The 144,179-nt window shown below is 40.7% G+C and overlaps 4 protein-coding genes across 8 annotated transcripts; all 4 read right to left on the bottom strand.

Moving 5' to 3' along the window:
• Positions 1-4,168: 4,168 nt before the first annotated feature.
• lmo4lb (LIM domain only 4-like b) lies at positions 4,169-10,668 on the bottom strand. Its single transcript, XM_042488214.2, has 5 exons — positions 10,320-10,668; positions 8,873-9,111; positions 8,663-8,759; positions 8,138-8,296; positions 4,169-5,491 (listed from the first exon to the last, which is right to left on the bottom strand). Exons 2-5 carry the CDS (start codon positions 9,085-9,087, stop codon positions 5,483-5,485), a joined length of 480 nt encoding a protein of 159 aa, XP_042344148.1. The 5' UTR covers positions 9,088-9,111; positions 10,320-10,668; the 3' UTR covers positions 4,169-5,482.
• A 16,903-nt stretch (positions 10,669-27,571) lies between these two features.
• Positions 27,572-33,269, bottom strand: ccn1l2 (cellular communication network factor 1, like 2). The gene is made up of 5 exons (XM_042488634.2): positions 32,963-33,269; positions 32,599-32,812; positions 30,864-31,226; positions 29,928-30,130; positions 27,572-29,673 (listed from the first exon to the last, which is right to left on the bottom strand). The coding sequence occupies exons 1-5, from the start codon at positions 33,029-33,031 to the stop codon at positions 29,371-29,373; spliced, it is 1,152 nt and encodes a 383-aa protein (XP_042344568.1). The 5' UTR covers positions 33,032-33,269; the 3' UTR covers positions 27,572-29,370.
• A 15,534-nt stretch (positions 33,270-48,803) lies between these two features.
• On the bottom strand, positions 48,804-86,563 carry fkbp15b (FKBP prolyl isomerase family member 15b). 5 transcript variants are annotated; one of them, XM_088077234.1, is made up of 30 exons: positions 86,383-86,563; positions 79,924-80,027; positions 79,763-79,841; positions 79,425-79,494; positions 79,263-79,337; positions 77,108-77,206; positions 76,802-76,951; positions 76,632-76,700; positions 75,939-76,082; positions 71,225-71,379; positions 71,094-71,142; positions 70,872-70,988; positions 70,038-70,122; positions 69,791-69,891; positions 69,606-69,675; positions 68,085-68,194; positions 67,897-67,995; positions 67,650-67,744; positions 67,011-67,113; positions 64,101-64,133; positions 62,306-62,477; positions 60,476-60,612; positions 60,110-60,265; positions 59,196-59,348; positions 57,601-57,693; positions 57,350-57,487; positions 54,335-54,442; positions 51,435-52,072; positions 49,511-49,631; positions 48,804-49,319 (listed from the first exon to the last, which is right to left on the bottom strand). In XM_088077234.1, the coding sequence occupies exons 1-30, from the start codon at positions 86,430-86,432 to the stop codon at positions 49,242-49,244; spliced, it is 3,651 nt and encodes a 1,216-aa protein (XP_087933360.1). In that variant the 5' UTR covers positions 86,433-86,563; the 3' UTR covers positions 48,804-49,241. The 5 variants fall into 5 exon arrangements, with proteins under 5 accessions (XP_087933360.1, XP_087933359.1, XP_087933361.1 ...); XM_088077233.1 differs by having other exon boundaries at positions 69,606-69,693; XM_088077235.1 differs by having other exon boundaries at positions 57,350-57,463; positions 69,606-69,693; positions 86,383-86,562.
• A 4,623-nt stretch (positions 86,564-91,186) lies between these two features.
• On the bottom strand, positions 91,187-99,732 carry fgf17 (fibroblast growth factor 17). The gene is made up of 5 exons (XM_042488688.2): positions 99,305-99,732; positions 99,166-99,202; positions 98,730-98,907; positions 96,148-96,254; positions 91,187-91,637 (listed from the first exon to the last, which is right to left on the bottom strand). Exons 1-5 carry the CDS (start codon positions 99,334-99,336, stop codon positions 91,347-91,349), a joined length of 645 nt encoding a protein of 214 aa, XP_042344622.2. The 5' UTR covers positions 99,337-99,732; the 3' UTR covers positions 91,187-91,346.
• Positions 99,733-144,179: the final 44,447 nt, after the last annotated feature.

The following is a 144,179-nucleotide window of genomic DNA, read 5'->3' on the forward strand; positions in this document are numbered from 1 at the left end:
ACAGATTTAATTAGATGGATAGAGCCCTCACAGATATAAGAAAGAGAGGAGAGATGTTGCCAGCGTTACAGCACTTTAATTATGGTAGCAGGCTCCTGATCCCTGCGCTCCACTGTCTGGGGAGCCAGTTAATTAAAATCCTCATTATTTTACTTTTAATTAGTTCCCCCCTCTTTTGTTTCCTTTCACCATATGGCCGTGTTCCGTGGTCAAATTAACGTAATTGAGCTAATTAAGCCGATCACTTTAATTATTCAAAGCGTTCCGATTGGCCAGGAGAACTTTTCTCCCTCTCCCCTCCCTGACATTCCTGTATGAGGTTCAGAGTTGTAAAGTCGCTCTCTTTGTCATCATGCACCTCTGCTCCCATGCTGAAGGCAGTGAGTTATGGCTGCAACATGCCTCATTTTCTGCATGTTCCAGCAGTGTCTCATGTTTCACTCCCATACAATGTGGGGTATGCAGAGCAGCAGCCGAGACCTTGGCAAATTCAAAGAGCATTCAGAAATCATCTAACACACTACGGTTCAGATAAATGAGGTGTGTGTTGGTGGTTGTTGTAGCTACTTCTCAACAGTCATCTGGTGCTTAGTGATCGGAGTTACCATAAATAGCTTTGGCAGCCTGAGCAGCTTTCAGAAGGATTGTCAACACAGCTTAATGCCATATCTTTCAACACACTACCATTGCATTTACATGCTTGAATTTTGAAAATGGTGACAACCAGATGGCGGTTTTACAGCAAACATACTTAGGTTGAGCTCAATGCCTCAGGGTGGACAAGACCTGTCTATCAGCATTCATCTACAGCGCAAACTCCACACACACCACGTCTCTGGCATCCTTCATTGCCAGCTCATCTGCCTACGTTTTCAGTTATGTACAATGTACAATTACTTATGTACTATTATTTATATCCATATTCCAGACGGATACCTAGAGTGTAATATGTAGACAAATACCACCATTTTCACAGTGATTTTGGTGTAAGATTCCAACACCAAAAGATGCCTTGCGTGGCTGCACAATGCACTGCCAGAAGACCAGATGGCACTTGCCTTGGCAGCATGATACGCAGACAGGCGACGACAGCTAGGCAGCGACAGTTGATAACTCGGCATCCCGGAACGTCATCAGAAGACACAGAAGGATACCTAGGGCATAATATGTAGACACGTAAGTCCACTGCAAAGTGGCAACATGTGAAGACTTGGAATGACAGTGTGTTGGTTATATGTCCCTTCGGCTTCTCAGTCAGATCCACCCCTCCCTCTTCCACAGTTCCACACTCTTGTCTAAATATGCTTACTTCTGTCTCAAAAAAAAAAAACCCAAGATGGCGACGGCTGAAATACTGAACGTGAAGCTTCCAAAGTGCACATCACAAACCGATGGATGATGTCATAGTAGCCAGGTCCATTATTTAGAAAGTCTTTAGCTTCACCTAAATTCATTCTAAGCTGATGGAAATTTGATTGTGGTGGTCATAGATAAAAAAAAAAAAAACATATATTTTTACAAAATTAGAAGCTACAATTCACTGTAGACAATTTTCAAAGATATTCCTCTTTTTCTCTTTGAAATTTGGCTATGCAGATGTGTTCATGGTTGCTTTTTTCGTTTCCTCTTGTCTTGTGATGTGTAAAGTTTCAACTCTCCAAATTGTACACAGCCACCACAATCTGCCACAAATTAAGAAGGCATTAGACTTTGCCAAATGCCCTCAACAACACAATTTCAGTAAGAAATGTCACTTCTTCTAGCCCTCCAAAATACTTCCTTCTGTGCCATGATTAGTTAATGTACCACCAAAGTATGAAGGAAATTAAACAAAGGAGCTAGAAACTGTGACATTTCTGTCAACTGTTAGGTCATTGCTTGCTAATTCTGTGGTGGTTTGTGGTGGCAGTGACCAGTTTAAAGCAGTAATACTCAACTTAAGGCCTATGGGTGCTAGGTGTCAAAAAAAATAAATAAATTGATTCACACTGAGAATTGTTTTTCTACTTTTAGTATACATAAGGTGCCAGAGCGCATGAAACAACATCAAAACAGAGCTTGTTTATTTTTAAAAAAAAGTACCAGTAGAGCATCCCTCACACCCCTAACAGAGGCCCTAGCTAAGATCCTAATGTCCTTAAATCCTAAAAATGTCCTAATGTCCCAGAGTTGTCCTAAAAAACCAGAAATGTCATAAAATCGTAGAAATGTTCTAAAATCCTAGAAGCAATATAAAATCATAGAATTGTCCTGAAATCCTGCTAATGTCCTAAAATCATAGAAATGTCCTAAAATCATGGAAACATCCTAAAATTCTGGAAATGTCCTAAAATTTCTAGAAATGTCCTAAAATCTCTAGAAATATCCTAAAATCTGATAAATGTCCTAAAATTCTACAAATGTCCCAAAATCTGTCAAACATCCTAAATTCTGGCCATTTCATTTTGCAAAAGGGGCCCCCAAGCAAAGCAAGTTGAGTATCCCTGGTTTGGAGAGTTGACACATTAAAAATGTGAGCTATGAATGGTTTAATGAATCCCACATGATATAGAAAAGAGGAATAACCACTCTGGTACAGTTTAATGACTACTAATATCCCATTAACATGGCGTCTGTACAAGCTATGATGTGGTATCGCTAAACGCAGTTGATAAGTACCGTCATGGACATGCAGCTCAAAGACACCACAGTAATGAGCATTCAGCTTTAAAGCGGAGACAAATGAAAGTGAAAATAGGAAAAAACTACTAACAGCAGTTATTAGATGGGAGCTGAGCCCCTGTGTTCTCCTGCTGTTCACACTTTACACTACATCTGGCGACACAAGCAGACTGGACCGTCACAGAGATGTGTAAGCGCCAGCACAGCATTCGAGTCCAAACACTCCGTCTGGCAAGTCGTTCCGAAGATCTTCTGGCTAACAGAGCAGCGGATCAGCATCACAAGAGAACTGGGCTGAAGGAGGGCATCCATCTTGGATCTATATCACAGAAGAATCTGGGCAAGAGGGAGGCTTCTCCGGTCCTCTTCCTCTTCATCATGAGCATGTAAAAATATCCTGGCATCATCTTGTGTCTTCACACAGTGTGAGGTGGCGGAGCTCAGGCAATTACACTCATCTGCATGTGTTAATATGATTAATTAGCAGGAATAAACACTTTCCTATGACACAGGCTACATGGTGAGCCACACACCTGCAGAAGCTCTGATAAAAGACAATGCCTCATGGCAAAGAGTCTTTTCATGAGACCTGCTAATTGGCATCTGAAAACGTTCCGGCTAATTAGGAAAAGGCAGATGAGGCTTGATTAGTTTGAATGCAAAGTGTAACTTGTGGTGCGGTGGGACTCGGGAATGTGCCGAGGTTTTATTTCTTCACCATCATGATACAAAGATAATTGTAATTGTGATCATTTGCATACGTTAATGAATTTGCGTGACGCTTCTTGATCAGACGTGGAATAAATAATTGATGCAGTATCAGCACCTACCATGACAAGTGGGACGTTTTGAAATAGCTAAGCGCATTAAGGTGTGAGTTTGATGGCTGCCATGCTCCAAGGCAAGGTGTGAAAGTAGAGCAGATCCTATCGTCTGCTTTCTGCTATCACACTAAGATTAACTCCCAACCTTCGACGCTATGCTGAGACTTGAGTTTTTACATTAAGAAGGCACACAGAGTTGGAGCGAATTAGATGCAGCTCTGGAAAATAATTTTCAGCAGCCATGCGGAGTGGCAGAGAACAAAGAGCTGCAGTGGGAAACAAACCGGTCTGTGTTGGAGCTTTAATTGGAACATGGTAAACAGTAAATACATCAGATTGTTTCAAATGCCCTGGATGGAGAGGGGGCCACTCCCCTTTAATTAGCCTGCTTTCAGATTAGGCTTTATTAGCGGCAGGCAGCCACCGAGCCAGTCAGCCACAGGATATGCCCCAAGTTCAGCCTCCCAAGAGCTCCAGCAGCACAGATACAGGGCTCATGTTTAATTGCTTCTGTAAATGGTCAGAGCTCAAGCCCCTTAATTCCATTCCTCGGGGTAATCAGGCATGTTTTCACCATACAGGGCTAAAGACAGTGAGAGAGACAGTCACATCCACCATGCTGGGTGCCATGCAAGATAATGCCACTGTAATGCCGTAAAGGGGCTTCAAAATGACGCCATTCGTGATACAGGAAAATTATTTTAATAGGATTTTTCTTTTCAGCTCCACAATTTCTTTTCCACACACTGAACAGGCATCTGATAGAGAAGTAAAACTCGGAAGAAAATGAAACCTTCACTGGATGATTTCGGTGCCTTGTGCAGGGCCTGAAGATACAGCAACTTTAGATTTTTGTTTCCTTAATCTTACTTCTGACAAACAATTGTTTTTAACTTTGACTCTCTGAAACCATGAGCAAATTTGCTTTATTTCTTTCAGAAATATTGGGAAGAAGACAATGAGCAATGAAAGAGGAAATTACCCCCAAATTAGCAAGAAATTAGTAAAAAGTAGAAGAAAATGACCTGGAAATGTGTTAGAAACAACAGAAAAAAGAAAACAAAGTTTAGAAACAATAATGGAAATGATCTGGAAGTGCCTGAAATATGAATGCATTTGTAACATAATTATAAAATGTAATTATGATATATATTAATATGCTTTTCCTAATTTTTTTCTTTTAAAAAAATCTGCATCTACTAATTTCTTGCAGATTGTGAAACATTTCCTACCAAGTTGCTTATTGCCTTTTTCCCATGTTTTTGAGAGAAATTGCACCAATTTACTCCACGTTCAAAGATTTAAATACTTTTGAAAGGCGTCTAAAAGCAAGGGAAATGATGTCACTCCAGGTTTCAAAGGGTTAAAAAAGTTTCTGTTGTGGGTTTGAATCTCACTTCTGACTATTTTTAAAACTCATTTAAAGGTCTCCCATGACTGAACATGTTCAGATTTTCTGGATTTGTGCCTGACACCCATCAATGTCATATTCCAAACTCAGTGTGTGAGATCTCAGATGAAGAAATACAAGAGAGATCAAGAGTTCATTAGAAACACTGAGGCTGAGGGCACATGATGCCACACGCCGTAAGCAAAGCTTTGACAGTCACTTTGCAGCAATCCATCAAATGTTCATTCAGACATCTTTTATTCCATCTGCCAGTTGGCGCAGGTTTTCATCGTCATTGTTTTGCTTTCTCTTAGTCCTGAAGAAGCCTTCTGCCAGTGCAGTCCACATAATCTCAAGTCTTTGCATGATGCACAGACCACGTTAACATTGAACACAACATAAATGAGACTCTGAATGCGGTATATAGAGTCTCTGGTACGGTGATGGACGGGGATCTTGGTGAGAAACTGCATCCTCCCCGAGGAAGAGAGGTGAGGCAGAGATGAGAGTCCACAACAACAACAACAGTAGCAGGAGAGGAATAGTGCACCAAAGAAAAGTGAAGCTCGGGAGGGAGGGGGAGGAAAACATGCAGCACTCCTGCCACTCAGCATACCTGCACACAAGACCAGAGAGTGGGACAAGGGTCAGGGTCACTGCAACAACACACAGAGCCCCACAGCTGTTCTTCTGTTATCATATACACATACACACACATAAACAAAACTACATCTGTTGTATGCCTACTTGTGAATAAATAAATTTGACATGCAACATGATATGAATTCATTTAATAGATTATAATAATAATGTGCTACTTGTACAGACCATTAGAAAATCAGTATCTTAGGGATGTAAAGTTGAGGATTTTTTCAGTTCAGTTATGAATTCAGTACAATTTCATTTATAAAGCACATTATCACAAATCACAATTTTGCCTCAGAGGGCTTTACAGCATGCGACATCCCTCTGCCCTTAGACCCTCACATCATCTAAGGAAAACTCCCCTAAAAAAACCTTTAACAGGAAAAAAAAATGGTAGAAACCTCAGGAAAAGCAACTGAGGAGGGATCCCTCTTCCAGGACAGACAGACGTACTATATATGTCGTAAATAACAGTTAAATTACTGTAGATGACAAAATGATATATAGCAAAAAGAGATATCAGATAACACCGCTGTCCTACAGTCACATCTGATCTTTCAGGAGTAAAAGAAGTATTCTGATTTTAAAGTATCATTTTATTTTTTTAATCAATGTGTTATTTAGTGACTTGCAGCCCAAAGCCTGAATCTGGCCCCCAAAAGGTGCTGGGTGGCCTCCCAAAACCATTTTCTGATTCACTTTAAAGTGATTCACACTGAAAATCATTTTTGTACTTTTAAATAAGGTGCCAGAGTGCATAAACAGCATCAATAAAGAACTTGTTTATCAAAACAAGTGGCAGTGGAGGATCCCGCACACCCCCTGATCCTAGATATGTCTTAAAATGTTCTAAAATCTGAAAAACATCCTAAAATCTTAAAAACGTGCTAAAATCCTAGAAAAGTGTACAGTGCTGTTGCGACTTGTCACTCACACGTTTAGTATCCCTGTATTAAATGACGGCAGTGTCATTGTTCTGACTCTTTACACACACACTTGCATTTTGAACTTTGTGTGGGTGTATTTTGTTTATGTACATTTCCTTTTTTGATTTCCTTGTGTGCTTATGGATGCATTTTTTTCTTTTCTTTTCAATAATCTTTTTTTTTTCTAAAGCCTCCTGTGACAGGTGTTGCAAATTAGCATTCCACTACAAACACTAACATCAGGGCATCTAGTGCTTGTGCATAAATGTGCATTTCTAATGCTACTGTGATGTCCATATCAACATCAAATACAATAAATTTAAACTATAAACTATATATACCCCACTATAATTTATGCATTACTATGTAATGCCTTTGAAAGTAAATAAGTATTAACAGCAAAATGTACCAAGTATCAAAAACGATAGTGCTTATTAGTGTTACTTGGCAGAACAATCCTGTCACTGTCATTTTATTATCATAATGAGATTACAATTACTGATACAGGTAAGCAGTATTTTAATGTTTTAGCTGGTCAAGGTGGAGCTGATCTTAAATGAAAAAATGATTTTTAATATTAATCTGAAACATTGAATTTTATATGCTGACAATATGGTATATATGTAAAATATTTATTTCCCATATAATTAACAACAAGGCTTTCAGATAAACATAGCACAGTATAAAGTACAATATTTCACTTGAAAATGAGTGGAAATATAAAGTACACAAGGGCCCCACACTTTTTCATGGAGAAAATTTTAAAACTCAAATTTTATTTATTGATTTTTTAAATTCTTGCAAAATTTGCCCGTTGTTTTTTTTTTGTTTAACATATGAGATTCAAACTCTATTCAAAAATAATTTGAGCTGGAATACATGACGGGAGAGACAAAGCACAGAGAGAAAGAGGAAAGGATGTTAAACAAAACGCTGTCACACATCGTGGCATTAGGTCCACAGCTACAGAAAATAATTATGCCTTTGTGTGGATGTTATCCACGAAAGATAACTGGAACAATTTTAATTACACACAACAAATGACTGTTCCGAAACTTTCCATTATTCTTTTTAATTTCATGACTTTTCCAGGCCTCGAAAATGTCATTGTGAATTCCCTAACTTTTATCATCATATAGGTCATCATATAGTGTACATGTGCTTATCTATGATGATGAAAAATAACATGACTGGTTAAAGAATCTTACCTTTTTTTTCTTATTTTCGAAATGGAGACTTTTTACACATTGAAAATGGCTTTAAGGTTCAATTACAGTAAAAAGTAAAGCATAAATAAAATGTTTATTCGACCAAAATTAACCTCTCTTTTTTCAAGGGTCATTCTGATAATAATAATAATAATGATTGTGTAATATTGTGATACTGCGAAACCGCAATATTTTCTGAGACCCTTGCAACCTGACTCTTAAGTCTTAAGTGTTTTTCACCTTTTTTACACTGTTTCAATTTTTCAGTTCCTGCTGTGACGTATTGTAAGTAAAGACTGTTCACTGCATTTTGAAATAGCATCTATGATATTTTTAGTATTTTACCCACTATGCTGATTAATTTTCTTCATATTAATGACGCGCCCAGCTGGTGCCCCAGGAGGAATGTAAATATAACCTCGTTAACATTAAAGCACAGTGATATTCATGTAAGGAGACTGATTCTGTGGTGTCTTTATTCACCTTCTGGTCCGTCAGCACAGAGTTGCTCTGAAGTGGAGGCAGGTGGCTGTTGAGCAAGACGGCGCCGGGTCTGTCGTGCTCACAGAAGATTGTACCGTTGATGTAATGGAAACGATCTCCAGGCATCAGTCTGTTTCTACAGGTGGCACAGCTGAAACACTACAGATGAGCAGAAATAAAAACAAAGGGTCAGAAATGGAAATGGATCGAATTCTAGCCATTACAGCACAATATACTAAGAGCATCACATCAAGAGTTGAAACAGAATTTTGTCATCCTGAAACTGGATGATAAATGTTTATGAAACCATAAAATCTGTTGAAACACATCTTGAAAGATTCAAAAATATGTCTCAATCAAAGTTTAACAGTGAGTAGGTAAAAGACGGAGGGCAAAATCATTTCTCTCCTGATACTTAGGGGACACTTGTTCCCGCCTCACTGTCTCTGCCCACCAAGTCCCAGATGTTCCTGTCAAACAAGCAGCGGGAGACAAAGCACACTGATGTGAGAGCTGGGGATTTACCTTGAGGTGGTAAACATTTCCCTGCGCCCTCATCACCATTTCGTTGGCTGGGATCGATTGGCCGCAGGCGCTGCAAGCCCCGCTGTGCCCGAACAGTCTGCAAACACAAAAACACAGATTGCTCAGTCTGTGCAGCCTCCAAATTCTAAAATCAGCAGCTTCCTCTCCTCCCTCCTCCCTCTTCCTCTGCCACCTATTTCTTCCTCTCACCTGATGTAGTCACTCCGACACAGAATCATGCCCCCTTTGCTGTAGCAGGTGGTGCCAATGTCCCCCAGCTGGGCCTGGCAGCAAGAGCACTTGAGGCAGCGAGTGTGCCAGTAGCGCTCCATGGAGAAGAGCAGGAAGCGGTCTGCAATCTTCCCCCCACATCCTGCACATGACCTGGGGGCCGGCAGTACGCCTGACGCTTGGCTGTTCACCATGCTGATGTGAGCCCTCAGAGGCTCCTAGACACACAATAGTTTGACAAGTGAGACAGGTAGAAGAGCTGCTATGTTCACTCCTCCACATTTTAAGGATAACATTGGCTCTTGCAGTAATACTTGTCTAATATCAACGATGACAGTACTTTTGTATAAAATGTATACATTTGGCTATGGATATTGTCTTTGCAATAATTACAAACATGAGCTTGTAATAAATCCTACTACACAAGAGTCATTTTAACTTGCTGACAAACCTTGACAAGGCTTCAGCATGAGAGAGATCATTCAGCATCTGATTGTTAACATGGTCCCTTGAAAAGCTCTAACAGGTTGACCCAGACACCAACATACTGATAAACAAAATAGTCTGTATACAGTAAGTAGCACATAAAATCGAACATAGATTAAAAATTGTGTTCACTAAAGCTTTAACATGAATAAATCACAAGTAATCTTATTTTAGATTTGGCAGGTAGACCGATGGGAAAACTGGCTTGATTTCTTTCAAAAACATGAAAAGATGGCAAACATGGAAAACATGGAAGAATTAACATGAAATAAGCAAGAAATAGTAAATAGCTGTAATAATGTTACCGAAAATTATCAAAAAAGGAAAGAAAAGTAACAGAATAAAACAGAAAATGACCTGAAAAAGTGTTAAAATAAAACAGAAACACTATAATAGTTATGATATCTATAATAATAAACTGAAATATATATATATATATATATATATATATATATATAGCTAATTTTCAGGTTATTTGGTAGTCACCTGTTTGTATTCATTTTTTTGCAATTTGCAGGTTATTTTATGCCAACTTCAAACCAATGTGCTCACATGTCAAAGATTTAAATAATGGTAAAAGGCGTCTGAAAACAGCACAATATAGCTGGATCCAGGTTCCAGAGGGTTAATGTTACAGGCATGCAGTCTATGGTGTGTTTTGGTGTGTTTTGGTGTGCGGGGTTGGGTCACCAAGCGAGATCTGGAAGAGTTCCAGCTGTAACAGTAATTGTAACACGAGAAACGTTATAATATGTTTTCTTATGCATAAACTACGTCTCATTAAATTGAGTAACTTAATGATATATCTTAACAGACACGCTGTTTACAGGCAGGAGGGGCTAGCTTAAAAGAAACCTGTAATGCCTCAGTAACGCGCGCGCATATTTAAAAAAAAAAAAAAAACAAAAAAAAAACAAAAGAGTAAAAACAGAGACGTTACCTTCCTCAGCCGTGCCGAAGCTTTCCCTTTCCGCAGTGAAGTTTGACAAGCCGGATAAATTATTCACAACAACCTCGACTCGCTTATAACACTGGGACTTTACATCTTGTGTTCTCCATAGCTTCCTAGAAACAACGCAAAGCAACAGAGAAAGCCCGGGACGGCAGCACGGTGACGGGAATAGTTGAGCAAACTCTCCCCCGACCTCCAGCTCCGGAGAGAAACTACCACATGAAAGCGCGAGGAGGAGACATGACGCAGCTGTTCGCCCTCTCCTCTCTGTTACAGCTGTCTCTCCGTCCACATTCCTTCATCTGTCTCCAACGCTTTTGACAGGGACACTATTCATCAAATTGCGCAAGGGGCTATTTAAATTACCGAGAGGGGACGTAACCGACATGAAGCGCGCAGCAGCCAATAGGAGAGGAGGGGGCGTGTCCAAAGTCAAAATGATTTATGAGTTTGTAGTGGCTTCTTAATATGCACATTCACATCCACTAAGCTCACATTGGGTGTCAGTATGTGTGTGTGCGTGCGTGTGTGTGTATATGCGGTACTGACATGGGAAACAGCTATAAAACAAATTATGGTGTGTGTATATGTTATAGTTTACATGGCTGTAGCTCACACCTTCTCTTTGATACTATACTGTGGATACCTGAAGGAGAAAATGTGTTCAAAAACATTTTCAAAACTGTGTAACGTTCCTGTGGTAATCAGAAATGTGTGTGTGTGTGTGTGTGTGTGTGTGTGTGTGTGTGTGTGTGTGTGTGTTAGTCAGTATCTCATCCTTACATCCATCCATTTATACAGTCAAATCTTAGGTATTATATGGCCAAATAAAGAGAAAAAGCCTACAATGATACCTGCATATATTCATAAAGGCATAATATATGGGACATGAAGAGGTCACTTTGAGGTGGTTGTTTTTTTTGAACCCCTCCACCCACTTCACAGAAAGGTTTAAACATCACCGCTAACGTTTATGGGATTGAATTTGGACAAAGCAGGGCACATGAGGTCTGGGGGTTTTGCTGTACTTCTAGCTGAGTTCCAGTAGAGGACAGCATCTTATAATGTTGTGTGGGCAACTATGTCCTGTATGTCTTGATAGGCTGTAGGAGATTATATATGAAGTCACATGATGAAATTAGCTTTTTTAAATGTAGGCTTTATTTGACAACATATTGTACTGTATATATTCATATTGTTCTCTTACTTATGTAAATATTGTATTGCACATTGTTGCACCATACACATGTTTCTTTTTGTAACTTTAGATACTAGTTTTACACTTTGTATTGTGGCATGAGGCATATAGTTTTGTATTTTTACACACTCAGCACATTATACATATTTAGAATTTTAAATATTTATATACACTAGTATGTAAAGTAGTAGTTTGTTTTTATTATTGCTATTTTATAATTTTAAAGACTTTGTGTGTGTTTCTACTTCCTAGTAATTTTCTATCCTTGGCATCTGAGCAGCTGTAACAAACCATGGGAATCAATAGATTATTTTTTGATTCTGATTCTCATTCCTCAAGGGATTGGCAATAAGCTTTATTTTTCTACTGTCCAACTGTGTTTCATATTTAAATTAACCTCTTAAAATTGTTACAAAACAATTATTAAAACATTTCTGTGGAAAAAGTTTTAATAAATCAATCTATTTATAATAATAGCAATGATAATAAACTTTAATTACATATAACCTGTCACAACAGTGCTTTACAATAAAACTAACACGAGAAGAATAAAACAAACTAATAAAATGACATAAAAAAAATTAAAGAATACAAGAAGGGCTGAACTAAAATCAAGATAATGAATGAGACTTAAAATCAGTAAGATAGCAATAAAATTGTCAAACAGCTCAGATAAAATCAGGATACGCTTTCTGATAGAAGTACATTTTTAGGAGAGACTTAAACAAAAACAGTCACTCAGGCAGGCTCTGAGTCTTGATTGCAAAAGTTATGTCCCCTCTAGTCTTCAGCCTGGACTCTGGAACAGACAAAAGACCTTTACTAGAGACTTGCCCCTGAAGTTGCCAATAATCCAATAATAATCAGTTACTTATCGGTTTGATATGAACTGACAGGATAGACTGTCAGAGGATGTCATTCATGCACCTGATAGAAACACTTAGCTGCATCTCTCAGTTTCTCTGTGTTGCAATGACCACTGGAGGGCAGTGAACACCTTGACTCCAAATACACCCATGTTAACTATCAACCCAGCATCAGGGCAAAACTCCTTACATTTACACTGTAAACTGTTGAGATCAAACATGCAATGTGATTTTTGATTCTTAAACTTTTTTTTAAATGGTATTTTAATGTCCAGAGTAGAAAACAGTCCTATGAAAACATAGTTTAATCTATTGTGCTCCTTAAATGCTAATTTCTGCTCTTTCATTTAAGCAGTTTTACACAAATTGGACCCAAAGACACTAAGATACTGCTCCTGTGTCTCTACCACCACCACTGGGAGTCACCAATCTGGGATTGTTCTGCATACATCTTCACAGAGACATGGTTAACCCCTAACATCCCAGATCAAGCTGTTGCGCTGGATGGGCTGACCTTGTTGGGTGCCATAAGGACTCAAGACTTTGATGCAAGTTCAAAAAATGCACTTCAGGAATTGAACGATGCCACCAGCAGCAACATACCCAAGCAACCGGATGGAATCTTCATAGTAGCTGCTGATTTTGGTCGACTCATCCTTTGGCTCCAAAGATGTAGCAGGATCATGGATAAATTTAAATTCTTTGTTTAAAAAATGACCAATAAATCTACCTTCTATGTCTGATACACTGGGCCTTGTTACGGATTTTATAGATTCAATAGCAGCTATGGTTTACTTTCTGTCTTTTACCTTGTGATATTTTCAGTCTGAACTCTGTTAATGCACAGGAGGTTTGTGCTGATTATGAACCCTGCATTGGCAGGCATCAACACCATGCCAGTGTCTATAGACTAACCTGTGGAAGTCAGTGACAAGGTTAAGAACTTTGGCTGGATTCCCACTGACAAATCAGTGCCCAAGTAATTCATGCCATGGTCAAACTTTTAACGATATTTCATTTGTGGTTTTGGATGAAATGTCTCCACAACTATTGGTTAGAGTAGGCCTAGCTTATAAATTGGTGCCATCATTCATGGAGCATGTAGCACCACCATCAGGTCAACACCTCAATGTGTCCAATACTTATGGTTTATGACCAAATATCTGCAAAACTAACAACATTACTATCAGTCTTATCTGTATTTGTGTTAATTAAGCAAATATATTTTGCTAACATACTGAATTCTGCTTTATTGTACCATAGTCTGGGTGAATATTCAATTCTTATTTGCTGCAGGGTGTATGTAAAAAACTTTTAATGGACACCTATTCTAGTGACACAGTCTGTTCTCCATTCTACATTAATCTTACTTATTCCATGACCTGTTAAACACTTGCATATCAGCATTGTCACTGAGCTGCAAGCATCGCTATAGACATCAAGCAGTTTTGACATTAGAGTAGAGATTAGATCTCTAGTTTTCTAAAATGAGTGCAGGGCAGGGGAGGAAAGAGATTCAACCAAGAATTGAACCAAGCAGCCAACAGCAGTACTATCAGCATACTCAGAGTACTTTTAGTAGTGATAGTCCTTTGACATCACAGTGTTTACTCAACTGTGAATCCTCAGCCTAAGCAGGATCCTTTGTGGAAATGTTGACTTCTGTTCCATAAAAGCTGTTAGCTGTGACACTCTTTAAAGAGGATGAGTCATGTTCCACACATTCAAGCACAACAAGCCAATAACAATTTATATGGACATGTGTTATTATCCCATGTTATGTTGAGAAGGAACCACTTGGACACATGCTTTATCAGAAGGCATGGTGCTATGGTTGCTGTGGCTGCCCGGGCCGACTTCCACAGCTCTCTGATTTCCGACATATTTCCTGTTCCTCTGTGAAGTCCATGCTGAAAGTCACAGCTCTCTGTTAGGATGGACAACAACTGTAACTTCCAGTCTGGGTTCTGAGCCAATATAAACCGCTGTGGAGCATCACAGCACAACAGGCTGCCAAATCTATCGCATTTATGATGCCTCCCTCATGTGATGTGGAGACATCCTTCCATCTGAGGCTCGATTTTCTCCATCTTGAGGGAAAGCATCTCAGTGTCGTCTGAGTTTTGTGGTATCGGTTTAGAACTGGGTCATCCCAAAGGCTTGGTTACGCCCAAGTCCACAGGTAATGGATTGTCACTGAGTTTGGAGAGGTGTTCCAAAGAAAGGAAAATTCTGCAAATTTTCATTCATTATCAATCATTTCTTGATCACTCTTTTTTCTGCAGTCTTGTAGATGATCAAGTTATGGAGAGTTGGACAAGTCAGAAATGTTAGTTTAGGGTCAAGAATTGTCAACAGGTAAGTCTAAATCTGCGGTCACACCACAAATGGACATTCACATGCAATAGGTGTGGCCACAAGCTGGGTGACATAAGCATAGTGTCTGCTTGCAGGGCTGGTTGGTAAACTGCTGATGCTGAGCTCACTGGGACCAGTCACTCACAATAACTCCTGGAACTTTTCTCCATTTTCTCTGTAGTGTTCTGTTTCCTTCCTCCTTGCTAGCTTATACACCATTGTGCTCACAAGCTTGCTTGCCGTCTTTTTTAAAACTTGTTTGGCTGACAGTAAATTCACAGAGTTTATTGAAAAGACATATTTACATGTGGACGTAAAAATAATAGCTCTACAGTATATTTAGTGGATAGACAAGAGAGTTTTCTTATCAAACCCTCTACAAGAAAGCAAATAACCTAACATTCCAAAAGGTTTTTTCCTTAGTGAAATGAAACAAAGGAATCAGACCATTTGTGTTGAATTATGACCTGGGTCCACACTGGGTGGGTTTCTATCACAGATTTGTGCAAAACTTAAGCAATATTTTCTAAATGTCCATAAAACACAATTGAGATGTGAGATGACTGCATTTTCACTGAGTGATGTTACATGACTTCTCCTCTGGCGATAACATTCTAAGAAGCACGGTGATGGATGTTCAAAATATTAGCAGCTCTATTTCTGTTGCAGCCACCGCACAAGCTGTCATTATTTCCAATCCAACGCCACCAAGATGTGTCATGATAATGGAAAAGCAAGCTCCTTATACGTGGGAACGGCCACGTATGAGGGATTTCTGGGAGGTGATAGTCCACGATTTAAATTGGTGAAATACCTCTTTAGACTTCAGGACTCAACCCATATCCATAGACTTATTTGATGGGATGTCTGTAAGCCAATCACAGTGTTTCACATCATCATAAGTGGACTGCTGTATACAAGCAAACAAGCTTTCTTAATAATGGCTGACTTTGAAGCAAGAAGGAAGCACAGGGCACAGTGCAGTCTATTAATCACATTTGAACTGTTTGTAAAGCAAACATGTTATATTACTTGTAAATGTCAAAAAACGTACACAAAAGATTTAAAGCGTTTACTTGGGATTTAAAAAAAAAAAATTCATGCCATTGGAATGGACAGTGTCACCAGAAAATTATGAGAGGAAATAAAGTTTAACAGAAAAATACTCTTCTGGTTTGATTTTCTAATGATGCAGTCACCTAAAAATGTATGTTAATATGTTGTGTTAATATTCTGTTAACATCATGTTGACAGAATAATCATCTATGGAGGTTGTCCACTTTTTTTCAGAAATTAAGGATATTTTGACTCATGATGACAAATTATATATTAAATATATGTATACAGTCATGGAAAAAATTATTAGACCACCCTTGTTTTCTTCAATTTCTTGTTCATTCTAATATCTGGTACCACTAAACGTATAATACAATGAACACAACAAAAAATGCAGCTGGTCACATAATACTTTATGTCCTATTTGACATTCTTAAGCTTAATTGATTCCCAGGGTATATAAGAGGCCATTTCATGTCACAAGCAGCACTGCACATGCAAAGGCCTAGAGTGGTTTCCTGCTTACATTCAAGCCGTAGCACAACTCAGAAGTTGTCAGCTCTCACATAATGCCTAAAACAAAAGAATTATGTGAAGCCACAAAGGCAGCCATCTTGGCACTGCTGGAAATTGGCATGAGTGAGAGACAGGTAGCGAAAAAACTGAAGATCTCCAAGACAGCCGTTCATTACAACAAAAAAAAACAAGCTGAACATGGCACTACCAAATTGCTACCTGGCCGTGGCAGGAAACGTCTTTCTACCCCACGAGATGACCGTGCACTCATCCGTTCCTGTGTCAGGAATCGTTGTCAGACCTCCAGGGACCTTAAAAATGAGTGGGCACTGTCGAGAAATGTGACTTGTTCGGCAAGGACAGTTCGAAACCGACTTGTTGAAGCTGGTTTGAAGTCACACAGAGCACGCAAGAAGCCCTTCATCAATGAAAGGCAGAGGAAGGCCCGGTTACTCTTTGCTCGAGACCACAAGGATTGGACTGTTGATGATTGGGCTAAGGTTCTCTTCAGTGATGAATCCAATTTTGAATTGATGCCCACTCCAGCCAACTTACTGATTAGGAGGAAGCCTGGAGAAGCTTACAACCCAGACTGTCTTGCCCCTACAGTAAAACATGGGGGTGGATCAGTCATGATCTGGGGTTGTTTCAGTCTGAGTGGAACAGGGCAAATGCAATTGTGTGAAGGCTGAATGAACCAGGTCATGTACAGGACTACCCTTGAAAACAGTCTTCTTCCATCAGCTGGAAAACTCTTTCCTGCCTCGAATGACTGGATTTTCCAACAAGACAATGCCCTTTGCCACACGGCAAGGTCAGTTAAAGCCTGGATGGAGAACCACACCATTTGCACCATGCCTTGGCCTGCTCAATCACCAGATCTTAATCCAATTGAAAACCTGTGGAAAATCATCAAACTCAAAATGGAGAACCACAAGCCCAAAAACAAAGAAAATTTGTTTGAATTTGTCCAACAGGAATGGGCTGCTGTGACAGCAGAACAATGTCAGAAGCTGGTGGAGAGCATGCCAAGACGCATGGCTGCAGTCATCAAAAACAATGGTTATGCAATCAAGTATTAACTCTTGTGTGTATCATGTGTTTAAAGCAAACAGAAAAGAAAACATGGAATGCTTAAAAGTAGTGTTTTTGGCGGTACAATGCCATAGCTATTGATGTAAGAATTTAAGTAATTTTGGTTATTATCAAGAAAACCATGGAAAATGAATAGTTCTTAGTTCTTAAATTAAACTCTCATGAGCTATTTTTGTTGTTATCATTATAATTGTCCAAACAAATGTACCTTTAGTTGAGCCAGGCATTAAAATTAACAAGAAATTGAAGAAAACAAGGGTGGTCTAATAATTTTTTCCATGACTGTATATGAAGAATATATATATATAGGATAGGATATATATATGAAATATATATTTGTTAAAAAAAGGTCTCTTGAAACCATTTACTGTCAGTTTTACTACTAGGTAATCTCTGTCTTCAGATTCTCTTTCCATTGGAATGGACAGAAAAGGACCCACATAATACAATACAATACAATATATAATAATACACAGAATTTTCTTTTTTTTTTAAATGCTTGTGATTTCAGTGCATGTAGAGCAAATATCCACTATTACAATATTTTATTGTGTGTATTTGGAACATAACTGGGTTAACAGAGAATGAATGACAGTATAATAAAACATGGTTGTTATAATACAAAATGTATCCTCAGAGGAGAACTTTTTGAAAATTATTGTACATTAATGCATGCTTTAACATGATGTTATTATTTTTGCTAACAACTGCAACCCCTCACAAGAAAAAGAGCTAATGAGAAATCAACACTAATAAACAGCTTATCCAACAAACAATAATAACAACCAACAAATAAAAAGATATTATTAGGGATTTACGGTGAGCATACCAGGACGGCGACCTAAACTGAAAACTCTCCCAGTCAATATAGAAAGAAAAACCCACCAAAACACGAATTCTCGCTTCAACAAATGAAAAAAAATATTCATAATGAATGGGGCTTAAAGGCAGGAAAACTTCTGCGAACACTTAAACTCAAGAAGGATATTCAGAAGGAAAATCGATGAACGACAACAAAATCAATAGAGACAAGATGGAGGCTGGCAGCGGTGAGGAGGACTTGCCCACTATCCAAAATAGACGAAATAGAGTCGGTTAAACCAGAGTTACGAGATGCTCTGCTTTACTCTCTCAAACAACGGAAAATCCTCCAGACTAAAGTCACCAACCTAGAAGGAAGGTCCTGCTGTAATAACATACGAATATACGGTATTAGCGAAGGCACAGAGGGAAGCTCAGTGCCAGCGTTCATTGACCGCTTTTTGAAAGCGGAGTTGCTGCTCGACAGTAACGCTGACTTACAGATCCAACGAGCCCACCGGTCAATTAGCCCAAAACCTCAAGATGATACCATTGCCAGATCCATTCTGGTTAATTTTCAGGGATTTAATGCAAAGGATAAGATACTTAAGGCACTGAGTATCTTACACTCGCATTGAGTTACATTCGCACATGACCTTCCTACTGAGGTGAATAACAAACTAAAAGAGTACAGAGACATTAAAAAACTCCTCAGTGAAAAAGCAGATCCGCTTCCAAACACCTTACCCGGCAAAGATGAGGATTCACTGGAAAATGGACCACGCCTCTACAACAGCACTGCGGAAGCAGCTCAGGACATGAGAAAGAGAGGCTACACTGTGGACCCACCGAAAACAGCTGATGTGGACTGGGAAGAGAGACTCGCTCAGGACACACACTGGACCAGAACAGCAGACCACGCCAGATGGGCCTGTGAGAGGCTTAGAGTTTTCCAAAGACAACAAGTATGAAAACTCCACAAAGAAAAACCATGACTCCCACAAACACCTCAGAGTCATTTTGTTTGTCTGAGAGAGAAGGGACTAAGAGACTGGCTCAAGAGAAGAAGGAAACTTTGCTTTTAGCAAAGAGGGAGCCCCTACTCAATGTAGGCATGTTTCTCCACCAGCAAATGAATGGGTATATGAAGAAGGCAGGGCAGTATGAGGAAGTCAAGGTTGTATTGTTCTCATCTGTTCTTGTTCATATAATCTGTTATTGTTTAGTTTTTCTTCTTTAGTTTGTTTATCTTGCCGGCACATGCAGACTGAACTATTGTTATGGGGTATAGTAACTTTAGAGTAATTTCTTGGAATGTGAATGGCTTAAATAACTCAATATAAATGAGGAGTAGCAATATTAACACATAACTCTATTAATTTTGTATTAGTTAGGGAGATCAGAGATGATGAAGGCAGCTATATCCTAATCCAACGGAAAATAGAAAATAAATTAACAACCCTTTTTTGTGTATACCTACCACCACAAAGTGATCGAACAGATATAAAGAAAATCTTTAAACTGATTGCTTCAGAATCACAAGGCACACTAATCTGTGGAGGTGAGTTTGATACAGTAATACAAGGTAAACTGGACACAATTAACAGTAAAAGAAATTTAACCCCTCAGACTAAATTACTGAGAAAAGGTCTGGATGAACTTGGCCTGATTGATGTGTGGAGAGACCTACACCCAATAGATAAAAACTATACATTTTACTCTGCTTCCCACACAATTTTTTCTAGAACAGACTTTTTGTATGTTCCAAAATGACCATCACAGGATTCAGAAAAGTAACATTGGAACTAGAGACATCTCGGATCATTCACCAATTTACCTGAAATTACATCTAGATAATAGACCAAGGAAAACTATTTGGAGACTGAATACAAGCCTACTAAACATCAAAACAGCCATACAACAAATACAATTGGAAATTAAGACCTTTCTCAACCACAATGACAATGGGGAAGTGACCCCAAATATATTATGGGACACTTTAAAAGCGGTTGTCAGAGGAAAATTAATATCTATTAGTACGGCAATTAAGAAAATAAAGGCAGAGAAATTTCTTCAACTTGAACATAATTTAAAGGACTTGGAGCGACAACACTATGAAAATCAGGATCCCTAAATTCTCATTAAAATAAAAGAAAACCAGGAACAGATCTTGGGCATTTACAACAAAGAATTAAAGGAAAAATATACATTTCTAAAACAATCATATTATGAAGTAGACCCTAAAGCTATAAAGTTATTAGCAAAGAAAATACAAACAAAACAGATCTCACATTCAATATATAAAATAGCCGATCCAAAGACAGGAGAAACGTACCATAATTTAGATGAGATAGATCACGCATTCCAATCCTGTTATAAGACCCTCTACTCAGAACCAAAACAAGAAAACAAGCAAAGCATAAAATCATTCTTAAATTCATTAGACTTCCCCTCCATTGGAAAACAACAAAATGAGTACCTAACGTCACAGATTACAGAAAAAGAACTAGAAGAAAGATTAAATAAACTAAAAAATAATAAGACTCCAGGAAGTGATGGCTTACCAGCCGAATGGTCTAAGATTTTTACGGATGATCTGTTGCCAATACTGTTAAGATCCTTTAACTGGACGCTAGAAAAAATGTCAACTCCACCTTCTTGGAGTGGAGCCGTCATTTCTGTTATCCCAAAAGAGGGCAAGGATACAACATTATGTAGTTCATATAGACCAATTTCAATTTTAAATTAGGACTACAAACTGTATGCCTCCATCATGTCCAAGAGACTGGACTCCTTTGCTCCCAATCTAATTGACAATGACCAAACAGGTTTTGTCCGGGGCCATCAAACACAGGATAATATTAGACGCTCACTTCATATAATTCAAAATATCAGAGAAACTTAAACAAATGCTGTGTTAATCAGCCTAGACGCTGAAAAAGCTTTTGATTGCGTCAGTTGGAAATATCAGTTTTTAGTCATGGAACGATTCGGCTTTAATAACAAATCAATTAACAGTATAATAATTCTATACTCAGCTCCAACAGCTAGGATCAAGATAAACGGATGTCTCACAGACCGCATAAAATTAGAGAGATCTACACGTCAAGGGTGCCCCCTCTCCCCAACTCTTTTTGCACTATATATAGAACCATTCGCACAAGTAATAAAACAAGACGGTAATATACAAGGAATTGAGGTCAATGACATTTGACATTTTAATTTATGTTCATAATCCAAACATCTGCCTCCGAAACCTCTTAGATCTACTCGAATCATTTGAAATATACTCAGGCTAAAAATTCAATATACAAAAACACAAATATTAAATTTCAACTGCAATCCATCGCCTGACGTAAGGCAAAGACTCCCCACTGACAGGTCGCAAAATGCAATTAAATACCTGGGAATTTGGTTAACACATTGCCCTAATGACTTATACAAAAAAATTATGAAAGAGTAAACAAAAAATTAAAGATGACTAAGGTAACTGGTCAACATCCCTACTGAATTTAAACGCAAGAATTGAAATTATATGACTGTCGGTTCTACCTAGACTGTTATATTTATTCATGTCACTGCCTGTCAGAATCCCGCCGATTCAATTTCATATTTGGGACAAACAAATTTCCAGATTTATTTGGAATGGTTGGAAACCAAGGATTAAATACAGTACACTAACCATCAGCAAGGAAGGGGATGGTATGGCCCTACCTAATCTGAAGGACTACTACCAAGGGGTACAATTAAAAATGATAATCATCTGGTCTGACAGTAATTATGAGGCAAATTGGAAAGAGATGGAGAGTGTATGCAAAGGTATTCCAATACAGGCAATGATTGGAGACTACAAACTAATGATGACATTCCATGAACACCTCAATGCCTTCACATCATTTAATTTACAAATCTGGTTTTCTGTAATAAAACAATTCAATTTGTGGACACAATTAAAAAAATCCAGATGGATGGCATATGATACAGGGTTTAAACCAAATTAGAGATTATTATAGACTCTAGATTCAAGCACTGGATGGATAGGGGTATCACTGCATATTGCAAAATAATGGAGAAAAATACATTGCTAAGTTTTCAGACATTGAGGGGAAAATATAATTTGGAAAAATATGACTTTTTTAGATATTTACAGCTGCGTCAATACTTCCTTAAAAAATTGTGAGAAGTGAACCAAACACAGAACCTAATGAACCAATACAATTAGTCAAGCAGGCACTCAGTGATTGTATCAAATCTATCATCTCAAAACTTTATCAGGGAATTGCAAAGAGTAGAGGAACCTCTACAAATTATTTAAAGGAGAGATGGGGAAAAGAATTACAGGAAAAAATAACCAGTCAACATTGGGAAAACATGTGGGAAACCACTACTCCCAAGTTGAAAACATATTTAAGATCTACAGACCATAAATGCTGGAGAAACTGTGGAGACGATGAGGCAAACCACCACATTTTTTGGACCTGCCCAAAGGTTTAATTGCTTTGGGTAAATATTCAGGGAATCATGCAGCAGATTCTTTGGCTACAAATCCCACATACATGCATAACTACTACTTCTACCAGAAGAGATAACAGGAAGTGACAGATACCTGCTAAAATTATTTATAATAGCAGCAAAAAAAGCAATTGCGTAAATGGTTACAGACCGACCCACCTACAGAAGACATCTTGCTCGCAATCTTCAAAGAAATTCATGAGATGGAGAGGCTGACCTTTTGAGACTGAGAAAAGAATTGTACACTGCAAGATGGACAAATTATGTATCAAACCAACAAACAAATATGAAGTCTGTCTCACCCTCATTGCTTAATTGCTTAAGGTCTCGTCTACCTTCTTTATGTCATTTTATCTGCTGAAACAATGACTGTATGCTCTGTGACCAAGAAATACTGTACCCCCACCCCCCCACCCCCCTCAAGTCAATTCAAGTCAAGTCAATTTTATTTATAGAGCCCATTATCACAGAACATGGTTTGCCTCAGAGGGCTTTACAGTGTACGACATCCCTCTGCCCTTAGACCCTCACATCACCCAAGGAAAAACCAAGGAAAAGAACCCCTGTAACAAGGGAGAAAAAAAAAGGAAGAAACCTCAGGAAGAGCAGCAGAGGATGATGACGGATCCCTCTTTCAGGATGGACAGACGTGCAATAGATGTCGTAAATAACAAATGAAATACAATTGTGGCAAAAAGGAAGGGGGGGGGGGGGCACAGCAATAACGTAAACACATGTCATATTACAGAAACGATAGGTGTGAAATTATCAAATGCACTCTATGAATATATTGGGGGTGCTGATAAGAGTCTCATGCGTATATTGATAGGGAGGTGTCCAAAGGCATGATTACAGCATTGGCGCAACCAGGAGCAAGACCACGATCAGGGCGAGCAGGGGGTACAGTATCAGTGCAGCCACAGCACGAGCACAACCAAGGCAGGGTCACAGCACCAGCACAGATATCACCACAATCAGACACAGCCAGGGTTGCGGCCAGAATCCGGGAAAGCTAGGAAACAAGGGAGCAGTAATGCTCCGGAGAGGCAACAGGATTAGCGTAGTGCAGTTCACCATTTCCCTTACATTTAATTGTTTTGAATGTCAAGTAAACAAAACATCCCCCCAGGCAGCTGCCAATGTCGCCCAGTATAAACCATTTTGTATACCACTCTGCTTAAATGCTAAATCTGGGGACTAGATAGATAGATAGATTAGCATTGAACTGTTTGAGAAGCTACAGAAATAGTTTCCTAATATCTCATATATATATATATATATTCTCATAGTGCCATGAAATGCCAGGATGACTCTTACACGAATGAGCATTCAAACATTGTCATGGGACACCAGCTTCTGTGTACAACAACTCTGGCAGAAGATCATTTCCCTGAATTTACACAAACTAAACAGCCCAAGCAGACAAACATCGTCATCAAGGGTAACATTGAATGCTCCGAGTCCAATGGGAAGCACAATGGCGCCATTAGTGACGGAAGCAGATGACAAGGTGAGGTCTCCATGGTGAGAAGGTTTGCCATGTGTACTTTTTGGTTTCTGCCTGTCTGTTTGACTCTAAAAGAATTCAGCCACATCTGAAGGAGGATGCAGAGAGGGATACTAATATTTGAATTTTTGTCAGTTGAATCTATGATAAAGAAAACCCCAATTAGAAAATGTGCCAAATAATTTTATCCAGGATAGAACACCCATGATAAGAAGTATTTCAAACCCTGGATGTGTAGGAGATGGTATGGACAAAAGCCTTAGCATAAACCGATTCAAAAAATCCTCTCATGTTAGAGGTAGGTTTTTGTCTTCAGACTGGTCCACAACTATGTTCTGTGGACAGGGTCATGACTTTTATTTATGTATTCTGAGACACGATATTCAGACGAACATGCTGTCTCAGAGAGTGGGGTACTAAATATATTTTGAAGTTATAAAGTCATTATTATATATGGCTCCACAGCATAAAACTTTTTTGAAACTTGAATAAATTGGCTTGGTTTCTGTCCTAAACATGGGAAGAAGGCAATAAGCAGAGAAAGAAAAAATTACCCCAACATTTACAAAAAATTTGTAAAAAATGCAAGAAAATAATCAGATTTTTTTTTTTAAAGAACAGAAAAATCAAAACAAACAAAAAAAAAACAAGTAAGTAAATGACCTGGAAAAAGTGTAACATTAAAATTCCAACTTTTCTATCACTACTACAGTGTATAGTATGACCAAAAATTAATTAAAGATCAGAACGTTTCAGGGAAGATGGAGTGATGACTTCTGCATCACTTAATAAGTGTGACATGATTTGATTGTAAAATGACTTTATTACCAACAGACAGGCAAAACACATGAAATCATACTATGCTGAATTTCTTGAAGTCAGGCTTACACACCTAAATAATTTAGTTGGTGGTAAATTTACTCTTTCATGTATACGCCTCAACTGGACCTGAACTGGTCTTGGTGTTCTGCACATGCTCCATAGTCCCACGTTGGGCTTTGACCTGGGAGTTAAACCGCATAAATTCATAGAAGAAAGCTTGGAAAAACAGAAGAAGATGAAGAATGGAAAAAAACAAAACAAGACAAAGGTAAAAAGTAAAGGGCAGAGTATGTATGAAATGTACAATGCCAAAAAAGTTATCCATGTTGTCACCGCCGCTTGTTAATTCGTGTGGTATGTGACATAATAGGTCAACCAGAAGAAGGTCCAATAGCAACAAGCTGAAAGGGGGCATATCTCTTCCTGCTGTGGCAGCGTTGGACATACTTCCGACAATATATGGATTCTCCTCCGGTGCTTGTACACTGGATCAAGGACAGTTGTCCAACTAAATGGCCTAATCGAGCTATAACCATAGCTCGATTTAACTGTGCATGTAAATGTCCTGACTCATTGGACTGTCCATCTGCCCCAACGTAATAGTTTAGAACAGCATCATGTTGGATTACCAGATCACCATGAAATTAGCCGCAGATATCCATGGTTCTCTGACAATGAATCCTAATGGTTTTTTTCACCTATATTAACCTTTCCTTTGTGCCACCAATTTTACACTTTGGAGTAACAAAGTCTAATGGGCACACTTACTTTAGATTTATTGAATACATTCACTTCTCCCAGAAGATTGAACCCTTCCATGGGTTGTACCCAACAAGCACTGAACAGACTGGCCAAAGTATAATTCCCCCCCACTAAACACCTCTAGTCTAGTAGTAAGTGGAGACTGTAGAGTTGGTGGAGGTGAGGCCCACACCAATAGTTCTGACTGTGGCAGTCAAGACTGTTTCTCCCTCCTTTCAGAAAAAGGCAGAGGCCAGGGTGAGGAATTTAGTGGTCCACCGTAATGTTTGTGCTTCAGAGCCAGCCGGCACATTGTGTAAGGCCACAAGGCATCATGAATGCACAGCTCTGGCTGTGTGAATGTCTGAGAAGTTATGTGATTATAAGAGTAAGACACTAACGACACAGGTTTTAGTGTTCCACTGTTATAACAAAGAGCTGTAAAAAGTGTGACGGCGATGGTTACTTGATCCCTTTTTGGAATAATTCCTTTTTTTTTATTTACATTGAAACAGGTCTCTTGAGAAATAATCCCTGTGTCTCAATGAGATTACCTGTATAAACAAAGGTTAAATAAAATAAATACAATTCCTATGAACACTTTTTGGATAAACTGGGAAAACTGTGAGCTAAAAAGTTGTTTATTGACCTAAATTTTTATCTTAACCCCAAGGTTAAATCTACAGGATAACTCCCACCCAAACTGTAGACATGATATTTTAATTTTTTATCGTTATCATCATCAGATTTTTGCTCCTTGTACAACTGCATGATTGCAGCTAGGACTTCTTTGCAGATGTTCAACTGACTGCTAACCCTCATGATGTTATACTGGATACATGAACAATTAAATATAAAACATATTGACATTTAGATGGACTGAATAGAAAGCCCCAGGGATGTTTTTCTGTAGGCTGCATGGAAGTTAGCATCTCCCTGGTTCCCTGATCAAAAAGCCTATGGGATTTATCCATTGGCTTTTGGATTATAGCAGAAAATAATTTGCTACAAACAAATGTTTATAATACTTACATGTTTCGTCTAGCACGGTAATCTTCACAAATGAACACCACTTTTATTTTTGAAGCTTAAATGCAATTGCCAAAAGTAAAAAGCATAGGCTATAATGAACTATACTACAGTCACATGACTTAACATCCCTACTGCTGCAAGGCTACAAAGCTGTGTTGTACAAAGCCATTTGTTAGCAACCACCTTTTTAAAGACACCTATAGGCTTCAAAGTTCACAGTGGGGTATTTACTGACACATTTAATGTTGTAGAAGAAAATGTTAAAGGCTCTTCAGCTTGTGTTAACCACAGACCTTATATCAGGCATCCAACCAAAACCCATTCAACAAACCCACTAACTTGGAGACGAAGGAACCGGAGGTGCTGAAATGCTAACTCATTTTCAGGTTTTAGCGCTCCCTCCTGAACCACTCTATAATGTCCAACAATAAAAATCTACTCAGATGAAGGGGTCTGTATTCTGGCATCAATGTAGTATCTGGTAGTATCAGGCTAACAAGGCGGACTGTCAGGTTCCAAATACATAGGTTTGAGACCAAATGTAGCCACTAATGATACATGATACATGAGTACAGAAGAACAGAACAGAACATGCCCTCATAGTTGCAGTGTCACTCAGTCAATTTTCCTAATTTACCAAGTTTTAGAGATAAAACTAGCCTCAAATTCAGATGGTGATCTTGGTAAAAAGTCTAGCCTAGCATGGCTCTAAACTATTAGGAAACAATAAGACATATTACAGGTTGATATGTTTTTTTTAATATGCAGGAGTTTACAGACACACTACAAAATATAATCACACCTGAAAAAATTAGGTGATCCTAGAAATGACCACTCCACAGCTAAGAGTGAAGTCTATGTTCACTGTATGCTTTCATCTTTATACTGTAGTAGCATAATGAGCACATTCTCTGTCAACTCTCACTGAAAGTTTCTCATTCTTCAAACATACCAATTCACACATGCACGCACACACACACACACACACACACAATCTATGCCACAATCATCTGTCGACTGCATCACAAAGGACGGGCAGTAAAGAACACATAGCCCTTATAGTCATTAGAAATGACTTTGTCTTCAGTCATCTTTCTTCCTCATTTTTCAAAATGCATGTCCATAGTTTCCATTTCTTCTCATAAAAGTTCTGTTACTGATTTAAAAAGTCTTTTTTGTCTATGACAAACTGTCACATCGCCCTTTGAGGAGAGGACACGACATTACTATTAAATAAAATTTCAATAAAAGCTCTCAAACACAGCAGCAGACTGCAGTGTGTATCCTCAGTGCTGCCCTACTACAAGAGATGTAACACTTCTCTCGTGTGGACAAACTGATGCTGTTTAAAGTGCAAGCAAGTGAATTTCCTATTTGAGGAAAGGGAGGGGTAACAAGGTTCCAGCCCATTCTCATTCCAAAGTCGTCAAATACTGCTACTTTTGCAGAGATTTTGGTCTAACATTTCAACGCCAAAAGCCACTTTTCATGGCTTTATGATATACCGTTGCAAGGCATAGCTGTGAACAGAACCATTCCTGGTGTTATGATACGCTGCAAGATGGCACCTACTGAGGCAGTATGATATGCTTACGGGCTGCGCCAGTTGATAAACTGACCAGACTAGACAGTTGAAAGACTGTCAGCAACGATGTATGGAGGACAAATGTCCTTATGGGGCGGCATGAGGGGCGGTAGATGGATCGAACAAACCCCAGACTTTCATGTGGGAGTCTGACATTCACTTCCCACCTCAATGTGAAGCTTTTTTCTACACATCTTACCATGTGCCCAAAGCATCTATGCCCTTGTTGCCTAATCATGTGCTTTCACTGATGTCCCGGCATAATCCCACCATGTTCTTGTGTTGACATCACGGTGGTGTCACAAAATATCAAAGGCTATGCAGAATGGTGTAGAGTGTAATTGTAAAAGTCCAATATGTGACAACTTGGGATGAGAACATGTTGCAAGTTCAAGGAGGGAGAGGTGCAGAGTCTTTGCACAGTGTGCCCGGCATGGATGTATTATTAGATCTGGATACTGGACCCCAAGATGGCGCCTATTTAGTCCAGTGGAGTTGCTCACCGGGTGCAGATTGAAAAAGTTTCTAGCTTTCGGGTTTATTTCCAAGATATGTGGCCAACTGAGTATACACAGTGGTGTTTCTCAACTGGCCCTGCCTACGAGTTCCTACTCGAGTCATAGACTGTACATTGTGATGATCACAGATTTTTAAACCGTTTTTTCTGGCTCAAGGAAAGTTGCAAATATAAAACCTCCTTGGATCTAAAAGTTATTGCAGAAAAATTCATAATTGATCTTGTTAGCAGTCCGAGGTGTTCTGACAAGAGTTTTACACAAGTCCCTTTTAATGGTGGTCTATGGGAAAATTCTTTGTGGGCTGCAAATGTTTTTGGTGTTTTTTTGTTGGGTTTTTTTGCTGCAATTGCCATTGGGAAACATTAGAAGCAAGGCTGAGCAGTGCTCCTTATGGCTTGGTGACAGCCCAGGGTGGGGCATGCAGAGTCAGCCTCAGTGCCTGAAAGTGTGGATGTCATTGTAGAGGGTGACTAACGGACTGGAGGGCCCACTGTGTGTGCGACAGCTTGTATTGCAGCTGCAGCGCTGGATCCACATCATGTTTCTGTAGAAGCCCTCTCCATCAGGGCAGTGGAAACGGAGCACCACGGTGCGAGACAGGGATGGTGTGCAGCAGCGGTCATCAGTGCAAGTCCCACAGATGCGAGGGCGGTACCGCTGTGCCGTCGCGCATCCAGCGAAGGAGATTCTCACTGGTACCTGGGGGCGAACAGTTCGCTGGCACCTCTTCCCTTTCTGGATGACAGAAACAGCCATCATTATAAAGGACATCATGAAACTCCTGTTGAATTTTCATCAAGGAATAATGCAGTATTTATTGATTTCAGACAAATTTAACTGAAAAATATCGTGTCATCATCTCAAGGCTGACTCACTACCACTATTAGACTACTCAGACAAGTGGTAAAATATCCCTTACATTCCTGATATTTTATGTTTACCTCCAATATTCTTTAATTTCCAATCGGCTGTGGGGTTTTTTAGTGTACCTTGCTCACTACAGGAAGCTGCAGCTCACACTGACGGATCTGGCACAGTCTGGTTTCTCTGACCAGCCGACAGTCTGGGTTGTTATTGGTCACTCGACTTGAAATACCCATTCCACATGTGGTGGAGCAGTCGGTCCACTCTGTGGTTTGTGGGAAACAGTTAGGTTTGAGCAGCACCTCAGACATGGGGAAGGACACCATCTCTGTGGGAGAGACAAAAAACAAAGGTTATGACTTACCCTCAAATAATGGATTCCAGCAAACTTATATGTATTATGGTGTATTTTAGGGCTAGCTCCTGAAACTAAAAGATTCAAATCATCAGGCTGAGATCCCTCAGTCAAGCAGTTTTTTTTCAGGTCAGTTTGCAGTGCAACATTGTTGTGGGGATGTTTGGTTTGGAAGTTTGGTCCTCAGATTGCACAGTGGGCGCTCTTGACTTTAACCATACTCTGGTAGAGACAGCTGTGGACACGATGTAGCGGCATGGAGGGGGAGAGGCTGCACCGTAAGATTCTGAGATAACATTATCTCCTCTCTTCTACCTAGAAGTGGTGAATTTACAGCTCACAGTAACTTAATATGACACAATCTCTAATGCGGGTTTGATATCTAGTGAGGGCAAAAAATGTTGCTGCACATTTCCAACCTATCGTGTTAGCTTGGTATTATGAACAGAATTACAATCAAATGCAAGTTATTGTTTTGTGATATCAGACGTTAAATGTCTCTGAAACCAGTTCAAGATGGATTCATAAGCAGTTTTATTAGGATTTGTTAAACCATTTAATATTGTAATATTGAGGAAAAGTTGTGCCCAGTGATAGCCTATAGTCTGACCCATCTCCTGCACATCAACATGGAACATCACAGTACGGCCATATTTAGTGTTGGTGTTGGGCATTAGGAGAAGATGGGATACACTGTGATATTTACCTCTGAACATGGCCCCTCCAGTGGCGGCCGGGTGCCGAGGCTGCAGCTGGGCCTGCAGCAGGACACTGATGTGGTTGGGAAGGGGTTGTCTGTTAGGCAGGGAGGTGTGTGTCGGCTTGTCGGGCTCCTCACTGATGTGGTTATTGTCGTCACACACCCACTCCTCGCAGCAGCCGCCCTCAGGCCTGGCTAGACGTGGACGCGAGCAGCGCCAGTCAGGCAGGGGCACTTGGTGAGGACAGAGAGGCATGCAGCCCACCACCCTGTCCATACAGGTGCACTGATGCTGGCAGTTGGGCTGGAAGTCCTCACCATGCTGATACACTCGCCCGTTAAACTCGCAGGGCAAACCCTGGGCCTCAGCTGTCATCACACACACACGTGCGCGCACACACACACACACACACACACACACACACGCACACGCACACACACACACACACACACACACACACACACACAGAACTTTACTGAGCAGGCATGTCCAAAGTCTGACCTTGACCAATTGTGGCCCATGGTAAGACTTTAAATGGACCTCAGCCCTGTTTAAATTTTACACCTAAAGTGTATCACCCTGATTTTCTTGTTTAGCTTTGTTTTCTGCAAAATAACCCTGATGACATCCCTGAGGTTTTTTTCTCAGACAGTTGAGTTCTACTTCCCAGTAGTATGGAGCTGTGCATATTGGTTGTCATGTGACCATAAATGCAGGATGCACCCAGGATTTTTATCAGGCTGTGATGACGAGAAGCATGTGGGATTATTATAAGTGTATATTCAAACATTAAAAGTAGTTGTTCCTTGTAAAGGTAAATTTCAGCATGTATAACGACTGCTATTTAAAAGAAAAACTTATCCAGGTTTTAAAAAACTGTGTATTTTACATGTTGAATTTACCTTCATATACCCTACCCTGGGGCAAGTTGAGCCACACTTTTTTTTTAATAAATCATATTTTCTGGGACATTTGACATAGATGGATTTTTTAAATTTCAGTTAATAGGAGACATCTTGAAATAAGGGTTGTTTTTTTAATCATACTTCTGTCACATTATTCCTTGCTGAAAGGACAACAAAGGTAAAAATTGGCTCATTTTACTTCACTCTCCCCTACTACAAGTAAACTGATTTTCATTCATTATATCCTAAAGAGTCACTCTATGTTAACACTTATTAATAGCCTTGTGATTTGCACTTCTGGTCACTGTTTTTCCTCCTTTAAGAAGGGAGCAGCAGGAGCAGCCTCTAGCTCACCTGCTAGAGTGTGCGCCCCATATGCTGAGGCCGTTGCAGCAGCAGGGATTCATATCCAGCCTGTGGCCCTTTGCTGCATGTCATTCCCCCTCTCTCTCCCATATTTCCTGTCAATCTACAGCTGTCCTATCAATAAAGGGAAAAATAATCCTTTTTAAAAAAAAGAAGGGAGTAGCATTATTTGGTCCTGTGGTTCTGAACCTCAAAGACCTTTAAAATGAATGAATGAATGTCTATTTGACTCCTCATGACATGAGATGTAAGCTGTTCAATCGAGGAAGGATTTTTATCTCTGATTGTTTCATTTGAGAGATTTTGAGCACTGTGAAGGAATTATGCAAAATTTCACAAGACAAAAGTCAAGACAAGTCAAAATAAGATCAAATGTCTGCAGTGTTGTAATGACATATGGGCATGAAATTGATTTTTGTTTGTTTTTATTTAACAATGTGCCATCACTCAGCCCAGCTGTGGCCCTCACCTCGACACAGTCCTCTCTCAGGGTCTCCTCCGGCCCCCAGATGGCAGCGCAGCCCCTTGATGTGATCACAAGGTTCGGTGGCGCTGCAGTCCTCATTAAACTGCCGAGCACAAACTTTACAGCAGCCACAGTGGTCGCTCACCCAGCTGACACCCTGCGGGCACGGCTGGGGTGAGGGGCTGCAGGAGCACTCAGCTGGGCACTCGGTCCCTGCCTGAGAAACAGGGTCAGAGGTCAAGGCAGGATGTGTAACAGTGGGTGTGTGTGATTTAAAAAAAAATATCCAATCAATGTGAAATTTCACAAACAGAAATAAATACAGAGAAGGTTTAAAAACAAAGTGCCACAAGTCACAGCAACTCACCATGACTGCAACACTGCAGAGCACACACAAGGTGGAAATGATCTGCTGCAGAGCGACAGGGCTGAGCATCCTGAATACAGCAGATGATGAAAAAAAAAACAAAAAAAAACCCAAAGAACTGCTAAAACTTCCAAACTGTAGGAGGAAGAAGTAGTTCAGATTAGCCGTCCAGAGCTCCTAGATGATGTTGTGTTGTTTGTCAGCTCCAGGATTAAATGTATCCACAGTTGTGAGTGTGTGCACCCAGAAGGTCCACCCGTCTGCTCCTGGTCTCCTACAGTATGTTGCTGTTAGCACACATCAGCACAGCTCTGCCTCATAGAGAGGGTTCCCTGTGTGGGGCCTGTACTTATAGACACACGTGCCCCCGCCCCTGCTGTGATATCATCCACTCTCCTCTCAAGACAGGGGTGTCCAGAGGGCGGTGGGTATGTTGGTGTGTTACTGACAGAAACATGTCCGAATCACTGTGTTATTGTAGACACGTGACCTCGAGGAGACATGTCAGAGTGTGAAAATGTATGCAAGAAACACATCTTTCATAATTAACCCTTTAACATCTGGATCAACATCAGTTTGCTTGTGCTGCAGCCAAACACCTTTCCAAAGCATTTAAACCTCTAAAACCTGAGAAAATAAGTTTCAAAAACTTGGAAGAAAACATAATAAACAACTTGGCAAGAAATGTCCCATAAACTGCAATTAAAAAAGAAAAAAAGTAAAATGTGACAATGAAATAATCTGGGATGGTTATTTGATTTAAAAAAAAAAAAAAAAGTGAAAAATGTCCCAAAAAAAATCATATTTAAAATTCTCCTGATTACGTAGTAATCATCATTTTACAATAGTAAAGAAAAAATAATAATTTATTTTTCCAGCACTTGCTTGAAGTTGTTTTCTTGTTGTTGTTTTTTGTTTGTTTGTTTTAGTTTTCTTCTTCTTTTTTGTTGCTAATTTTCAAGTAATTTTCTTGCAACTTTTTGTACTTTTTGCAAAATTTTGTGTCGTTTTTTCTTAAGTTGCTTGTTGTCATCCCATGTTTTTTAAATAAATAAATAAAGCCACTCTGCTCAGGTTTCAAAGGGTGACTAATAACTGGCAAGGAAGAAAATAGTGATTAAAATATACAACACATTCCCAGGTCTGGTCAGATTTGACAGATGTCAGATTTAACAGATGTCAGACTGAAAAAAAAAAAAAAACAATGGTCGGACAGGTGTAATGGAAAACCTGAGTGGGGAATCCCGCTCCATCACAGGGAGGTGGTAATGTTTTAGCAGCTCTGTCCCAGCAGCCTACTCCGTCCTTTACTGCAGTGCCGTGTGGGACACTGTGCTCAGGACATCCTGTGTTCCCTCCATCTCTTTCCGAATGGGCCACATTCCAGGAAATACAGGCCTGTCCTCAGTTTCCCATGATTGGTAGGAAAAAAGCTGCATTCCCATTGTCATCCCAGGGGCATGTAAAAAGTGTTTTGTTGGAGAGCAGGAAGGTCCTCACATTAAGCATTGGCTCAGGCTGTCGTGAAACATGGGAAATGTAATTTGGCACATTGATAGGCTGCTAAAGGTTTCCCCTGGTCTCCTACATAACAGAAACTACTGAGACCGTGAACACAACAAATGTTTATTATGTCTGTATGCCTGCCCAAAACAATCTCACTAGAGAACTTTATGTTCATATACTGTCAATATCATAGTTACTAGGGATGGGAGAAATTGATACAGGTATTGCAGTATATTTTTGTGACAATAGTGTATCAGTACTTTGGCACCAGGTACCAGTTTTTTAAATGTAAATTATTACTATTACAAATGCATATTAAACTGCTTTTCAGTCCACTAGACGCATTTTGCTGCAATAAAAACAACTGAAGTGAGATGAAACTCACTGCAAAGAGACACAAAATAACTACAAACGCAGTCAGAAAACGAGAACCTCAGTGAGACACAAAAGTTGTTCAAAGAGACCCTAACAGCCACAAAAAGACACAAAACAACCACAAGTAAAAAAAGGTATGCAAAACCACAGAAAAGTCTCTGCCATGCTCCTTTTTCAGGAGACTTGGTGGGGCCCTTTGCATATCTGTGCCCAGGGGTCCGTTGTCTTATTATCATCCACGGTAAAGATTTCGAATGACTGAATCAAAAACAGATGTATTTACTAGTTATATCACTGTTTACTTTCCCAGGCACAGAGACAGACAAGCATTCACACTGAGAACTGTTACTGCCATCAATATTTGTTGCAGGATTTCAATAAAGACTTTTAATGATATTTCAGAAGCATTTCCACGCTTTCTGCCATGAAAGAAGTCACATTTTAGGATGAAATAGGCCGAAGTTGAGCCCCCACAGCCCACCCTGAAAACCTCATCAAAGCTGAGGCCTTCAGCTTGAATGTTGGTCCCACTGCACACAGCTCCCTTCCTGACAGCAGGTGTTGTAGTGCTCCGCACTGAAGTGGTGATGTTAGCATGTGCAGAGAGCACAACATCAAACCACACACAGACACCCAGCTGGCTGGGCTGTAAACCGCAGGACGTAGGCTGAGATGGGGGATGAGAGGGAAGCGGGGTGAGAGAACCTTGTTGGGCAGCGGGGTTGAGGGGGGGCAGTCTGGATTCTTCAAATTCCTGGCCCACAAAGGCAGGATGTGTGTGCTGGCCATGCTGCGTCAGACACTGATAGAGGAGCGGGGGGGAGACGGAGCGGAGGAGGGGTTGCCAGTTTGGCAGCCTCCTGCCTGGCTGTGTGCCAACCATTGTTTGTCAGCCAGGAAAACATTTCCAAAACACATGGAGGTCAGGAGTCGGCAGTGATTCATCACGCTGTGGCTCCCAGTTTGTTTTCTCAGCTCGATATCTGACACCGTCCACCAGCCTGAAGGGTCACTCAGCAAGTGTTTTTAACATTCTTCATACAAACTTCCAAAACAGTAACTTTGTGAAAACCGATGTTTCAAATGCAAACCACCTAGTATGTAGAATTTTCTTCACTCTGCTTTAATTTTGATTAGACTCTTTTCATTGTGAAATGTAATAGGGAAAATGGTAAATCCTACTGAGCAACTCTGAATCACCCTTTTACAGCAATTCAAATAATGGACAAGAAGTGTATGCAGCAGGCAAATGATGTAATACCTGAACCACCCACAGACAACTGGCCACAACCGCAGACTGAGGTCTGGTCCTCTGTGTCATCAGTTAGTAGCCAGTTTAAAGGTCCAGTGTTTAAGATTTGGAGGGATTTAGTGACATCTAGTGGTGAGGATTGCAAATTGCAACCAGCTTCCCCTGCCACTGACAAGATACTCCGTCAGTCGTCGTTATACTGCAGGGGGTGCTGTTATGAATGTTGTGCAATAGAACAACATTTTTCATGTCCAAAAACAAACGAACAAGACGGTCCCATGGTAACAGGAAGAGAGGACTACTAACTTAGCGAGTTATTCAGATAATCAAGGAACAAGAGAGAAATACACTTTCATTTATCCCCATGCTCACTGCTCACAGTAACCGCAAAACACCGCTGTTAACCATCAGGTCAGCACCCCACCCCTTCTCCTCCTGCTCTGTGTGTGTGTGACAGGGTGGCAGGCAGGATGAGAGGAGACGCTGGTTGCAGTGTGACTTTAGTTGCAGTGAGTTTCTAGCTCAATTTGGTTGAAAGAATAAATCGATATCTGATGTTTGATTCCTTCCATCTCCCAATGTGCAGAACAATATGTAAATATGCAGAATGTGCAACAAAGCCATTGACTTTTCTTAAGGCTGTGGTGCTTCCTGACATTTTGGAGAATGTTTCACTCTAAAGTTCAACTACACTTTCAGTATTATTTTTGTAGTTCAGTTCAAGTTGACATTAGAAAATAAGACAAAAAAAAAATTAAATAACTCATATTTTTTATGAGCTGACAGCTGGGGCATTTACCAATAGGCCTACTTTACCTAAAGCAGTTACATAAACATTTTTCTTATTATTGCATGTTCAGTAGCTAGAAGACTATGCTAGTTAGCCAGTTAGCACACCAACAACACAATGAATTAATTAATAAATAAATTAATGAAACCTTGCCCCTAAGGGAATTTGTCTTGCACTGAGAGCATAAAAATATAAATGAAAAAAGCCATTAACATCCATACTGAACAGCGCATAATAACATAAAACAAATCATCAAAAAAACACAACTTATAAAATAGAATTAAAACATCGCATGATCACATGAAAGAAATGTCTAATTGCGAGTTCAGTAAAGTGCATTGTGCATCATGCCAATGCTGAAGGAATAAAGCAGATTTGCCAGCAACACAACCTTTCTGCTAAAGAATTCAATGGCCAAAGAAATGTATCTCACCTAAGGCAACAGGTTTGTGTCCAGCTCACCCATTCTGCGCTTAAGCTCTTTGATAGTTCTGCTCAGCAAACAAGACGAGAATGTAAACAGAGTGATTTCATTCGCTGACAGGATCTGCTGCCAAATGGCGCCGAATAGTGCCGACAAGGGCCAACGGTACAAGACACCACAGGGCTACGGACGCTCACCGACAGTCCGACTTTGACCAACAGCAGAACATTGGTTTGCTGTGTCAAGGCGTGAACACTAGGGCGGGTTTCCATTACAGATCTGCACAAAATTTAAGCGATATTTTCGAAATGTCGATAAAACACAATTGCTAGATGACTGCGTTTCCATTGCATGATGTTCTGCCGTCATTAGCCGTCATTATCTCCAATCCAAGGCCACATAGGCGTGTTATGGGGTTATAATGGAAAGGCAAAATCCTTATATGTGAGAGCTGCCACGTATGAGGGATTTCTGGGAGGTGATGCAATAACACCTCTTGTAGTGCCTGCTTCATCATGATGGAGCCAGTTCCTACTGACAAGCACATAGAAATAGCATCATGTGACCTAGAAAAGCCAAAAAAGTGTTTCCATTGCAGTCTTGCAAAATATGCCGTTTTTGAATTGTCTGAAACACCACCTCATGCGAGCGTAAAAACTTTTTTGCAATAAATTGGAGCTTTTTGGAAATTCACAGCCTTAGGTGTGTTTTATGTTCACTATTTAAAATTGCATAACTTGAGGGCTAATGGAAACCAACCTAATGACTGGGCTATTTTATATCTTCAGATTTGTCAGTTATGCCATTAAAATGAAAAATTGAGCAACCCCTAAATTTGCCCTTTTGACACTAATTTGCCAGAGACTTCTTAAATATATCCCATAGTCTGATAGTCAAGTTGCCATTAGATTTACTGAGATGCTCTCCAAGTGATGAACCGTGACCTCCCGCATGGAGAGATTTTATGTTTTTAGCCCCTCTAACACTAACATACCAGACAGAACTTTTTAAGGACACCAAACATACTGGCGTCCTTAAAAAGCTGCTGCTACACTGCAGTCTGCACTCATCCCACTTCCCCTAAATGAGTTCCATTTTCTTCCAAACACATCCTTTCCACACTGCACACACCAATCACCAGCCGAGTATCAGAATTCAGAGCTAAGTGTGAGCAGATTATGTCTTGAGCTGTGTTGCGTTTGGATGCCCATGACTGGCAGCAGGCACATCAGCCCTTTGATGCCTGTACATCTACAGCTTTTCTTCAAGCTGGTCATTTTCAACAGCCAGAGGGCTGAAACACTGTTGTTTCCGTGTGATTTTTTTCCTTAAGTAATTTTTTTTGCAAATTCTAGTGACATGTCAAATCATAGAGAAGTTAAATATTTTTTTTTTACTAATAATAAGAAGTTGTGCGAGAAATGCTGCTCAAGAAATATGATGCTAATTGGCCAGATGGGGCTGCCATGTTTAACCCTTTGAAACCAGGGAAAATGGCTTGACTCTTTAAGTAACAGGGGAAAAAGAAAAAAAACAAAAACAAAAACAAAAAAAAAAAACAAGAACATGACTTAAGAAAGTGCTTAATTTTTTTGTAATACATTTTGAATATACAATCAAGAGAATTATAAATAGTTTTCTGGACATTTTCCCCAGTTTATTGACAATATCAAACAATCCCCTCTTTTTCAGATCATTTGTTTGTCACCTGTTACTATTTTTTTTTTGTAATTTGCAGAACATTCTTTGCCAAGTTGCTCATTGTGTTTTTGAAAGAAATAAAACCAATTTTCTGAGGTTTCAGAGGTTTTAGTGCTGATTAAAAGGCATCTGATTGCAGCACAAGAAAACAGATGTTAAAGGGTTAAGGCCCAAAAATTCAGTTTTGGAGAGGCCACACCCCTCACAGCTTAAGGTACAAGGTAGATTTATTTATAATTTTTTAAGTTTGATTTTAAATTTGACAGTCAGGGCAGCTCAGTGTGCTTTTACAAAATGCCTGAGGAACTGTTAAGGCCTATGAAGATTTTCCACCATTTTTAATTTCCTTTTTGATTCCTAAACCTCCTAAACCATAGGGCCAATTTGTACCAAATTTTCTGTGGATCACGACTGGCAGAGCTTATTAAAAGCTATCAAAAACATTTTAACAAAATTGACCAATGAATTTTAGAGGGGGCGTGGCTCACTACATAAATAAACCAAACTCCATCACACCAGGTCAATCATCATGAAACTTCAGGGAAATTTCCACATTGGTGCTAGCAACATAACCTGAACTTTTCATTCAGATTGACCACTAGGGGACGCCACAAATATAAAAAAAATGTGCTCAGACTTTAAATCAGTAATTGTTTATTTAATCATCGCAAAAGTTGCAGCATAGGTTGAATAATAATGTTGAACCACGTGTGTGCAAATATTTGGAAATTGTTCAATAGGGGGCTTCATCAGTTCCAAAGAAGGGAATTGGCTTTTCACAAAATTTGGCCATAAGTCAATGAATAAGTCATTACTGAACTCAGAGGATATTTCTAACTAAGCCATTGAGGCCTTTCCACAAAATGTTTCATCATATGACCAATAGGAAATGACAGTGTTGGCAGAGAAGAGTGTGGCTCGGTAGAGATTTGGATGTAAATGAATGAGCACTGTGATCACCATAAAACCTGTTGGTTATATGGTTGTCAAAGGTCTTGATCACTCACAGATCTCCAGCGATATTCTACACATTGCTATTCATTTCTGTATTTTTTTTCACATGACAGTTTCAGACTAAATCTCAAGATTTAATTTCCTGTATTGACTCATGGACTCGCTTTTTCCATCAAGTTGCAACATATAGTCTGTGAAGGCCTCACTGAAAAACAGTTTGTTAAAGGCCGCTAACAACAGAAAAAAACTGAATAAACAACTGAACACTGATTTTTTGCTTGTTTTGTTTTAAACAATTGTCCTTTTTACACAGCACAGTAGATCACATTGTCTCCACTCAGTTGATTTCTTTCATGAACAACAATCAAATGTGTGTATGAGAAAGATGAAAAATACACACTCTATAAAATAAGAACTACAAAGCACTGTGTATAAAAAGCACCCATTTGGAAGAATTTGCTGTCATTTCCTTTAACCCTTTTAAACCTGGTAATTTCCTTGTACTTTTTTACAATTTTCTTTTTTGGGGGGGCAATGTTTTGGGTGATTTCTTAAGTTGCTCATTGCCTTCCTCCTTTGTTTTTGAAAGAAATCAAGCCAATTCTTAACTCTTGGGATGAATGAAAGTCAGAGATAAAGTGTGCAGGTCCTGCATGTGCTGGCTGCACGTGTGACTCTCCTGCAGCCACATACTGCAGGGAGGCATGATGTGGGCTGGCAGATGCCCAGCACAGGGCCGAGGGAAGCTGTGGCCTGCACATTCCCGTACAGGAGTGATGACAGCAGGGAGCATGGAGCAACAATAACTAGCCACAGTGCTAGCAATACTAGCAATAACCTGGCGGTTGTGTGTGTGACCTGAATAGGTGTGAGGCAGCTACTGATGGACACATCCACACCACACACACCCTGAGCTGTGAAGGAGTTAAAGGTGCCCGCTGGACTTTTATTGTAAGTGAATCAAAATTATATAACGTTCAGCATTATTCGTCAAAACACACCACCTTGAGCCTCATGCAAGAAACTATATACAAACAGATTTTCTCTTATTTTTGCATCTATCCACAATTGGTTCTAATTCACCAATGTTTTTTTTTTGTTTGTTTTTTTTTTTTGCTCTTCTCTTAGGTAAGAGAAAACTTTATGAGTGGTCCAGAGCACTTGTACCAGGATAAGAGAAAACATCTCACTTTCACAGTCCACAAAATTTTATCCAACACACAGAAAAATAAGTTTGATATTTGAAGAACATTTAAAAAATGCATGAATACCATTTAATCAAATTTAGATTATCATGTTTCAGAGTAATAACAATGACTAGATTATTACATTTCAGGGCTAAAGAAATACTACTGTACTTGATGCACTGATTCTTATTACTGTACTTTCAATTACTATGTGTCCCCTCTGCTGACCAGATCTGGGATGTAACTAAATACATTTACTCAAGTACTGGACTTAAGTACAAGTCCGAGGACCTTTTACATTACTTGAGTATTTTAATCTCATGCCACTTTCAATTTACACCACTACACCTCAGAGAGAAATATGGTACTTTTTACTCATTATTATTAGATAATTACTTCATAAATTAAGACTTTTGCACATATGATGTGGAAGTTTACAAGTGCAGTTAAAACAATAAGGTAATTGATTTAACACTGTCAACTTTTTTTCATAAAAGTTTAGGTGATTTTTCATGCAAAAAAAATGTCATGGTCAGTCGTAGAACTAACTGTGCCATCACAGTTTGTATGCAAACACACTGAGTACAATTGAAGAAAGATGAATTAGCTAAAAATTACAGTGGCCAGAGCCACTTAAACAGAAGCTGCCTCTCCCTTCGGTCAATCTGAGCTTTCTTAAGCTGCACACTGCATATTCAGTACACAAGAATAAACAAACTGGTATTTCAAAGAGACTTTAGTGTGGGAGTTTGCAGTGCAGCCAGCTGACAGAGTGTGTCCTGTTAGTGGGCAGGGGAAAGGTGGCACCACTACACAGCGCTGCCTGTGATTCAGAGGGGAAAATGTTATCACAGTAAAGCCGTAAACAGAAAATGTTCCAGGGCTCCCCTACGGGAACTGGGACACAAACACATAAAGCTCACTGAGTCTGAGGCTGCTGGAAAACCAACATACAGTAACTGGAAAACAAGTCCCTTCTGATCACGGAATGACAGCACACAAGTTATTGTAAGTATGAGTGAGGAACAGTTAACCGTGATGTAGCTCACTGCAATATTTGCTTCCTTCAGCAAAGTAGCGAGATGGTTTGTTTGCTCAACAGCTCAGAGTATGCACTAATACGCCATGACAAATATTTTGTGTTACTGGCATCTAAAATTAGGTGGGAGTGTTTGCACTGATATTCAACTGGATTGGGGTCATTTATTCAAAGGGCTCTTTGAAACCTCTTCCAGGTTTGGGGTGTGAAAATTCTTGGAGGGTCTCGAATCATTTCAAAGTGAAGGAAGCGATCTAACCTGGACAGACAATATGCATCAAAGCTGCTGCTGAAAAATCCCTGTCTTTTGACTGTATTTGAGCTGCTGCTGACTGAAGGAACGTCTCTACTGCTACAGTCTGCTCTCCCCCCAGCTGAGGAGACTCATATGCAACAGTAGGCAAGTTTCCGTTACTGATTTGCAAAAAAATTAAACGATATTTTCGAAATGTTGAACAAAAAAACACAATTACGAGATGACTGTGTTTCCACTGAGTGATGTTATGTTACCCCTCTAGTTATAACATTCAGAGAAACATAACGACGGATGTTCTAAACATTAGCAGCTTTATTTCTATTGCAGTTACCTCACTAGCCGTCATTATTTCCAATCCAAGGCCATGTAGGCATGTTATGGAGCCATAATGGAAAGGCGAGCCCCTTATACGTGGGAGCAGCCACGTTTGTGGATTTCTCGGAGGTGATAGTCCACAATTTCACAGAGGAATTGTGGATGCAAAACTTCTGGATGATCTGCTTAACTTTTGAGCTTGATGCCCGAGCATGACAAGCACAGTTCTGTTACTGTCATTATTTTGAATGAAAAACAGCATTGGTGCATTCATAGAAATATTATACAAGCATTATAAAGACAACATAGGCCTGGTTTATTATAGATTCCAATTATGCTATGTGGTTCTAACCTGGGATGGATTTCAGTGCTTTATGCTGACAACAGAGCACGGATACTAAAACAATCATTTTACTACCACAGGACAGTGAAGCTCTACATAACACCAGCTTTCTTTTAGATTTACCAGGTCGTCAAGGCAACAAGAGCTACAGAGCCTTTAGTGATCAGTAAATTGCAGGATACTTCAGGGTTAGTAAAGCAGAGTTGCTGTCACATACAGTGTTTGACTACACATCACACATGAATACATCATCTGGCAAAGGTCTGCAGCAAAGCTCAAACAACCAGAGCAGATGACGGTTTGGTGACATCATGCTGCCAGCCACAGCCACAGCCACAGCAACACAACACACACTCATGCATTATGCTGCCAGACAGTTAGTCAAAATGTGAAAACCTCTCAACTCCTTTCTCAACACCACTCCTTCAGTTTCTGACACCATTTTAGAGCCTTATTCTTCCCATTAGGTGGAAACTGTCTTAAGCATGTAAGCATTAATGCTGATACAAACTGTTTATAGTGAGATATCTCAGACTCATCCGTCTCTCTTAAGGTCAAACAAACATGCTGATAAATAGGGTGCTAAATCTAATCCAGAGTTTGTTTAGTCCAAATCCACCAGAGAAGATGTCTTATCCACATTTACTGACTGTTTAATTGTTTAACTTGAATGATTTTACTCTGTTCCCATTTTCACCAGTTTGTTCTCTGACCCTTCGATGATCCTGTTTCCCCACAAGGATCACTGAAGAAATCTAACTAACATGATGCCAAACCTCCAGTGTTAAATATCTAAAATCACTGAATATAATGTAAATGCCACCTGACAAGGTTGACATCTAACCTACACAACCATATCCTTAGTTTTGACCCCCTTCACTTGCCAAAATCAAACATAAGTGGGAGGTTGAATGAGGTATTTTTATTATATTTATTTTTATTGCACCAAAAACAGATAACCTGAGTAAAGTGATTGCTGATTACATTGGACTAGATAACCCAACTTTTTTCTTCTTTTAAACATCTGTATGTATATGTGTGTTTCTCCATTAACAAATACACAACTGATTTAAACTTCAAGATGCTGTGTAAACATCATCTAATGTCTCAATAAAAGAAATTTGTTTAAACCAAAGAAGGTAAATGCTGTCTGGACCAAAACAATGACTAAATGATTTTATTTCAAAAGGAATCATTTGACATTATTCAGATGTCAATGAAATGGTATTTCCAGTGTGTGTAGATGTCTGTCTTGCACAGTGGTTCAGTTTTTCTGTTCACATCAGCCTGAGTGACTCTGTGGTGACACCCACTGGTGCACAGAGACACAGACCCAACCACACTATTGGTACCACTGTCCTCAGAGACATTAGTGGTGAGACTGAGGGGAGGGGGCCGTGCACTGAAGGTTGACTGCTGAAGTTCAGACTCTGCATCTTTGAGAGAGCAAACAGGATGGGTTAAACAGGCTATTTGAAAGAATATTCTAAGACACGATTGTGTTGATGGAGATAAGCAGCTTATCTGGTTAGTTCCACATTACATGATGACCATGCGGCTACGTCACTTTTGGCATCTGCATTCATGGCCCAGCTGGGGAGTGCATGAAACTCTTCTGACTTTTTGCTTCTGCTGTGAGCCAGGACTGATTCAGATGCACGAACTCAAAAAGGATACATAGTACACATATTATTAATAATGTTTGTATTTTATTTATAATGCACTTAACATTTGAAACAAATCTCAAAGTGCTACATGATTAAAAAAAATTAACATTAAAAACTGCTAAAATATTTAAAAGTCACTCACACACTGATGGCCGAGGCTGGTTTCAGTTTAGAATTGTGGATTTTAAAGGTTAGGGGGAAAAAAAACAATATATTAACCCTTTGACAACTATTAGCTTGCTTTATTTCAAAAACATGGTGAGAAGGTAATGAGCTACTTGAAAAGAAATGGCCAAAAAAAATTGCAAGAAGTTAGTAAAAAGTTAGAAAAATTACCTAAAAATAAGCCAAAAACAGAATGAAAGAAAGAAAAATAATATTATTTTTTAAAAATCTATATAAATATAGTTTTCTGGACATTTTTTCAATATAATCTTGATCCAGGCATTAAAGGGTTAAACAACATACTCACTATATTTCAAGCAGCTGCAGTTTTGTCACAAAAAAAGATGAAGTGTAAAAATGTCAGCGCCATGTGAGTTTCAAAAGTGAGGGAGATAAAAGGTTTCATTCATTGACGGAACATTAGATTTTCAGTGATAGCCCTTTACAATCTGTGCACATCCTCACACATTTAGCATGACGTCATACAAGTTTTTAATTCTCTAATTCATATGTTTGTGAGCAGCTGAGCAGGAATGCTTTCAGCCAATTCTTAGTTTTACAAGATCTCACCTGTTGGTACATGTCCCCACTGCAGAAGGCGCCTCTGTAGGACAACTATTTGAGAATCTTGAGAAAACAACTCATTAACTCAAGAGATAATTTTATAACACAAGTTGTTGACTTGACGTCATGAATGCATAAACTTGGCGGGCAAAAGTCAATATTTGGTCAGTAATAAGGAACCTTTTTTTTTATTATTGCATGTATGGAACCAGCTATCAACCTTATTTTAATGCTCTTAGCATTAAGATACAACCCATCTTCTTTGTAGCTTCCATGTTGTTCCCACTTTACCACCTCAAAGCTCATGAACACAACCAAGTCCGAAGAACGACTTCTCAACTCAGAAACACTGACCTTCCTACATCACATGAACGCAGCATAAAACCCAGCAGACAAAAAAAGAACAAGAAAAAGGATGAAAACGCCAACTCCTAAGTCCAGTGAGTCCTACCTTGGACCTAAACTGCAATAGATAGGCTACACAAAGGCTGAGAGGACAGGGCTACCAGGGCGGTCCTGTAAATGTTCCCGCCTCCTGGTTCTACCCAGAGATCCCACAGTGGAAACATGACTAAGGACACAAGACTACCACAAGAAGACACAACATCACAACATGCATCACAACTGCAAAGAGACACAAAAACACCACAAAGGGTCTTTCTCCATTTGTGATAATCAGCTACTTGAGTATTTTTTACTTAGTCTGTTTCTTTTTAACCCTTAGGGAATTTGGTGCATTTTTTTTGTGCTTTTCATTCTTCATTTTTTGATCATTTTGGCTGTGTTCATGCATATGGCATACATTTTGGCAAGATTGTATATTTGTTTTTAATCTTGGAATTTCCAGCTCAGCTCCTACAATAAGTCTAAAATACACTGTGGAAACTAAATTATTACATTCAGACTGTTAAGGTAAAAAAAATGCTCCATTGAAACTCATTCAAACTGAAAATTTTGATCCCACAACCATCAAAGCATAAAAACATGCACTGTAGTATCTCTGGGTGTCATTCTGAGCTTTTTACTTGGAATTTGTCATTTTGACTATTTTCCACCTGATGATGTCATTTTGACCATATTTGGCATATGGAGAAAATACATGCTATTTCCACTAGGTGCACTGTCACAATCAATGTTACTGCTAATCATTGATATATTCCAGACTGTGATCATCAAAATAAAAAATAAAATAAAATAATCTACTTTGCATGTGGTGTATTGAAAATAATTCAGTGTGTGTGGGTGTGTGTTCTATAAAAACAGTGGCATCATGACAAAAATCTGGCATTTAAAGGATTAAAATTCTGAAAATAAATGAATACTTGATATTTATGATTAGGTCTGATGTTAAGGTTAAAAAAATGAACTCAATAAAAACTCAATGAAAACAGAAAATCATATTAATGTATAATGTTTTTTAGAACCTTTGTTTTGAAATGTGCATCTTGTGCTCAGAGTGGTATGAGTGTGTGTCATATCTAAGTGGGCCCCATGATCTGAAGAGCTGCAGTGTGTGAAGTACAAAAAAACACAACCAGAAGGAGACTGTTAGTGTCCTGGACCTCCTGGTCCAGTGTATGTTTGGAGGTCTGGCGCTCTTGCTGGTTGTGCTTCGTCTGTATCCTCTGCAGACAGACTCAAAGACCCTCGGATTGTTCCTGGGGTGGAGGGTCCGGGCTGACCTGGGTGACTGCTGCTCATCTTTGGCCTCAGGGGCATCAGTCAGTTTGTCCCACAGGAACAAGACGGTGGGTTACAACATGAGGGGGGGGGGGGGGTGGCAGAAGCCCTCTTCCCCTGGGGGAGCCCTTCCCTCCCGGTTCCACTGTCAGAGGAGTTTGCTTCAGCACAGCCCTCCTCTTTGACTTATCCTGTTGAAGTTTTGTTTTTTCCCATGCCATGCTCCTCATTCACACATACAGGGACACAGAATGAGACATGAAACCTGTGAGCCATATTAACCCTTTGAAACCTGGTGCAACATCACTTTACTTGGGCTGCTTTTCGATGCCTTTATCTTGACCTTTGAGCCCTACGAAAACTGTTTGATTTCTTTCAAAACCATCAGAAAAAGGCAATGAGAAATTCAGTAATAAATATTCCACAAGAAATTAGTAGATTTAGGAAATAATTTTTAAAAAGATATGGAACAATGACTTGTGAAGAAAAAGAAAAAAGCAGGGGAAAATATATATTCATAATTATTATGATAACATATTTAAAATTCTTTAAAAAAACACCTGTTCCAGGGTATTTCCTTTGTTTCCCTTCTCCCTGTGTTTTTTTTGTAAACTAATTTTCACATAGTTTTCTTGTACATTTAATCATTTTCTTGCTAATTTTGGGTCATTTCTTCTTTTGTTGCTTATTGCCTTCTTCCCATGTGTTTGAAAGAATTGAATCAATCTGCTCAGGTTTCAAAGGGTTAACAATTCTCACCACTGACTGTAGTCATTGCAAGATGAGCAGCAGTGATATATGACTGGAAGTGAACATTTTCTACATTCACTGAAACGTGACACTGTTAGAGCTGAGCACGGTCAGTAAACTGGATCTGAGTCTTTAGAACTGATTTGTCCTCATTGAACTGACGTCAAAGCTTTTCTTACCGAGTTTGTTGATGATATAGTGATCACACAGCTAGTTAAACATCTTAAAGTATATTGTTATAACAATGCTGTAACAAGATGTTTCCATGTTAAAACAAGACACCTTTCTTGTTTTCATGTTATGACAAAAAACTTTTATCATAATAATATACTTATATATCTTTATGTAATGACATGACATGTTTCACGTTATAACATAAATAAGTTTGTTGTTATAACAAGAAAAGTTTCTTGTTTGAACATGAAAACATCTTGTTACAACATGAAAATAGCTTGTAAAAACATAATAAATAAATTAATGAATACATAAATAAATAAAAAAGGTAAAAACTTGTCATAACAAGAAACTTCTCATATTTTTGCCTGATACCGATCCGTTTTTTTTGCTTTTTTTCTGGAAAGGCAGTTCGACATTAAAACAGGCAGATTTATGAAAACAGTTTGGTTTATCATCTGCTCACGTAGTTTTCACTTTTTAAATTTTTTTATTTTTTGGTTTAATGTAAGCTGCATCCACTAACTTTACATAAACTCTTTTAGCTGACCTTTCACAGCTTGTCATGCTATCTGATACAGTTAATGACACAGGCCTCTGTTGCCTCAAAACACTGTAGCTTCTCTAGAGCCCCCCCTGCTGGTCTCTGGCAGTCATCCCCAACACAATCAAACTAATATGTCGAGAAAAGGCCACATATAATTTTCATATCATTTATTTTCAGGTTAGCAAAATTGTGTAAAAGTTCTATTCTTAAAGCAGCGAGCTAATAATTAAAACAAAGAGAATTACTGATCCAACAACCTGATGTGCTACAGTGCCAAGTAAAAATTTAAGATTAAATTACATCACCAACAGATGTTACATCATGAATGAAGAGTATTTGTGTGGATTCTTCTGTGAATGAAAGACTTGCTATTTCAAACTGAATAAGATGCTGGAACAGCAGCTGAGAGTCAGCGGGACAGCACAGAGGTGAGGAGCCTCTCCGTCCCGCCGGGGTCACCAGCCGAGGCCTCTGTGGCCACGCTAACTGCTCTGACTCCTGCAGCCAGACGCAGCTGCTGAAGCACCTTGTGCCTGCCGTTACTGTTGAAATGAAGAAGCACACCTTTTTTTTATTATTCTGGTTCCATCTCAGTTCAGCCAGTCCAGATCATTATCATCCTCATCATCCCCAAAGAGAGGGGCAGGGGGGGGGCGGCCCTTCAAGCTCTGGACACAAAGAGAGAGATTACAACATAAAGACATCCATCAGTGCTGTATTGATAATCAAACTTAAGAGAATTTGATCTTTTTAAAACAATACCTAATGTCATCATAAAACATCACTGAATGACTTCACATTGAAACAAAACAAAAAAAAGGGCCAGGGTCAGCGAGGAGAGCTACAGATCCTTCCTCACCATCTCTTCCTCCTCTTCCTCCTCGCTGGCTGCGACTGGGAGTTTGGCAGGAGTTGTGATCTGGAAAAATGGCTCCTCTCCGTTTTCCTCACCTATTCCCCCACCTGTTTCCCCAGTCACACTGAGAGCAGAGTACAACAAGAGTGTATGAGTGTGTACACATGCACATACATATATACATATGTTACAACTGGAGTCAAGGAACAATGAAACTTCAAATAAAAGCCTCGTTCTTATTAAACGCCCACTCCCTTTTACCAGCCCAGGGTGGAAAGACAAATACAGGCCTGTCTCAATTAGAAGCCTGGTTACCATGTAGTTCATTTTTATAGTCCTTTGGATGTATAAGACCTGGTTGTTGGTACCTGCTGGAGTTAATGTTAGCTAGCTGCTTAGATCACATATATAATATATGTCTATGTTTAAGCTTTTGTTAACATGGACATGCTACACACAATGTTAGCTTGATAAGATTCTTACAATTCAGTAATCCAGTTCATTTTACTGAAACCATTTGTACCAAAGAAGACAGCATTACTGGCATGATAAACATAGGAGATGCAAAAAAAGAGATTAGTAGATCTAGAAAACTATTTTTAAAAAGGCGAAGGAAAAATGCCCTGTGAACTGTGTTTTTGTTTTGTTTTGTTTTACTTTGTCATTTGTTTTGTTTTGTTTCCTTGTTTGTTGAGCAAATTTTCAGGTAATTTTTTTGTATTTTTCACAGATTTCTTGCTAACTTCTGGGTCATTTCTTCTTTTGTTGCTCATTACCTTCCTCCCATGATTTTGAAAGTAAATAAATAAAAGCCAGTTTGCTTTGGTTTCAAAGTTTTATAATAATTTGATTATATTTCCATCTTTTCTGAGAAACAGTTTTGTGTGAAAGACATTAAAAGCCCATCCCACATAGACGCCTGTCCCAAATATAAGCCTGCTAAGTATGAGTTATTATTAGATTCAGCTCCAGCTCTTGACATTTGACTGCATGAATTCTACAAACAGTGTTAAAAACATATATGGTTACTGCCCTCTACTGGTAGAAACCTACTATTGCAACTGGCCTTTTCTACTGGCTGATGTGGTGGCAGATGAGGTTTAGTGAGAACATTAAGGGTGCATTCCGAATTGCATACTGTTTCTTTTTACTTTAAGAAGGTACTATGGCTGCCCTTGCAAAGAATGCACTGTTGCATGCAGTATGTACACAATCAGGACATACAACTTCTTCATAATACTGCACCCTGAACTTTGACCCTCTTTCTCATATAACTGTTACATGGAGATAAAACAAATCGCCATTGGCCAAACTCAACAGAGACGGAGGTTAACCTAGACAGCTCTGCTATTGTTACTTAACAACGTTTAACCTTTAAGTTATAACTGCATACATTGTGGATTCTAACATTATATATACATTTTATTAGCCTATATATGCATTTCTCTGTCATTGTTATTTTCATTTATTTTTGTTGGTGGTTATCTGTATGATTTATTTTGTTTAGTTGAACAATATATATTGCGATTATTAACATGTGATTGGTCATCAGTCCCTTGATTGCACTGGCATTCATCATTGCGGCCTCTGTCAGCTGTCACCCTGCTGTCAATATGTAACAAAGCTGCAGCAGCGGATTGTGGGTAAGAATAGTCAGAAAAGCATGATGGCTTGCATACTGCAAAATGCGGCCGGATGTAGCAGGACATCCTGGTATTTTTGGCATACTGCATTTCACATACTTCGTATTGGGACATACTAAATCTTTTTCTGCCATACTAAATAGTATGGTAGTATGGGTATTGGAACGCAGGGTAAAAGGCTGTTTTTACAACAGCTTAACACCGCCCAGGCCCTAAGCTGTAGTTCTGGTGTTTCCAGTCAGCCAGATTAATGTGATGTAGTGACCAGTCATGCCAGGACTCACCTGGTGTCCTCTCCTGAGCTGCTGGGTGGTGCATGCGGTGGTGGAGGTGGGTTGGCCGGGGGTCCGAAAGCTCCCTGTGAAGCAGCGTGCTGTTCTCCTCCAAGCTCTCCATCGTCCACCTCGCCGCTCACTGCATCTTTCCTCTCTGAAACAGTGTCCTGTCCATCTTCAGGCGGTGAACTCTCTTCAGGTTCATCATCTGAATCTGCACACTTGCTGATCTTTGTTTCCTCGGGAGAGTTTTCAAGAGCAGAGTGTCCTGCCTGCTCCTGCTGTCCTTCACACTCTGCTGTCTTCTGCACTTTGAGCTCAGATGGAGAGACAGGACTGAGATCAGTGTCCTCTGATAACTCCTCCTGGCTTTGTGTCTCTGTTACTGACTCTGTCTCCTTCTCTCCTGCTACTTCCTCTTCCATCTCCGTCTCACTGACTTGGTGAGACTCAGCTTTATGTTCTTCTTCCTCTTTTTCTTCCTCTTTGACTTCTCTGTCACCATTCACATGGACATTCTGTACAGTCTCCTGTTGCTGTCTCACATCATTACTTTCTTCTTCCTCCTCTTCCTCTGCCTCCTCTTCCTTCTTCCTTGCTCTCAGTGCAGATCTGTCTGCTCCACTGAGCAGCTGCAAGGTTACATTCTGGAAAATAAATGTGAATTAAAAAAGGCCCTCTGTTGTTTACTTTCCACAATATAAGACCAAATTTAATTACTTCGACCATTTTTCTAAGAGGAAACTCAAATAAAAACTAGTTTACACAGACACAGGTGTATTTTTAGAGCTGAACACGTAACTTTATATTTTGCTCACAGATCTCTGGCCGTTCAGATCCTTATTTGCTCTGTTTCTGGCGAAATAGGCGTTTTTGCGTCCATTGCGTCACCTGGGCCAAATTAGCATCTATCTGGGTCTTTGCATTGACTCTGAATGGAAATATGCCGCATGAAGTCTGGTGTTGACGTTGCAATTAGAGGCAGAATCACGTCACATGAAATTTGTTGCTGATTTGTTAAATTGTCTGTGTAATCTATTATATATTGGTAAAACAAAAGAGAGTTAAAAACAAGGATCTGTGAACATAAATGTTCGAATGGTAATCACAATGAGAAATCATCTGTGGCTGGACACTTTATTAATGTAAGAAGCAGCTTGAGTGAACTGCAGTACATGAGGCATAGAGACAGTGAGATGCCACAGAGAGGAGCCAACAGAGACTAAATCCTCTTCCAAAGGGAGACATATTAGATACATGACCTTGGCACCTTCATTCCTAATGGGGTGAATGAGGAGATTGCATGTGCTTGATTCTTATAAATTGTATTTTTTATTCATCCAGTATACATATTATTTATTTCTTTGAACTGACAAATTCAATGTCTGGCCCAAAATGTTTGTGTGTCAATAAAAAAGTTTGAATTGGAGTGCTGTCCTCATCTTTACTGCACTGATATCCACCCAGACTCAAAAAGTTTAATCATGAGTGAGCACCACGTGTCTTATTTTTATAACCAGACCTAGTGTCCAATTAAGGCCTGCCTTTATTTGTCAAACTGTGTCACCAAACCGGCTGGTAAAAGGGTCTCTGCTTTTCATTGAAGTTTTACGGTACCTTACAGCATTTTCTTAAGTGATGGTATTTAGTGTAGGGCTGTCAGTGTTAAGCCGTCAATCGTGATGCAATTAAAGTTTGTACATAATTCATTAATTTTTTTAAATTGCATGACTGCATGTGATCCCAGCCAGCATTCCTGCTTTTACAAGGCTGTACCGGATGAGTTTTAAAAGCCAGAGTGATAATACTGGACTCGTGAAACTAGAAGAACTGAGGGTGAGGGTTAGGGTTAGGGTTGTCATGCTAGCCTCTAAGTAAGGGGGTTAAATAATGCTCCATTTAAGCTAAATTTTGGCAAGAAAAAAATGCCATTACCATTTCACAGGTGTCCCTTGACCTCTGACCTCAAGATATCTGAATATAAAGCGGGTTCTGTGGGTACCCAGGAGTCCCCCCTTTACAGACATACCCACTCTATGACAGTCCCATGCAGTTTGGAGCAAAAAACATTTAGTTTTTTGTATGCACTATAAATGTGTTATTTTAACCTACTGCATTTTCGGCCCCCTAAACAGTCTTGAATTTGCTGCCACGTACAAGCTGAACACACAGCTGTAGCTAATCACACTGATGTCAGCAGGTAACCACATAGCCAAAGGCAGCAAAGCACTGTTTTGGAGTGTGTGAATCTCCACAGATCTGTGGATGAAACTAAATGAAAGATGTTGACCACAGCGCTGCTGAAGGGACGGAAACTGACCAGCATCAGTCAACAAAAGCTGCCATCTGATTCCCAATCAAGACAATCTGGTAAGAATTGCTTTACTTTATCAATATGGACTTAAAAGTGTTTCGCAATGCATGAGAATGGAATTGTAATCATGCAATAAAGAAAAAGTTAAATAATCACGATTAACTTTTGAAATCTAGCAATTAATCACGATCAAAAAACAAATTGTTTGAAAGGTCTGATTTGTTGTGATCATTTAATCTTTTACAATATATCTTGTGCCTGGATTTTGTTTAATTTGATGATTTGTGTTATTGTAAAGCTCTTTGTAATTTAAGTTTGAAAGGTGCATCATGAATAGATTATTATTGATATTATTATCATTATTATTATTATTATTATTATTATTATTATTATTATTAATAATCTAGGCAAACATTTATAGCTGACCAACACTGGGTTTCCAGCTACATAATGTATCACAGTATATACTGCTAGTTACAGTATGTTAGGTTTTACATCCAAACATTTTCATATTTTTGTTCTTGTGCAAAATGTGTTATTAATCTGTGTGTGCTCTGTGCGTGACATGCCAGCCTGCCACTGACAGTCTGCTTACCTTAATGGTGGTGACAATGACTCCCAGCACTGCCTGGCCACTGTAAGACTCACTGAGGTCAAACTCTCCCCGCAGAGAATGAAACACTCCGTTCATCACACGCTTTACCTGCACGAACACACATCACAAATAATGAGTCATGTCACATGCATGCACAGGCACTAACCCCTTGATACCTGGAGCAGCATCACTTTCTTTGTGCTGTTTTCAGATGCCTTTCACAACTATTTAAACCTTTCAACACTGAGCACATTGATGCAAATTCTTTCAAAAGTCTATGGAAAAAAAGCCATAAAAACTGTATTTATATGGATCATAACTGCATACTTTTAAATTTTGTTCCAAAATTATAACGCCTTTTATGCACTTATTCCTGGTCATTTCTGGGGATTTTTTTTCTTGTATTTTTCACTAATTTCTTGCTATTTTTTGCTTTCTTCAATTTTTTCAATATCTGATATCTGAAATTTTGTTAACCAACATCCACAACAATAAGCCTTTTCCTGAAAATGGCTTTTTAGATGAGGGCTATTAATCCAGAAACACTTGAAATATATATAAATACATACAAATTATTTATAGTAATGATCAATAGGAAACACAGAAAAGATAGCATTTATTTATGAATGAATAAATGAAAGGATAAATGAATGAAAACAAAAGGAGGCAGGGTTGTGTTTATTTCATATTTTGTTATATTGCAAACACTACAGTGAAGATATCTGGTGTAGACACAAAGGCTGTTGCCTGTTGATGACATCATCAAGCACGCTGCTGTTCCAATTGCAGAATGTACTGTGTCCTCCTGTCCTCTGGAGTTTGTACTCCTGAGTCTACTTTGCTGAGTTTGGACTTCCATTCAGTTTGCATGTCTGAACTTGGCCGAACCTGGGCTGTGTTTGAAACCGCCTACTACACTAGCAGTACGTACTGATTTGGTCAAAATGTAGTATGCAGTATGCAGTATGCAAACAAAAGCGAAAAACAAAATCCACAGTATGCCAGAAATACCCGAATGTCTTACTGATTTGCCCTAGTGTTACACTTTATTAATTAGGCCTTGCCAAAATCATATTTTTTTATCTTTTAAGGTCATTTACATTACTTTTATCAGGTAAACCACATACCAATGTATGCTAATAAGAGTGCAATTATATAGGAGACATGAGCACATTTTAACGTATTTAATTAAAAATATTCGGCTACTGTAAAGGGGCTATGGTTCATGATACAACCAAACCAACTTGGGCTTTCACATGAACAAGATACAATCAGAAGGTTGAAAAAGGCACTCGGTATGATTGAAGCAGAATAAAAATGAGAATACAGGGGGAACTCAACAGTAATGCGAACATAACGGCGGTACATCTGGTCAGTTCCAGTCATTACAAAGGCGTTATTCATCTCACTGGTAAGCCTTCATCACTATCGTATATATATCGTATATAACTTGTTTACTCTATTTCAGACCGTAGATGGATGCTACTCGTGAGTGGTTTTGCTATTGTTTGCTTCCGCTTTCAAAAAACAGAAACCAGCCATGCCTGGCTCTGCATACTGCCAAACGGACTGAACTGAAAACCTATACTGCATACTACTGTCAAATGCAGTATGTAGTATGTAGTGCATACTATATACTGAGTTCAACTGTAGTATGCAGTACACCGTTTCGAACATAGCCTTGATTTTGAGAAAGGCCTTTTGTTTCCCTTGCAGCTTGTATTTCCTGCTTATGTGTGGTGAAAAGCAAGCTGGGAACTAAGAGTGGGCAATACTGAAAGCTCAGCCATCCTTTACTGACATCTGCTGGTGGTCACAAGTTATTTTTGATCATTTGGGATTTTTACTCAGTGACTTCCAAAATAACAAAGTTATATGCTATGTTGCAGTAGTTTTACCTCCCCTCATTCAGTCCCCTCGGCCCTTGGTATTACCACAGCTGACGTCTCACGGAGGCCACATTAAGAGTCAAGGGAAAGCAGGTAGGCAATTTGATTGAAACACGCCTGCCCTTCTTCACATTCAGCCCAACTATCACAGATTAACCAACAGGGGGAGCACTATGCTGCTTTTTACAAACCATCAGAAAAACCTGCAGACTCATTTCAGTGTGGCGAAGGTGTCTTCTGTGGATGATTGTAAAACTCAGACAGGCACTTGGTAATTAGCTGCATCAGTTTCTGATGAAGAAAGTTCTACTTGAGATCTGTATCATGATTATCATAACTATTATTTTTATGGGTTAATGATATCTTGCAAAGCAGCTATTTTCCCGTGCATTTAAAGATAATGTTGGGAATACAGAAACCACACAAATCACATCAATACACATAAATATTAACTCAAATTATTTATTTAACATTATTTTTTTGACATGTCCAACTAATTTTGGAGGCCCCAGGGCCAACACAGAACACACTCCTCCAGGAGGAGCTGGAAAGCTCTGCTGGGGAGAGGGACATCTGGACTACTTTGCTCAGCCTGCTGCCCTTGTGACCCCACCCCTGGTAAGTGGATGAAAATGGATGGATGCATGGATGGATGGATAGAATAAAATATCAGCTATCAATAAAATTTTCTTAAGCAACTATCTGCTGATAGATGAGTCAGTCTATAGATATGTAAGCCTACTTATACACACCTGTAAGATGTGTAAGAAAAACTGAGACTTAAATGTGTCAGATAGTGAATGTATTTATTTATTTTTCCCCCTTTTTTTTACCAATTTATTCATCTTCTCTGTCCTTTGTGGTGCAAACAGAGTTTCACATATATTACTGCCACTTAACCATGGATTGATTTTCTTGCATTAACTGCAGAACTGCACTGCATTGTGGGGCATATAGACCTCTGAAGTGACCATCATTGTTCACTCGCTCACCTGAGTTTTTCAGACAATTGGAACACCACTTATGATGGCGCAAGTGCAGAGGAGTCAGAGGAGTGTGTATGTGTGTGTGTGTGTGTGTGTGTGTGTGTGTGTGTGTGTGTGTGTGTTCATAGATGACTCCTCACCTCAGCTGAAGTGTCTCCTGAACTCTCTTGCTCTGCCAGTTTCCTCTCCAGTTCAGCCACTCTCCTCTCCAGCTTCTCCCTCATAGTTACCTCCTGCTGCTCCAGCACTGTATACTTCAAGACAATAATACACAGACACTGTGTGTGTGTGTGTGTGTGTGTGTGTGTGGTAGGGGTGTAAACAGAAGCATAGGAAGCAGCAATCAATGATTAGAAGCACAGGATGAGTGACAACTCGTCATCCAGCTTACTTTTTCCTGAAGGGTCTGCAGCTCTTCAGTCTGCCCCTGGTGTTGTAGCAAAGTCTGCTCCTCTGATTCTCTCGATTGCTTCAGAACCGCAAACTGTTGAGAGTGAGACAATCAAAAATCATATATTTGTTTAAATCATACCATATAAACTACTTTTTCTTATTTCCAATTATGATGGCTCAAGTTTAAACACATACAAATGAAACTGGAGTCTTTTCAAAACCCTTTGATTGTTGCTGATCAAATAAAAAAAGATGCAATACATCAAAAAAAGCTGCCTAAACCACTGAGTTTCTGACTAAACACACCTCATTTTGAAAAGTGTGCATTACAGAAGAAAACTAGGTGGTCATACCTCATACATGTAAGTATTCAGGCTCTGTTTTTTATACTTTGAGAATTGAACATATCTAATGGTTCTTTTCTACCTCTTGTGGATTCATTTTCTAAACAATAACAGTAGATACAAATAAATAAATAAATCACAGTGTATTTGCAAAAAAGACGCTTGTGAGTTATTTTTTTTTAGCAAACTAGCTAGCCTACAAAATTTCAAGGTACTTGCAAATCTGGTTTCTCAGGCATCAGCTATTTGAGCCTTTGAGTTTCTGGAACATTTATTGGCAGCTGGTTGTTCTATGGTTGGCATGTCAGCTAACAATGCTTATTAAATATGTTAAATGTTTTTACAGATTCTGAATTATCACCTTGACCTGCATGAAAAGAGGAAACAAAAACAAAACACTACTGTAAAACTAGAGAAGAGAAATTACATAATCATTAATACGGTTTCCCAAGCATCATTACTCAGACTCAGATTATAAATAGAACTCCGAAATGAATGTAACAGAGGCCAAGATATCATAATTTTTAGCTCTTAGTAGGGCTGGGCAATATGGCTTAAAAATAATACATTATTTTACAATTTTTAGACAAGATTGCAATATATTTTGAAATCTCCTCTAAACTATTGTAGACCTCTAAAATACAAAATTATTAAATGAACTGCAGTTAAATAAAGTACTGTTATACTAAAGTTACATTTTGTACTGTTATAATCAAGTTGAATAAGTGTTGTAATAAAATAAATTAGTTAAATTGTTACTGCAGTGCTGTTAACTGTGAGGATTGATTAACTGTGAGCTGGAAACAGCTCTCCAGTTCACATATCAATAATATCTGCAAGTTGCAGTGGTGCACAATGGACAGTCTGGAGCCTTGCAAGATAAAAAATCAAAAGCCTCACCTGCCTCCACACTATTGCTCAGGATAAAGCGGTCTGGATGGGCAGATGAGCAGATGATTGCGTGTGATGTATCATGTTACACGACAACTTATACTCTATATTTTATACATCCCATGCAGAAAAACTGCAACACATCAAGTATATTCCATACATCACTGACCTCGAGTTCCTAGCATGCGTCAAGTTCTAAACAAACCTATGTTTCCCATAGTGTTACTCACCAGTGTCACTGTTAAAGTGACCATAATGTGCAAAACTGAAGTTCCTCATTAAGTCAACAACCAATGAGAAAACTAAGTGATTAAATGATATGTGTTTGTTTGTGTTTGATCATGGCTGGCTGGTCTACCTTCTCCTGTAGCTGGGTTAGCTTGTCCAGCAGAGCATCTCTCTGCTCCGTTAGCTCAGCCAGCTCTCTGCTGTGCTGCTCTTTAACAGAGGCCAACATCTGCTCACACTTCCCCTTCCACTCGTCCTCCAGCTCCGCCTGCAGCTGAGACAACTGCAACACACACGGTACATGTAATAAGTACTCTTATGGAAAGCAGTGTTGACAATGTAGCCACTGCAGGTAAGCACTGCCAAACAACATCTTTTATTAACCCTTACGGACTGTTTTGCGCGTTTTACGCGCTTTCCTCGTCATTGATCGATTTGGCTGTATTTATGAGTATTGCATACATTTTGCCAAGATTGTTTATTTTTGATTGATCTTGGAATTTCCAGCTCTGCTCCTACAATAAGTCGTAAAAAACAATGTGGAAACTAAATTGTTAAAAAATGCTCCATTGAAACCCATTCAAACTGACATTTTTGATTCCACAGCCATCAAAGCATAGTATTATTTCTGGGTGTCATTTTGGGCTTCTGCCTTGGTGTTTGTCATTTTTACTTTTTTCCACCTGATGGTATCATTTTTACCATACAAATTTGGCATATGGAGAATATACATGCTATTTCCACTAGAAGCACTGTCACAATCAGTGTTGCTGCAAATAATTGATATAACCCATCATAAAAAAACTACTTTGCATTTAGTATGTTGAAAAATTACTAATTTTTTGTGTTGTTTTTTTCTCATCTAAAAACATGGTAGCATCATGACAAAAAACAGGCATTTAAAGGGCACAAAGGGTTAATCGATCCAGGATGTATCAAAGGGAATTCAGAAAGATGACCAACTGCAGGTTACTGAACCATTACATTATCCTTCAGATCTCTACAGGACATGATTTGCTGCTTAGCCCTCTGATAGGATCTAACCTGATCAGACGCAGCGTTGTCAGTGCTGGTCCTGGCCTTACGAAGTTGAGCTCTGACATTATCTAGTTCCTGCTGGCTGCTCTTACGGAGCTCCTCCACCTCCTCATCCCGACGCTGACGCTCTGCCTGCCACTTCTTCTTCCTGTCCGAAAGGGTCTAAAAGAGAGGGGCAACATTTACAATACAACTTTTTCCCATATGAAAAACTCCTGTCTGAATTCTTCATTTCCTTAACATGTTATCCTTGTTTGCACAGGGACTTCTGCGCATAGAAAACTAGTATTAAGTTCACAGCCTCTGCGCAGAACCAAAGTCTGTCCCCTTTTACTGACAGAAGAGCAAAATCATGAAATAAAATACACTTACTCGTTCCAGGCTCTCTTTATCAGTCTTGAGGTCCTGCACTTCCTCCTCCATGTTGTTGACTCTCAGTTCCATCTCTTTGCGTCTTTGCTTCTCTGCACGGTAATGAGCCTGGGCCTGCTCGGCTGCCTCCTTCAGCTCTGAAACACATTTGAAAGCTAGACCCTGCAGGAACTGTCACTTACCGTTTGTAAACAGTATCACCAACCAAAGTGAAGGCAAACCCCCAGATTCACTGTCTTTTTTTTTGGACTATTTTTGTTTAATCTTTGTTTGATTAGTGTTTGAGCCTTTAATGTTTTTGTCTTGTCTTATGACACTTATGTTGTACTACAGTGTTGTAAACTTCTTGGTATCACATACAAGGAAAATTAGAATTTAGACATCTTTGGGAAATCTTAGCTTATGATTTCTTGAGTTACAGCTGAAAATATGTTTCATGAGATCCATGTGACCCTTGACCTTCAACCACCAAATTCTTATAAGTTCATTCTTGAGGCTAAGTTAATGTAGCTGGCAAACATATTAAATCAGGACTAGTTAAATCATTAATGTAAAACATGGTTAAAGGACTGGCTGAGTTAGTGTAACCACGTACTGGGGTTAAGCCGATGTGAACATTGAGATTAAGCCAAACACCAGACCGGACCGTTTTACTGAGTTGTACCAGGTGTCCCACATGATCCAGCAGTCAATTCTGAGTGTAACATCATGACACCGTGTCCCAACAGAAAGAAAGTGTCTAACTATCATGTGGCATCTCGTGGCACAGCTCATAGCCACATAAACATGTTACTTCATGTGAACAAACCATGTAGCAACATCAGCTGTGCTGTCAAGATCAGATGGAAGACATAAACACTCAGAGATGGCAAGTAGCCGACTTGCTATCTTCCTGCGTTTCTTAAGGTACTTTTTATATCAGAAAACACAAATTTAATATTGTGATATTTACTGGAAATTACATACAAGATATCCAGCAATTAACATTAGCCTAGCTTTTTTTATTTCCCTAAGCAGAAATGTTTCATTATATCATATGTATGTATATGTATATGTATCAGCTTTCTGGTGATCTCCCTCCAGCCAGCTGAGACAGTGTTTAGCTTTTTGTAGTGAAAAAAGGAGGTTTGTGTATAAATAATTCTTCATTTCAACGTCATGAATCGGCCAGTCATGGCACACTGCTGCAATTTCAAAGCGAGCAACAGGAATAAATAGAAGCACAGCATCCGACAAAAGTTCAGCTCACATACCTGCAGCCAGTGAGGACAGCTCTTTTGTCAGCTTTAAATCCAAAATGTTGCCATATTGGTGTATTGTTAGTCTTTTAATAGACTAACTCTGTCATGTCTCCTCTCATCACCCCAAAAAGTAAAGTAAATAAACACAGCCTGCACTGCTTGTCCCTCTAGCCCCTCTGCTGAAGTTTGATCTCAGTCATGTTACAAACACTGGCCACCTCGGCTAAGCAGTTAATAACAAACCACCTGTATGACACTGGCTGCTTCATTAATAAGTTTACAAATATGACATTATATTATCATATTTCTTCTTACTAATGCAATGTTGGATTTAGCGCTGTGACTTAGGCTACATTTAAAACTGCCAGAACGTGACATAATGACAAATGCTGGTCCAGCTGGTTTGCATAAATCAAGCTGGTTTAGGCTCATACACTGGACCGGACTGACAAAACCGTAAACTTACCCAACTCTACCACATACACTCAGTCAGTTTATTATGCTTGTTTGCTGAAGCTCTTTTAAAGAGATATTAATTCAGTTCCTAAACTGTGATGAAGGTAATATTTATGTAACCCACAACACCAACCTTCCAGCTGTGGCTCCAGGGCGGCGATGCGCTGGCAGTGCCTCTCACTGTCCTGCAACGCTGAGCTCAGTTTCCCCTGCAGCTCCATGGCCTTCTGCTGCTGAGCTGTAGCTTTTAGCTGCAGCTCCGACAGCTGTGCTGTGGACAATGCCAGATCCTCTGTCAGACGAACCTGATGGAGAGGCAGACAGACACAAGGAGAGGTGAGAGGAGGGGATGTACCCATGAAAACCAGGCCACAAAACAAGCAGTGTAACGACATATTTACAGACTAGATAGGGGTCTACTGGTGCTAGTGGTGTGAGCAGCATGAGCCTGCAAGAGAAAAATGTTAAGTGATGGCTGATGGAAAACAAGACAGAGGGGAAAAATAAGAAAGAAAAGTTAGTTCAAATATCAGTGTAGTAAGAGATAAGAGAATGATTCCAGAGGCAGCGGACAAATGTGGGTCAAACAGGATTTCCACAATATTTTATGCAGCATGTCTGGAGACGGGGCTTGATCAGGACAAACCTGATCCTCAGATCAGCTGTTAAGTCTAAGAATTTCATTCAAAGTCAATTTTAGATCACTTGCAGAGTTTGTCTAGACTTACTGTCCTGTGACTTGTTTGGGGGAATTGACCATTCCTGAGTGAGGGACTGATCTGCTGTGCTTCCTAAATGGATATCATGACAGAAAATGTTTTGACAGAAAGATGTTTTCCTTCCTGAGTTCAAACTGTAAGGCTGGATTGCACCAACAAGGATTAACCTTTAAATCAGATTAAATTATGGTTTAAGTTTAAATTCTGTTGCACAAACTTTAGATCTAGCTTAACATTAAGAAAGATTACATTTAAACCTGCCTTTAACCTTTCTTTAAACCTCTCAGTTTAGTTTTTAATCTAAACCTAGATTGAATTTAATTCTGTTGCACCAAAACTATGAACTTTAAACTATGATCCAAGGTTGACTTTAAAGCCCCTATGCTGATTCTGTATGCATTTATTTGTTTATTTATTTATTTATTTTATGTCCATATTTCCTTGTTCCTATTGATTAAACTGAGATTATTTTCTAATGGTGTGACAGAGCCCTGCTTAATTTAATACATTTAATAACTTAACTTAATAAATATGGATCTATTTATCTTTAAACCTAGTTTTACTGAACTCTGATTAAAGCTAACATTAGATTAAATGAATCCTTGTTGGTGTAACCCAGTCTGAATGTCAGACTCAGTGAGGAGCTGTCTTTGCTTTGTTTGTTCAAAACAGCTGAAACTTTTGGAGCACACACACAATTTCACTTTGTACTTCTTAGCTGCCACCAGCAGCTCTAAAGGTCACTTTGGTGGTCAGTAACAGAAATTTCCCCACCCTCTGCTGGTCACACTTTTTGTCCTTAAAAGCTGAATTATGGCATGAAAGTCAAGTATGTGTGTGTAAAGGTATGTAATTGTTATCATGCCACTTGGCTAATAGGAGGGGAGACACATAGCTTCTAAACAGATTCATGGACAATAACCAAACCTAACAGAAACACACACACACACACACACGCATACACACACACACACACACACACAGACAAACATTTTGCCACGTTGCCTTTCATAGAAATGAACTGGTGGTCATGGAGAGGCATCATTGTATGAGAGACACAGGTGTTTGTGAGGTTGTGTGTGTGAGTGCATGAACACATGGATGCATGCGTGTACGTGGTCACAGCTATTGCAAATTCATGCATTATCTTATTTTGCAGACACTATCTGACCCTTGTCTAGTGGTGGTACACAGAGAAAACAGGCTCACCTGGCCGCAGCCCAGGTCCTGATGCAGTGCATGCTGAGAAGAGAGAGCAGTAAATGCTATATTTTTCTCAGAGCAGCACTGCAGCGCAAATAACCAAGCAGAGAGCAGCTGGCAAAGAGTGAAGCACTTATCATAAGCATTAGACTTGTAACAGAAAACAGACAGGAAATGATTCAATAAATATTAACCCAATCTCCACTGGCAGCAGTACATTTTAAGTGTATTACTAAAGAGAAAATCTTCATGTGAAATTCACATTGCATAGATTAGATGATAATAATGAATGCACTCCTAAGTTACTATTCCAAGTGTGCCAGTTTTCAGCAGCACAGAACATTGGTGTTCAGTTAGTTTGCAAAGTAAATTTCTCATTGTCCCAAGAAAACTAAATAACACTAAAACAAACTTGTGACCATGCGTTATTCTGATAATACAATGGGTTTTTAAAGGTTAATTTAGAAAGAAAAGGAAGGAAATTTGACTATATATAGAATGAAAGTCTGAATATACTGAATCAACTTTGAATATTGGAATGAAAGTTTGAATGTATTGAATGGACCTTTGAATACATGGAGTGAACCTTGAATATGCAGAATAGAACTTGAATATAAGAAATATAAGTTTAAATATATATGGAATCAAACTTGAATACATGAAATGAAAGTTTAAATATATGGAATGAACCTGGATTACAACAGTTGAATATGTGGAGTGACAGTTTGAATATATGGAATAACAAGAGTAGGTGGAATGAAACTTGATTATAAAGAAATAAAGTTTGAATACACGGAATGACAATTGGAATATGTGGAATGGGTTGGAGTATGTAAGTATATGATGCAATGTTCATGTTCATGTTCATTCCTTATATATCTGTTTATTCCTTATATGGTCATGATTTATTCCTTATACAAGAAGACAAGATATAGTATCGCAATAACTCAATGTTCTGGATGACAGTTTAACGTTCTGTATGATAATCTAAACCTTTGGTGCCAGTGGTGTGAGTGAAAGCATGACGTGAGAAGAACTTGATACTTGGAGATATGAAGAGGAGATGTGCGGAATGGATGTGGGTCAAAAGGGCGTGGGTGTGTGGTATCTATAATGTTGTTCAACAGGACACCCAGCAGGGAAAAGGGTTGGCCAATCCAAAGATGATACCATGCTGGAAGGGGGGCCAGATAACGAGGGGAGCCAACCAGAAGATGACTCTACCTACATTCACATTTTTTGTTATTGTAATAGTATAAAAGACTGGACAGGTTGTCAGAATGCAGGCTGACTCACTGATGTTGTCGGCTAGGGAGAGGCATTTCTGATCCAGAGCTCTGCAACTGCTTACCGCTTGCTTGAAAAGATTCACTAAAAGGTTTGAACTTATAATTCTAAATTCTGTGTGGACATTCACTCATTTGCTGATTATTGAGTTGCTTTTAAGAATTCTGAACATAGCGCTCACCCTGTGAGGGTGAGAGTTTTTTTCTATTTGCAGCAATCGAGAGAAAAACTCCTTCTATTGAAACTTGAGAATATTGTATAAAAACTTCAGAATATTAAATGAAATCTGACATCATCAAGGTGCTGGCACAATCTTGTGTTTTTTATGTAAATAATTAATGTGGATTCTCCAGCAAGAAGTGTGACAGTATGGCCCTATTTACACCCAGTATTAATATGCATCCAGGGTGATCAGATCTTGACTGGACAGCTCTAGGTACAGGTGTGAACGCACCAAATGCTTCTTGAGATCTGAGCTCTCAGACCACATTCAGAGGTGGTTTGGACCGCATGCAGCCACACTGTTTCAGTAGTGTGTTCACTGATGTGTCCTAGGCCACATTGATGGACCGCCTATTCATTTGACATTCTTGCTTATCTGACTCAAAACTGTTTGTGTTTTTGCCGTTATACAGGTTAGACGCAGCGCTGAAGGACCATCACCAGAGCTGCTCTCCTCTGATGGACAATGGTTAATTCTGCCTGGTTAGCATGAGCTAACACAGCAGCAGCTATTGAACGGTTCCCACAAACTCACACAGACATTACTTAAATATTAACAGCTCTGAGTGTGCTTATAGTACAATAAACCTCCCACCCTTGAAAAATAGCCACACATTTGTTCTTCGCAAATGAAAAATATGTACAAGTTTATTTACAATTACAGTATGGAAGTAAGATCTGATAACAAGTGGTCACTCTAGATGCATGTGAAGAAGCACTGTAATGCCAAGAATGAACATTAAGAAAAAGGGCTGTCCACTATAGGTACTAAAACCCAGCTCCATGTTGGCACCAGTTCCTATATGACCGATACCTGCCAGAATGAATCATAATACAGATTTTTGTTCCTCATATCGGTGCCAGATTGTTTAAGTACCAAGACAGAGAGCTAGCGAGTGACAAAGATAGAGCAAGCTAGTGTGTGCTGGTAAAAGTGACAGTGACGCTGACAGTCATTTTATCATTGCCAGCTTATTGTGTGACTTTGTTGTTTTAAATGTTTAGTGTGGATCCAAAAATAATCTAAATTTTCCTCTTTAACAACAATTCATATGTATTCAGTCTTTCGGTACTTCTTGCGTCTAAGCCCCGTTCAGTGACCTGCTTGGGATTTTAAGGTTGATAACAACTAATATTCAAAATTAAGGAAATCTATTATACTGACCAATAATAATAACATTAATATTTTTCCCAGAAATATGAAACCATTTTTTTGAGAAAGATCCTTTTAAATGTGTTTATTAAAGACCAAGATATGTACTAAGCAGGACATTTTATAGTTAAAAAAAGCATGTCAGTACTCTCTGGTGGACAAACTGTGCAGTGTAGACGCTGTAATCCGTTAGCATTGCTAGTTACAGTGTGAAGGCACAATCTACAGTCTCAACAGTAAAGAGAAACTCTCACCTTGTCCTGCTCAGCCTGCAGTAGTCTGGCCTGGTTCTGTTCACTGGTTGACTTGAGGGAGTTGTTCCTTTGCTCCAGCAGCAGGTGACTCTGCTCCATGTACCTAGACAGCCACAACACAAACATACATTTAGACTGAAATCTCTCCTGATACTTAGAGTTACATGAGTCACTTTGGTCTGCAGTCTGTTTGTCAAACCAGATGAGATCAAAGTGTGACAGTGAGGAGGTGATTTTGACAACTATAACATGTCCAGTCTTTTCAGACATGTGTAACACATCCCCCTTCTTTTCAATCATTTTAGAAACAGTAATGTGTACAATTCAATTGTGGTTAAAATAATGACATTTTTATTGTTCTCATCATTCTTACCACTTAATTATTATTATAATTTCTTAAAAATCTGTTAATTTCCATTTCACACTGCAGCAGGATCACACCACTAAGACAATCCAGTGGATTAAATAAAAAGATTTTTGGAATTTGATCCAAATTAAGTAACGGATAGTGCTACGAATTACATTCAACAGAGAGTAATTAAGTACAGTAATGAATTACGCTTTTCAAAAGTAACGAGTTATGTGTAATAAATTACCTTTTTTGAGTAGCAACTCCAACACTAAACATAAGTCACTCACCTCTGATTCTGGTTGATTAGCTCCCCGATCTTTCGGTTTTGCTCCTCAATGCGAGAGCTCTTCTCAAACACTTCCTTTTTTAAACATTCATTTTCCTGAAAATAAAACAAGAGTATTCAGACCTTGGTTTGATTTCTGATGACAAGTTCCAACAAACTGAAAGATGACATAAGAGAATCAACAGCTGAGAAAAAAAAACAGCATTAGAGCCTCCAAACCCACACAGCACTGAAGCAAGCAGGTGTACCTGGACAATTCTTTGGATGTTGTGTATGATCATGGAGGTTTCCATTGACATACTGGGAACAGCCATGGAGAGACTTCCCTGCCTTTGAAGGTCATCTATCTGTTGAAGTCAGAAAAGACATGAGCCACACGTGTCTCATTTCTGTTACAGTCTCTTAATGAAGATATTCTTGTATATAGAGTATATACCTTGGAGGCCAGCTGATCCACTTTATCTGCTACTTTTCCGACAGATAAGCGGATCTCCGTGTTGTGTTGTCGGGCTTCAGTCATCAAGAAGGAAGTCACATCACTGGAACCTAGCCAAAACAACATGATCAAAGAGTTAACCCATTTAGATCAAACACAAAACAGAAGAACTGCATCATGGAATGAAAAAATGGACCCTAAAGTTCAAGGTACAAGTATCAGGAGTTTAAGGTATACATTTAAATTAAGGCACTAAATCTGAGGCAACTGGGCTTGCTTGAATTTCTTTAAGACGTTTTACTTCTCATCCAAGAGGCCTTTTTAGTTGTAACTGAATGGTGTGAAAATGTGGGCTTCAAACGACTCATGTGATTCTAACACTTCTGAAACTCAGCTAACATTTGACCCCAATGACTCTGTATTACCCCTTTTCTGCCAAAATTAGCATGTGCACACAGGTTTTTCAAACACAGATAAACCCACTAAAAATATGATATAGACACATTTCCCATTGCCAGCAGAGCAGAGCTGTGTACATATCTCTGCAGAAGATGAGTGTGCCTTCCTGTGTGAGTGTGTGAGTGTGTGTGTGTGTGTGTGTGTGTGTGTGTGTGTGTGTGTGTGTGTGTGTGTGTGTGGAGGTTGTCTGGGTGAGTCTGTGTGACGTCACAAACAGGCCGGAGAATAGGTAAATAGTAAAGAGCTGCAGAGATTGAGGCCTATGAAAACTTTACGGTGTTTACTTATCTTTATACATCTCTGACTTATTCAGTCTCTCAAACTCAGTGCAGACTAATATGGATAAATGTTTTAGTGCTGCTTAGTAGTAGATGGCCGGTCACTGCATCTTGCTGGTTAAGGAGCTGAAATAGTGTGTTCACCCGCAGGGTTTTGTTTCCATCAATGCCATCAGTGCCTGAGGTGATAAATACCTGTACCTTTTTAGTCATTTGACCCGAGTGTTAAAGCCGACTGTACACTTACACATTGCATAAAAAAGCCAAATGTTGGCAGGTTTTTGTGCAGTGTAAAAAGAGGCTTTAGTTGAGTTGAATAGATTCCTTGTAAACAACTGCCTCCATGGTCTAATGAACTTTTAAGCTATTTTTTAGGAGCTCCAGATAAAACTGGTTTGGTGGCAAAATGTTTTTTTTTCTGACAAATCAGATTTTGTGAATCTTTGGGTTTTTTAAAAAAGACAAATAATTGATACAGCTCTGCAGTTTTTCAGCAAGTTTGTACAGACAGAATGTGCATAATGTAGTGCATTGTGTACTTGACTTTGGAACCTTCATGTGGACTGAAATGTGGATTAAAATAAAAGGTTTTTGTGCAGTTGGAATGAGGCCTTAGGGTTCATACCCACACGTGGTTTAAAGCCTACGACTCCGCACCAGTCAGAACTGAAGAAGTTTCTTACATGAGAGGTGAAACGTCTTCAAAAAATTTAAGCAAGTCCAGCTGCCTATCATTTAGCACCTAGAATTACCGTGGCTTTAATGACTGACACCAACATCTTACCCATGTATGGGACAGTGTGTGTAGGGAAGACCTGGCCAACAGGCTGCAGCTGAGATGGAGCCACAGAGGTCTGTGTGTAGGAGTAAGGCTATGAAACAAAACAATGCACTGATATAAAGAAATGCTGTTTTTTCTGTGATGTACATTCTGATGTTAAGTCAGCAGAAAATATGTTAAAACCTCACCTGAAAGGCATTGCTGCTGCCTGACAGCCCAGGCTGTGGGGCAACGCTGGTCATCACAGGCAGTAAGGCAGAAGGTGGAGCAGTGTGAGGATGAGGATGTACTGCAGGAAAAAAAAGATTAAATTCAGGGAATTAACAAATATTATCAAACATGCTGTACAGCATCATATGAAAATGATGTAACCTTTGTTAATGCTAGGCTGCAGGAGCAATGTATATACAGTATGAACAGGTGAAAGAAGCTTACCATATGCTGAAGCTGGAGCTGCAGTGGAGATCTGCACTGGAGATGGAGCCACAGGCCGATCCTTCGCTCTGCTGCCACTGGTGTCCTGGAGATAAACACAATAATGACAGAAAGTCAGTCATGACACCCATTTCAGATAATAATTTGATGGGGATAAGTGATGTCACAAGCAGTTTTCTCAGACTTAATGAAACTCCCTCACAGCAACAGGACACTTTATACAACTGTATATAGTGTATCATACTACTATACTCTAATACTGCTATGACCTGTACACCTGTGAAATCAGTGGAGTGCCCCTTTGAGAAGATTCACTTGATACCAAATGTATGCATACAGTAAATAGTGTATCTTTGAGCTTTTGTGCAGATTGGAGCTATTGGCTTTTATCTTTCTTGTTCTAATATTTTTTTTACACATAGATATGGAGTGGAGGAGAACTTTAACCCTTTGAAACCTCAGCACACTGGTTTGATTTGATTGGGGATAAAGGGTGACAAACAAAAAATTAGTTTTTAAAAACTCTATCTATATATTATGTATTAAATAGTAAGTATATACACACACACATATATACATGCATATATATATATATATATATATATATATATATATATATAGTTGTGGGGCAGACTGCTTAGACCATTTCTGGCCCTCAGACAAATGTAGATGTAAATAACATACACATGATGTGCACACAATACTTGTTCACTGATAAATTCATTGTTCGCTTTGACCTTTTTATGGAATTTGTTGATAAAAGGAAAAATACTGAATGTTAGCCCACTTTAACATCCACAGAAACGCTTCCCTCCCAGGATTCAGCCAACTCACCTCGAGCTCAGAGTCACTGGATTCAGGCTGGCTGGCTGCTCCTGTCAGAAAGGGCAACATGGGCTGGCCCATCTTTGCCATGCGGGAAATCAGCTTGGCTTTTGTGGCATCTGGATTCTGAAATTTGGAAAAAAAGAAAGCTTCTATCAATACAGCTGCAAAATAACTGAATGCTATGGATATCGTAGTGCACTGGTAAGAAAAATCAGTCAAGGAGCTTACTGCTAACTGTTCACTGAGTGAGTTTGACTTTGCACGAAGTGGTGGCTCCCTGCAAAAACAAAAAAAGACAGGTCATCTTGAGTGTCCACAGAGTTAAGGATAATGCCGTTAACTATCTCCTGATAACTAACCCTGGTCTGCCTGGACCGGAGGCAGTCATCTGCACTGGGGGCTCTGGGGCCAGATTCTCCACACTGGGGGCTGGGGAAGGAACAGGGGAGGGGGCAGCAGAGTCTCTGGAGCTGCTGCTGGCACTCATAGACCCATTGTCCTTGGAAAACTTCACCTAAAGCACAAAAAAACAAAAAACGTTAGTTCACTTCACCAACATTATAGGCAACAGTGAGTAAAGAGTTGCAGGTTGTTGACCTTGCAAAACTTGCACAAATGGGTTTAATGTCTTCTGAAATTATGAGGATAGGGCGATGAGCAACTTGACAACACAGGGCCCAAAAACCATTAAGTAACAACAGAAAACTGAGTGTACAGTCAAATGATAGAAAATTTATCTTAGATGATGAGGAAATTCCAACAATTAGGGAAAAGTCAATGAATAGCCTAGGTAGGTGGTACAATGTGGATTTGAATGATGTTGAGCAAGTTGTGCAATTTAGAAAAGATGTTGCTGAAGGACTGGATAGAATAGATGAGTCAGGGCTCCCAGGAAAGTTAAAGTTGTGGTGTTTGCAGTTTGGGTTATTTCCTAAGTTAATGTGGCCACTGTCAATCTATGAAGTCCCAGTATCTGTTGTGGAGAGAATGGAAAGGTTGGTTAGCTCATATATTAGGAAGTTGTTAGGCGCTCCAAGGTGTCTAAGTAGTGTGGCATTGTATGGGAAAGGGATACTTCAGCTGCCAGTATCTAGCTCAACAGAGGAGTTTAGGTGCATGAAGGTCAGGGCAGAGTTGTTGTTAGCCGGGAGTAAGGATGTAATAGTAAGGAGTGTGGTTCCAAATCCTTCCAAGGGGAGAAAATGGAACCCAAGAGTAGCAGTTCAGGACACAGAGGCTGCTCTTAGGCATGCAGAGATAGTAGGTAATGTTCAGTTTGGCCAGGGAGGCTTGGGGCTCGGCAAACCGGTGTGGAATACAGTAGGCCCCAAGGATAGAAGAAAACTGATAGTGGAACAGGTACGTAGGCAGGAGGAGACTGGAAGGGGGGCTAAGGCAGTGGCTCAGGCTAAGCAGGGTCAGTGGTTGAATTGGGAAAGCGTAGAGGAGGAAGCTTAGCTGAAGGGACCTGTGGAGTATGGAGGACAGCTGCATTAGATTTCTGATCGGGACTACATATGATGTGTTGCCAACCCCCCAGAACCTGAAGCTCTGGGTAAATGGCGACCCATCATGCCCACTGTGTTCAGGTACAGCAACGTTAAGACATATTTTGTCAAGCTGCAAAATTAGTTTATCACAAGGCCGGTATACGTGGCGACATAATCAGGTGTTGAGAAGCTTAGCTGCAGGTATTGCGGGGAGAAGACGACACGTGAATTCAGGAGGTTTTAAAAAAGAGAGTCTAGATATCCAGTTTGTACATGAGGGGGAGAAACATAGAGGCAGTAAGTTTGGGAGGAGGCAGGGATGTGGTTGCCTGGAGGGAGCTTGTGATTGGGAAATGCAGGTAGATTTAGGAGGAAAGCTTGTTGTTCCCCAGGAAATAGTTTGTACTAATTTGAGGCCTGGCATAGGTAGATAGCTGTGGTCGGTGAGTCAACGGATCGTTTATTTCATTGAGCTTACAGTCCCTTGGGAAGCTTCAGTGGAAGAAGCCTATGAAAGGAAGAAACTGATGTACACAGACTTACAGGCAGAAGCTGAGCAGAAAGGATGGAAAGCTAGGGTCCGCCCAGTTGAAGGGGGATGTAGGGGGTTTGTAGCTGGATCAGCTATCTCTCTCAGCTGTCATTAAACCTCTTCGAAAGAAGCCCACTCTCGATCCTGAGATTTTAGCTAACTATGGACCGATATCTAATCTCCCCTTTATTTCTAAAATCCTTGAGGTTGCTCATCAAGTCTGTGACTTTCTCCAACATAATAGTTTATTCGAGGACTTTCAGTCAGGCTTCAGAGTTTATCATAGTACAGAGATGGCACTTGCAAAAATTAATAACGATTTATTTATCGCTTCTGACACAGATCTGGTCTCTGTTTTAATCCTAATCAGATCTCAGTGCCGCATTTGACACCATTGACTAAGGTCTACTAGGTCTACTATACTAAGGTCTGCTTTGGAGTGCCACAGGGTTCGGTGCTTGGACCAATCCTTTTTACTTTATATATGCTTCCTCTAGGCAACATGATTAGAAAACACTCTAAAAATTTCCATTTTTATGCTGACGATAAGCAATTATATCTATCTATGAAACCAGATGAAACTGATCAGCTATCTAGACTTCAAACTTGTCTTAAGGATGTAAAAGCCTGGATGAGCCGTAATTTCCTGATGTTGAATTCAGACAAAACTGAAGTTATTGTTCTTGGCCCAAAACACCTCAGAAACTCCTTTTCCAACAATGTAATTTCTCTAGATGGCATTATCTTGGCCTCTAGCACTTCTGTATGGAACCTCGGAGTTTTATTTGATCAAGATTTATCTTTTGCCTCCCATAAAAAACAAACTTCAAGGACGGCTTTCTTTCACTTGCGTAACATCGCAAAAATTAGACATATCCTCTCCCAAACAGATGCTGAACAATTAGTACATGCTTTTGTCACCTCTAGGCTGGATTACTGTAACTCCCTATTATTTGGTTGCCCCAACAAATCTCTTAGGTCTCTCCAACTGGTGCAGAACGCTGCTGCTCGTGTTTTAACAGGAACCAAGAAAAGGGATCATATTTCTCCTGTTTTAGCTTCTTTGCACTGGCTCCCTGTGAAATCCAGGATTGAATTTGAACTCCTCCTCCTTACTTACAAAGCTCTAAATGATCAGGCTTCATCCTATCTGTCACAGCTCATAGTTCCTTACCAACCCTCAAGATCACTGCGCTCTGAAAATGCAGGATTACTTGTGGTTCCCAAAGTTTCCAAAAGTAGGATAGGAACCAGAGCCTTCAGCTACCACGCTCCTCTCTTATGGAACCATCTTCCAGTTTCGGTCAGGGAGGCAGACACTGTTTCAACTTTTAAGGGTAGACTAAAGACCTTCCTCTTTGATAAAGTTTATAATTAGGGCTGGCTCAGGCTGCCTGGACCAGCCCATAGTTAGGCTGACATAGGTTTAACCTGCCAGGGGACTTTCTATGATACCCTGAGCTCCTTTCCTTCTCTCAATGCCACCATCGGAAATCATGCATGTCTGTTTACTGCATTGCCATTTGCAAGCTTAACTTAGCCTCAGTAGTTTAGCTTAGCCTTACATCTGTGATAGCTATGTGGTACTCTCACTACCTGGGGCTCGCGATTACGGAGCCTGGGTCTGTTGAACTGCACTACGCTAATCCTGTCGCCTTTCGGGAGCGTTCCTGCTCCCTTGTTTCCTAGTTTCCCTGGATCCTGGCCGTAACCTTGACTGTGCCTGACCGTGGTGATATCTGTGCTGATGCTGCGACCCTGCCTTGGTTGTGCTCGTGCTGTGGCTGTACTGATTCTGTGCCCCTCGCTCGCCCTGATCGTGGTCTGGTCCTGGTTGCGCCGATGCTGTGATCTTGCCTTTGGACACCTGCCTATCAATGTGTGCATGAGACTCTTATCATCACCCTCAACATCATCATACAGTGCATTTGATAATTTCACACCTATCGTTATTGTAATATGACATGCATCTGTTTCTATTATTGCTGTGCCTCTCTCCCCCTCTCTCCCCCTCTCCTCCCCCTCTCCTCCCCTCTCTCTTTCTCTTTCCTTTTTGCCATGATTGTATTTGATTTGTTATTTACGACATCTATTGCACGTCTTTCCATCCTGGAAGAGGGATCCCTCATCATCCTCTAACGCTCTTCCTGAGGTTTCTTCCTTTTTTTTCCCTGTTACAGGGGTTCTTTTTCGGGAGTTTTTCCTTGGGTGATATGAGGGTATAAGGGCAGAGGGATGTCGTACACTGTAAAGCCTCTGAGGCAAACTATGTTTTGTGATAATGGGCTCTAGTAAGTGTGTTGGTTGATCCAATTCACCCTTATTTCCCTTAGCTTGAGTCTTGTATTTGAGTTGTAGTATATTGGCAATTGTGATTCATGTGCTAGGGAAGGTAGCATCAGCACAGTCACTACCTGGAGTCTGCATAAATAGAGCTTCTGTGATAGCCATGTTATAGTGTAGCTTAGACTTGTAACTGTGATAGCTTTATAGTAGTTTAGCTTGCATCTGTGAGAGCTTTGTAGTAGTTTAGCTTAGCCTTGTATCTGTGATAGCCAGGTGGTACTGCCACTACCTGGAGCTCACATAAACGGAGCCTGAGTCTGTTGAAAGTGGCAGGGCTGTTTGGGCTGCATAGGAGCAGTGAGGACTGGCACTAGGGGAGTGGCTTTGGGACGCCAGAGTTCACTGCCTAGCCTCCTGGAGGTGTTGTAGGACCATTGATCCTCATATACATAATTTTGAATATATAACAATAATAATTTTAAATGCATTTTCGTCACCTCTTGCTAATTTCTTGCAAGTTGTGGAACATTTCTTTCCAATAAAGTTTTTGAAAGAAATCAGGTAAATTTGCTCAAGTTTAAAAGGGTTAAAGAGCTTATGAGAGGCATCTCAACGCAGCAGAAGAAAACTGATGTCAAACCATGTTTCTAAAGGTTAGACACAGACATAACTGAACTATTCATGTGACACTAGAATAATCAGGTATGTTAGAAAAGGTCAAATACAAGAGCAGATGGATATTGAAAAGTGTTCAGTGGGTGTTACCCGTCGAAGCTCTGCTTCAAAAATAAGAGTGCTGTTAGCCGGGACACGGTTGGGGACTCCCTTGGATCCGTAAGCTTGGTGAGGTGGGATGACAATGAGGCGACGGCCTGCCTTCTTCATCCCGAGCATTCCTTCCTCCCAGCCCTGCTCATACAGAGAAGACAATAATACACAGTAATAATAATGTAATAAATGTATGTAATAAAACATAATACGAAGAGGAACACTGCACAGTCACAGTGTAGGGTGGTAGTTTAAAGGTAAGCTAGTTTATTTTAAAACTGTGTTTCCACATTAGATCAGCTATGAGCAAATGCATGAGAGCCATTGGCCCTCATTTAAGAAATGAAAATTACAACAGAAAACTGAGTGTACAGTCATTTTCACTCAAAGCTCCTCATTCATCAGTGTGGAGGTGAGCGGAGGCTACAATCAAATTTCACATCAGGTCTCAGCTCATGTACAAAAGTTTGAGTCAGCGTGGAGGTGCAGTACAGCAGAGGAACTCTGGCTGAGTTGGAGAATCGTTATTAGACCATACTCTGACTGACATCTATGTATTTGTTGTTTGTTAATGTTTTCTTTGGCTTTGGGTATGTGTTCATAATTGACATTTGGTAAATAAGTGTAAATTCAATTGTATTGCTGTCGCAGCATTCTGCTCCTTATTTAGTGCAGTATGTTCTGACTCACTTTGATCACTTTTCCAGCTCCAAGTTTCAGTCGTAGCAACTTGTCCTTGTTCTGGTTGGAGTCAAACATCTGAAATGACATTTAAGATTCAATGAGTGAGAAAACCCGACAAACACAGAAGAATCCACAGGCACTGGAGATAAAATGATGAAATGGTGGAGGTGTCTGACCTGTCCGATGGCATGGTTCTGCAGGAGCCAGCCTGTGTACACCACCTCCAAAGAGTCTCCATTCTCCACCGCCTGACCTTCACCCAGACTCAGATCCTGAACCACCACAGCATCTAAGGAGACTGTGCTGTTCGCTTTCACCAAACACACCTGTTGCACAAAAATGCAAAGACGGCTTCATCTAGAAAACAGGTTAACTTATGCAATTTGACAAGGGCTCAGATACCTGCTGTTATTACAGACAGCATGTTTGCTGAGTTACTCACTCTGTTAGTCAAACTATCATCACAATCTGGTGTCATTCACCTCTTTACAGAAGTCCGATGAAGCTTTCTCTGATTCGAACATCAGGGACCAGTTCTGCCTCTGGTCATCATAAAAAGTGCAATAATTGTTTGGCTGTACCTGCAGGAAACAGAGAACGCGTGTTCAGGGAGAGGACGGGAAACACTTCAACTCATTGTGCATCGTTTTCACCAGCAATCTGTCGATCTGAGCAGCAATTTACGTCACAGTGTACAAGTTATACACTGCTGTGGAGCCTGTGGAGTCATGAACTCTGATACAGTGCTTTTTGTTTCTAATTGTTTATCTGCACTGTGATCAGTGGTGGACAAAGTACACAACTCTCTTACTTGAGTCAAAGTATATTTACTCCTAGTCAAATATCACTCCAATACAAGTGGAAGTTGCTTTCACTTGAATGAAAGAAATTGAGTATTTGCTTTAGAAAATTTGAAGTTGTGATGAAGTTTGTGTGTGGTAAACAGAGCAAACATTTACAAATGAACAAATTGTTCTTTATCTCAAAAACATGGACCTGAGGTATGTCCATGGCTGATCTGATGAAGAGTATAGCACCACATCAACAAACAATCCACACACAGACAATCAACAGTTTAGGGATTTTTGCATTTCAGAAAAGAAAAAAAAAATTATCCACTGACTTAAATACAAATGCAACCAGTAATGAGAGCTTTCATAGAAATGTAGTGGAGTCAACAGTACAATATTTGTCTTTCAAATGTAGTGGAGTCAAAGTAATACAATTTAAAAAAAAAGTAAAGTACAGATACTCAAAAATTGTACTTAATCCTTAAGGACTGTCTGGCTCATTGCACCCACTTTTCATTAAGGGCAGCATAGAGCTGCCAGGCCAGAACAGAAAAAAAGATCATCATCGCATAATAACATGAAAAGTTTCTTGTTATAACAAGATGTTTTTCTTCACATTTTACAAGATATGTTCATGTTATAACAAAAAACTGCCACAGTAATAATATGTTGTAACAAGAAACTATTCTTGTAAAATTGAAAAAAGAAAAAAAAAACTGTGATCACTTATCTCTTAATTGTCACCTAAATACTTGATAATCATTTCTCATGTTATTACATAAAAAGGTGACAACTTGTCATAATGAGAACCATTTAAATGATAAAACTGTGTTGGAGAACAGCTAAATTGAGGAATATGGCTATAAGGCAATTTGACTGGGAGAAGGGGGTGCAAATGCATTCAAAAATATGCCCCAAATATCAGTTGTCCAACTGTACTGTGTATTCATTAACCAATGCAAACTGAGCCTATATACCACAGTTAAACATCTCGCCAATCTCCATAAAAAGGCATGAGACTGCACACACAAACTACACCAAGTTAAAAATGTAACTTCAGCTAGGTTGCATGGTTTTATGTGTAACCTGTTATGCTTACTTTTGCTCTGGTGATATCATTTTTGTTATAAAGGGTTTTTTTCAGCAAGTAACCTGGCTACACTTTAAAACAATGTCACTGGCAGGTGAAAACAGCTCGGGGAAACTGAGCTTAAAATAGTGCTGACATTTCACTTTCATATCATTTAGCACTCCTAACCAGCAGCATAACAGAATTAAATGTGAATTTGTCTGTCCTGTCATGTTGTATAATGTATATGTTGTAAACTGGTAATTAAAGTACTTCAATGTGGTATACAGCATTACTGACCTTAACATACTTTTTAATCTTTGGACTTGGGGAAATGTATCAAGTGCTTTTAGGTCAAAAGGCTGAAGTCTAAGTGAAATCACAAGTTATTGGTGTTTCAGTCCAAGTTGAGTTACAAGTCTTTTTAGATTTTGTCAAGTCTAAATTCTTCAAACTTTAATCTGACTCAAGTCCAAGTGGTGTGTGTGCTTTTGTGTCCTTGAAACGAGGTTGGGTGGTTGAGGTGAGCGTCTCCTGGTTACTTGTATTTCTTTCTCTGTGTGTGTGCATGTGTGCGTGCGTGTGAGACCCCTTGTGCTTGGGTCAAGTTTTGAGCTTTGCCATTTGTGTAACTTTTATGTTATTATCCAAAACATGTCCAGAAAAATAAGTTTCAAAGACTCCCCCACCAAGTCCCTCACTGTGAAGTGTGATATTCCTCTAATGCATCACATCATCCGTCCACATGGATTCAACACCCTTCAGGTCTCCACTCACCGTGAAAACAAAGCCCACATGAATCTTGGCAGCGGTCACTTGTTTCTGTTGGCTCAAGTACAGAAGCAGCTTGTACTGCAGAGAAGAAGAGGGGCATTATTCATAAAAATCAAAAGTCACACCAATAATCTCAAACAAGTGACCAATTAGCAAACCACCAACCTCTTTAGCTGTGTGGTTGCCCAGTACAGCTGCTCCAAGCTTTCCCTGCTTCACATACTGTCCATTAATACTGCACATTGGAGAAAAATTGCAGAAAAGATTTTCACTTGACTTGGCATAAGACGATTTGGGAAGTCGCGACTTAATTTTTACTGTTTATTATGAAAATCATTTTTAGGTTACAGTTTTAAAGTTTTGCAAAAACATATTCTTGGAGAGATTAGCTGCTGCCCACAGACTTTTACTCTTCCGAAATACACGAAAAAAGCTGAAATATTCCAAGCAGCACTTCATGCTACAATCAACTGATTTTAAAATATGAAAAACTGGGAGCTCACTATCTGAACGCTTGAACCGCTGTGGCGAATAACACTGCAGGAGCTCCAGGAGGTGGAGCTGGTTTCTGAGAGGCTGGTGCTGTAAACAGACAGAAGAGAGTTCAGCCTCTACATGATGGCTGCATGTGAAGTCATTCCTGTCTCTGTTCTGACTGTCTCACCTGAATTGGAGCTCTTTCTCGGCTGTTTGGGTGCTGTGTACTGGAAGGACTCGTTCCCCTGACTGCCCTCCTGGTCCAGTCCAAACAGGGAGGCTAACTTGGCCCTGCGAAGATAACAAGTGGAAAGATCATCTTGACATGGTTGTGTGGCGTGAAATGACATGTATGATCCACTTAAAGGTTACACTCATATGCTGATCTCAAATCTCAGATCTGGCCTTTGACCGCTGACTGTGCCGTCTGGCTCGCTCCTTCGCACATGAGTAAAGCTGCTCAAGTAAGCCTTTCATCTTGATTTCAGGGGTTACTTTAGCTGTCTGCCATACTTCAGCAGCTCTTAACATTTTAATCCACATCAAGGTTCCAAAGTCAAGTACACAATGGACTACATTATGTGCATTCTGTCTACACAAACTTGCTAAAAACTACAGGCTGTACCAATTATTTGTCTTTTTTTTCAAACCCAAAGATTCACAAAATGTGATTTGTAAGAAAAAACATCTTACCCCAAACCCCAATGTGGAGCTTTATACATTTTTTCTGTCCTTAAACAGCTTAAAAGTTTATTATAGACCTTGGAAGCTGTCGTTTACAAAAAATCTTTTCAAATCAACTAAAGCTTATTTTCCACTGCACAAAAAAACACTAACAGCTGCTAACATCTGTCTTTTTAATCGTAATAGGAACGGTTAAAGTCAGAATTAAAACCTGGGTCAAATGACTCTCCAGTTGTGGCATTTATCAGCTTCAGCTCTGATCAGCACTGATGGAATCACAACCATGGATGTATTATAGTCGTGAACGTACTAATTTTAGCCCCTTCACCGGCAAGATGTAATGACACCCCAACACAAAATATTGTCTGTCTTCACACAAGCAGCGTTCAAACATCGATCTAAATTAAATGGTAAATGGACTGCACTTGTATAGTCCGTTTCTAATCTTTTGCTTTCACACTACATGTCACATTCACCCACTCACACACACATTCACACACCGGTGACCAAGGCTACAGTACATGGTGCCACCTGCTACTCAGTAACCATTCACATGCAGTCACACACCGATGGTGCAGCATCAGGTGCAATTTGGGATATTGGCATATTGCCCAGGGATACTTTGACATGTTGACTGGAGGAGCCAGGGATTGAACCACCAAACGTCTGATTAGAGGATGACCCACTCTACCTCTGAGCCACAGCTGCTCCACAATAAGTCAGCACTAGCTTTGAAAGAGAGACTGAATAAGTAGTGAGATATATATTGCTTTTGAATACAACTTTCTCTGTCACAAAAGACTGACGTGGCTTACTTGTCTCATTAATTTATCATAAAACACACGTCATTCCAACTCCATCCATCCATCCATCCATCCATTTTCTTCCGCTCAGCCGGAGTTGGGTCACGGGGGCAGCAGCCTAACAAGGGAAGCCCAGACTTCCCTCTCCCCGGCCACTTCGTCCAGCTCTTCCTGGGGAATCCTGAGGCGTTCCCAGGCCAGCTGAGAGACATAGTCTCTCCAGCATGACCTGGGTCTTCCCCGGGGCCTTCTACCGGTGGGACGTGCCCTCAACACCTCAGCAGGGAGGCGTCCAGGAGGCATCCTAATTACATGCCCGAGCCACCTCATCTGGCTTTACTCAACGCGGAGGAGCAGCGGCTGTACTTCGAGCTCCTCCCAGATGACCGAGCTTCTCATCCTATCTCGAGGGAGAGCCCAGCCACCCTACGGAGGAAGCTCATTTCGGCCGCTTGTACCCACGATCTTGTTCTTTTGGTCACTACCCAAAGCTCGTGACCATAGGTGAGGGTAGGAACGAAGATCGACCGGTAAATTGAGAGCTTTGCCTTTCGGCTCGGCTCCCTCTTCACCACGACAGATCGGTGCAGCGTCCGCATTACTGCGGACGCTGCACCAATCCGCCTGTCGATCTCCCGCTCCATCCTTCTCTCACTCGTGAACAAGACCCCGAGGTACTTAAACTCCTCCACTTGGGGCAGGATCTAATCCCTGATCTGGAGAGGGCACTCCACCCTTTTCCGGCTGAGAACCATGGCCTCGGATTTGGAGGTGCTGATACTTATCCCAGCTGCTTCACACTCGACTGCGAACCAATCCAGTGAGAGCTGGAGGTCACGGCCTGAGGAAGCCAACAGGACCACATCATCTGCAAAAAGTAGCAACCCAATCTTGAGGTCACCAAACCGGCTTCGAAGAAGTTCATTCCAACTTGACAGAAACAAAATAAAACTCATCCAAACTGTCTTGGTTACTCTTGTTTGTAATCTAGTTAGTAAGTCCACTGTTCGAACAATCAACAGCTCCAGTTTGGTGGAAATAAATCCTTAATTCACAAAGTTAGATGTAAAAACATGCTGTTACTCTCCAAGCCCTCTCTTTGCCTGCTGGCCGCCAGCTGTTTACAGTCCTTTAGCTTCTCCCTCCACCACTAGACGTCTCTGTGTCTTTCAGCTCTGCTGCCAGCTCTGCTAGTAGAGACCGGAGCTCTGGTGGTGTGTGCTGTGCACTACATAAAATGAGTTTAACAGAAAGGGGGAGCGCCTGTATTCACGACAGTATTGAAAAATATACCCTTGGGATTTCTTAATACCCTGGTATACTGTAATACTGTGATACTGCCCAATCCTATACATAAAAAGAAGTAATCACCATTAAGTTTTTACAGGCCTCCATCCATGCTGCTTTCTACTGATTAACTGTTTACCAGCCTGACATTAAGATGACATCCATAACTGTCTAATTTAAGGAGCTTTCAACAGCATCTCATGGTCCTTTCAGTGGATGAAGTTTGCTCAGTTGCCATTAAGGCTGCCATAGCTCCATCACAACTGAACAAACTCCATCTGCTCAGGAGGATGGATAAGAAAAATTGTTTATAACAGTTGTTTTCCAAATTTCCACATGCTAGTTTTTCTTTCTCAGCAGATTAAGATTGCTGCTGATTCCTGAGTCATCTCAATTTTTGTGTCATTTGCACTGATATATAAAGGAAAGACTGAAGCATACACTCTTATGTTAATAGCAAATATTTGACAATTTTCCTTGACAAATTACTGAGTTAATCAAACATCTTATTTTCTGATGATCAACAAATAAACAACTGGTGTGCTGAAATGAGACCATTACTATATCATTAGACACTGATAAAAACATCATTAAATCTCATTTTTGCAACAGTCAGGATCAAACCTTCAAGGCTCCACAACATTTCTGCAAAGTTTCTGTGGTTCCAAAATTGGATGAGGATTGGAAAATTGCAGAGCTAACTGGTACTGACCCCTGGAACTCCTTCCACTGGTAATCACTGGAATCTCCCAGAATGGACATGTTGAAAGCCTTGAGGCCCTCATCTCCAATAGTAAGGAACTGGGATGAGAGGGGGCAGCCTCTTTGCATGTGGAAGTCAAACTCCTAGTGCACGTTCCAACACTTCAGTCCCGGGCTGCCCCTGATCCCAGCTGCAGTCACACAACTGTGGTAGATTCAACAACATAACAGAGGAAGAAACTGAGGAGCTCCGACTTAGTGCTGGCTCTGCTCTGAGCGAGAATGGGTTGGTGCAAAAGACTTCACCTTACTCCTCTAACAGGCAGCATGTGATAGGAATTAGCCGCCATAACACTCCTCCCTCCTGAACATGCCCTGGCTGCTTATTCCACCAGCTCATACACACCACACACTGTGCTGCTATCACACAATGAGTCAAGCAGGCCCAGAGAGCACAACACGGTTATCAGTCTGAGAATGTGGCAAAGCTGTAACTGAATGGCTCATAATTGACAGGGAAGGAATATTAATAAAAAGTGAGTCTGTCGCAAACAAGAGGCTCACAGTATGGAGTCCAGAAACATCTCATGTGTTTGTCAACATCACAGCTTACACTAAGTGTTACAAAATGGATATAGACATAGAAAATATACAGCCAACACATGTAAAAACTTAACTCCTCATTCTGTATATAACCGAAACCGACTATAGGCAGGTTTCCATAAACGCTAAAAGTGCCCAAACTGAAATTGTGAATTTAAAATATGTCTGATAGAAACATGTCAACTTCAAAAAGCTCCCATTTATCACCAAAAAAAGTTTTTACGCTTGCATGAGGTGGTATTTGCCAAATTTGGCAAAACTGCAATGGAAACACTTTTCTGTCTTTTCTAGGTCACATGATGCTATGGCTATGTGCTTGTCAGTAGGAACTGGCTCCCTCATGATGCAGCAGGCACTACAAGAGGTGTTATTGCATCACACAACCCCTCAAAAGTTGAGCAGATCATCTGGAAGTTTTGAATCCACAATTCCTCTGTGAAATCATGGACTATCACCTCCCAGATATCTCTCATACGTGGCCGCTCCCACGTGTAAGGGGGCTTGCCTTTCTATTATTGTTCCAGCGGGGCCTTGGATTAGAAATAATGATGGCTTGTGTGGTGACTGCAATAGAAATAAACCTGCTAATGTTTTGAACATCCATCACCATGTTTATTGCAATGTTACTGCAAGAGGAGAAGTCACAGAACATCACTCAGTGGAAACACAGTTATCTCAGTTTGTGGAAATCTGTGGAAATCTGCCTAGCGCTCGAGCTCCTTGAGTTTGATCTCAAACCCTGCTTTTGATAACAGGCTTGGAGTCTGGTTTATCACACAGTAATTATAAAACTCAGAAGACAGTTTTAAGGTTATAAAGTGACTTTTGGTAAGTCATTGTGTGCATAACAGGAACAAGTTTGCTAACTGGCTTAACATAAATGTAAAATAAAATTTCATCACATGAAATTACTAGATTTACCACCTCGCCAGTCAGTCAGGTTACAGTTATCCATCTCTGTCCAAACTCATATGTAGCCATGACAGGTCACATTAGCCACTTTTGCACTGCCTGTTCAAGGCAGAGATAATGCACTGTTATGTTGCCTCACCATTCTGTATATAAGGAACAATCATGGATAGGAGGGTTCAGAATGGTCTTTCCTTTCAGCCAGCATCGGAGGTAGTAACAATTGTGATAATGATAATGTGTAAAATGTAAAGCTGAAAAGACGTGACCATTAATTTAGACCATTAGCTGGCAAGTGAGACATTTGACGAGGTGTTATGTGTGCGACCACCACGGGACATTTAAAAAGCAGCTGTTAGCTGCTAACACAGAAAAGAGGAACAACAGCTGTAAACAAACTGGGAAACTGAGATTCAGGAGCTCCTTATCCTCCAAGCAGAGGACAAGATAAACTGCCATGTAACAGAAACGCTACTGTTTCAAATGTGCGTATTTCTGCAAAGAAATTACCAATTCTAAAAAACGAATGCCTCACACACATCTTCAACCCAGCCGCACAGATGATTTAAACAATCAGATTTATGGCATTAGGTAATGGCCAGAGACATGTTTCTGCAGAACATTATGATGCCACGGGGACGTTGACCTTTGACATTTTGGATAAAAAATGTTGTCATCTCATCATTTTATTCTTTTAGACATTTGTGTGAAATTATGTCATAATGAGCATATGAATACTTAAATTATGGCCCAAAACGTTTTTGTGAAGCCACAATGAGCACCAAATTCCCATCAGTTCAGTGTTGATTCTAAGTGAAGGTTTGTGAAAAATGTAAGTCAATTCAATCAAGACGATCTTGAGATATTGATATCACGCCAATGGGACTGGTGGACATCTGGCACACATGATGACTCCCCCATGATGTCACCGGTGCGGAAACACAAACAGACTACCCAGGCGGTGGAGATATGGAGGCATGTGATAATAAATCATCAAAGCAGCAGCAGAGAAGCATTTGATATGAAACACGTGTAACTGTAATCAATATAACCTCTATAATACGTCAAGACTACAGGCATTGCTTAATACACATGTAGCCTGACATTAATCTTAATATAAGACGAAAATACTTTTTACCTGCTAACTTTAGCATGGTAAAAAAAAAATAGTCATGATATAAACTAACTCTCAACTAACTCTGTCCTGCAGTGATCCGTTGTCTAATTAAGAGATTAAAAGGTCCCATTAAATGTCTGATGCAGTGTAACTGAAATGACTTTAACTATCAGAGGTTATTTTCTAATTCGGCACACACATGCTCTTCTAAATAACTCAGTTCATGTAAAATTTCATCTTTCTTGAAGTGGTTCACCGTACTTCTGGAATTTCGGTGGAAGAATAATTGTGGAAACAACGAAACATTATTTTAACATTTATTGAAATGGCGTCGTCAAATGTAAGCCGAATAAAAGAACAGGCTAAAAAGAATCGCCTCGGCTGCAAATTAGTCTTAAAAACATTATGCACTACTGACAAAGCCGCAATAAATTCCCAGATTTGTGATAACATTTGGCTCATAGACGAGAGCAGCTACCAGCTCCCCCTGGCTAAATGCTGCTAAGCTAGTTAGCTGACAGGCTAAGAGCATTAAACTCACCCTCCTGTAGGGGACAGAAAGTCTCCGTCTTCATCGTCTCCGCCGAACATCTTCTGTCTGTCTGAAGCCTTTTTTTTTTTGTTTATACAACAAGTGACAAATGACTTCTGTGCTTTTACATGACTGGTTTGTTAAAAAGTGACTTCCCCTTCCTGTTTGTGGTGGAATCAGCTGACTTTCCACCTGATCTGGGTTCAGTGAGTCCAGCAGCCACCAGAGGGCGCCAAAGACTGTCTTTCTTGACTTTCAAGAGATGCTGCCCTGCAGTAGTCCCTGACCTTTGACCTCATGAAGGGTTTTGAAGGAAGTGGAGGTCAATTCTTAATATAGAATTACCTTGTAAATGTGCCATAATTGGCATAAACAAAAACATCAAATAAATATTAACTAAATGAATAACTAAGAAAATACTATTCGAAGTTAAATTTGGAAATACGACATTCGGGAAAAAAGCGTGGACTTTGCCTCATAACACCTGATAAAACATCATTTATTTCAGTTTTAGATTTTAGTTGAATAATCCTCATGTTTATAATGACACTATATAATACTCACACACAATATGTATTGAAGAATGTTAGTACTGTTTTGGGTCTGAGTACCTTTTTACTTATTTTAATACTTTATTGAATATATCTATTATTGCACTGCATTTTATATATACTTTAATACTAAAGTGTTAAAAAAATGTCATTAGCACTCTCATTTTTTTTCTTGTGCACTTGGTTTTTACCAGGTGATATGTGCAAGTTATTTAACCTGTTACAACCAAAACAAATTGGCTTGATTTCTTTCAAAAACATTGAAAGAAGGCAATGAGCAGCTTATCAAGAAACAAACAAAACAAAAAGAAATCATTTAAAAGATACAAGAAAATTACCTGAAATTAGCAACAAAAAAACTGTAAAAGAACCAAGGAAATCCCCTGAAAAAGATGCATATATATATATTAGCAGCTTTTTCAGGGCATTTCCTGTACATATATATTTTTTCCTATAGGTATTTGATCCTCTATTGGCCCTATGTCTCTCTCTCTCTATGTATCTATGTATGTATGTAAGTATGTATTTACCTACCTATCTATCTATCTATCTATCAATCTAGCGCTAATTTTTAGGTCATTTCCATGTCACTTTTTACTTATTATTTGCAAGTTGCAGAACATGTCATGTCAAGTTGCCAATTGCCTTTTTTAATGTTTTTGAAAGAAGTCAAACCAGTTTGGTCATGTGTTAAAGGTTTAAATGCTTGTGAAAGGCGTCTGAAGGCAGCACAAGAAAACTGCTGTTGATCTAAGTTTCAAGGGGATAATTAAGTTTCTTCGTTCCGCTTTAATGAGATTATTTTGGTCATGGGTGTCTTCAAAAACGTGCAGTGGAGTCCAAACCAAGACACAGAATTCACCAGATGAGAGTATTTCTCAGTCTGTGGCATGTCAGACTGTGAATGCTGTGGCACAGAACATCTCCTACCATCCTGTTATCAAATGTTTTCCTATCCCCAGTGCAAAAATAGATCTCATTACAATTACATAAACAGGGCCATATTTCCTACAACCAATGTTAATTCAGTCTAAGGCTCACGCTTTCCTTCTTTGCCAAGTTCATTATAAGAGCTACATTGTTTGGCTGAACTCCAAATAGCATTTGATCTGTCATAACATTGTGTCAGTCTGTTATTTGATGTATGTCATGAGCACTGGTGTGCCACTTGGACTCATCCCCTCCTGTCCTCATCTCTCTCAGTCCATCCTTAGTTGTTGATAGTTGATAGTTCACCTTTAAGGTACAAAACACCATCATCTATTTGATTTTAATATGTTCTTGTCCTTGTCTTTATGAATCTGTTCGGCATTTTACAGAAATATTACAGCTGTTGGTGCTTCGACTGTTGGCCTCATTTGTTTATTAGCAGTTGTAATTACATTGTGTCCAACTGACGACACTTACTACAGTTCATTCTTTTCCAACAGTCCATGGTTCACATGTACCATTGTTTCATTTTTAGCCCTTTAGCACAACTTCACACTCAGACAGGATGCAAACACCGACCTCCTAGGTGCAAGTCCAGGGTTTGCCAGACCAATCCAATGTTCCTGTCACCCGCCCTATGGACCATCATGCTCCTCACCTCATTGCCGGGAGCATTTCAACCTGATTCCATTACGCTACAGGTTCCCTCTCAACTGTATCAACTGACACTGTACACATTGTATATGTTTAACATTGTATAATTACACAAATTCACTAATGTCAGTTCTCTGACTGATTCTCCTGCAGTTTTAGCTCACATGTTTTGGCCTCCCTGGAGCTCTGTCAGTTGTTGCATTGAAAAATCACACATTTATTACAAATTACTACAAACAAACATTGCAACAGCTTTTAAGTCACTTCAGATTTCAGCATTATTTTGTCCACCCACAGCAGTAAATAATGCGCAACTGGGTAAAAAAGGACACATTTAGTGTGGCTGCTGAAGCATCCACACTATTGTTCTTCTTTTCTTTATTCTTATTATTTCAATTCCGTAAGTTTTTCGTCCGCTAACTAGTTCTGCATACTTTGTGCTATTTAAACCATTCAACTATCAAAATGTTCAGCTCGTTCAGACATTATTGCTATGATTTTTCTCATTTCGACTCTTTATACTTTTTAAAATATCAATATTATATATATAATATATAGAATTTTTTTTCTTTCTTTTTTTCCCATTGAAATGAATGGGGAAATTTTTCAAATTCTCTTTAACCCACTCCACTTTGAAAGCCTACTGCTTCCACATACTTTCAGCTAGACACACAATTTAAACTTTTAACAGGTCACAAGGCCTTTAACTCTTCTGGTATGATTCAGCTCTTTTGTATCTTTTACAGTTTTTCAGTTTTGGTGATTTAAGTTTTATGCTCTTTCCAGACGATTTCTGCGTTTATAATGGAGTCAAGACGGAATGTTGGAGGTCAGAGCATGTGACATCACTAACGAGCTCCCGCACTCTGGATATCTCTGTCTCTGCTCTTTCACAAAAGTTTCTCAAACAAAGTCTTCTCCTGCCCACAGTAAATGGACTATACTTGTATAGCGCTTTTCTAGTCTTATTGACCACTCAAACCGCTTTAACACTACATTTCACATTCACCCATTCACACACACATTCACACACTGGTGGCCAAGGCTACCATGCCACCTGCTACTCAGTAATTATTCACACACGCACTGATGACGCAGCATCAGGAGCAATTTGGAGATCAGTATCTTGCCCAAGGATACTTCGACATGTTGTCCAGAGGAGCTGGGGATCGTACCGCTGACCTTCTGATTAGAGGACAACCCACTCTACCTCTGAGCCACAGCCGCTCCACAGTATGAGGTCTTCATACACAATTTGCACATCACGTCATAGGAAAACTTGTGGCGGTCGGAGAAAAGTAGGTTTGAAAGCTGACAACCCAACACAGCTGGCTCAGTTCTCTTCCATAGGATGGGAGACTCAACAAATTTCCCATTTACTGCAATACAAACTGAGATGAGAAATTTCTGGAAATTTGCTGCCGCAAGCTTTTTCTTATGCAAGGATTTGGGATATGTAGCAGATATTTTTTCAAATTTGGTATTTCTGCGTTCGTTATGACCTCCTTTCACTTCTCGTTGTAATATTTTGACTTTTTTGGTGAAAGGGATGGCTGTAAAATGGAAGAGTTTAACAGGGACATTTCCATCAAATCCAACTGCCTCCTTTGAGCTGACCTGAGAGGAGAGGGGAGAGGAGGGGTGCACCTGGGCCATTACTTACCATGGCAACGGGCACTTACACACACAGAGTGCCATCCTGGTGTGTTCTCTCTTCCAATACAAAGATGCCAGTTAGTAAAGCCTGGCCCACTTGTCCACTTGTAACTAATGGTTAACTGACCCTTTATATTGCCATCGTTGGCCCTTGTGGCCCCTCAGGTGGAGAGTGCCCTTATTTGGCCCTTGTCGCCAATTAAAGTTGCCAGTTAGAAATGAATGGTCCACTTGGGGGCCCTTGTGGCCCCTCAGGTGGACGGGGCCCTTAATTGGCCCTTGTGGCCTCTTAGGTGTTTTTGCCTTTGTCTGTTTCTTTGTCTGTCTCAAGTACTGCTCCTTGTAGTGATAGAAGTACTGCTAGCTTCTCTACTTCCACAATAACAACTACTACTACAGATAACACTCATGCTACCAATACAGCTAGTACTATTTCTCATGTACTTTCTGGTCAACTGCTACCTCTGCCAACTTAAAGCTACGGAAACCATTTAATGTCAAAATGTTGTGCTCTTCAAGGACATTTATGCCGCTCATTTTATTTTCACATTTTATGCCTAAAATATTAAACATTCATTATTTCAATCTTTTCAGTTCACATCAACTTCTTCCTATGACACACTCTTGCATTTCAACTTGTAGCTTCTTCACTTTAAAGCAGTTCAATTTCATTTCTGCCAGTTTTTCAGATATTTCCATCAATTTGTAATGGGTCTCTGCATTTTCAGCAATATATTTCCGCATTTTCAAACATGCTCTCAGACTGGTTTTTAGTTATTAGCATCCAAACGCATGTTCCACAGGAAATGCATTTTCTAGTTTTAATTGTTATCAGTGTATTTTGGTGCACTGTTCATGCTGCATGTCAAATCCTTTGAGCAGTTTTTAAACAGACACATATATCGATAGGTAGTGAAGTCATGGTGCAGTTTGTTGCTAAATGCCCCAGTCACAATGTCCATCCATCCCTTGAAGCGCCCCACCAGTCAACACAGAGACACAGGACAGTTAAATATAATCCATCTTCTTTACTCTCTTTCAGTATTTACACATGATCATTTAACAACAATATTTCTTTAAATTTATGGCATTTTGACTATCTATCAAAAATATACAAAAATAAAACTGCATCTCTTTCTTCCTATATCACAGCTGTCATCAGTCCATGTTTTTGGTTGCATGTTAGGAAGAGGTACGTGATTTCCTGTTCCGTTTTGCTCGACGTGTGGCCGGAAATCGGATGAACTCAAAGTGTTTGCTTTGGTCCGTGTTGGGGAAAGGAGGCGGGCCCGTGTGAAGCCTCTTGATGAAATGGACCTCCCTCTGGTTCTCCCTTGTCCTGGAGGCTTTGATGGGCCTCCCTTTCCTGGTAAAAGCCACATACCAGCCCTCATACTTGGCATTCTGGAAGGCTGTGTAATTGTTCTCCAGTACGATCTCTGTAAAGATACAATCCCTGCTCCGGCCATTGGGCTGCGTGACAAAAAACAAAGTTTCATTTACACAGATTCATTCATATACACGTCAAGCACAAAAACTGCTGCATCAAACAGCTATATTACCAATAAGTCGTATGATCTAAAATAAGACAACTGACATTATTTGTTTCTATCAAAGCTTTCTTTAAGTGAAAATCTGTTTCCTTGTTAAGAGGAGATAATATATCTTGCTTATGGTGGCTGATGTTAGATAGACACTGCAGTATAATGGACCCTTTATGGAAGTTTTCATTGGACTTAAATAGTTTCAGGCAATAACTTAAAGATGGATGACATAGCAGCTCTGTGGATGTATGAAGAGACATTGAAAGCATGCACACTAGAGACTTCAGTCCACATCCGTGGGTTTTGGCTCCACTAACTTTATTGGGGATAAAATGATTGAATCATGCGGCTCTTAATAGACTTTCCAAATGTTATCGGACCAAATGGATCAGATGACAGGGGGTTTGACACACAAAAAAATATATATCCACTGGCCTAACAACACATTTTCATCTCAAATCAACACACGTTGCTGCTTTGCAGTGGACTTTCGTATCAACATATTACACTCTAGGTAGCTTTCGGTATCTGTTGTCTACGATTGGAATGCTGCTACCATGTTGTCAATAAATGCACATGGTGAGATTACACTGCAAATTATACTTGGACAACACAAGCCCATGGCAACCAACGCTGGAACGTCAACAAAAGCACATGCTGACAGAGAAAATTTTGGAATGAGACCAGGATTTACAGACATGTCTTTCCTAATGAGAGTCTATAGGAAAAGTCTTTTTGGGCCCAGTGCTATCACATGACAGACCCTGGAAATTACAGTACCAGTGTGTGAGCACTACAGAAAAATTGGCTTCAAAGACTGAGGCTCTACCAAGGGGCCTGAGCAGCTCCCCAAAATTGAAGCCAAATCATCTGGATCACCCCCCGGTGGCTGGCAGCAGTAAAGGTGACATCTCTGTACCCTCAATGTTAGTGGATGAGACATTTGTCAAACTTAAAGATACTAGTAGGTCTACATGTCAAATAAATTTTTCCCAAAGATGGTTTCTATCATTTTAGGTAGTTCTTATCGCACTCATTTATGTTCAAGAGTTCATTTTTCTGATAAGTTTGTTTTTAATATGTTATTTATTGCTGTGTGTCCATCAGTGTGGAGACACATCATCCATCTTACAGTCTATGGTTACTCACAGAAGATCCACAGGTGTGCACTATAGACATCTCACTGTCCACAAACTTTTGTTTGTTTGTTTGTTTTATTTGTGCTTTTTGAAGTCATATTAAGCAAATTCAGATGGCACAACCCCCATACCAGGCTGCACAGGCTGGTGGCTGCTGGGACTAAGCTGTGTAACAGCAGCAACACAAAGTTTGATGATCTGGTGAGAAGTTGGGGTGATGCGGGATTAGACCCTATCACTGAGGTTTGCACTGGCTGAATTTAAATTGCTGCAGTTACTAATTGAATATCTGTCTCTGGAGCTGCTGCCCTCTGTTCTCCCAGTGAAGTAGCCTCATAGCAGCAAGGAGCGAAGTATAGGGATCACTGGGAGCATCAGCAAGCTGATTCTTGTCTTAGATGTAGTCTGATTAACAGTAACTTCGTCAAATTCAGTACCTAATGTGGCTATTTACCAAGCTACTGTGGCTGTCATATTTAATGGGTCCCACATCAAGGCTTTAGTCACATGAAAGTGGGTGTGGTTTCATCTGAAGTAGGTTGAAAATAACAACAACAAAGTAAAGGCCTTCATTTAAAATTATTTATAATTTTGAGGTGCTTACAGATCCAATCAACAACAAAGTGTGGGCGAGTCATGTAAGAGAGCCAATTAAAACAAATGCAATCATCAAAGTTGTCATATTGACATTAAGGTTGTGTTGATTGATTCCTGACAACATTTCATGCATTGAATAGACTGTATGCAAGAAAACATTCAACCTTAAAATTTGCCAGTAACCTTTGAATGGCCCAGTGAATCTTTGTCTGTCGGTAACTACTTCTTTTTAAATATTTCATACTTATTTACTCTCTCAAACTCAGTGCAGCTTAATTTGGAACAATGTTTGACTGCGGCTTGGGCGAAGACAGGCGGTATTTTGTGGTGGCATGACATTGCATCTCACCAGTAAAGGGGCCATAAAACTAGGGCAGGGACTCCAGGTGTGGTGTTTCCATTACTGCCAGAGCTGATAAATACCTGTGGCTTCTGCTGAGTCATTTGACCAAGATGTGAAAGCTGATTGTAACCTTTTACTCTAAATAAAAGTGGCAGGAGTAAAGAGACTCCACAGAAATCCAATTAATTGTGTCGCTACCTCCGCTGCCTGCTTAACAGCAGAACAAAATGCCCCCCCCATTCTGTGTTTGCACTGGTGGAATTACAAATATGAGGTGCTTTTACTTTACCTGAGATTTTAATCCTATGCCACTTTCTACTTCTGCTCCACTACGCTACACTTAAGAGGGAAATGTTGTACTTTTTACCTCACTACTGTTATTTGTTAACTAGTTACTAGTTACTTTACTAAGTAAATTTTTTTGCGCACGAGATAAATGAAAATATCCAAGTGCAGTTGATTGATAAGAAAATTAATTGGCAACCACTTTCATAATCATTTGGGGCATTTTTCATGCAAAAACATTTCATGAGGTATACTTAAATATACTTATACTTAATATTTTTCTCACTGTATTTACCTTTACCTCAGTATCATTTTACATGCAGAACTTTTACTGTTTATAGAGTATTATTGCAGTGTTGTATTGATACTCTTACTGAGGAAGAAGATTCAAATACTTCCTCCACTACAGCATGTCTGTGAGCACATTATACAGAACGATCAGTTGGAAATATGGTGCAACATTCCCACCTTGAACAGGATGTGTAAAGGGGCCTTTTAGTAGTTTAAAGTGATGAACTTTAATGATCTTGTCAGTTCTTATTGTAAAGAAGTGTTAAAAGGAGTCATTTCATCCTGACTCATGCACTGCCTCAGATTTACAGTGTCAATCTATAAACAGATATTACAGCAGCCACAGTTTCTCCACCTCTGAACCATGAGGAGAAATATTATAACTTGTCATGTCAGTCAGATATGTGAAGTCATCTTTTCCATTTCCATACAGGAAGTGGAGAGTTGACTTATGACCAAACACAGAGGCAGTGCATGATGGGAGGGTATTTTCCTCTCATCGCAGTCAGCCATGGCCAATAAGGCGGATCAACTATCACTCAGTCCTCTGAGGAGTCCTGTTTTCCAGCACATCATGTCCTGGGGTGATGGACAAGTGAAGAGACCTCAATGACAATAGAGTGAAGTTTTGGCAAAGGAGCTGCACTGTGTGTTTCACTAGATGAGAGATGTGACAAGGTGAGGCCGACAGACTGAACGCCCTCTGAAGGAGACAAAGCTCATCTATGGATTTAGGTTGGGGTTTTTTTTTTCCACAAATCTTTAAGTTCTGTGTGTTATTTTCCTGAGTTGTTGACTGTATGTTCGCCCAATCATAGAGCTCATATGGTTCTAAACATCCACCTTGTGGAACTAACTCTGACTGGTTGGGACTGAGAGCAACACTCGTACTTTGGATGTTAGAAAAAGCTGAATTAGTCCGTCTAAAAGTGGACTTTTGAAATACGTGTTAGTCGAACTGACACAGCTAGATAATGCAGTTGTCAGTCAATTGACTCTTTCATGTATACACCTCAACTGATCCTGAGCTGCAGGCATTCTACGCATGCTTCATAGACTCCATACTGGGCTTAAACCCAGAAGTAGAACAGCATAAGTTCATGGAAGAAAGCCAGAAAAAAACTAAAGAGGAAGAAGAATGAAAGAGAAAAAAAACAAAAGTACTAAGTAAAGCATAGAGTATGTATGAAATGTACATCACCGAAAAGTTATCCATGTTTTCACCACTCAACACACAACCTGTTTGCTACTTGCTAACTTGTTTGGTATGTGACATAACAGGTTAACAGGAAGAAGGACCAATAGCAACTAGCTGAAAGGGGGCATCTTGTCACCTGGTGTGGAGGAGTCGGACATAATTCCATCAATAAATGGATTCTTTTCCTTTGCTTGTATACTGAAACAAGGACAGTAGTCACATTAAATGGCCTAATGGAGCTATAACCTCAACGTAAACAAACTGACTGGCAGTGCTGATTTTTACACCCTCAAATTTGATTTTATCTGTATGTTTGGCAAAGAGTGTTTTTTTTAAAGTCTTGTGAATTTAAATTTTGCCTCAATATGCAAAGATGACCTTATACAATTCCTGCTTCAAACTATAGACATTGGCTGCTTAATGGTACTATACTGTCACTTCAATTTACTACTTAATATTGTCTTATGACTGACTCAAAACTTTTCCATTCTATCCAAAATTTAAATAAAGCAAAAAGGTGTCAATGTCTATAGACAATAGTCAACCTGCTTTTTTAAAGAATTATATACAGAAATGTTGACTGTACCTTTCCAACAAGTTTTCCCTTTCGGTTCATGCACAGGTAGCGTCCACTTTCTGCACCTCTGATTCTTACTCGACTGCCGAAGGTATCTGTCTCAACAAAAAGACGAGCTGCCAGAAAGAGAAATAAGATAGTCAGGGAACTGAAGGGATACATTGTGAAGACAAACAAGAAAAAAACAGTAAAACCACCAACTGCTGACTCATCTTCTGTCTGTCTTTTCAGATATGTTTTTCATCTTTAAGAAGTCTGTGTAACATCCAAACATCCAACATGCAGTTCCCTCGATAAATGTTTTTACATCGATGCTGATGCATAAATATTTTTTTTAAAAACAATACATTTTTTCGTTACTGCACAATGTCAGACATAAAAAAGAGCATTTAAAGTCTGTTATTTGTCCATTACAACTTATACAATCATTTAATTAAATATCCGATCAATATCTAAAATAAAGATATTACGCAGTCTGTAAAGATTTCACATTTTTGCTCATATGGTCACAGCGTTACACATAAAATTGCTTTTATTTTCTAGTCGCAAGAAGCTTTTTTCTTTATCAGTAGATAGTATCTGTGTTGAGCTGAAACTGTCTGTCAGTACAAACCAGGTATACTCAACTTGCTTTGCTTGGGAGCCAGCGGCCAATGGCCGCAGCTCCATACATGTTTCGAGGATTTTAGGAAATTTCAAAGATTTTAGGATACTTCTATTATTTTAGGACATTTCTATGTTTTTATCACATTTCTACAATTTTAGGACTTTTCTAGTATTTGAGGTTATTTCTAGGATTTTAGGACATTTCTAGAATTTTCTAGAAATTTGTGGGATCCTCCACTGACACTTTTTGATCAACAGGCTTTATTTTCATGCGGTTTTATGCAATCTGGCAGCTTATTCATACTGAAAGTACAAAAACAGTTCCCAGTGTGGATGACTTTATTTTTTATTGGGAATAAGAAAATGGTTGGGGACCACCCAGCACCTCATCAGGGGCCAGATTTGGCCTGTGGGCCATAAGTTGAGTATCACTGGTATAAACTGTTGAGTCTGTGAAAGTCCTTGTAAGCCACATGTAGTTACACCATTAACCAAATGATAAACAGAAGTTATCAGTGAACATTAAAATGTTGTATTGGAAGCAGAATATACATTTTCAATTCAATTTGTCTGCAGTCAATTATGGCCATTGGGCATTACAACAGCCTTGTGTATTGGGGCTTTAGAGACAAAGGACTTGTCCTAATCAGCCGTTAATTCGCCAGACGATGGCTTCATGGATCCAACAGGGAGGCTGAATTAACATATAGGCCTGAAAACATCTCACAGAGGGAGGGACACGTAGGCTGGTTGTGCCTGAGGACATGTCTCCCCAGCAGGGGCTCCAAGGCTGGACTGTCATGGACCATCTTCACTTTATTCCTCTGAAAAATCTCTTACCATATTGTCATTTATAGCAAGCCAATCTTTTATAACCAAGAGTTAGTATCTGTCCAAAACCACATTCATATACACAGCCAAAACAGGAGGTTTCCCTGCAGACTTTCTATAACACAGTTTGAGACTGCAGGATTGTGAGCTTTGTCATTCTGTGTGATGACTGGCAGCTTTTTAAAAATAATGTCAATATCAGTCCAAACAAGACCCAGTTTATGAAGTAAATACAAGTCACTGAGTGAAGCATTTGATGTTCTGAAACATGGTTATCCAATAATCTTTGAAAAACAAAAACAGGCCCCACAGGAGTAAAAAAAAAAAAAAAAAAAATGGTTAGCACTCTGCTGGCAGCCTCCTCTTTCTCTCTCTCTCTGAATCACTGGCTTTAATCCTTAATGGATAAACATAACATATCATAACATAACATAACATAACATAAACTAAAAATAACATAACATATCATAACATAGCATATATGGAAATGTCTTTACCAAAAATGCATGATGCCAAACAATTAGCCATCTGTGCCTGGGCCTCCCTTATCAACAAAGTGAAATATTATATGTGCACAGCCATAGACCCTGTACGTCTAATATAACTTAGTTTCCTATCATAATTTTTTTACTGTTATTTCACTATCATTAAGCTTGATATTCTAACTTTTTTCTTGTCTCTTTTTTCCCTAATAATGACTTCATTTTCTTCTTCAGTATATTCTCTAAGGCCTATTATAATGCCCAGGTGTGGGAGGTATTGTTGTGTATTAATGTGTTTGTTGTTTATTCTCCATGTTAAAATAATAATAATAATAATACCAACAACAAAAAAAACTATGTTTTCAACGAGTTGCTCAAAGCCTTTTTTAATGTTTTTGAAAGAAGTTGAAACAATGTGCTCAGAGTTCAAAGGGTTAAATACTTGTGAAAAGCACCTTGAAGCAGCACAAGTAAATGGATATCTGTCTTCGTTTCAAAGGCTTGATGGTAATACAAAAAAAAAACCCTCTATTGTTATCAATAAGTTACTTTAGTTGTAATGATGCAGATGTGCAGACTTTCAGCAGGAAATCCTCGCTGGATCTACAACTTCAGAAAAAAAAGCAGTCAGATGTGCTCCTGGGTCACCATGAGGCCTGGCTCAGCTCTTACCGTACACGTTTCCGTCGTCCGCCGTGGCGGTGACCCGCTTGCCATGGATCTGGACATGTTTCCCGCTGGTGCGGCTGTAGAGCTGGTAAACCCTGACCTGTCTGCGGCTCAGCTGGTCCGTCACTGCGCCCTGCGCCCTCACATACTGCTTAAAATTAGGAGACGGGTGATTCTCCCCCTTTTTTATGCAAAGGGAAAAATGAAATATATAATTTTTTTCTGTCTAATCTGGTAATGTGGGAGAAAGAAATGACCAAAACCGATATTTCCCCTATTATTAGGCAAATACACAGAGAAAAAGTTAAAAGTTAATTATAGTCATAGTCCATATTTACAAATGAATTATTACAGCTTTTGTTGTTTTTACGATTCCTCCTTTACCAGTTATTAATGTGGGGAAGTGGTAAAGTTAACAGTGTGTTTGCAGTGCGCTTACCTGAGCTTGGCACCACAGCACGAAAAAATGAAATGATCTGCAGAAGTAACAATATAAATAAAGAGCTGTTACTATAAAGACGTCATCATGTAGCATCATACAGCCTGAGTCACAGCTACAGTCCTATCTGTCGTCTTACATGCAAATACAGCGCTGGTTTATTCCATACATTCTCCTTTTTATTTCATCCGATCAAGAAACGGATTCTTGCGGCAGAGAAGTCCCGGGAGGATGCGGTCAATGAATCCACAGTGTAACATATGTACTTCTGACCTGTCCATCCACACTGCTCTGATCGAACACCTTAATTCACCTCACAGTCGTCAAAAACCTGATACAGCTGCCTGAGTGCTTGAGAGCTGTCCGAAAGTCGCGCGCAACACATCCAAAGCGGATCCATCCATTCTAGCAGGCGCGTGAGCTCATCAGGGAACATCAGCGGGGTAAGATGAAAGGGCCCCTTGGCTTGCAGCTCTGCCTCGGTTAATTCCAGGTTTTGAAAAGCCCTCTGTGTCATCAGGTTCAGGCTGCTCACTGGTTAAATGTTGAAAGGCAGAGTCCCTCCCTGAAATCTGTCCCCTGTGGGTGGGCACGGCAGCAGCAGCACTCCTACTGATGATTTAAACGGGAGACGTAGATGTGCAGAAAAAATATATGTAAACAAATATCAATCGGATTAGCAAAAGAAAAAGCAAAATGTTGAATCCCACATCCAAATATATAAAGTTAAGCTGCAACAGAAACTCTGAGATTTGTGACTAATTCAAACACACCCCTGTGTGCCTTTAATGTAGATCGTTACTGTAGCATTGTATTTAAAAGTGAGGAGCCTAATGGCACCTTCTAGCTGTATTTATTACGTGTTAAAGAGACCATTGCCCCACCCCCACCACACTTTCCTTTTATCTTATGTTACAGTAAGTGGTCACACTTCCAGCTCATGTCAAAGGAAGCCAGAACAAATCATGCGGACAAAAGGCCTGTTTCAGCTTTACATAATATGCAATCAGCATCCCAAGATGAGCAGGATACTGTCTTCCTCCTGAAGCAATTCCACCTTTCTCAATTGCTTCAACACATTTTACCATTAAAAAGTAATGGTTGAAACTGAAAGTCTTTCGACAAAAAGACATTTGGTTTCAATATGATCCTACAGTCACAAAACAATAAAAACATGCAACATAAGCAAATATTTCCGTCAACTTGTGGTCAAATTAATATATTTTTTAAAATCAGTCACTAGACAAGAGACAAAAAAATACAAAATATAACGACCAATATTAAACCTTAATTTGTGGTATATGCCTGTGCCATTTATTGATAATTTTGTCCAAAGATGATGTACTTGTTGATGATTTTTCAGGAGATAGCAAACCCTGCTGCACTCTGCACCTGCACTTCTTTTTTTAAAATTACCACCTGAAATCCATCTCCCCACTTACAAAGCTCTAATTGGTCAGGCTTTGTTATATCTAAGAGAACTAACAGAACCATATAATCCTACCAGAGCACTGTGTCCTGAGGATGCAGGGTTCATTGTGGTTCCTAAAGTCTCCAAAAGTAAAATGTGTGCCAGAGGCCAGAGGCAGTGCTCTGTCAGTGACCTTTAGCATCTACTTATGAGGTTTTAGGTATCCTTCTGTGTCAGTTGTTTACGCTCCAGGATGCCATTACCATGATGTCATTACCATGATGTCAACAAATGCACATGGTGGGATGAAGCAGCATGGTCCTTAAGTTTACACAACATGAGCACATGCAACCAACATGGACTGTCATAAATGTTAGGATTAGACAATAAAGTCACACAAGGTTAGGTTTAGGCAAACAAGGCACATGGTAAGGTGTAGGGAAAAAAACAACCCCGACATCCACACAGGAAGCAAACTCGGGACTCCCACATGAAATTCAGTTGCACTCATTATATTACGTCATCACAAGCAGCATTTCATGCGCATGTGACCAGTACCATCTGGCAGAGTTCTCATATATAAGTACAAACGAATAATAACACCACTGGTTCTTTGCCTAGCACATTCTCATCTGACGCCATCCAGCCGCATTTCGGTTGGAAGCAGAATGAGGCTTTTGGTGTTACACCTTTACACCAAAAGCACAGACAGAGCACAGTTATTTGATGGGTGCGGAGTGAGAATGGGTCATCCACTTATCTGAAGGTTGGAAACTAAATTCCTGGCTCCTCAACTCCACATGTACACTGAACCCAAAAACATTAAAAACATTCAAGTACTGCAAATATTTTCATCAACCAACACAACTTGTGATCAAATGAATATATTCTCCCAATAAATCATTAAAGAATAAACAACAAAATACAGCTATCAGTATGAACTGATTCAAGTCATTTGTGCTATATGCCTGTGCCATTGTTAATACTTTAGGGTAAAAGTACAGAAGTTAGCGAGTCCACCCGTGTCATGCTTCCATTACTGCTGACTGGAGCTGATCAGAGCTGGAGCTGATGAATACCTGGGACTATTGCAGAGCCATTTGTCCTGGAGTGAATGCCAGTTATAACCTTCCCACTAAATAAAAATGCTAGATGTTAGTGGGTGTAAGTAGGCTCTTTGTCCAGCAGGAAAGGAGCATTATAAATGGATGAGGGCTGATTGCCGATTGAAACATTGTGCAAAGGAGTGTCACATAGGTGCATTCAAGGTTCATAATTATGCAGTAATTTATATCAGCCGGAAATAGATGGTTTAAGCCTGCAGCAGAGGTAGTTACAGAGCTGAATCGATGTCTGTGTAAAAAGTTTGAGCTGTCAAGATGGGACAGGTGTGATGTTTGGACAACGTGTCACGTGTGTGACCTACCATTGGGAGATTTGAAAAGCAGCTACCAGCAGTTAGCAGCTAACTAAAAGAAGAAATGCAGAAACCAAAAAATGTCCACAAATTGGGGAGATAGTAATGTCCATGAGGCTATTTCTTTTTTTCCAAGGATGGCGAAGGCACCATCTATCTTACACTGCTTTTGACTGTCTTACCACGGTGTTCTTACCCTAACACTAACAAATCCGTAAGATTCCTAAAGGCCCTGATACACCTTGCTGATGGTGGGCAGTCAGCCTTTTTGGGCATCAGTGAGTGTCCATGGCCCTTCTTGCTGCAGTGTTTCCTGCACTGTTGGCCCGATACACCTTGCTTGATGGTGGGCTGTCAGCTTTTTTGGGCATCAGTGAGTGTCCATGGCCCTTCTTGCTGCAGTGATTCCTACATTGTTGGCCCTTGCTGATGATAGTTTGCCTTATTTTTTGCCCAAATTATCATGTTGAATCTTTTGGGCAGTGGCAGAGTCCGTTGGCAAATTAAATCACTCTGATTGACAGTTTAGCTCAGCACATGAGAAGAGAAACAGAAGTGAAGAGAGTAAACAAAGGGCTGAGGGCAGGAGGGAGTGAGGTCAAAACAAACTTGTTTAAAAACATTTTTTCTTTAGCCATTAAGCTCATTAGCAGAAATGTTTCCTGATGGTTTGCATTGTTTCTAAATGTGCTTTGTTCTTTCAATATTGGATTGTGTTAATGTGCTATCTGGCTAACTACTGTCAAGATAGTTGTCCAGTTTCCCTTTTTCAAATGATGACAACAGACAACCACAGTCTGCAGGTATGGAGGGGTATTTCCTCTCATGCTGGTGTAGAACATATGTGCTGATTGGCTGTCCATTTGGTGTGTTCATATGCAACTTTTTGGATGAGACATGGTAATGTGAGACAACACAGCAGGTTGCTTTCATCACTGCTAGGTCTCTGATGTCGGTCTGGGCCTTAAACCTTACAAAAACCAAACAAATAAAGGCAACAAGTACCAGTCCATCAGAGTGAGAGGATATATCATGCCTTCACCATCCTAGGAAACGAAAACTGACATCCAGAAGGTCCTTACCCTCCAAGCAGAGGACAAGATCAAACCTCATATAACAGGAATGGTAAATTATTGTTATTTCATGTTATGCCATCACTTTTTAGAAAGTGCTGTGGACCGCTAGATGCCGATGCTGTTGTGTTCCACTTAACATTCATCACACCGTTTGTACTTCTGGAACATTGACATCCTTTCTAAAATTGCACATGGGGGCAACATTATGCTGCCATTATTTGGTTCAATCTAAAAAAGCAAAGCCAGTGTAAGGATCTCAATTGCAGAAGTACTATCAGAATTCTGTGTGAAAATGGCCAGAGAGCAGAGAGGAGAAGAGAAGAGAAGAGAAGAGAGAAGAGAAGAGAAGAGAAGAGAAGAGAAGAGAAGAGAAGAGAAGAGAAGAGAAGAGAAGAGAGATATGAAGTAGAGATGAGCAATAAAAGATATTATTACAAGAATTCTTCTATATTTTGGTAGCTGCTGAGTCCAAATGAGGCGGAGTTTATGTCCATGAACAACAGTGTAATCTGAAGCTTTAAGTGCCTTCACATCTTACCCTTCTCACGTTCTTTTGACCTTACCGCCACCATCGGCTCTGTCCAGGGCAATAAAGTGGTAAAAAGCAGCAGTAAGGCATTTCTGACATGTTGATCTACTTTTGACTTGCTGAGGAGGAGCCAGCAGCAATTGAGTCCACTTGTTGATATCACTTGTTACTTTAAGGCTCAATCCAAACTAATACGCTCTCTGTCCACACAAGCATTTTGGTATTGCTTCTGTGACCATATTAACACACACCCAAAATCAAGTGACCATTCATGTACGCTGGTCATGCTGATATGGGTGTTAAGAGGAAGCAGAGCGTGTACACGACTAGTTGCTTGTTTGCAGAGAATACTACAGAAAAAGTACAGCAATGGTAAAAAAATAAAACCAGAGATTTCTCTGTGTGGACCAGCAACGAGATGTTACTGAAAGTAACATGAGTAAGAGGTAGCCAACGTGGTGGAAAACTTAGGTTGGGAGTTACTGAAGCAAATATTGAGTGGCACCACGTGCATTATCAACTGCATCAGGAAGCCATGGAACTGGGAAAGGACTCTCTACACAGAAAAATGAAATCACAGAAGGTATGTACACCTTGCTATCATGTTTTGGCTTATAGCTGACATGGCAGAAGAGTGGTTGGGAGACACCGTGGTAAGCTTTATTTCTTCTGTGCAGCAATCGCAAAACACAGCTATTTTTAAAGTCCTGATACTGGAAACTGAGTTGAGACTTCTGTGTGGAGAAGCTACCCAACACACAGTATAGTTTCAGAGGTGGAGCAGGAGAACAGGCTTCCAACAGACCTGCAGGCTCTTCTTTCAGTTCAAGCCAACAGCAGGAAAATGAAGAGGTTTCACTAGGTTGCTTACTGAGGGTTTTCTCTGTGTGCTGCTCTTTTGATCGACACTCCACAGACTCAGGTGAACTGGAAATTCTAAATTGCCCCTCTGCTGTTTTGCATCCATTCATCCTTCCATCTCTTTTCCACTACTTATTCAGAGACAGCAAGGATGCCCAGATGTCCTCCAGTTCCTGAGATATGTAATCCCTCCTGTTTGTCTGTCTGAGTTTTCCCTCGGGTTTTCCTTCAAGCTGGATGTGTCTGAAATATCTCTACATCCAGGCGTTCAGGGAGCATCCTGATCAGATGTTTCCTCAATGTCAGATCTGAGGATAGTTCATGTCAGCCACTTGTATTGTGGTGTCCCTGATGTCATTCATACTGACAGATCATGAGCAAAGATCCAGCAGCCGTGTCCAAGAAATTCTGTTTAGAAGTGTTTTTCAGCAATATTGTTCTACATTTATCTTCCTCGCTGGGTTCCAGGGTTCGTATCCTGACAGCAAATCAGATCATCGATGGATGAGATGAACTGAAGTATTAGACCCCGCTGAATGAACAGTTAAGGGTGCTTTCATACAGGGGCCATTTGGAGCAGTTGCTCTGAAACAGTTATCGTTTCCCCCCTTGATCCATTTCGTTTGGGCATATGTGAACACAGCAACTGCTCTCTGATGCGGAACAGAACGAGCGAGCTGAGATCGCTTAGAAGGGGTGGTCTCGGCTCGCATCCAATCGAACCCTGGTGCAGTTCATGTGCAGTGAGAATGCAATCAACCCTGACACCAGAACAGACAACTGGTTGGCTCCTTCTCAGTCCAGCAGTGATGTTAGGTAAGGTGGTGTTTATGGACAAGAAGAACCAGAAAGAAGACAAAAAGAACTGATACCATTTCCTGTTTGTTAAACTGCAACTTCCCCCCGAGAAAATATGGAGTATCAGCAGCATGTAGGCTAATTTGTTTCTTTGCATCGCTGTGGTTAATGTACCAGTGTTTTCTAAATAAACAAAATATCCAGTGAAGTTTATCTTTTGGTGAGCCTGATGTTCTGCTGCTCATCTCTGCGCTATAAATAGCTCAGTGCTTTATATATTATAATAGCACTGCTAATTAACAGCCCAGCTCCAAAAAATCTTTTTGTTGTGGCAGACCACAAATAAATGAATGCGTGGGAAACCCTGTGTAGAACAGCATGGGGACTCCCAAAACCCGCTTACTATCAAAACACAAATGGGGCATTTTAAGTTAATGGAAATACAATCATTTTTAGTTTCAAGTGATTATAGATATTGATATTATGTATAACCATAAAATTTGGAATAGACTGCAAAATGTAAATAAGAACTTATTTTCAATGAGTTGCAAATCTGTTTTGACCTATGTTCAATTGAATTTAATGAGAAGAAAAGACATTTGATGTTCAAATTTAAGACTTAATTGTTTTCTGTAATAATTCTCTCATTCTGGATTTGATGCCTGCAACTCATTTCAGTAAAGCTGGGACAGAAACATGTTTAGTTCTGTGTGACATCACGTTTTCTTTTCACAACTCTCAGTAAGTGTTGTGACCTGGGGATACTAATTGTTGAAATTCTTTCCCATTCTTGCTTGATGTACAGTTTCAGTTGCTCAACAGTCCAGGGCCTCCATGTCTGTATTTTTTGCTTCATAATGGGAGACAGGTCTGGACTGCAGCAGGTCAGTCTAGTTTCTGCACTCTTTTACTACGAAGCCATACTGTTGGAACACATGCAGAATGTGTCTCATTGTCTCACTGGAATAAGCAGGGACGTCCCTGAAAAAGACATTGTCAGGATGGCAGCATATGTTCGCTCCAAAACCAGTATGTACCTTTCAGCATTCATGATGCTTTCAAAGATGAAGCTGATGCCATGGGCACTAACACCCCCCATACCGTCACAGCTGCTGGTTTTGAACTTTGAGCAAGTAACAATCTGGATGGTCCTTTTCCTCCCCAGCCAGGAGGACACAACGTCCATGAGTCCCAACAACATTTTGAAATGTGGACTCGTCACACCACAGCACACTTTTACACTATGTATCAGTCTGTCTCAGAGCTTGGGTCCGGCTGTTAAGTCGGCCGTGTTTCTGGATGAATATCTGGCTTTCACACTGTATGGTTGGGACTGAACTTGCATTTGCAGATGCAGTGATGAACTGTGTTTACTGACAATGGTTTTCCAAAGAGCTCCTGAACCGAAGGAGTAATCTCCTTTATACAATCATGTTGGTTTTTAATGCAGGGCAGCCTGAGGGGTCAGAGGTCATGGGCATTCATTGTTTGTTTTTAGCCATACCCCTTACATGCAGAGGTTTTTCTGGATTCTCTGAATCTTTTGATGATATTATGGATTATAGATTGTGAAATCATTAACCTCTTGATGATTCCCCTTTCATACCCAATTATGATACTGTCACAACTTTTTAAAAACTTGTTGCAGGCATCACATTCAGAATGAGTGGATGTTTACAAAAAACAATGAAATTTATCAGTTTGAATTTCAAATTTCTTGTCTTTGTACTGTATTAAATTGAATATTGGATAAAATGGATTTGCAAGTTATTGCATTTTGTTTTTACTTACATTTACATAACTTCATCTTCATTTCAAAGATGTGAGGCACCTAACATTTTTTTAAGTCATTTCTTAGTTTACATTTACAATAAGTATGAAATTTATATGACAATGCAATTTATTTTTTATTTTGTCATATTGGGTGCTATAGTGGAAATAAATATTACAGCACAACAATGTCAAACTAATAATCACAATAAATATGTTTATGAAGTTAAATTATATGAGGGATACAAATACATTTTGTTGTCTTGTTAATACAGTGAAGAAAAAACTGCCTTGCAGACTTCTGAGCAGTTCCCAACATTGAAAACAGTGAAATTCATTTCCCATAGAGCTCGGGCCTTCCTCGGGGCTACTGTAGCTCCAGTGACAAGTGAAAGGAGAACTGGTGGTCTCCTAACAGCTTTGACCACATCGTAAAAATCTCCGCCATAAAGAGCAACTGGCTACTCTTTCTGACCCTGCAAAAATAGAGGCAAGGGTTCAGAAAGTGGGTGGTCCCTTTTATGAATGATCAAAAGAAGCGAAAAGTTTAAAAAAAGGGAAAAAAAAGGCTGAAGGATTCACTTGGACGAGCAGCTTTCTCTTCATCAGCAGCAGCGGGGCTCTTCTTGTCCTTCATGCCACCCGAACCCAAAATCAGGTCCGTCTTTACTGCTCTCAGTTAACTGATTCAGCAGCCTTGGAACGTTACACTCAATATGTGAACATAACAGAAATCTGTGAATGTACATAAAGATGAACACTGAACTTATACACCAAGAGGGGAAAATGTACAACTCTGTGCTTACTACAAAGGCTGCTGACCCCTAGCTATCGCCCTGCCATTTGCAAGCTGACCATTTGAGCTTGCCAAATTTGACACAGCTGACGCAGGCAATAAATTTGAGCAAGTTTCCCCACCCCCTTTATCCATAATGAGTGGTGCCTTGGAAAGCCTTTGAACAGACACACACTCATGCACACACATAAGCAAACCTAATGTGATAATCATGGGATAAAGTTGTGTTAAATAATTGAAGACACACAATCTGCAAAATCATGATCTGCAGAAGTGTGAAAATGGGTAGTAAAGTCTAGAAGTTTGACATTGCAGGTGAGATTGATGTGAAGAACTGAAGAGGATATGAAAGACCTTATGGATAACAGACAACATTGTCAGGGTGACCAGACTGTGTAAATCCCCGAGTCCCGGAGCGCTGCGATCTCCAACAGGTGAAACCCAAGTTGCTGATCCGTGATTTACACTTGCCAGTTGCAGACAGGCTCTGACTGTTTCTTCTACATGCCAAGAAGTTGGGAACATGTCAGACTTCAAAACTAATTAAGTGACTCATACAACTGTTCTTCTGAGAGCCACAGATACGGAGAGAGAGAGGGTCGGCTGTTAGGGGTTACGAGGGGTAACGGTAATGAAAATAGCTGGACATCCAGCTATGCTGAGGCTACAGAGTCAGACATGGCCCAGCATCTGTGTTATTTTTAAGGAGCAAAATGTCACTGAGCAATGAACATGCTCAAGGCGCATATCTAACAGGGTTAGATGCAAGGTCACGCCAAAGCAAGATCGCTTTCTGAAGACAGACGCTGTTGTAAATGGTAGTGACACACATGCTCCTGCTTTGAAGCCGTAACCGAAGATCCTGAGAAATTCATTGTTAGCCTTTAATTAATTGTGCTGGAATGTGCACATGTGCTCTTCCTCAGTTGTTTGCAAAAAACATGAAACTATTTCTATCATCTTGTTTATTCACGGATACTCAGACATTTAAAGACCCCTTTACCTCAAGAAATGTTGTCTTTACTTAATGCTTAATTCTGGTATTTATTATTTATTGCTCTTAACATGTTACTCATGACCTCTGTTGTAGATTTGGGGAACTGGGACTCTGGAAAAAGGTCTCAAACCTCCTACAGCTTTAAAAAAAAAAACTGCAAAGAACTTACTATTATTATTTTTTTTAATGAAAGTTAGTTTGTACATTTATGAGAAAAAAGTTGTCATATTATGAGACTATACCTTCAATGTTAGGAGAAATAGCGTCACATATTAAGACAGCACAGTTGAGTAACAGGGTAAGATCCCCTGTCCATTACCAACAATTTATCTCAGAATTTTGGCCATTCATCACTTCTGGTCACTTTTTCATAATTTGTCACTATTTATGATATCAACCAGACACCAGTTTTAATCTGTGACTTTATTTCTTATCAAATTATTAGTTTAATCTCATAATATTCTGACTTTTTCTTGTAAATATACAAGTTTAATTTTGCATTGCCATGACTTTATTCTCATAAACTTTTTTTTTAATTGTGATTATATTTTCTAAATCTAAGAAACCTCATAATGTATATTAGCCCATACTAGGTTTATCTAATAAAATCAACAACATACATATTAATTTCATTTAAACAATATTTTATACATTTTAGAGTATAACTTTTAACGTACAGTCACACTGAAGTTGGCTGGCTCTTTGATATGAAACAAATGTATTTACCATAAATAAAATTATTCCTAGCCCAGTGAACTTAAGGATACATTTAGTAAATAAAAAATACGACAAAACCCTCTGAAGAAATAAAAAGTGCCTCTTTACGAAAACTGAATTTTGAGCAGCCTCTTTACTCTCTCTTTTTTCTGCTTCCTTTCCAAGTGAGAGAAAGGGACAGTCTGTTATCATTCTGAAGTCAGTAAATTTCACCACTTTGACAGTGCTTTTGGTTTATGATCCAGACCCCAAAAGGCAACTTTTGTGTGCACATGATACACTTCTGGATGGCATCAAGCTGAAAGCATGGCCAAACAAAACCAGTCGTGTTGTTACTTACCACCATATGGCACCTGCCGTATCAGCATCACACGCAGACAGGCATTGTCACTTGAGAATGTGGCTGGATGGAACCTTTCGTGTGCGCATGAAATGCCACATAACTGCATCAGGTTGAAATGCTGCCGGTAATGATGTAATATTAGTAGGCTCGCCTGGATCGTGGTCTTGGTTGTGCTGTTGCTGTGGTCCTGTCTAAGGATGTTCCTGTGTTGTGGGCCTTGATTGCGCTGATGCCATGATCCTGCTCAACGCAACATTCTACTGCCATCATTATGAGTCATGCCTCCACTATTATTATATGCTTGGGACTGTTAGCAATGCTTATGATATTTGCATGTAACATCAAATGCTATTAAAAATGCCTATAAATTGCATTTATTCAATTTATGTCTTTCACTTTTGTTATATGATATGTTATTGTTACCATTATTGCTGTGCATCTCTACCCCCCTCTCCCTTTCTCTCTTTCTCTTTGTCTTTCTCTTTCCTTTATGTCATTATTTAATTGTTATTTACGACATCTATTGCACGTCTGTCCGTCTTGAAGAGGGACCCCTCTCAGTCGCACTTCCTGAGGTTTCTACCATTTTTTCCCCCGTTACAGGGTATTATTTGGGGGGTCTTCTTTAGTCATGGTGAGGGTCTAAGGACAGAGGGATCTCGTCTGCTGTAAAGCCCTCTGAGGCAAACTGTGATTTGTTATAGTGGGCTTTATAATTTTTTTTTCTACACCTTACCATGTACCTCTTTTGGCTAATCCTACCCTCTATGCCAGCATGTACGTTTGTTGACGTCCCAACGTTGGTTGCCATGTCCTTTTGTTGACTAAACATAAACACAAGCAGAAGCATCCCACCATGTGCCTTTGTTAACATCACAGTAGCAGCATCCCATAATGTCAACAGCAGATGCAGAAGGACACCTAGAGTGTCACACGTAGACACAGAAGTCCACATTAAACCGGCAACATGTGTTGACTTGGGATGAGAACGTGTTGATAAAAGGTACAAACACAGAATGGCAAGTCAGAGCTGTTCTGCCATTAAGCTGCCAGTGGAGGTAGAAACAGAGCCAAATAACATTGTCTGTGTAAAGGGGACAGCATCATGGTGGACTGCATGTACACACACACACACACACACACACACACACACACACACACACACACAGACACACACACTAGATACCAATGCTGTTGTGTTACACGTCAAACCTCTTTTGCAGCACTACTGTAGTGGGACAGAAATACAGAAAGGGTGTTCAAATGAAGTTAGATGCTAAAGAGCATATTCAAGGTGGTCCATGACTAATATGCTGTTGGGGATATAACACAAACACATAATAGACGAGAACACACGAGAACACATTATAGCCTGCATGTTGTGCACAACAGATGATGATGCTTAACAGAGACCTGTGGAGAGGCAGCTATCTGACTAAGGTTATTTTACAACAACTTGTGAACTGTAAGCTGCTGTGCTGAAACATGCCAAAACAAGAATAAAATATTAAAAAAGAATTCCAAATAAATTGCCATGCCATGATGATTATCTGGAGAGCAGAATACTAATTCAGCATTTAGTCTGACGATTTTAGGTTGAAGTGTTCCAGAAAAAGGCAAAGTGTCTGGACGAGCCAGAGCCTGGGCAACTGCAGAATGGAGCCGCAGGTCGGCGGTATGTAACTCTCTACCCCTGTTCATAGACACTTTCAAGCAGATCTTCCATTCTGTGATGCCAGGTAGAGAAGCTGCTAAAGACCTGCATGCACTGAAGCAGGGCAGATGGTCAGTTATGGACTGAATTTCGCACCCTGGCTGCAGACAGCGGTTGGAATCAGCCCGCTCTTGTAGACACTTTCTACAATGGGCTGTCAGACATTTTAAAGGACCACCTGGCCCCTCTAGATCTCCCCGCTGAGCTAGACGCCTTTGTCTCCCTAACGGCACAGATAGTCAAGTGACTAATGGAGCGACAAAGGGGATGCCAGCGCAACAAGACAGTCGACCATCCGCTACCTACTACTCACCGACCACAAGCGGTTCCCCCAGAGCCATCCTCCTTGAAGAGGTCCCAGATCGACACCCCCGAGCCCACGCAGATTGGACACACCAAGCTGATGCCCTCACAGTGCCATCGTCGACTGGTAGAGGGCCGGTGCATCTACTGTGCCTAGCTGGGTCATTTCCTCGCCTAATTCCCTCTTAAGGGCACCCCCACCCACACAGAAGACCCTATCAGCCAGTGTGACTGGCTGCAGAACACCAAACCACACACAATTAACTAAGGTGAACCTGTCCTCATCATCCTCTTGTTCTGCCTGCCCAGCCTTAACTGATTCAGGCGCAGACACTAACCTCATGGATTACGGCCTAGCCAAGCGGTTAGGCGCAAAGATGGACCCTCTGCCTGAGTCCATGTCAGCCACGGCCTTGGATGGCCGACTCCTGTGCTCCGTCACACACCAGATCTCCCCACTGAAGCTTAGCTTCCTGGGGGGCCACACAGAACTGCTCTCCTTCCATCTGTATCACTCCACTAACCACCCTTTAATTTTGGGTTACCCGTAGCTAATCCAGCACAACCCTCATATTAACTGGGCCACCGGTCAAGTAAGTGGGTGGGGGAATAGTTGTAGTGATAAATGTTCCTGAGTATAACACTGCTCCCGTCACTGATGAAACTGACTATTCACACCCCGACCTCAACAAGGTTCCAGAGTGTTATTACAACTTAAGAGACGTTTTTAGTGAAACCAAGGCCCTATCTCTGCCTCCTCACCACGACTATGACTGTGTCATAGATCTGTTGCCGGGTGCCCCCATTCCTAAGGGGTGCCTTTACTCTCTTTCCGCCCCTGAACACGAAGCCATGGAATACTACATACAGTCATTGCTTCAGGCAGAGATAAGCCCATCCTCCTCTTCTTCTTTGTTGAAAAGAAGGACAAAACTCTGAGACCCTGCATCGACTACACCAGACTGAACAATATCACGATCAAGAATCATTACCCCCTTCCACTCATCTCCACCGCCTTTGATCTACTTAAAGGGGCCTCAGTGTTCACCAAATTAGATCTGAGGAACTCTTACCAGCATTCGAGAGGGGGATGAGTGGAAGACGGCCTTCAACACTCCCTTAGGCCACTACGAGTACTTGGTGATGCCCTTTGGTTTAACTAATGCTCCTGCGGTTTTCCAAGCCCTGGTAAATGATATACTGAGAGACGTGTTAAATAGACATGTCTTTGTCTATCTTAATGACATTTTGATTTTCTCCCCTGTGACATTGATTGGTCTCCTGGTCCTCCTGGTCAGAGATCTCACTGGACTTCGTCATTGGACTTTCCCCGTCAGAGGGTAACACTACTATTCTCACAGTGGTTGACCGATTCTCTAAGATGGTTAAATACATTCCTATGACCAAGTTACCCTCTGCTAAGCATACTGCCAAGACCATGCTAACACACATTTTCAGGACATTTGGCTTTTCCACAAACATCCTGTCTGACCGGGGGCCTCACTTTGTGGCACAGTTCTGGGAGGCCTTCTGCCAGCTGGTGGGGGCCACGGTGAGCCTCTCTTCTGGTTATCGCCCCCAGACTAAAGGCCAGACAGAGAGGCTCAATCAGCACCTGGAAACCGGCCTCCGTTGTCTCTCCTCCGAGAACCCTTCCTCCTGGTCCAAAATGCTGCCGTGGGTAGAATACGCCCACAACCGCTCCCCTCTGCCTCCACCTGACTCACCCCCTTCAAGGTGGTGTTTGGATACCAGCCTCCTCTCTTCTCGGCCCTGGAAAAAGAGGTGAGCGTCCCTGCGGCAGCCTCCATGGTTCGTCGCTGTTGAGGGATGTGGGTCCGAGCATGCCTATCCCTCCTCAAGACGTCCTCGACCTACAAGAGGGCGGCTAACCGTTGTCGCCGTCCACCTCTGTATTGTCCTGGACAACAAGTGTGGCTCTCTACTTAGAACCTCCCCCTACACCATCCCTCATGTAAGTTAGCTCCTAGATTCATTGGTCCATTTCCAATCAAGAAAATTATTAATCAATCTGCTGTGAAGCTGCAGCTCCCCAGGTCATCTAGGATTCATCCCGCCTTCCATGTCAGCCTCATCAAGCCAGTCAGGGAGAGCCCACTCATCCCCGCTGCCAAACCTCCACCTCCCCCTCGCTTCCTCGATGGGGAGACGGTCTACACCGTTAGGAGACTGTTGGCTGTTCGACGTCAAGGTTGTGGGGTCCAATACCTCGTGGACTGGGAGGGGTACGGACCTGAGGAGTGGTCGTGGTCCCCTCCCATGACATCTTGGGCCCACAACTTGTCAAAGACTTCCAGCGTCGGAACCCTCAGGGTCCTGTGCCACCGGGTGTCGGGGGGGGGTTCTGTCCATCACTTCCTGTTTTATTTTCTATTCTCCTCTTCCCCTGTGTTGTCTCTCAATTTACTTCCTCCCTTTGTTCGCCTTCCCGCCACTGGTGATCACCCTCATTTGCCTCACCTGTGTCTCGCTCTGCCCCTCTCTCATGTGTACATAAGCCAAGCTCTCCCTTCCCTCTGTGCCAGTTCGTGTTGTCTTCCCTGTGAGCAAACGTCCCAGCATTTTTGAACACTGAATCCTCGTGTTTGACCTACGTGACCAATTTCCAGACCTGTGAGCTTTGCCTGATCCCTCTGTATTGTTGCTGTGAGTTTTTGATTCCTGTGTACGGACTTTGGACTGCAATAAAGACCAGGTTTCTGCATAATCCTCTGAGTGCTGCTGCATTAGTGTGTCGGCCTGCCTGTGAGTTTGTGACACACCATGTGAGTCACACAGTTATGGCATTGTTATGAGGTGCATTTTTCCTCTTTTGTAGGATGCAGCTATCAGGTTATTCCCATTTAGTTTTTGTTCTATGATAGAAGAAACATTACCTCTCTCCCTATTGAATACACAGAAAATATTGAAAATATAGATATGCTATGAATCATCTCAGGAAGAGTAAATAAAGTAAAAGTAAAGTAAATACACTCAGTTTACATCTAAAACTGATCAGATATGTTTATAATAGCAAGCCGACTGTGAACTGTCCTGAAAGAGATAAAATATAAAAATATTTGAATGGTATATGTAACTTTGAATGCCGTTAAATGTGTTGAATATGCCACTTTAGTTGCAACCTACAACATCCTCACAAAAAGAAAATCTCTTGAGAATCTGTGGCGAGGGAAAAAAGCATGCAAACAATTTGACCTCTGAACACTAGCTTTGGGAAAGTGGCCATTTATTAGAAATTAGTTATGGATGGAAAAACATGTGACCTCCTGCTCCCAGAGGACACATCAGGCCATTATATTTGACTGGTTTGGGATTTCAGGCACTCGTTGATAGCCATTTTCAAGATCTATTCTGTCATCAGTTGACAGCAGGACCACAGACATATGCAGCTGATGTCACTGGGCCCTGCAGTCAAAACACATCTCATTCCTCAAAGAAATTCTTCACAGAAATCCTTTCAAAATAAGAAAAACTAGGTTTATATAACTTGAGGTAGGGCAAAAGTTTACTTTACCCAATAGAAGTAGACAACAGAAAAGTTGTTATGATAATCCTCTGAGACATAAGAGCTGGCCAAATTTGTAATGTTATGAAAGATTCCAATGTCATGTGCAAAACTGAAGATGAAACTTTCTGTTGTCAATGGTTTATTAGCTTAACCTTTCCCTGAGACCAGTGAAACCCAATTTAAGGCCAAATCTGGCCCCTGATAGGGTGCCAGGTGGCCCTCCAACACACTTAATTTACAATAAAAATAAAATGATTCACACTGGGAACTGTTTTTGCACTTTTAGCACATAAGGTGCCAGAGTGCAAAAACTGAATCAATATGGAGCTTGTTTATCAAAAACGTGCCAGTGGAGGATCCCCCACACCCCTTGACAAAGGTCCTTGCTAAGTCCATAATGTCCTAAAACCTGAAAAACTTCCTTAAATCCTAGAAAGGTCCAAAAATACTACAAATGTCATAAAATCCTAGAAATGTCCTAAAATCTTAAAAAATGTCTTAAAATCCTAGAAGTTTCAAAATTCTAGAAAAGTCCTAAATTCTTAGAAATGTCCTAAAATCCTATAAACATTCTTAGATATAGAGACATGTATGGGGCTGCTGCGACTGATCCCTGGCCTCCTGTCATTTTGCAAAAGTGGTCCCAAGCAAAGCAAATTAAGTATTCCCGCCTTACACCAATATCAATACTTTGGGATTGAAGTGACCATAACAAAATCTTTTTGTTTTGTGGGGATAACATTTTATTGCTGAATATTATTCTTGTCATTGTGTAAAAAGCTCGCTAATCCTAATACTTAAGAAATAACCACTCAAAACGTCTCATTTAATTCAATATAGGTTGAGGACTTTTGTAGCGTTATTTTTCTCACTCATACAACAAACATACACATTATGTAAACTGCATCTTGTCCATCTGATATTCCTCTGCTGGGTGCAGATTAACACACTGTCACTCATCTTTTCTGGCTGCTTGTGAAAGGTCTTATCAAACTTACTGCACAAAACAAACACATGCTTTCATTCTACATATACCCCATCACAGGATCACCGTGTTTAAAAGTGTTACATGTCTACATTCTGTTAATTTATCAATCCCCTCAGCCTAAGAGCTTCTGTAACATTAGTATTTCTTGTCCTCATTGAGGATTGCAACGCAAATACAGCCAACAGCTCTGACAGCTACACAGCTGTGCTCTATTGCATCTCATGCAATCATTAAGATTTTCTTCATTTTTAGGCTGGTTTTGTGGATGTGGAGCTAAACGTTGTGCCTGGGGCGCAGTGATAATCATATTTGTTACCTGAAGAGGTTGGAAGGAGATGTGTTTCTCCCCTAATCCAACATCAAACCCTGAAAAGTCTGGGTTTGTAAGCTAGTTTTGCCTTTCTGCTGCTGAGTGATTTTGACATCCTCCATCCTATATCCTTCTACTAGTGAAAAGTATATTATGGTGCAGCTAACATTTATTTTTCAATTATTTTTACAAAGAATCTGCAGAATCTTTTATCCATGCATCGACTGCTTGTTTGATCTGCCAGATATGGTAAAAGTTTTGTGCGGTCAAAATAAGCCAAAATAAATACATTCTTGCAGCAGAGAAGCTTGAATTAATATCAATTATCAAAAAAGCTGCACATTAATTTTCAGCAAATCAACTAATGGATTAATGGGCTATTAGTTCAGCTCTAATGACAATAAGATCAGATGGATCTGAAGTCTGTTGCAGCAAGCAACACAAAGGGGAAAACAGAAAAAAAAAATAGAACACAAATATAAACATTCAAGAACACAAACTACTGCATGCATGTGTAATTCCCACTAAAATTATGATATGACTGCATACAATTCTTTTGATTTTGTGTACATTGTGTGTCCATGAGCTGGTCATTAAATGTATATGTGACTAAACTAAAAGGAAACTTATTAAATATAGGTCAGCATTCCCAAATTGCAACATGTATGAAATGTATGTCCAAATGGAGGTGAGTTGTCGAACTACTCTGCATTCGTCTTTCACTCAGCATCCCTCCTCTTAGGGCCCCTGTCCCAGCTGGTGTGCTGCAGTGGAGGGGCTTAATGTGGGGCTGCAGCAGCTGTCTGCTCCCCCTCCTCTTCCTGCTCTGATCTCTGCTCTGCAGTTCACACCTGATCAACAATGACTGCACTTCACACAGGAATTTTCCATTTTATATTTGTTAACTACTCCTAACCCTAACCCCCCCCCACACACACACAACAGTCCCCAGACGAACAGAGAGACAAGAGGTGCCCTACAACTTGGTGGCAACAGCGACACCCACCCCAGCTGGTGACACAACAGCACGCCTGGTATTTCAGGCTCGCTTCCATGACTCAGTTGGTGTTGAGGGAGCAGACAGTTACTGGACCTCTGTGGTTAAGTAAAGACACCCATGAGTCTGCGGTCCTAAACTAATACACACATAACTAATACACACATAACTGAGAATGTAATTGGTCAGTTTGGACCTATATCCTGAATTTGACATGGTTTATGTCTTTGATAGATCAGACAGAAAATCTACTGGAAACTACAAACATTCAATTTCACAGTACAGTTTCAGTGATCAATGGGATTATTACCTGCCAAGGGCTGCCATAAGATTTTATCGTTCTTATTTACAAAATACTCTACAAATGACTTTTTTTTTAAAAATGCGCAGATTTTAGAATTACCACTGGCAGTCTAACATTTAAAGGTAAATTTGGAAGGAAAAGGCTTTTTGGTGTTTTTTTGCTTCTGCAATTTACTGTTTTGAGATTGTCCTCACCAGAAAACAACAGCTTTCGTCATGTGTTTGAATGTTTAAAATAACCTATGTTGATGTTTTCCTGATAAGTAGCCTAAACACATGTTACATTCCAATGTTGTATCAATATACAGACACCATCATTTTTTACTTGCCTATGTAAATGATTGTTTTTTTAGTACATTAAATGCATTTTAATACATCTTGCTGCATATATGTGTGTGTGTGTGTGTGCGTGTGTATTGAAGACAAATGAACAGACTGAAAACTTTGTTGGATAAATCAGATGTTGACAAAGTTTTCATTTGCAAAGATAATTTGCAGTTGAAAAAGGTTACACATTACAGTATATTGCAATATATGTTATAGCAATACTTAAAATTGCAATAATATTGTATTTTGACTGAAGTTTCGTCATAATGTCGTATCGTGGGGCCTCTGGTGATTGTTACTTCTAAATGATCAGTCAGTTCTCATTTCCAAGTCATCAAATCCCATCACTTTGGCTGTGATTTTGGCCTAAGATCCCAATATTTGCCATCTGAATTTGATGTTTTTTTTCCTACACCTAACCATGTGCGTCTTTTGCCTAATTCTTACCATCTATGCCCTTGTTGCATAATCCTAAAAATGTGCCTTTGTTGCCTAAACCTAACCACATGCAGCATAATACCACCATGTGCTTTTGTTGACATCACGGTAACACCATGCCGGAACTTAAACTGCAGCTGCAGAAGTCCACTACAAAGTGGCAATATGTGACGACTTGAGATGAGAACGTGTTAGATAGACAGCCCTTTGTTTAAAATACAGCTGAATGCAGCATGATATTGGGTGGTTGGGACATTAGTTCACACTACACCACATAAGCCCTGATTTTCCACTCTCCAGTTTTTGGATTGACAAAATCCCCAGATCAGAGGAAAATCAGCGTTGTGAACTGTTCAGAAACATAAGCTGAGAGGCACATCCATCCCAGATATCTAGCTAAGTATCTAGATCTGTCAGTAAACTACAGCCAATGAGAGTGCAAGACACAGGCTTGGGGGAAACCCGAGGGAGGGGTCACCTTTCACAATATGACATTTACAGGAAGTAAAGTTTTTATATTTAGTAAAACAGGCTATACATTGTAAAAACATGTGGGAACAGGCTATTTACTGAACACATGTATTTATGCCTTGCAAGATGACGTTGCATTTTGTTTAGAATTATTATAATACTTATTATTGTAAGCTAATACAGTAAAGTCAAGTTTTGTGGATGAACACATCACTGCCCTCTTTACCTGGCTGTGACCTCCATGAGTGCTACCATCGACCTGTCAATCACTCCTCGCTGCTCGCCTCATCTGGCCCCTTGTTCCTCTCAAAGGCCCCTTTCACAGACAATGAGGGCCCAGGCTCAGGGGCCCAGCTAACTCTGTGCTGTGGCAAATGCACAGAGTCACTCAGAAAGCCATCAGTCACATGTTCCACAGACATCATGACATAAACAAACAAGGCCTGGTGTTACTTAAACAAAGAGGAGGGACAAACTGCCATCACATGTTAGTATAGTTCTGATGTGGGGATCCAGACAAGCAAATGTCCATTTTTATTCTGCTCCCTGTCTGTCTGCAGCCTGCAGCAGAAAAGCTGAATTCAGAGCAACAAGGAATGCATGATAGATTTCACTTTTACAAGTTAAAACATCTAAAGATCTTCTCTATGACGTGTGTTTAAATGTTACTGAGGTACTGCAGAGCCAACCAGACAACTCTGAGACTGGGAATATGTGTGATACCTGTGTGGAGGAGGGGGTGGGGTCAGGTGGTCACGGAGGGAGCAGCGTAACAGGACACTTTCAAAGACAGCACTTAAACACTTGAAGAAAAACACAAGTGCGTCTCTTGTTTCTGCTCACCTGCGAAGCCCCAAGCAAGTCACTACAGGGCCGACCACTGTGGCTGCAAGCACAGAGGAGGCTTTAACACAGTGAGGATGTGATGGTTAGTGAGAAAGCTGCCCTCCCATATCATCTCTGAATTGTCTCAATTTAGTCTTAATAGGATGTCTTTAGAGCTCTCAGAAGGCTGGATCTCACTTCTTGAGTGTCAGGTGGTCAGGTGGCCTCTATCTGAGGGCGCTCTGATAACAGCGTTTGATCTTATTTAGTTGAGTAGAAAGCAAACACTGGTGGGGTCAAAGATGTTTGCAGTGATGCCATTAGCCCATTCAGCTGGGTCACAAGAGCATGAACTAATGGGGTGATGGCAGTCGAGCATCAAACAGGCGTTAGCACACTATTTTGCTTTTTAACGCCTCTGTAATTGAGTGAAGTTGTTTTTCATGATAAACGTGTCACCCACTGGGGGAGGATTAAGCACCATCTGTGTCAAAAGAAAAGAAGTAGGGTGGCATGCTGTGCCAGAATAGAACAGAAAGGCCATATTCCGGCAATAATGGCTCTAATAAAAACAGAAAAAAATATCTTAGTGTATCATAGTGGTTTTTTTTAAATCCATGTTTATGTGATTCATATGATTACATTATGAAAATGATCCTCGTGTACATGGAACGGCAAAAACATACAAAAACACTGTAGTGTGCATGCCAGGCCAGTAGCTGGTGGTGTAACTTTGTAATGACACACCATAGAAGAACATGCGCCTGCGCATTAAGGCATTTTTATGCAGAGCAGTGAGTAACCTATAAACAAACAAGAAAAACAGGATGGCGAACACATGCACAAGAACCGACAGCGTTAATAACCTCAAACCCCCAGGAAGTGCGCCACCCTCTGATGCAAAATTTACGTAGTGGACGAAAGTGGAATTACACCATCACGTGATGCACACTGGCCCAGAGAGACTTTTCCCCATTTGCTTAACATTAGGAAAAAGACGTCCTTACATCACTGGATAATTTTTTTTGAGGCATATTGACTTTTCAGAACAATTTTTTAATAGCCATTATTAACATTAAGACCTAAAGACGTAAACTGCGGCATTTTCAGAATATAGAGGTATTTCTCTAGACATAAAATGAATGTGCATCGGACCCGCGGGACTCCACTGCATGCACACGCATGTAAGTCTTGGAGTCCCTGACACAACATAGGCTTTGTGCCAGCCATAGTAATGGATATTTTTGGATCATAATTCATCATTTTTACCATCTTACAACACATCCATACGCTGTTGGCTGTAAAACCTGTAATATGGACGTCTTACCGTGTCTGTGTCAGAGACCGTATATACAGTCTGCCGTATGTATTCCAACAACCGGTTATCAGTGAGCAGCGCGGAGCACTACTGACAGTTACTAAACAGTACTGAACGTAGTATTTACTTAAATTTGAGCTGTGTAATAATACACGGGGCAATATTACAAGGCACCACCGTTTATTATATTTTTGTGTGGGCACAACTCTTTTTGATTCTGTTAATTTCATTTCTCCGGTCGTGATTACGATGTGATTCAGTGATAAGCTGTATGTATATTTGTGTATGTGTGTGTATGTAGAGAGAGATAAATATACCATTATCTGATTATCACGTAAATATTAAAACCAACAGCACCGCTGTTGTTATACCATCGATTAGCGGCTGTTGCTAACAAGCTAAGCTACTACAATAGGAATGCTCATGAACGAGCGCTGTTCGCTTCAAGCACGTGGGTCATTTGTGTGAGTGAGCCAGTGAGTCGGAGTCAGTGCTTGGGTACACTCGCCCGCACTTGGCTGCATTCGGCTGTTGTTAATCACTACTACATATGCTCTATGGGCCAGTAGATCTGGGTATTTTACACTTTTTCACACAAAGATGCCTGCTTCACTCTTCTTGGGCGCCAGATTGTTTCCCACCTTACCAGTGGCAGATCAGCCATCTCTCTGAGACTTTTTGCTCGCATCTCATGCTTCTTGTGACTTTTGGATTATGCGCTTACTCGTGTTGTCTCTGTGCTTCCTCCAGTGCTTCTCCTCACTGAGCTCCAGTGCCTCGACGCCCAGCCTCTCGCCTTCGGACTCAGCCACACTCATCCCTCTTCCACACGGACAATCCTCATTCTCTGCCACCACCAGCCACACGCTCTGCCTCGCCACCCTACAGCCTCCATTCCCTACAGCCTCACCTGCTTCCCCCACCTTTAGGCTCCCCAGTTTCACATTTTCCCAGTCCCTTAACCCTCCGCATCATTATCATTAGAAGACTTTGTTAATTGTTCACCCCACGTCTGTGTGTTTGCTCTGTGGTCCTTCACTCTCACTCTGGTCAGGGATTCATCAGGGATTCCCATAGGGTTCCCATAGGGTTCCCAATAGGGTTCCCAAACTGTTTTGTGCCAAAACAGTTTGACAGAAAATTAATGCAATGTTTTAATAATGAACTAAGCATTCATATAGTTTGATAAGCTACAAAACTGAAGCCCCTTTTCCACTGTACAGAAAAAGTGATATGACTCTGAGCCTCTGAGTCATATGACTCTGCGTTAGTCATGGGTATTTATTGGTTTCTACATCTGGGTAAACCGGCAAGATACAATGACGCAGCACTGCAAAAATAGTCAGTCTCTGCCAAAGCAGAATTCTAACATCGACCCAAATTAGTCTGCGCCAAGTTTAAAATAGAGCAATTTGGTTATAAATCAATGTTGGACAGAGTTGCCAACTGTCCTTTAAAATACAGAATCGTCGCGTATTTGGAACGTAGGAGACGTGTCCGGTATTGAACTGATACAGAACACACTTTTGGAAAATCAATTATTTGATTTCTATTAGAATGAAACAGTGCAGCTTTGCATATGACTGCTGCTGCTGATACAGTCTCTCTCTCTCTCTCTCTCTGGCCCATTTCACACAGCATGCATGCAGTGCGTGACTGCAACCTTGTGGAACTGCAGCATGTTTGTTGCAACGTCGCTACTGTGTCACTGCCCGCTGCTATGAGTACTGTATTTCCACAATTATGAGCACAAATTCTACTCATTTATGTCGTACAAGCCCCTGCATTGCCAACAACACAGTCCTGTAAATGTTTAAAAATAAAATTTGCTTTGTGTCAGCAACTGATGGGATTCTGTCCACAGAGATGTTGTGAGAGGGCTTTTGTTTTGAAAGGGAAGCAGGGAAGTTGGAGTAAAACAGACATATTTGTATTTCCTCATTTCTGTGACAGCAAGAGACTTTTTAACTGCACCAAAAAGTTTTATACAGTCAAGTAATCACAAAAACACTTTTTCACAGGATTGTCCGTGACGTGACATTTTTACTATTTCTGGCTGGAATGTGCTTCTCATTGATCAAGGAGAAATAATTCTTGCCTAGATACAAAAGTCACTGTGTCATTCTTTTATTATAATCCTTTACTATTAGTGAAAAATGTGATAGATATTTTCTGCCAATTCACCACTGCCATTGGCTTCCGTTGTGTCTGAAAATGTGTCACATAAACCTTTGAAAGTCAAGTTTACCCATCTGAGGTGCATCTATTTTCCTAAAGTTTCATTTGTTTTTCACCTAAAAAGTTGCTCTACACAATTTTAGATATATGTGAAGCCAATGGCAGTGGTGATTCGGCAAAGAATAACTACCACATATTTCACTAATGGTAAAAGATTATGGAAAAAAAATGATAGTAACTTTTGTATCAAGGCAAGAATGATTTGGAACCCATGTGTCTAAAAGACTGGTATGGTCTAAAAAAAAGATCTTTAATAAGATTTGTTTTGTTTTATTTTTATTCAAAAGAATAATAATACTATTGGGCGGCACGGTGGCGTCGTGGTTAGCACTGTTACGTCACAGCAAGAGGGTCCCTGATTCGAACCCAGGTTGGAACGGGGTTCGGGGTCTCCGGCTTCCTCCCACAGTCCAAAGACATGCAGCTCAGGTTGATTGGTGACTCTAAATTGCCCTTAGGTGTGACTGTGAGCATGAAAGGTTGTCTGTCTATATGTGTCGGCCCTGCAATAGTCTGGTGACCTGTCCAAGGTGTACCCCGCCTTCCGCCCGATGATAGCTGCAATTGCCCCCCCGCAACCCTTGCAAGGAAAAGCGGTTACGTAAAAAGTTGTTTACACTACTGAAAAACATGTCAAAAGACTTGACAAATTCGGAGTAAGAACGACCTGGTGTCACCAGGACCACATTTTGCCATGATGACACACACACACACAAAGACTCTTGAGGTGAAGATAATACCAGATGTGGCATCATTGGTAATTAATATTGGTTTACAAATAGTTCAAGAATCGTCCAAAGTGCCCCTGAATATCCCCAGAAATCTCAGAGCCTCTGGAGCAGTCCATTCTAATGAATGATGAAAATGTTCCTGCAGAGATGCAGGCGAGAGGTTCAGCTCCCAGCGAGGCTCTCAGGTTCAGACAGGAGGCATCAGCAGACTGAAAGAGCAGTCAACAGAGGAGCAGAGATAAAGCCGGAGATCTGACAGCGGATACGGTTACATGTCACTTCTGATAGGTCCCAGCATTCCTGAGAAAATGTCTGCCTATACCTCACTTCAGCCCCCCCCCCCTCAGGTTGACAGGCTGAGCTGCAGACACAGGGGTCCTCAGCAGGGTGTGTGTGTATGAATACTTGCACCCCCCCCCCACAGCTCCCAATATAGCTCCAGTCACACTCCAGTTGAAACAGAAGCAGCTCGCACACTCAGGGCTGCTGGGTGCAGACAGCAGCTCAGTAACAGGTTTGAGACCATGGATCTATCATAAATCTGGATGGGGGCGGGGCCTCGTTCATTCCTATGAGAGCTGCTCAGTGGTGCATGAAGCAGAGCAAACTCTTTTTTCGGGTTTAGAAAAGTGTAAAATACCTGGATCTACTGGCCCATAGAGCATGCGTAGAACTGATTAACTACAGCCGAATGTGGCCGAGTGCAGAGTGTACCCGAGCATTGACTCCAACTCACTGGCTCGCTAACACAAGTTACCCGAGTCGAGCGCTCGAAGCAAACAGCGCTCATTCACGAGCATTCCTCTCGTTGTAGCTTAGCTTATTAGTATCAGCAGCTAATCGTTGGTATAATGACAGCAGTGCTGTCGGTTTTAATATTTACGTGATAATCAGATAATGGTATATTTACCTCTCTCTACACACACACACACATACACAACTTATCAGGGAATCATATTGTAATCAAGATCGGAGAAATTAAATTAACAGAATCAAAATGTGTTGTGCCCACAAAAATATATTAAAAGGTGGTGCCTTGTAATATTGCTCCGTCTATTATTACACAGCTCAACTTTAGTAAATACTACGTTCAATACCGTTTAGTAACTGTCACTAGTACTCCGCGCTGCTCACTGATAACCGGTTGTTGGAATACAGACTGCAGACTGTATATACGGTCTCTGATACAGACACGGTAAGACGTCCATATTACCAGCTTTATAGCCAACAGCGTATGGATGTGTTGTAAAATGGTAAAAATGATGAATTATGATTAAAAAATGATGAATTACAGCAAAAATATCCATTACTACGGCCGGCACAAAGCCTGTGTTGTGTCAGGGACTCTAAGAGTTGCGTGGGCGTTCACTCGGTAGAGTCCAGCGGGTCCTGTGCACGTTAATTTTATGTCTGGAGAAATACCTCTATATTTGGAAAATGGCACATTTTACATCTTTAGGACTTAATGTTTTTAATAATGGCTATTAAGAAATGCGTTCTGAGAAGTCAGCATGTCTAAAAAAAATTATCCAGTGATTTAAGGAGGTCTCTTTCCCAATGTTAACAAATGGAGAAAAGTCTTTCTGGGCCAGTGTGCATCACTTGACGCTGTAGTTCCACTTTTGGCCACTATGTAAATATTGCTTCGGGGTGGCGCACTTCCTGGGGCCTGTTTGAGACGTCTACTCCTGACACCGTTTGTCGTTTACACCATAGAAGAAGAAGAAGTACTAAGAGAGCCTCTAATCCATCATGGCTGCTTTGGGATTTTGGTTGAGAAATTTTCAAATTGATAATAGCTTGCTGGGGCCTAACCCTTTTTTTAAATCAAAGAGTTTGACTTTGTTTTATCATGTGAGTACAGAAATACAGAAAACTGTGTGTCTCAGGAGAGATGGCTCTCCCTGGAATAATGATCACAGATCATATCCATACACAGGGTCTGGGAGGAGCCATGGAGGAAAAAGAAATAGGTCAAGGCCACATTGTACTTGAGGTTTTAAAAATCTGAAATTGTGTTTTAAATAATTTTTAGTCTCTGGGATAATCTAGTCCAGATTTGACCTGTGTAAAGTTAGTGGAAGAAAAGAAAATATATTTTTTGGGGGCGTTTTGTCTTTAATTGATAGGACAACACATGTGAAAGGGGGAGAGAGAGAGGAGATGACATGTAGCAAAGGGCCGAGGACAGAGCCAAACGGAGTTGCTGCAATGAGGACACAGCCTCTATACACGGGGTGCCCGCTTTATCCACAGAGCCACCAGGCACCCCTTGAAATTGTGTTTAAAATAATCTTTCTGGTCTAGTCTAGTCCAGATTTGACCCATCATAATATTGTGGTTTTTGATCTGGACCTGGTCAAATATGGTCTACATGTGAAAAACACAGTGAAATCTCCCTTTTTTAGCATTTTCACAAATAGAATAAAGGGTACACAAATTTGAAAATGATCCTCAGACAACGTTGCGCTTCAATGAAAACATCTTACATGCTTTTACCACAATAGGAGATGCAGAAGAATCAATCATTAAGCATTGCAAATTACATTTCCCTTAACTTCCCTTTAACTGCTGAAGCTGAAGCTGTGGATCAGAGGCTAACTTCAGTGTGGTTTACTTGAAGCAGGTGTACTGTACTTCAGGCTTCGAGGAGAAAGGCTGGTCAGTTGTGCTGTTCTCTGTAACATTATATAGCATTACACTTATCTTGAGTGCACAAATTTACAAAAATGAGGTAACAAATTAAATAAAATAGGGGAACAAAATGTATGTCGAGGCCACACAATAGCATCTTGTGTGCTTGATTTAGTAAAACTTGGTCTAATTTATTATTTATTTCTCTCCATGGCACCATCTCCACATCTCCACTACACAAGGTAGCCTATAAACTGGAGAGAGATTGCCAGTTCTGTCAGGATAGATAAGGACTGTTGTTTACTCCAGCACACGCATACGCACACACACACACACACACACACACACACACACGTAATATATGTAATATATCCATCCATCCATTTTCTTCCGCTTATCCGGGTCGGGTCATGGGGCAGCAGCCTAAGCAGGGAAACCCAGACTTCCCTCTCCCCGGCCACTTCATCCAGCTCTTCCCGGGGGACCCCGAGGCGTTCCCAGGCCAGCTGAGAGACGTAGTCTCCAGCGTGTCCTGGTCTTCCCTGGGCCTCCTACGGTGGGATTTGCCCTGAACACCTCACCAGGAGGCGCCCTGGAGGCATCCTAATTAGATGCCCGAGAGCCACCTCATCTGGCTCTTCTCTCACGCGGAGGAGCAGCGGCTCTATTCTCCAGCTCCTCCCGGATGACCGAGCTTCTCACCCTATCCCTAAGGGAGAGCCCAGCCACCACGGAGGAAACTCATTTCGGCCGCTTTGTACCATGATCTAGTTCTTCTCGGTCACTACCCAAAGCTCGTGACCATAGGTGAGGGTAGGAACGAAGATCGACTGGTAAATCGAGAGCTTTGCCTTTCGGCTCAGCTCCCTCTTCACCAAGACAGACCGCCTGTCGATCTCCCGTTCCATCCTTCCCTCACTCGTGAACAAGACCCCGAGGTACTTAAACTCCTCCACTTGGGGCAGGACTTCATCCCCGATCCGGAGGGGGCACGCCACCCTTTTCCGGCTGAGAACCATGGTCTCGGATTTGGAGGTGCTGATTTTCATTCCAGCCGCTTCACACTCGGGCTGCGAACTGATCCAGTGAGAGCTGAAGGTCGCGTCCCGATGAAGCCAATAGGACCACATCATCTGCAAAGAGCAGAGACCTAATCCTGAGGTCACCAAACCGGACCCCTCAACACCCCTGGTTGCGCTTAGAAATTCTGTCCATAAAAGTTATGAACAGAATCGGTGACAAAGGGCAGCCCTGGCGGAGTCCAACCCTCACCGAAACGAAGTTCGACTTACTGCCGGGTAATGCGGACTGTTCGCACTGTCATACAGGGAACGGACAGCCCGTATCAGAGTCCAAACCCCATATTCCCCCGGAGAACTCCCCACAGGACTTCCCGAGGGACACGGTCGAATGCCTTCTCCAAGTCCACAAAGCACATGTGGACTGGTTGGGCAACTCCCAAGCACCCTCAAGGATCCTGCCAAGGGTCCAGAGCTGGTCCACAGTTCCACCGATCCGGGCTAAAACCGCATTGCTCCTCCTGAACTGGGTTCGACTATCCGGGCGGACCCTCCTCTCTAGTACTCCCGAATAGACCTTACTAGGGAGGCTGAGGAGTGATCCTGTAGTTGAACACACCCTCCGGTTCCCCTTCTTAAAAAAGAGGGACCACCACCCCAGTCTGCCAGTCCAAGGGCACTGCCCCTGGCGTCCACGCAATGTTGCAGAGTCGTGTCAGCCACGACAGCCCCACAACATCCAGGGCCTTGAGGAACTCTGACTCGCTCACCCCTGGGGCCCTGCCACCGAGGAGCTTTTTGACCACCTCGCAACCCCAGCCCCAGAGATAGAGGAGCCCACCCCGGGTCCCCAGGCCCTGCTTCCCCAACGGAAGGCGTGTCGGTGGGATTGAGGAGGTCTTCGGTATTCCTTCCACCGATCCACAACGCTCCCGAAGTCGGGGTCAGCAGTGCCCTGCCGCCACCATACAGTTGTGTTGACGGAGCACTGCTTCCCCCTCCTGAGACGCCGGATGGTGGTCCAGAACCTCTTCGAAGCCGTCCGGAAGTCGTTTTCCATGGCCTCGCCGAACTCCTCCCATGCCCGGGTTTTCGCCTGGTGACCGCCGCCAACCGCTTCGGCCTGTCGGTACCTGTCTGCCTCCGGAGTCCCACAGGCCAAGAAGGCCCGATAGACTCAGCCTTCTTCAGCTTGACGGCACCCCCACCGCCGGTGTCCACCAGCGGGTTCGGTGTTGCCGCCCGACAGGCACCAACCACCCACGGCCACAGCACCGTCCGCCGCCTCAGCAATGGAGGCACGGAACACGGCCCACTCGGACTCAATGTCCCCAGCCTCCCCGGACATGGTCGAAGTTTCTTCCAGTGGGAGTTAGCTCCTTCTGACGGAGACTTGCCAGATGTTTCCCAGCAGACCTCACTATGCGCTTGGGTCTGCCAGGTCTGACCGGGCGCCTCCCCACCATCATCGGAGCCAACTCACCACCAGATGGTGATCGTTGATAGCTCTCTCTTCACCCGAAAGTGTCCAAGACATACGGCCGCAAGTCCAACGATACGACTACAAAGTCGATCATTGAACTGCGCCTAGGGTGTCCTGATGCCAAGTGCGCATATGGACACCCTTATAAGCTTGAACATGGTGTTCGCAGGACAATCCGCGCGCAGAAGTCCACAACAAAACACCACTCAGGTTCAGATCGGGGCCATTCTCCCGATCACGCCTCCAGGTCTCACTGTCGCTGCCAACGTGAGCGTTGAAGTCCCCCAGCAGAACGAGGGAGTCCCCAGAAGGAGCACTCTCCAGCACCCCTCTAAGGACTCCAAAGGGTGGATATTTGAACTGCTGTTTGACCATAGGCACAAACAACAGTCAGGATCCGCCCCCAACCCGAAGGCGGAGGGAGGCTACCTCTCATTCACCGGGCGAACTCCATCGGCAGGCACCGAGCCGGGGGCAATAAGTATTGCCACCCTGCCCGGGCGCCTCTCACCAGTGGCAACTCCAGAGGGAAGAGAGTCCATCCCTCTCAAGAAGATTGGTTCCGAGCCCAAGCAATGCGCCGGTGAGGCAGGCCGACTATATCTAGTGAACTTCAACCTCAAGCAGACCAGCTCAGGCTCCTTCCCACCAGGAGAGGTGACATTCCACGTCCCCCAGAGCTAGCTTCTGCAGCCGAGGATCGGACCGCCAATGTCCCCGCCTCGGCTGCCGCCCAGCTCACATTGCACCTCACCTCACGGCCCCTCCTATGGGTGGTGAGCTCCACGGGAAGGAGGTCCCATGTCACCTCTTTTCTGAAGGTCTGGCCCGCCGGGCCCCATGGGTAAAGGCCCGGCCACCAGGCGCTTCGCCATCGAGCCCCACCCCCAGGCCTGGCTCAGGGGGGCCTGCACCAGCGTGGCCCGGGCGTAGGGGAACTCCTGGACCATCGGCTATGTCATCATAGGGTCTCCTGTGAGCTACGCTGGTCTGGTCCCTCCCTAGGACCTGTTTGCCATGGTGACCTTACCAGGGCTATGAAGCCCCCGACAACTGAGCTCCTAGGATCACTGGGACACGCAAGAACCCCTCCACCACGATAAGGTGGTAGCTCAGGGAGGTATGTATATATATATATATATATATATATATATATATATATAATGCTAATAATAAATAGGTCCTCCCTCTGTGATACAGGAGTGATGAGCATGTCCAGACTGTTCAGTGAGTTTATCCTACAGGGCAGCATGGGGACTTTATGGCTGAGCAGCATCTTTGGCAATAAAACAGGATTAATGATAATTTTAATGTTTGAGTACTGGCGACATTTTGCACTAATATTTAGTTTATAATCATAATTGACACTGAAGTATTGATTTACATGTCACTGTAATAAACTCTGACAGGGCAATAGAACCACTGCACTCAAACACTCAACTGAAATCCGAAAAAAATATTTTCAGAACTAAAAACTTTTCAAGGAGAGACAAGGACTCAATTCGAATCGATTGTCTTTCAAACAAATGACGAAGGGCTGTTGCTATGTCAGTTATGGCACTGCATTATCCATCATCTTGAGACTTGCTGCACTGGCTGATTATAGAACACCTTGTAGTTGCAGGAATTGTAATAAACATACTGAGGCATCTTTTGTGGGGCTGTCTAATTCCTGACAAGTAACTCTATTATTTTTGTCTAGTGCATTATATCTCCTTATACACCGGCAGAAATATCACATTATGCTGCCTCGCCGTTCTGCATATAAGGTACGATCATGGCAGGGAGAACAGAGTTTAAAGCCTTGCCTTTAATCGATAACGGTAGGCAATAAAAGCACTGAAACTATGTCTGTATTTTTTGACTCACTTCAACTGCAGGAACTTGGGGGTAGTTTTACAGGGCATTGGTGTGTGTCTCCAACGCAAGAACCACCCCTGTAGGACAGTTTTTGAGAACTCTGAGTTTCAGAGTTGGGAAGTCGTTCTTCCACATGTGCTGTGAGGCCGTAGAATGGGAACATCATGGAAGCTACAAAAAAGATGGGTTGCATTTTAATGCTAAGAGCATGATTATGTCGCCATCATAACTGTCAAAAAATGATTATGTCAACCCCAGAGTCCAGTGGGTGCTACCCAGTAATGGAGACACAAAGGCTGAGAGGACAGGCTGTTGTAAATATTCCCTTCTTGTGGTCTTCACCCTGAGTTCCCACAATAAAATCAAGACTGATGTAAAAGCCGACAGGATGAATCATGGGGTGGCACAGGCGTGACATTTTGAGTGTTATACATACAACCCACTGCAGGAGATTTAAAAAGCAGCTAACAGCAGTTAGCAGTTTGCTCAAAAAGAACAGTGACTGACTGAAACTGTCAGCAAATCGGGAAAACAATGAGATCCAGGTTCTCCATACCCTCCAAGCAGAAGACAAGATCTGCTGCCATATAACAGAAATGGTAAATGACTGTTATTGACATGTCATTGTTGCTGTTGAGAGAGAGCTGGTGTCATGTATGTTGTGTGTCACAGTAAAGGCAGACGCTGTTGTGTTTAAAGTCCCTGCTCTTTTGATCCAGAGATGCTGGCATGCTATTTGTTTAAAAACACACACTGTGGCGACATGATGCCGCTGTTGTTTGCTTCTGTGTAGAAATGCAAAGGAGGTGTAAAAAATGGACCTCATGGCAGCCCTATAGCGAAATCTCTCTGTGAAAATGGCTACTGAAGGTAGGCTAAATAACAGCACATGAAACTTAATGGCTGTCTTCCATTGTCTTTGAGGGAAGAAAATATCACAAAACAATTGTACAAGTAGTTAACATGACCAAACAAGTCAATGTTTTTTATTCTGGAGGGATCATATATAATATTGGCAGGTGATAACATAGACTAGTTTGCCATTATCCAGCATTTAATAAACAATTAACACTACCCAAAACACCAACACACTATTAATATAGCCCTAGACCATAATACTCGCCAGATTAAAAATAAAGTAAATGTTTCCTCTTCATCATTACATTCATCTGACAGGCACTCTGTCTTTAGAAAAGTTATGCATTTCATTTGCTAAAGGTTGTTAAGCCCAAAAATGGTGTAGAAGAGGGGAGGAGGGAAGCAGGGCAGCGGTAAAATCCCCACATATGCATCCACGCCCTCTTTAACACATTCCGGATGCTGATGATGAATGACATCCTGTGAGGTACTCTATCCGTCAGGCCAACCCACCCACTGCATATTCTGACCGCCTCAATACACAAGTGCACCTGAACCATGAAAGGAAGGTGAAAATTAAGTCGACTTTGGGGCATTAAAAAAATCCTGTGGCTTATCTCCTGGCTGGAACGATGCTTTCCCCTATCTGACACACGAGGAGGCAGGGAAGCCGCCTGAATGGGAAACAACATGGCCCTTTACAAAGGCCTGTTAGAAACAATTAGCCCTGAGTGCCAGGGTTTTGATTTGACCATCTAATTGCCGGTTCAGGGTTGAGAGAGTGTCCAAGGTGGCTGGGAAGGCCGGGGAGCTGTGAGGGCCCTGGGGGAGAGCCGCTGTCACACAATAGCAGCTTTTTTTTTACATTCAGCTTCTACAAAGTGGGTGTGTTCAAAAGATTTAATCCCACATTCAGCCCTGACAAGAAAAGTCATTCATATTGAAAAGGTGGGTAAAACACTGTTTCAGGTGCCTCCCGTCAACTTCCCACCCTAACCCCCCACCCTCCACAAAAAAAGAAAGAAAAAATCTCACTACAGTACAGTATTTTATAGTTTTTTCTTCTACAGACGAAAAAGGTAGAGGGGGAACCTGATCCTTGTCAGGATCACCTCCAAATCCTTCACTGGTGCTCCTGTCAATGGGCTTGCTTTTTAACAGAGGCCAAATTGACCAGGATACCATTCCTGACTGCAGTATCTGTGAGTGATGAGTGACTGACACAAATAACAGTAGGCCATGCATGTAAAAGGATGGCACTGTGCTACAGGATTACAGGAGCCCCATCCACGCTGGTTTGAGCCTCATACTTTCACCTCCTAACACGGCTGGGATTTCAACCCCCCGACCCCCATCCTTTCTGTTTCAAGAAGTCCATCCTCACATACCAAATCCCCCCCTACTCTTAAATATCACCTGCTTTCTGCTCCCTTACTCATCTCAGGAGGCATTCCTTCATGCAGTTTACAGCAGTCTGTCATGCACAGGTAAAAGGGGGAAAATTCTTTCTAAACAAAAGTGCAGCAATCCATGCTAGCTGTAACTGCAACCACTCTTTAGGAGCACTACGCGAGAAGAAGAACCTCACTTTAAATATGTGCAGGAAATAGATGCATTAGCAAACTCAAGTCATGAGGTTTGGAAACCAAACTGATTCACTGATGTGTAGGTTTGACATTAAATGCCTGTATTTTCAGTGCACATCCACTTTCATGCACCATTTAGCATGAAGGAAAATTAGGGTTTCATCAGTGTCGAGATCCAATTTTTTTTTTCATGCACTTAATAGATATACTTCCTTGAAAATTTTCTTCGCAATTTTTTTTAAATCTGTGTTATAGAGCACTTCTCCTTTTCCAAGGTAATGCATCCACCTAACACATCTCTGATTGAACAGCATCATTACTACACAGGTGTGCCTTTGGATGGTCCAGCAGTTCTCATTCTGAAGCTGTCAAATGCTGCTGCTTTTGCAGTGCTTTCAGTGTAAGATCGCAGCCAAAAGTCACCTTCATCAGGTTAAAACACTACCAGTAACAGCATAATAAATGAAGCACAAGAGTGCCTGTAGGGCATTTGGATCCAACAAACCCTAGACTTTCAAGTCAAGTCAAGTCAATTTTATTTATAGAGCCCATTATTAAAAAAACAAATGAAATACAACTGTGGCAAAAAGGAAAGAGAAAGAGGGGGGGGGCACAGCAATAGTGGAAACAGACACATGTCATATTATAATAACGATAGGTGTGAAATGATCAAATGCACTCTATGATGATATTGTGGGTGTTGATAAGAGTCTCATGCATATATTGATTCGGAGGTGTCCAAAGGCATGATTACGGTAACAGCGCAACCAGGACCAAGACCACGATCAGGGCAAGCGGGGGGCACAGTATCAGTGCAGCCACAGCACGAGCACAACCAAAGACAGGGTCACAGCACCAGCACAGATATCACCACCATCAGGCACAGCCAGGGTTGCGGCCAGGATCCGGGAAAGCTATGAAACAAGGGAGCAGGAATGCTCCGGAGAGGCGACGGAGTTAGCGTAGTGCAGTTTAACAGGCCCAAGGTGGTGAGCAGTAGAAAGGATAAGCTCTCAATGAGGATCCTAGAGTCACTGATCAGCAATTACGACTTAAATATGAATGTCAGAGAGAATGTCAATAGAAAAGAAAGAAAGAGAGGAAGCAGAGCCAGAGTGGCAGGTCTGAATGGACTCCAAACCACCCCCGCCAGATCAGGCTGAAAGCTCTGCCACCTCCTCCTCCTCCCCATCACACGTACAGGGATTTCAACTGAGCACAAGAAACTTGCACTCCAGGAATATACACACTAATGAAATTAGGGTCACTTATCAGCTATTATGGCTTAAATATAAAACTCAGAGAGTAGTGTTAGTCCCACTGCTCTCTGACCCCTATAGAAAGTCCCCCAGCAGGTTAAACCTATGTCAGCCTAACTATGGGCTGGTCCAGGCAACCTTAGCCAGCCCTAATTATAAACTTTATCAAAGAGGAAAGTCTTAAGTCTACCCTTAAGAATGGAAACGGTGTCTGCCTCCCTAACTGAAACTGGAATGTAGCCCTGTGGCTCTTATTTCATTCTTTTATTTACAGAAATTAAAATGTTTGAAGTTGATAATAAATAATAGTCCATAAGGTGTAAATATGTTTTAAAAATGTTGTATTATAACATGTTAAAAGGTCATTCTATGTACAGTTAAAAAGTCAGAGGTTAAGGGGTGGTGTTAGAAAACAATTTTTACAATTGAACAATTGTTTTTAGAAAACAATTCATAGGGTTATAGGCACAAAGAGCAGGAGACAGTGTTCATTTTTGGTGCAGTGTAGATCCTCTCATTCTCTCATCTTTGTACCATCAGTCCTGAGCCAATCCTGTCCTCACCTTGTTCAGGTAGGAGGTGCTTAGCGTCAACTATGGCGCATCAAAGATGATAGCAGCAGAGCTGTTTTATCGGTGTCGAGCACGAGAGCTGTAAGCTGTAAAGTAAAAACACTCTAAACTCCCAAGACTGATGAAGAGTCGTTACATGGTTGAAGTGTGTGTACTCTGAGAAGCTGCCAGAGGTAAATTGATGTGTCTTATGTACTTACTGTTATTTGAAATGTGTAAAAACGAGCTAAAATGCTAATCGCTGCCGTTAGCTCAGCATGCTCATAGCCTGTTGATTTTGCATTGCGGCTAGCAATTGCTAATGGTGTCGTTTATATACTGTGGGTTTTCGCCACGAGCTGGCCTGTAGCGCTGATATTAAAAGGAGTTATTTGATTCAGGACTGGACATTTGCCATAAGGGAGAGAGTGAGGACCGGGAGAGCCCTGGACCGGGAGGGAGAGACTGTAGCTGCTGTACTGGAGAGCGTGTTTCCTGCCTCGTGGTGCTGCTCGCTTCACCCTGACCGCTGAAACTACATCATGCCCTCTGCCCTTTTCCCCATCCCCCACATCTCTGACTGTTGGATTTGTAAGTACTTTTGCACGTGCTCTTTTAGTTTGCGCTGTTAACTCAGTGAAACGGCCTTTCGTTTTTGGCCTCACCGCTCACCAGCATCGACCGGGCTTGCAACGTTTTATTTTATTTTTCATTTTCTTTAATAGCCCGGTGTGAGTGTGGGCTATGGACATTTTAGCTTATGGTCATTTTCATTCATTTTCACCTTCCTTCACTGATCTAATGTGGGTCAAACTGCGAGATCCTTGTGTGGGTTTTGGACATTGTTCCCAGTACACATTTAAAGGTCAACAGTGAACCAGTTAACTAATTTGAATAACATCCCATAACTGTGCAATAAATTACTGTGACTGTTCAACTAATTCTGTGTTTTAATTATAAGGTTAATACTTTGTGGTTACTTAAAATACAGGTTAGTCAGAACACTTTAAAGGGGAAGTACCTAGATTTGTGCTACTTCTTAGATATTATTGGAGGCACCGTCAAATTATTCCATATTCTTATTTAGGTCCTTACCGGCATATTGCGCCAAATCCAGACGAACTCAGGCCCCGTTCCAGTGTACTACAACACCCCAATTGATTGTCAATCACTGCTGATTAGCTACCTGGGGCGGGGGTTACAGGAAGATGGTTCCATAAGAGAGGAGCGTGGTAGCTGAAGGCTCTGGTTCCTATCCTACATTTTGGAAACTGTGGGAACCACAAGTAATCCTGCATTTTCAGAGCGCAGTAATCTTGAGGGTTGGTAAGAAACTATGAGCTGTGAGACATAGGATGAAGCCTGATCATTTAGAGCTTTTGGAAGTAAGGAGGAGGATTTTAAATTCAATCCTGGATTTCACAGGGAGCCAGTGCAGAGAAGCTAAAACAGGAGAAATATGATCCCTTTTCTTGGTTCCCGTTAGAACACAAGCATCAGCGTTCTGCACCAGTTGGAGAGACCTAAGTGATTTGTTGGGGCAACCGAATAAAAGGGAATTACAATAATCCAGCCTAGAGGTGACAAATGCATGTACTAATTTTTCAGCATCTGTCTGGGATAGGATATGTCTAATTTTTGGGATGTTACGCAACTGAAAGAAAGCAGTCCTTGTTTTGTAGAAAAAAGTTTGTTTTATATAGGAGGCAAAAGCTAAATCTTGATCAAATAAAACTCCAAGGTTCCATACAGTAGTCCTAGAGGCCAAGGTAATGCCATCTAGAAAAATTACATTGTTAGAAAGGGAGTTTCTGAGATGTTTGGGGCCAAGAACAGTAACTTCAGTTTTGTCTGAATTCAACATCAAGAAATTATGGCTCATCCAGGCTTTTACATCCTTAAGACATGTTTGTAGTCTAGATAGCTGATCAGTTTCATTTGGTTTCATAGATAGATACAATTGCGTATTGTCAGCATAACAATGAAAATTTATAGAGTGTTTTCTAATTATGTTGTCTAGAGGAAGCATATATAAAGTAAAAAGGATTGGTCCAAGCACAGAACCTTGTGGCACTCCAAAGCAGACCTTAGTATGCACAGAGGATTGATCACTGATTTGAACAAATTGGGAACGGTCTGATAAGTAAGATTTAAACCAGGTTATTGCTGTTCCTTTAAGGCCAATTAACTGTTCCATTCTGTGCAGCAAGATTTGATGGTCAGTGGTGTCAAAAGCAGCACTGAGATCTAAAAGGATTAAAAAAGAGACCAGACCTGAATCAGAAGCAATCAATAAGTTGTTGTTAATTTTTACTCGTGCCATCTCTGTACTATGATGAAGTCTAAAGCGTGACTCAAAGTCCTTGAATAAACTCTTATCTTGGAGAAAGTCACAGAGTTGATGAGCAACCACTCTCTCAAGGATTTTAGAAATAAAAGGGGAGATTAGATATCAGTCTATAGTTAGCTAAAATCTCAGGATCGAGAGTGGGCTTCTTTAGAAGAGGTTTAAAGACAGCTACTTTAAAGGACTGTGGTACATAGTCTGTTAATAAAGATGCATTGATTATATCTAATAAGAATTGTCTAAGGGTAGAGCTTCCTTAAGTAGCTTAGTTGGGATGGGGTCTAGCAGGCATGTTGATGGCTTAGATGCAGAAATTAGAGTAGAGAGTCGGCGAAGGTCAATGGGGGAAAAGCAGTCCAAATAAATTCCAGGCCTTGCTGACATATCTAAGCTACCTGTGTCCGAGGTCAGGTCAGTTAAGGGCAAGAGGTGATGGATTCTATCTCGAATAGTTGTAGATTCATCATTAAAGAAAGTCATAAAGTCGTCACTGCTTATGGCCGAAGGCTATATGGAGCTGTGACTCTGAGTCAGCCTGGCTACAGTGTTGAAAAGAAACCTGGGATTGTTTTTATTTTCCTCATTTAATGATGAGCAATAGTTTTACATGGATGTCCAGTGTTCACTTTCCGTATTCATGGGATGTTTTTTTCTACACCTTACCATGTGCCTCCATTCTTACCATCTGTGCCAACATGTGCTTTTCTGATACATCGGTTGCCATGTGCTTTTATTGTCCAAGCATAACTCCATGCAGCGGTCCACTGCATAGCGGCAACATACGTCTTGATATGAGAACGTTTTGGATGGTCACATTCAAAGGCCACTCCAACATGTGCAGTTTGAGCAATCAACTCAGTGCCAGATATCATAACCAGATATTTTGAGGAAGCATGCCATTGGCACACTGACTGCAGCAATGTCTACCAAAGCTGTTTACACGTGAGCTGAATGTTCATTTCACTCCTGAGCTGTCTCCAATGTTGTTTCCATGAATCTGGCAGTACATCCAACCAACCTCATTACTGTAGACCTTGTACACCAACTCAGGACCTCCACATCTAGCATCCTCACCTAAGAGATCGTCTGAGAGCAGCCACCTGAACAGCTCATGCAACAGTCATTTTGCACAATTGAAGAATTTCGGCAAAAAATTTCTGCATCCTCACCAGGGTCCTGACCTGACAGCAGTTCATCGTAACCGACTTGAGTTGGCAATTGCTTTCCATCGATGACATCTGGCCTTTTGGAGAAGTGTTCTCCTCTCAGATGGATCCCTGTTTATTCTGTACCGGGCAGACAGCATGTATGACATCAGCATGCAGCAAGCGGTTTACTAATGTCAACATAGTGAGCTGAGTGTTCCATGGTGGTGGTGGGGATATGGTATGGACTGATATATGCTACGGAGAACAAACACTGGTGCATTTTCCTGATGGCAGTTTGAGTGCACAGAGATACTGTGAGAAGATCCTGAGAGCCTCATATTGCAGCATGATAATACAAGGCTCCATGTTGCAATGATCTCAACACAATCCCTGGAAGTGGAAAACATCCCACTTCTCACACAGCCTGCACACTCACGAGACATGTCACCCACTGAGCATGTTTGGGGTGCTCTGGATCAGTGTGTGCGACAGTGTGTTCCACTTCCTGCCAACATCCAGCAGCTTCACACAGCCATTTAAGAGGAGTGGACCGACAATCGACCACCTGATCAACTCTACGTGAAGGAGACGTGTCAGGAGGCAAAATATGTCACATCAGATTCTGACTGAATCTTTGGAATATCCATATGCAGAAAATGCATTTCTGTAATGCTAGAAAACACATTCACATTCACAGCTCTAATTTATCTGAAACTTAAACAAATACATGACAAGCCAAAGCATATCTATATTGTCATCATTAAAAATAAATAAATAAGCCCTGCAATGGTGTAATCATTTAATTACTATTAGCCTAAACAAACAAATTCTGTTGTCCATCTTGGACACAGTTGGTACGTCTCCTCCACCATCTGTTGTGCCCGAAGTGGAAGCTAAACTGATACCCTTAGCCACGCACTCCTGGGTCATCTGTGAGCTTTTATGTGAATATTTTAACAATATCAATATCTTATAATGCATAGGTGAATAATATTAATATATGTAGGTTATAGGTCAGTACTAATATTTAACGTCAGCATCGCCATTGACTGCAGTCATGTTTTCTTTTTATACTGCATTTTTCTGACTTCCTTTGATGAAACCAAACAGAACTAGTAGCTATAAATTGGACCTGGGACCTCCACGTTTCCATTTCTAGCTTAGAGAAGTTTCTCCCCTTGGCCATATTACTCCTCTCCATGTCATAATCTCTCAAAAGGAGGCCTCTAAACCCAGAATATTTTAAGGCAGAATATGTAAATAACAAATGTTTTCAGTGATCACATTTATCGACAGCCAGTCCATCGTACACTGGGATCTACGAGATACAACTGTTTCATGAATCACACACATGCCCTATAGTTATGTGATATTTATGCTGGTTCGTACTTCAGATTTGATAAATGAGGGCCACTGTGTGTATTCTTGATATCTAACAAACATGTTGAACATCTGTCCTTCTTCATGAAACATTTCCTTGAGAACACTTTTTAAAGTGTTTTTTACATCCAAGTCTGCTTGCTGAAAATATTCTCCTTCCTTGCCTTGTCTGGCAGCATACAGCTCCGCTTCTCTTCACCTGTGCATGATACAAAGAAAATGGGGCTTTCTCATAAAAACATTGTTTCAGCTCAACTAGAAGAAGAAGAACAATTTTTTTTGCCTTGTATAGAGAAATTGTTCTCTGCATTAAACCCATCGTTGTGGGATGGGTGAAAGTAAGTAATAGTTTAAAGTTACAAAAAAAATACCTCAAATTAACAAATGCAAAAAAGAACAAAAACAAGAAATTACCTGAAAAAGTGCTAAAATATAATAATAATAATAATAATAATAATAATAATAATAATAATAATAATAATAATAATAGAGTTAAATACTCCAAACACCAGACAGAGGTAAATGGAAGGATAACAGCACAAAGTAGGATAATAAATAAATATAATAAAAATAAACTACAAATAAAAGAGTAAAACAGACTAAAATATATGATTAAACACTTGATAAATCAATAGGCAAAGTTCAGTTAAAAGCAAGAATAAAAAGGTAGGTCTTGCTGTCAGTAGCAGGCTGCTGAGCTGTTAACCTTATTCACAAGGCAAATATTACAATGCAGTTACAGAAAAACCTTGGATCCCTCTGATCTGGTCCCATAGTTTCAAAAACTTCGTCAGTCACTATTACTGGTTTCGCTGGTTTATAGCCCACCTCATCGGCCTGCTCATGTTGCTTGTCCCATCTGACTTTGTTGCAGTGACATCACCATGTGAATACAGTGTTATTATTATTGATAGAGAGAATAACTAAAACTCCTCAATATGACCCATGTTGTAATAAATCTTTTATTTACAATCGCAAAACAAGCTCTTACTTACTATTGGACCTATAAATTGACTGTAATTGATTTAATGCCACATTAACCATTAATTATCTCTGAAATAATCTCCTTCAGGTTTACACTCTGTGTTTTCCAGGAGCCCATATGCACTCCAAGGTGTGCTGCATTCACATTCACAGAGAAATGTCGACAGAGAAGGTCACTTCAAAGCAGGGCCCGAGTCACAGGAGCAATAGAAGCCCGGGACCGACAAATGCACCCGTTGTAAAACTTAACAAGGTGTGAATGCCCTCTGTGTGCCCTGGCTGTCCAGTATGCAGAGGCAGTCTGTGGAAGTTCTTAGGGCTCATAGTACACTGCAAAAAATGTGGACTCTGACCAGATACTGTGTTTTCAGCCAGAATAAACTTCCTCTGATATTAAAACGCACAGGGCGAGTTCACCTAACTAATATGAAGATAGCCTGCCACTGATGCAGATCAATTCACATTTGAATTTACACAGTTGTCATACATTAAGACAAACTCTTGATCAACTGATATGTGCTGTGATGAGGGTCTTGCATATTCAAAGCTTGGCTAAATGGATGTTAAGGTGGAATGGGTCAAAGTCCATTGTTACCTTCCAGGGATGATCCAGTGGAGATTCTCATCCTCAAGGGAAAGTTGTCCATGCCTAAATTGTTATTGGTTATCAGCTGGCAGTAGTCAGTCACATTTCTGTGTTCACCTTCTGATTTGATTTTACATCCAATAGTTCCATTAAACAAGTGCAAAATGAATGAAAAGGTGATTGCAGCCCTGAAAAGAAACTTAATTTTGAAAAACACTGCTGCTGTAGACCGCTACATTCCCCCTAGCACCTCTGTGAGGCTGTAATGCTCATTGGTCAGAAAAGCAAACCAAGATAGGTTTAACCAATTAAAACACCGAGCTGCTGCTGTAAAGTCAAGGGGGTCAAACAGACCATAAATATGTGAGCCAAATTAATCCAACAGCAACATATTTCACCCAGAACTACAGCTGTAAACTTCATGGTGGCACCAGAGCAAAAGTCAGAGGCTCACCAAAGTCCTTAGGATTCATCCTCTGGGGCCCATGAAAATCAACCAAGGTTGTGGGCCAAACTGATGGATTAAAGGCCCTGACACACCAAGCTGGCCATCGCCCATCACTGGTGTATATATATATATATATATATATATATATATATAAAGTCAACAGCACAGATAACAAATGATAAAACAGTGTAACAGCAGTAAATAAGAGTCATAAAGTCAAAGTCAAACGTTTTACTTGAAAGGTTTTGTGGCATATGTAACCCTTTTGTAATCACCAACATTTTGATTAGGAACTGTAATTTTATTTAATTTCTCAGTAACTATAACTGATTACAATTCCATTTATTTTGTAATTTTGTTACTAGTTATTCCTCAACACTGGCTTTACAGTGATGTCTCTCTAAAGTATGCTAACATCAGCTAACATTAGCCACCGTAAGCCCCTGGTCATACAGGACAAAGTAAGGTGGAAGCAACAATTCCCCTGAATATCCTATTTTTTTATGTCAAGTTTTTCATTTATAAGAGGAATAAATGTGTTGTGTTTCCTTTCTAAAGTTACACTCACTTGTCTTGTTGCTTTGACAGCAGTAGCCAGAAATGGACTTGAGTGTCATGTTGCGGTTGACATTTTTTACAGTGTAGCAGCTCTCGGGGGGAGGAGCGAGTGTTTGGAGAGGAAACATCAGGTGGCTGCTTGGACCACTGGGCCTGGACATGTCTGATTTATCTGTGCATTTCAGAATTATGTTGCCGACCTCTTCACCTCACAGCCATTTGTGTCACCCCCCAAGTTCTGTTCAGGCAATCACCCACCCCCCAAACCTTACCAACCACAGAGAATACCGCCCACTGCAAGCTGCAGTGTCATCTACAGTTTGGTACACATACACACATGGTCAAAAATAAGTACTAGTTATACTAATACGAGTCACTTAGTCAGCTGGATTTAGATCTGAGCCTGCTGGAGAACGAGTCTTTGGGGTGGACTTCCTCTCTATTGTTTTCTATTATGCTATGTATTTAAACATTTTTGATGACACTTTATTACACTACTATATCACAGAACACATCTACAAAATATCAAGTCCTCGCTGTTTGGTGATAATGAAAGTCTGCTGTGGACAGAATGTCTGACACTGTCTGTTTGCATAGTACAGAAATGTTTATGTGTCAAAGTGAATGATGTCAAGTTATCAAGTTAACAAGAACAGAGTCTTGCATATTTACTATGAATCAGGATGAAATGCCGTAAGATAACAGCTTGGTTTAATTTCACAGTTTCAGTCCTTTACTTGAATGAATGTGTTCTTTTCTCAAATAAAGGAACAGTTGTGACATGCTGTTCTTTGTAGTTCATGTAGCCATGTAGTTGCATGTCATTGAAATCATACTAAAATCTGACACGGTCCTAAATATCTTACTAAAACTGCCTTTCAGGAGTGACACTTTAGCACACTCCTGTGGAGGTAAAGAGTTAAGACCACAAGGTGCCAGATGGGTTTTACACACCACCTATTAAAATAAACCTCCACCAGCACTAATACATTTTTTAACTTTGGCAAAAATGTCATTAACCCTTAGGGCCCGCTTTAATATTACGCACTCGCATCACTCTCCACACAAAATGTACTTTCAAAATCAAGCTTTAAAACATATAATAC

The sequence above is a fragment of the Plectropomus leopardus genome, chromosome 4 (assembly GCF_026936395.1).
Source record: "Plectropomus leopardus strain MGB_pleo_1.0 chromosome 4, ASM2693639v1, whole genome shotgun sequence".
Lineage (NCBI taxonomy): Eukaryota > Metazoa > Chordata > Actinopteri > Perciformes > Serranidae > Plectropomus > Plectropomus leopardus.

Excerpts from the sequence above, each read along its gene's own strand:
- lmo4lb (XM_042488214.2), bottom strand. The coding sequence starts at position 9,087 with ATGGTGAACAGCCAAGCGTCAGGCGTACTGCCGGCCCCCAGGTCATGT. Across the intron at positions 8,760-8,872 it reads TGTCGGAGTGACTACATCAG|ACTGTTCGGGCACAGCGGGG; the intron begins GTGAGAGGAAGA and ends TTGTGTTTGCAG. Across the intron at positions 8,297-8,662 it reads GAAATGTTTACCACCTCAAG|TGTTTCAGCTGTGCCACCTG; the intron begins GTAAATCCCCAG and ends GCTCATCTGTAG.
- ccn1l2 (XM_042488634.2), bottom strand. The coding sequence starts at position 33,031 with ATGCTCAGCCCTGTCGCTCTGCAGCAGATCATTTCCACCTTGTGTGTG. Across the intron at positions 32,813-32,962 it reads TCTGCAGTGTTGCAGTCATG|GCAGGGACCGAGTGCCCAGC; the intron begins GTGAGTTGCTGT and ends CCTGTTTCTCAG. Across the intron at positions 30,131-30,863 it reads TGGAGGGGCCATGTTCAGAG|AGATGGTGTCCTTCCCCATG; the intron begins GTAAATATCACA and ends TCTCTCCCACAG.
- fkbp15b (XM_088077233.1), bottom strand. The coding sequence starts at position 86,432 with ATGTTCGGCGGAGACGATGAAGACGGAGACTTTCTGTCCCCTACAGGA. Across the intron at positions 79,495-79,762 it reads GCGGTTCAAGCGTTCAGATA|TATTAATGGACAGTATGTGA; the intron begins GTGAGCTCCCAG and ends TCCAATGTGCAG. Across the intron at positions 71,143-71,224 it reads TCCGGTCCAGGCAGACCAGG|GGAGCCACCACTTCGTGCAA; the intron begins GTTAGTTATCAG and ends TTGTTTTTGCAG.
- fgf17 (XM_042488688.2), bottom strand. The coding sequence starts at position 99,336 with ATGTATGGAATAAACCAGCGCTGTATTTGCAT. Across the intron at positions 99,203-99,304 it reads AACCAGCGCTGTATTTGCAT|ATCATTTCATTTTTTCGTGC; the intron begins GTAAGACGACAG and ends TTACTTCTGCAG. Across the intron at positions 98,908-99,165 it reads TGCTGTGGTGCCAAGCTCAG|GGGGAGAATCACCCGTCTCC; the intron begins GTAAGCGCACTG and ends TGCATAAAAAAG.